The 144,179-nt window shown below is 37.1% G+C and overlaps 2 protein-coding genes across 4 annotated transcripts; one reads left to right on the plus strand and one right to left on the minus strand.

Annotated features, from left to right (window-relative positions):
* Window positions 1-7,021: 7,021 nt before the first annotated feature.
* Window positions 7,022-69,849, plus strand: SMARCAD1 (SWI/SNF-related, matrix-associated actin-dependent regulator of chromatin, subfamily a, containing DEAD/H box 1). 2 transcript variants are annotated; one of them, XM_045536715.1, is made up of 24 exons: window positions 7,022-7,463; window positions 7,729-7,969; window positions 23,183-23,360; window positions 27,815-27,983; window positions 30,467-30,533; window positions 34,251-34,351; window positions 36,609-36,710; window positions 37,710-37,791; window positions 39,642-40,033; window positions 46,539-46,738; window positions 52,163-52,253; window positions 54,251-54,350; window positions 55,023-55,082; window positions 55,186-55,261; window positions 56,689-56,824; window positions 57,311-57,448; window positions 58,706-58,801; window positions 58,899-59,016; window positions 59,213-59,334; window positions 61,001-61,189; window positions 61,918-62,036; window positions 62,907-63,089; window positions 64,006-64,115; window positions 68,487-69,849. In XM_045536715.1, the coding sequence occupies exons 2-24, from the start codon at window positions 7,780-7,782 to the stop codon at window positions 68,546-68,548; spliced, it is 3,081 nt and encodes a 1,026-aa protein (XP_045392671.1). In that variant the 5' UTR covers window positions 7,022-7,463; window positions 7,729-7,779; the 3' UTR covers window positions 68,549-69,849. The 2 variants fall into 2 exon arrangements, with proteins under 2 accessions (XP_045392671.1, XP_045392672.1); XM_045536716.1 differs by lacking the exons at window positions 7,022-7,463; window positions 7,729-7,969; window positions 23,183-23,360; ... (3 more) ...; window positions 36,609-36,710; window positions 37,710-37,791 and adding an exon at window positions 38,340-38,353.
* Window positions 69,850-74,303: 4,454 nt separating this feature from the next.
* On the minus strand, window positions 74,304-96,520 carry HPGDS (hematopoietic prostaglandin D synthase). 2 transcript variants are annotated; one of them, XM_045536718.1, is made up of 6 exons: window positions 96,420-96,520; window positions 89,380-89,521; window positions 85,466-85,558; window positions 82,298-82,407; window positions 77,092-77,190; window positions 74,304-74,610 (listed from the first exon to the last, which is right to left on the minus strand). In XM_045536718.1, exons 2-6 carry the CDS (start codon window positions 89,510-89,512, stop codon window positions 74,446-74,448), a joined length of 600 nt encoding a protein of 199 aa, XP_045392674.1. In that variant the 5' UTR covers window positions 89,513-89,521; window positions 96,420-96,520; the 3' UTR covers window positions 74,304-74,445. The 2 variants fall into 2 exon arrangements, with proteins under 2 accessions (XP_045392674.1, XP_045392675.1); XM_045536719.1 differs by lacking the exon at window positions 85,466-85,558.
* Window positions 96,521-144,179: the final 47,659 nt, after the last annotated feature.

Consider the following 144,179-nt stretch of genomic DNA (forward strand, 5'->3'; position numbering starts at 1 on the left):
CAAAAGAAAGAAAAAAACCCAGCCAGGAATTGTGGCTTGTGTCTGTAGTCCCAACTACCCAGGAAGCTGAGGCAGAAGGGTTGCCTAGAGCCCAGGGGTTGGTGCAGGGAGCTACAGGAACACCACTGCACTCTACTCAGGGCGACAGAGAGAGACTCTGTCTCAACACCAAAAAAGAAACCAAGGCAACTGAACAAAAAAAAAAAATAACAATAAAAATTAAAAAATAAGACATGAATGAATGGACAAAAGAAGGAAAAAAAATTGGATTAAAAAAATCAAGTAAGGAAAATATACAACATGGAATTTGTTCTTTAATGTTAAGTTATTGAAAAATGAAGCATCGCGTACTTTATTTAGAATTTAAATCCTACCTTCTTTTCCAGAATAGGAATTCCGGTAGTTTGCAAAATATGGCGGATAGTTACCAAAACGGTGAAAAATAGGATTATTTTTTAGATCCCTAAATTGGTAATGGTAGTTGCTGCAGGTTTTAAGTTTTAAAAGGCACATACAGGGATGGAATTACCATGAATTCTACCAGAGTTATGAGGACTGAGACCTCTTTGTCAGAATTTCTTAATGTGAAGTTCACAGAGCACAGGGGGTTCCATGAACCCCCTGAAATGTGCACATACAGTTTTTTGAAAGCTGTCCTATGTCTATACCAAAAAGCAAAGACCACTCACATCATGCCATCACTTTTTAAAAATCAGATTCCTAAAAGAGGTTTATGACCATGCTTTTCACCTTCCCAAATTAAGAACCATTACTCTAATAGAAGAAGTATTTGCTTACAAATTGGTAATATTTGGCTTAATTTCTTGTTACCAAGGAAGAAAGATTTATTTAGTTTTATGATTCGGTATCTTGTCTCTACCATTTCATATTTGTGTGTGGGAGGTAAGATTAGTTTATACAAGTTTCCATTACCACAAGGTGTGGTTTACACTTTTAAGATACCAAGTTTAGGAGGGATTCCAGGTTTGCCAATCTCATTTTTAATCTCTGTTGCTATTTACCTTTTGTTTGGCTTCTTCATCAATTCAGTTCAAATTTGGAAGAGCTGTTCCTTCCTCATATTGCTTCATGGTTTTATTTTGGTAAATATAAAGCAAAAATAAATAAAATTCCCATGATCTTTTCTCATATTTAATGAAGAAATTTGAGGATTCTATCAAAAATTTTTACTAAGCCCATTTCAAAACTAACAGGTAATTGAAAGGATTTTGGCAATAATTTCTTTCTGAAATCTTAGTGACCACATTGGAGTTGTCTTGCTGACAAAATTATTTTTTATGGTCTATATATATTCTACAATCTTTTTTTTTTTTTTGAGACAGAGTCTCACTCTGTCACCCTGAGTAGAGTGCAGTGCCATCATCATAGTTGACCGCAGCCTCAAACTCCTGGGCTCAAGTGATCCTCCTGCCTCAGCCTCCTGAGTAGCTGGGACTACAGGTGTATGCCACAATGCCGGCTAATTTTCCTATTTTTAGTAGAGACGGGGGTCTCACTCTTGCTCAGGTTGGTCTCGAACTCCTGAGCTCAAGCGATCTTCCCAATTCTGCCTCCCAGAGTGCTAGGATTACAGGCGTGAGCCACCTCGCCTGGCCTGAACTTAATGACAGTGTTGAATCACATAAAACACTTTAACACAAAACAGAAATAATGATGCTTTTCTATGATTAAATAGCTATATCTAGAGGAGAGGTGCCTTTAGTTTCATTTATACTCCTGAGAAAGAGGAAATTAGACGTTATTGTGAGAAATCATTCCTCTGGCAAAAAAGGTAGAGAGAAAGTGTGAGGATACACAAACAAAGGCTATTACAAGGTTATTTTTGGACTCAGTTACTCAAAACTTGAGGTAAAGAGGAAAAGAGCCTAAGATTTCCAGGTAGTTTCTGAGTAGGGGGATTTTAAGATAGCAAACAAACAAACAAACAAAAAACAGAAAAAAGGCCAAGAAGTAATAATTAGAATATCTTATAATTATTCATTTGCTTTATCCAACAAGATAACATACATCAGTCTCAGAATAACAATACTCAATACTCTTAATCCAATACAATTACTAAAAACAGTTAATTTTTTTGGCCTATGTTCCTACTATTCTCTCCCCATTTTAAGAGAAACATTGTACATTTACAGATCATATAGCCATTATATGCTGTCCTCTCTTCTTTTTAAACTTCACATTGCCTTTTTCTCTAAGTAATTATATAGCTATGCTCAATACTTACCCTTACATCATTTCCTCTACAGACATTTTGGTTTTATGAAGCTCATTCTCTGATAGATACTTCAGTAGAACTCACGGGAACAATACTCACATAATTCTTACCTGATATTAGTAGTGTCTTTGCGCCTTTATATTTGAAAGGCACTTTTGTGTGATATAAAAGGCTAATATTTTTTTCCCTTGAGCATCTTAAATACAATACTCTATTGTCTTCTGGCATAGAGACTGGCTGTTGAAAGATCTGGTGATAATATAATTTTCTTTTCCTTATAAATCACTTGCTTATTTTTGTCTAGATGTCCAAGGAACATTTTTATTTTCCTTCAAATTCTAAAAACTTTAATACAATAATACAATATGTCTTAATGTTGGCCATCTGGGTTGATATTCTTAGGTAAATGATGTGCTCTTTAAATGTATTTTCAAATCTTTATAATTTTCAAGAAATTTTTATTTTGGGATAGGGTCTCACTCTGTTGCCCAGGCTAGAGTGCAGCAGCCCAATCAGAGCTCACTATAACTTCACACTCCTGGGATCACACAATCCTTCTGCCTCAGCCTCCCAAGTAGCTACAACTACAAGCACATACCACTATACCCAGTCAATTTTTTTTTTTTTTGTAGAGACAGGGTCTCACTATGTTGCTCAGGTTGGTCTTGAACTCCTAGTCTCAACTGATCCTCCTGCCTCAGCTTCCCAAAGTGCTGGGATTAGGAAGTTTCTTGAATTATAGTTTTTAGTTATTTCTTCCACTTCTTTGGTTTCCTTCTGTAGCAACTCCTATTATAATTATGTTGTATCTTCTTTATCTTCAATATTTATTATTTTCTTTTGAAATCTATTTGCCTTCTATTTTTATTTTTAAAGATTTTTTTCCCCTTTTCATCCTATATTTCTCTTAAAGCATTATCTGTTATGTTTGTTTATTGTTCTGTTATGCCTAATTACATTTTCACTTCTAAAATTTTTTTTCTTTTACTTCTTTTCTGGAGTTCTATCTCCTCTTTTCTAAGATTTTTAAACTCTGATTTATGTTGTTCTTTCATGGCATGTATCATTTGGAAGATATTCCGTTTACTTTATATTTGTGGTTATCTGTATGCTCAGACAATTTATCTAGTTATTATATCATTCATTCGCTTAACCTATATTTATTGAGCATCTACTATGTGGAGGCACTGTAGCCTGAAGTTGAGCCACACTAGCCAATCATTAGATGCATGAAAGAGAGTTAAAAGCTTATTGTTTTATGCAACTAAAACTTTATATTTGTTTGTTATGCAACATCTGACTAATATAACATATTTACAATTACTAAGTCATGCGTTTAGTTTCAACACAATACTTGTACACCATGAATTCTCCATTCTTGAAATTTTCATTTTGACCTTCTCAGCTGTATTTATGTCTTTAGGAAGATTTTAAGAAAGATATATTTTCAAAAAATTAAAAGTTTGAATTTTTTTCCCCACAAATGAATGACATATTTGTGATCTAGGAAATTATTATGTCACAATTGTTTCCCTCAAATCTTTGTAAATGTTGCATCACTACCTTCCAGCATTTAGTTCAACAAAAAAACTTTTGCCTGATTTTTTTCCCCTTTGCAGGCTGTAAGTTTTTTTTTTCTGAAAAGTGCTTGCAAGACAATTTTGTAAATTCTTGAAATTAAAAAGAAAATTTTTCAGGATATTTTTATTGTAGTCTTTTTCAATTGATTTCTACCTTGAATTCAGTGAGCTCTTTTACCTACAGATTAATGAATGCTCATAAACATTTTCAATTATATTTTCCATTATTTCTTTTGTATTTTGTGTTTGTGTGTGTGTGTGTGTGTATGTGTGTGTGTGTAAAACTGATTATGCCAATTACTCAAAGATTGCTTCTCAGCCCTCTGACTCCTATATTTATTATTTCTTTAAATCTCATTGATTTCATCTTTTTTCTCTCCATTCTGGGGAGAGAGATGGTTTTTCAATTTTTTTCCCATATCAATAATTTTTTATAGTCATTTTAAAAAAGAGTGTTAGGTTTATGGAGTTATAATTTATAAACAGGAAGAGTTACTCTTTTTAATTCTATAGTTTAGTAAGATTTGACAAATATATCTAGTCACCACCATAATCAGTTTATTCTGGGAAATAGTAGAGTGGGACAGGCAGAAGACCAAGGACTGAACTTAGGAGAATCATCACATTTAGCATCATACGGAAGAAGAATCAGAGTTTTGAGTTCCAATTCCTGATACCATTCTAGATTCAGGGTCTGTATAGAGAATGCTTCCCACGTAGTTCTCTGACTCTCTGGCCACTTGTTATAGGCTGAATTGTGTTACCAAAAATTGTGTTATATGTTGAAGTCCTAACCCCCAGTACCTCAGAATGTGGAGAGAGGGTCTTTAGAGAGATAATTCAGTTAAATTAGGTCATTGACATGGCCCCTAGTCCAATATGAGTTATGTCCTTAGAAGAAAAGGAAATCTGGATACAGATATGTACAGAGGGAAGGTAATGTGAAGCCACAAGGAGAACATGGCTAGCCATAAACCAACAAAAGAGACCATATCCTTCCCTCATGGTCTGTGGAGCCAAGAAAACAAGTTCACTCAGACCCTGTGCCTTCTTTCTTATGTATGTCTGTATTTATAGAGATGGGGTCCTCGCTCTATTGCCCAGGCTGGACTGCAGTGACCCAGTCAGAGCTCAATGGAGCCTCAAAATCCTAGGCTCAGCAATCCTTCTGCCTCAGCCTCCTAGGTAGCTAGGACTACAGGCACACACCACCATGCCTGGCTACTTGTATTTGTTTTTTTGTAAAGACAGGGTCTCATTATGTTGCCCAGGCTGGTCTCTTACACTTGGCCTTAAATGATCCTCTGGCCTCAGCCTCCCAAAGTGCTGGGATTACAGGCATGAGCCACTGCACTGGCTCACCTTCACTTTTAGACAATGCTTTGAATGCCTGATCCCTAACATTCTTTGTTCACACAGCCCTAAGAAATCTAACAGTGACTTTTCCCCAGATCCTTCCTACTGAGGGCCAACAACCCTTCCAGTATCTATATCCATAAGCCAAAAACGTAGCTAAAAGGCTCCTAAGCCCAAGAGGTATTCTTTGTTCACACAGCCCTAAGAAATCTAACAGTGACTTTTCCCCAGATCCTTCCTACTGAGGGCCAACAACCCTTCCAGTATCTATATCCATAAGCCAAAAACGTAGCTAAAAGGCTCCTAAGCCCAAGAGGTGACCAAAGGGCAGGGAGGGTCGGGGGAGGTTTGCCAAAAAGAATACAGGCTACCTTGTTAAATTTGAATTTCAGATAAACAATAAATAATGTTTTAATATAAGTTCCAAATATTGTTTCAGATAAACTAAAAAAAATTCATTATTTAAAATTCAAATTTAACTGTGCATCCTTTTTCTTTTTAACAAATATGGCACCCCTAGTTGGGGGGCAGAGTTGGACATTTGAGTTGGCTGTTTGTCCACATGTGCATGAACACAAGGCCCCTAATGGTAACAAATCGTGCAGGAGAAAGGGACACAAAGAAGGCAGTCTACACGGCCCAACTAATTCTCTCTGATTCACCCACATTCTGACACAACAGGAATGCTAAATTCCACCTGGCTTCCCTGGTCGTTTTCAACATAGGAAGAACATATTTTACTTTTACGTTTTGTTGGGTTATTTTACTTTATTTTTTAGGCTAGTCAAGCGAAGCAGTGGGAGTGGAGAAGGAACAAAGGAATCCGTAACTGGTTGTGATCAATTAGTTGTAAACACCACTGCACTCAGACCAGCCTGTTAGGGGTATTTATAATTAACTATTTAGACATACTGCACGTGGGTCTCCATTTTCACTCTTGGGCCACCCGTATAAATGTCAAAGGGCGGTCCTGTTGCAGAAAATCCCCCTAAGAGGTCAACATCATGGTTAGGCTGCTGTGGTGGCTCACCCCTGCAATCCCAGCCCTCAGGGAGGCCGAGGCGTGAAAGTCCCTCGAAGCCAGGAGTTACACAATGCTACATATTACACAATGCTACAATTCAACTGTATACATAACATACAATGCACAACAATGATTTACAAAACAATGCTAACTTAAGTTTACAATCGCTACTGTGTCTGGCAGAATAATTTGTAGCAATTCCTCTTTAAGGGAAATGCCAACCAGAAGATCAAATTACAAAGCAGCAAATTTCCTGTTTAGCCTTCAGTTGGAACAAAGGGAGTAAATATTCTTAAGGTAATAAACATTTGGGTGCATTATCATATTCTACACTAAGAACAATCTGGCCAACGGCGGGGTTGGCAGTTCAAACGCTTCGAAGTTCTACAACTCTGGGGGTTTTTACCCTTTACTAATGAACTATTTAGCATTTGCAGACCTCAGTTTCCTGATTTGGTAAACACGGATTTCTTGTAAAGATTGAGATGATACACTGAAAACATTTAGCACAATATCATCATTACGCCATCGATAATATATATTCAATGTCGATTATGATACAAAACGTATACTAGTTACATTGTACACTATTGTGTCATTTACTGTCATCGTGCAGTTTACTATTGTTCTACTTCACAACAATCCGGCTAACCCGGAGACGCAGGACAAAGGTGCCGAACAATCTCACCCTCACAACCGAGCGGAGTCGGGGACGGGTTACCATGGCAACCGCTCGCGCCCAGCCATTTTCCGCTCGCGCGTCGCTGGGGAAGTGGAGGGGGGGGAAGCCGCGGCTGCGTATTGCGTCATCACTACGCGCCGCTGGTTGGGTTGCTCCCGTGTTCTTTCGGAAGGGCCCGGCCCGGCTACCGTCGCACCCCGCCGGGAATTATTTCTTTTCTTTGCGACTTTTGTCACGTAGCACCGAGGCTGCAAGACCGTGAGTCCAGAGAGAAGAAAGAAGGCGTGCGGGCGTTGAAAGGGACGCCCCGGCGTCGTCTCCGCCTCTGAACCTTCCCGTGCTCCTGAGCCTATCGGCTTCCTCTCAGCTGGGCTCGCGCCGCGTCTACTTCCGGGCGGGTGCCCGCCAGCACGGCGTCCGCCGCTCCCCGGCTTCGGCCCCTTTGTGTCCCCGCAGTGTCGCGGCGCGGGCCCGGGCAGGGCTGTTCTCGAGGCCGGGGCCGGCGCAGCGCAGGGGACCTGTCCCTGCAGGCGGGCGTGAGGCCTGCGGGGGGCCGGCCCGGGGGACGCGCCCGCGCGTGCCGGGGTAAGAGGAGGTGGCACGAGGGGCAGCTCGTGGTCTGAGCAAGGGGGGGGGGAGGCGACGAAAGGGAGCGAAAAGCAATGGGAAATTTCAAACGATGCCCCTGTCCCCCGTCCCGTCTCGGTGTGGCCTAACCACGAAGCGCAGCCATAGTAGCCCTGAGCCGCTGGCACGTTTGCGGGCCCATCATTGCCGTGAGAGTGAACTGCCATGGCTTTGTATTTCTGCATTGTCTTCATGGCCTGTCCTTTTTATCTCTTCCCTTCAGATAGTTTACGTAAAAGCCCCCAAGCCCCCTAGGGTGGCGGTTTCTACCAATATGAACCTTTTCAACCTGGACCGTTTTCGCTTTGAGAAAAGGAATAAGATTGAGGAAGCGCCCGAAGCAACCCCGCAGCCCTCCCAGCCCGGCCCTTCTTCACCAATTTCTCTCAGCGCCGAAGAGGAGAATGCTGAAGGGGAAGTTAGCAGGGCAGACACTCCTGATTCAGATATAACTGAAAAAACAGGTGAGTTGCAGTGTTGCAAATTGATGTAGCACCGAGGAATATTTTTTTTTTAAAAGTTGCAAGGCAGGAGGGATTCTGATTTTTATTCTTGATGTCATGCCTATTGATGTATTGTCCTCCAGTGTGCCCTTTTGAATACAGCTTTGGGACTGTCACAGGCACCACGTGCCTTCAAGTGAGCACCTGTCTATTTTTGCTTCATTTTTATGTGAGTTCTTGGAATATGGCCCAATGATGGAAGTTGAAATCAGAGTTTAGGTCATCCTGAGGTCAGAACTGTTGCTACTGGAAGAGGAATGTTGGTGATTCAGTCCTATGGTAGATTTTGAGGCTATTTTCATTTCATTCCAAAAAGTATTGATCACCTACTATGAGCTAGACATTGATCAAGGTGCCTGAAGACAACGTCTTATGTACAAGTGAAGACCGGATCTTATATTGTCTCCACCTGACTTCCTGGCTATCCCCAGAATGCAAATGAATAATTGGTATTCTTGTGGTGCATGAACCATTTTTATCCTAATCAGCAGATTGTCACAGACAATAGCATTTGAGAATAAGCCAAAACTTAAGATTTCCATTCTAATCTGTGTTTATTGAGCAGTTAACAATTAGAGGAATATATTTGAACTCTCACTGTGTTTTCAGCATAGTGCTAAGTGCTTCAGGTTTTGTCATTTAACTTGCACAATAATCCTACAAGATAGGTAATAATAATTCACATTTTGCAGAAATGAAACTCAGAGGTTATTAAGAACTTGGTAGAGCCTGAGTTTAAGTCCAGCCAGTCTGATTCCTGTGCATAAACTCTTAATAATTACATTATACACTTTTTTTTTTCTGAGCACTCATTGATCAGTCATACATAATACAGTTTCTTATGAAGGGTGAAAGGAATGTTGGAAGCTTTGTTCTAATGTTTACTTCAGTGATACCTTTTTTATACAAAACTCAGTATTTCACAAGCAGCTTTTAAATTAACATAGCCTAAAAGATTGGTAACATACATGTCTTGGTATCTTTTTGTTTGCCACTCTTAAATGTAACAGTGATGGCAGATTCCTTTCAAGTCATCATCAGAATAACATTTTTAAATACTTTGGTGTGATTGGAACTTGGTAGGATGATTGGTAGATTGGATTAAGAGATAATTAGGAGTCAGATTTCCAAAGGCTTTGATTATCTAAGGAGTTTTGAACTTGTCTAAATGCTGTAGGGAATAATTGAAGGATTTTTTTTTTTTTTTTTTTGAGACAGGATTTTGCTCTGTTTCCTGGGCTAGAGTGCAGTGGCATCATCATAGCTCACTGCAACCTCAAACTCCTGGGCTCAAGGGCTCCTCATGCCTCAGCCTCCCGACTGGCTGGGACTACAGACCACTTAGCATCACTACGCCTGCCTGGCTAAGTTTTTCTATTTTTGTAGAGAAGGGGTCTTCTCAGGCTGGGTCTCACTGTGTTGCTCTGGCTGGTCTCAAACTCCTGGCTTCCAGCGATTCCCTCTCCCTGGCCTCCCAGCCTCCCAAAGTGCTAGGATTAACAACTGAAGGATTCTTTTTTTTTTTTTTTTTTCCTAAGACAGAGTCTCACTCTGTTGCCCTGAGTAGAGTGCCATGGTGTCAGCCTAGCTCACAGCAACTTCAGACTCCTGGGCTTCCTGGGCTCAAGCAATTCTTCTGCTTCAGTGTCCCGAGTAGCTGGGACTACAGGTGCACACCAGGCCCTGCTAATTTTTCTATTTTTAGTAGACGGGTCTTGCTCTTGCTGAGGCTGGTCTCAAACTCCTGAGCTCAAGCGATCCTCCCACTTTGGCCTCCCAAGAGTGCTAGGATTTACAGACACAAGCCACCATGCCCGGTCAACAACTGAAGAATTTTAAGCACAGGAGTGACATCCCTGTGTTCATTCTTTCAATAGATACCTGATTTGCATAACATGCTGTAGTTAATATCTGAACATCCAGGTATTTTAGTGCTTTTCCAGTGAATACATTTATCTGTTTCTTACGTGATTAGACAGGGCAGGGAAGGCCAAGGAAGTCCAGGGTATAGGCGTGGGATTTTGAATTCTTAGAATCCTCTGCTTCATTTTAGTTAAATGTGAGTCATTGGACAAATCTCTTAATATCTGTGGTTCACAATTTATTCCTAACAGCAAAAGAACTTTATACACTGAATTTCAGTGGAATGTTTTAGTTACTTATGAATATTGGTAATGTGAAATCGTTAATTGTCTTTTGTGATCAGTAGATTTTTTTCTGCTTTTTTCCCTAAGGATATTTCACTCTTCTTTATTGGGACATACATAAGTTTCTCTTATAAACTGAGATTGCTTGGGAAATCACGTGGTCAATCTTGATGACATTAGGAAATAAGAAAATTAAGTTTGTTCTAGGAATGGTGAGAATTTATCCTCATAGTGAAGCACTTTAAAAAAAGATTGTTGTAAATGATACCGTGAATTTTGCAGAATCTTGTAAACTAAGACTGACAAGTTTAGACTTTGTAGTGTAGGTACTAGGCATCCATTAAAGACTTCATGGATAGAATAGCAAAATGATGGAAGAAAGTTATTTTATAAAACAATCACTTTAGCAGTAGTGACTACTGTACATTGATACAGGTTAGGGTTTGAAGGGAAAGAAATTACTTAGGAAACTCTTGTAATCTATTGATGGCTGTAGAAATGGAGAAGGAGATGTGAGCTCTTTCAGAGTAATGAACAGCAGGGTTTTACTACTAGACCCCTGGTAGGAATGAGATTAAGATGAATGTTAAGATTTTTAGTGTGGCCGGGTGTGGTGGCTCACTCCTGTAATCCTAGCACTCTCGGAGGCTGATCATTTGAGATCAGGAGTTCCAGACCAGCCTGAGCAAGAGTGAGACCCCGTCTCTACTAAAAATAGAAAGAAATTAGCTGGACAACTAAAAATATAAATAGAAAAAATTAGCCAGGCATGGTGGCGCATGCCTGTAGTCCCAGCTACTCGGGAGGCTGAGGCAAAAGGATCACTTGAGCCCAGGAGTTTGAGGTTGCTGTGAGCTAGGCTGATGCCATAGCACTCTAGCCTGGGCAACAGAGTAAGACTCTGTCTCAGGGAAAAAAAAAAAAAAAAAGATTTTCAGTGTAGGTAATTGAAAAAAAAAGAAATGGAAGTCCTATGCATCAGAATAGATAGTAAGTACCTATTATAAGCCATTGGGCAGGCCTTTAAGAATTCAAATAAGAATCAAAGGTCCTGCCCCCAACTGCTAAGGTAATTTAGCCTGGTGGGAGAGGGAAGGTGGGAGGGAAACAAGTGTTGAACGTGTAGTGAGGACAAGATGCTGCAGTTAGATTTAAGGTCAAGACTGGAGGTGGAGATTGGTGAATCATCAGTAGAATGTGACTATTGACCTTTCTTGCTTTGTCATCATATGGCAACTTTTCATACTGCCATTGTGGGATAATGCTGTATTAGTTTATTTACAGTAGGATGTTAGGATCTAAGTCATCTTATAGGACAGAAATTGTAGTCAAAATTAGCTGTAATCGCTCTTTTTTCGACTAGTCGTGATATTTTCCCTAATATGAATTAAGACTTCATTTCCTACCACTCTCCTTCAGTTATGGTGCCAAAGTCACATTGTTTCTTGAATATGCCAAGCAAGGTTCCAGATTTGCTTCTTCCCATTTGCTCTTCCTTTTGCCTGGAAGACCCGTCATGTTTATATTTGCATATGACTCAGTTCCTTCGTTTCTTTATTTCCCCCTCTTCATTTCTTTAGGTCTTAGTGATGTATCACCTTTAGTAGAAGGCCTTCCTTGATCACTCTGAAATAGCAGCCCACCCTGCCCTGTCCCACCCCAGCTTTACACTACTGTGCTTTTCTTCATGATATTTATCCCTGTCTGACATTACATTGTATGTTTGTATCTCCATGTGAGAGCAGAGACCTTACCTATCTCTCTCACCTGTTCACCTCCATTGCTCAGAACAGAGACTGGCATATAGCAGGCCCTCAGTAAGTGTGTTAAATTAAGGATTATTGCATGATAAGTGGTTGATATTAGTACTTTTTACATATTTTTAGATATCCCTCCTTCTCTTTATAACCTTAAAACAGTCCCCTTAGCCATCAGGCATTCCTTAGCCATGGATACTTGAATCTCTTTTTGGTACAGGACAGGATCCCTAATGCTCAAACCAGCCTTTGAATTTGGAGGCAGACACTTAACCTGTGCCCCCTGACTTATTTTACTCTCGTGGTGCCCAGAGTTATCAATTATTGTTATTTACACATTGTTTCTCTTGTTTGCTTTGGCTTTGGGGAGCACAGTGAATTGGGGGAGATTAAAATAATGACAGATGAGTGAGAGAGGGAGAGCTTGCTATATTTAACTCATGAAGAATAAAAATAGGAGTGAAGCATGATCCCCGAAGAGCACCAAGAGAAAATGACTTGTAAATACATAGTTAAAATTTTGCGATATGATAAACCATATAATGGGGCAAAGTAGGATCCCGGCATCTGTTCTTCCTTGAGAGGATCACAAAAAGTCACAGACGACCTTTGGAGTGGACTCTAAACAATAGGATCATTTTTTATTGGGAGAACCAATGATGGAAGGGTTGAAAGTACATGTTTCCTTGAAGAGTCTGACATGTATTATGGAGGATGAGGAGACTAGGTATGGAAGAAGAGGTTTTGGACAGTATAGATGAAGCCGAAAAGATAGAAATGTAAGCTGCTGGGTTTTAACGTTGTCTTTATGCCCTATGCCAGGGTGGATGGATCTTATTCGTACACTCTGTAGAGCATTTCAGTATGGAAAACCCATTAATGAAGCTATTGTATTAATTGAAGCCTCAATATAGGGAAATGACTCAAGTAGGGATGACAGAGGAGGCAGTTTGGGAGAGTTTTATGAGACATGTATTTGATTATACTAGTATTTGGTGATCAGTTGAATGTAGGGGATTTAAAGATAACTCAAATGTTCCTTGCTTGGACAGGTGGGTGATTGCCACCGTCAACTGAATGAGGAGACTGGTTTAGGAGAAAGATGCTAAAACATGTTCAGTTAGCATTAGTTGGCATATTTCAACAGCAAGGTGGTAAATGGTTGAACATTAGAGTTCGGAGCTCAGAGAGTGGTGTAAAGCTTAGAAGTTAACTTAAGAGTCATCACTGTGGTAGTTAACAAAACACGTCCTAAGCAGGGTGTCCAGTAAAAAAAATCATCATTTGATGATGCACAAAGGCAGGGAAAGCAATGAAACATACAAAGGATGACTAGAATAATCATAGAAAATGATGGTGCCCCAGAAGCCCAAGAACAGAGAGTTTCCAGTTTGTATGTACAGATGAGTAACAAATGCTGTAGAGAAGTCAGGTTGGTTGAAGACTAATCAGGGACCACATTCTTGCAAATTAAAAAATCACTGTTAACCTTTAACAGACAGCTTCAGTAGAATGGTGATGAGGTGGAGACTACTACTCTTTCAAGAAAAGAAAGAGAGAAACTTGATGGGGAAGTAGTGTCAGGAAAAGATGTTTCAGGATTGTTGAAAATTGAGGACACTTGTTAGCTAAGGGGAAGAAGTTAGTGGAGAGGGGAAGACTGAAGGGTGGGAGGTATCTGAGGAGAGGCATCAAGGGGTAAGAACTGAAGGACAGTTGGATTGTTTAGCATGGCAAAGGAATAGAGACACTTTTTACCTAGGGGAAAAACTGAAGGAGATAAAAATAGATGGGTTTATAGATTATTTTGAAATTGGAATGGAGCATTAGTGTATGCTTGATGAATTTATTGTCCTGGCGTAACAGGTTCAATCCTCTAAAGTGGTTGCCACTTCAAGGTGGTTGTCATGTTGAAAGTAACAGTGGCTAATAAGTGAGAGGCATTTAAAAAAAACTATACCAGTTATAAAATGATTTCCTGAGAGCATTGCTCTGCCACATAAAGACTGTATGATCTTAGGTAAGAGATCAAGTTTTTGGACTTCACTCTTCTTTGCCTAGCTTTATCTAGAAGTTCACTGCACTCTTTGCTAGCATTAAAAGTGGATAGATATGATCCTTTGAATAACAGAGCCAAATGTATCATTTTAACTTCACAATTCTGTAACCACTGGGCAATATCCCTTTTGTAGGTATGTATGGCCAAATATGAGCCATCACTATATCTGGAGATAGTCATTCTGATTCCTTGCCGTGTATGTTAGTTGAAAAGCAGTGCTTGTGAAAAAAAGGTTAGTGCTGAATTGTTCTGAATAGAAAGTTCAGTAAGTACTTACGTAAAAATCTTAAGTGCATTTTAAATGTACATTTTGTTGGTCTGTTTTTCTTTGTCTTTTTTACTTTCCTTGCTTAGCTATTGTTTTCTTTATAACAAAAGGTTATATAAAAAGTTAACTGATACAGCATTGTGTAATACAGAGTTTCTGATCCTTATTTAGTTTTGGTGTTTATTCTTTCACATATTTTTTTCTCTGTGTATACAGTTCAGGTTTTTGATTCTTGAACAAAAATAGCATTAGATTACATACGTGTTGAAATGCAACTTGCTGTTAATTAAAAAGTAGATTTTTTTGAGAGACAGAGGAGATAGAGCATAGAGTAGATTTTTTTACACTTTATATGTCAGTGCATATAAAATATACCTCAATTTTTTAAATGACTTCAGAGTGTCTTATATATACGTATTATAATTCATATAGCTTCCTATTGAAACTATATGCCAAATATAGCATTGAAGCTATGTTAGTAATTTTGGGTTTTTCTTCAGTCTTTTTTTTTTCTTTTCATATCAAAAGAATAGTGACCATCCTTTGACGCAGATATTTTTTTTAACATATGTAGAATCTGTGGGAAAATACCTGCAAATGGAATTGTCAGATTAAAGGAAATGTAAATACTATTTTAAACCGCAATTTTACTAGTTTACAGCAGGCTACAGCTTGCTACAGCTTGGTTTTGTTTTCTTTCTTCTTTTCTTTTTTTTAAATTGAGACGAGGTCTTGCTCTATTGCCCAGGCTCGAATGCAGTGCTGTGATTGAGCTCACTACAACCTCAAACTCTTGGGCTGGAGTGATCCTCCTATCTCAGCCTCCCAAGTAGCTGGGACTACAGGCCTGTGCCACCACACCCAGCTAATTTTTTTTTTTTTTTTTGTAGAGGTGGAGTCTTGCTATGTTGCCCATACTGGTCTCAAACTCCTGGGCTCAAGTAACCCTCCCACCTGGGCCTCCCCAGTGCAGGGATTACAGGCGTAAGCCACTGTGCCCAGCTATTTTCTGTGTTTTTGATAATAGCCAACCTAATCAGCATGAGTTGGTATCTCATTGTGGGTTTTGTGTTAATTTTTAACTTTAAATTTCATCTGAAACTTACTTTGTTATAATGACTAAAGAAAGGGTGAGACAGTTTTCTCCTTTGTTCATTATTTACCAGTTACTAGTCAGTTGTCCCAGAACCATTTATTGAAAAATCCTTTTTCTTACATTAAGATATTGTCAGTACAGTCTAAATTCTCATGTATATTTGCCATCTTTGGGACCATTAATCTGTTTCTTTAATGTTAATTTTTCAGATTATTTAAATTCTTACAGTGTTGTGACATATATATGATGCATTCTAGATGTTCATGTGTTTTTCATGTTGTTTTTTCTTCCTCTTTGACCTGAAAGTGGTTTGGAAGTGGTTTTTACAGTTTTTTTTTATCTTTTTTAAAATTTCCAAGTGGCAAAAATTTTGCTTACTTGTTTTTATTAACATTTACTTCTAATGTCACCATTTTGTGACCAAAGAATGTGGTCTGTAGTATTTCTTCTTTGGGGAATTTACTGAGATTTTCTTTGTGGCCTAATATATGACTAATTTCTGTAAAAGTTCCAAGGGTGCTTGAAAAGAATACATAATCTAAGTATAGATTTAATTATATGCCAAATAATAGATGAGTTCTATTATTTATATCATAATTTTTCAAATTATAGATCATAAGCGTTTGTTGTGTCATAAAATCAGTTTCTTGAGTCCTGACTAAATATAACTGTAATTTTTAATAGAGTAGAATAAATAGAAAATTATCGAAGTGTATCACTTTTAGTAGGAGCTTCTGAAATTTTTGTTTCAGTTATACCTGTCTATCTAACAAATTGTCATAATCTAAAATATCTCTTACAGTAGGTCCCAGTCAAAAACATTTGAAAAACACTGTTCTGCATCTTAATTATTTCTTATTTTTGCTCTTTATTAAGACCTTAGAGAAGAGAGTTAAAGTCTCATATTTGTCTCTGTTGACTCTTTGCTTTATATATCCTGCAGTATTTATGCATTTTATTTTTAGTATGCAGGTAAGATGTGTCAGTTATATTTTTATTATAAATTCTGTTATTAAAAAGTGCCTCTCAAAAGTTTAATGCCTTTGCCTTATCTCATATTAATAGCATGACTTTCTTTTCCTTTACATTTTTAAAATTTATTTTTCTCCTTTCTTTTAGCTTAAATCTGAAATTTTTCTTCTTTCTTGTTTCATCTTAGAATGATATGTTAGAAACTACTCTTCAGTCTTGTATTTAGTGTATTCTTTGTCTTTTCTGGAGCTTTCTTCAGAGTCTGGTTTATCTTTTATAAGATGCTAAAGGTATTTCCCTGTCTACTGTGACATTCAAGTTAAGACTATCAGAGTTTATAGTCTATCATTTTGGTAATAACCCTTTAAAAAGAACAAATATATGATGTGTTTTAGTTGGTATTCAAAGGAACTGTGTTACAAATCAGTTGCCATGTTAGAGGATTAAACTATAGAGCAATACAGGATTTGAATATAAAAATGGCAGGTGTTTGTAAGTGTGCAGGACAGGTATAAAGCTTTGTGTGTTTTTATTCTCCATTGGGAGACTGTCTTTATTTATGGATTATCAAATTGATTTAAATTATTTCTGTGTGACTTTATAATCTCCCACTAGTGATTTTTTTGTTTGTGAGTGAACCTTGATCTTGGACCACTTGAAAAGGTGAAATCATTGGTGAGCTTGAAATGGTTATTTTGTTTCATGGTAGATTGAGGAAAGGGTACTAGATAAACCTGGGGTATATCTTCTCTTGTGCATACCACTAATGGAAAATTTCATTTGGAATGACTCCCTGGAGCCTTGGAGTCTTCTTGCGTATGCTAACAATGTACGTTCCCATTACCTTTGGTAATGAGAAAATACCTACCTTTAAAACAAGATAGCTTTTCTGATTGTTTTTATGTGGAAAGACAGGTTGTTTTCCCTCTTGTTCATTATTTATCATTTTGTTTTTTCTTCTCTCAAGGTACAAATTATGCTTCTAACTGTTTGTGTACGTGGCTACTTGGCTACTATTAGTTTCTTTAAGACAAGTTGAACTGCAACTTGCCTTTTTTTTTTTTTCTTTAATAGCCCCCACCTCCTGGAACCGTGCCTTAAACCCAGAAAACATTCAGCATATGTCAGAATTGAATAGTAGCAGATGTCTTTTCTTCATAATTTTTCACTTTTTTCCTCCTTTATTTTTCTTTTTTGCTTCTTGTCATCTTTATGATAGTGCTTAAAAGTGTTTGTGTACTTTGGGTCGAAAAACATCATTGCAGCAGGAATACCATTTTAGCCATGGGCTCCTAGCTATTTTTGCTGTTGCTTGCTTTTAAAAATAGTCCTAATAGACAGATCTAATAAGCAAATCTCTGAATATTCAGCACTATTCAAATTCTAGGTGATTGACTGTATTGCAAGGTTGATATTTTATGAACAAGCGTTTACTGTGTCCATCAGTTTTCAGTGTGGTCTTTGAACCTTTGGAGAGTCTCTAAGACCATCTCAGGGCATCCACAAGGTCAGAACTATTGCCATAATAGTATTAGGACATTCCTTGCCTTCTTGCTGTATTGATATTTGCACTGCTGGTACAAAAGCAGAGGTAGGTAAGATTGCTGGTGCCTTAGCATGAATCAAAGCCAAGGCTTCAAACTATTCTAGTAGTCACTGTATTCTTAAAATTTTGTAAATTCCTGTTTCACTTAAAGAGTCCTTGATGAAGCAGTAAAAATTACTAATTTTGTTAAAACTCAACTTACGAGTAGATGTCTTTTTAGTGTTTTGTGAAACAAATGTAAAGTGCCTTTTATTTCATATCATACTACAGCAGTCTTCTCAAGGGAAAGCATTTCAGCAATTGCTTTGAGTTACCTGGTTGTTTTTTCACAGAATATGATTTTGCTTGAAAGAATGGCTGACAAACTATGGTTATACAGACTTAGGGATTTGGCAGACATTTCTCAAAATGAACAAATTGATATCAAAGAAACACACAGTATTTATTGCCAGGGATAAATTCTAGTTTTCAAAGGAAAGTTTGAATTTTTGAAAACCTGTGTCCATGACTGTGAGTTTGACAGGACATTTCTGATGAGATCAGTGATGATTTTAACAAATATAATATTTTGATATAATATCATGAAATGTATCAACATTTAGAAGATAGATATGCATTACTCGGCAAACCGGTATTTTCCAAATGACCAAAGCACAGTGTTACAAAATAATGCATGGGTTAAAGGTCCATTAAAAGGCAAAATAGACCAGTGGGTTTTAATGTAACAGAATGCAAAATGTTTTTTCATATCATTTTAGATTCTACATTGTAACTAACCTAAAAAGTTACCACCTGTCTAGTTTGGGTTTAATATCAAAGAAAAATGTCCACTGTAATCTCAAAAGTCTATAAAAATACCCCTCTACAATATACTGCAACAGATTAAATGCAGAAACGGATATGAAAATCCATCTGTCTTCTATTAAACCAGAGATTTTCACAAATGTAGAACCATGCCACTCATCTCAGTAAATTATTTGGGTGGGGGGGTATATCTAGTCATGAAGGTATTTTGGGGGAGCCAGAGATCACTTCCAACCCCTCTTTAGCTCTTATGTGGACTTTCCCGCTGGCTCTAGAAAACAAATTAACATCAGGCAGATTAACAAGAGAAAAGCACACAAACCTTATTAGTTTTTTATGTACATGGGGGTCTTCACAAGAGAGTGAAGTCCAAAAAAGTGGCCAAAGCAAGATGTTTTCCTACTTTTTAGACAGAGGATGATAAAGTTGAGAAGAAATGACAGGACAAAGGGGATCGGGCCCTGGGCAGTAAATTCTTAAGGGAATCACTAAGAGATATTTGAAGGGTATAAAACTAGTGGAAGGAAAGAGTTACTTTGGTCAGTATATTTATTCAGGTCGATGGCAGCCCCCAATTCCTTGTCTCTGGTGATAAGGACTATTTTCTCTCCCAGGTATGGGGAGGGTACCACTTCCAGAGGAATCTAGGGCTTGCTGCCTGCAGGAAGAGACAGGTCATACAGCCCTTTCTGAAATTAGAATTTCTCCAGTGTTTTTAACTCGAAATAATCACCAATTTGGCATATTTTGGGATGGCATGTCATTCATTCCTTCAATATATTTATGTTAATATGTAAAGAGTTTGACTTTTTCATAAATATTTAAACATTTTCTCAGTTTTTACTTAATTTTTAATATGGTAAGTATTATAGATATAACTGACATAAGCAAAAGTTCTTAGGGGGCTTCAATTTTAAGAGTACAAAGGGGTCCTGAGTTTGAAAAATGTATCATAACTTTTCTTTACCCCCCCATATTATACTGACCATTTCTTCTGTTAATCACTTGCTAATCAAGCTGTGAGGATGCCACTTGGTGTTCAGTACAGTATACCTTTTTAATTTGTGTGTTTTGGTGGTATATATTACATATCTGGTAAAAGCTCTTGAGTACATGATGGAGAGTAAGCCAGATTTTCTTCTTTTCCATTTATTCTTTTTCTGTGCTGTTAACTATTAACTGCTGTTAAATATTAAGGGTTAATTTGCAAAATTGGTAGGTCTTCACTGTATATTTTATACTACAATCTCTGTAAAATAATGGGAAAAGCCAGGTGCGGTGGCTCATGCCTGTAATACTGGCAATTTGGGAGGCCTCAAATGGTGGGAGGACCATTTGAGGCCAGGAATTAAAGACCAGCCTGGGCAACATGGTGAAACCCCATCCCTACAAAAAATAAATTTGCCTGCTGTGGTGGCAGGTGCCTGTAGTCCTAGCTGCTGGGGATGCTGAGGCGAGAGGACTGCTTGAACCCCAGAGTTCAAGGCTGCAGTGAGCTATGGTTGTGCCACTGCACTGCAGCCTGGGTAGCAGAGTGAGACCCTATCTCAAAAAATAATAATAATGATACGGGAGAAAATCAAGAAAAGGTGAATATGGAGTCACATTCAGAAATTCTAATTGTCTTAATCCTCACTAATGTTTAAATCCCCAACACTTAGTCATTTAAATGGCTAGTTTTAAAAAGGATTATCCTTTATCTTGAACAAAGAGACTTTTTAAAGAAAATTGGATTATTCAAGTCGGGTTTTTCTGTAGCCTCCCTAAAGTGTCAGAAAGCAGGGTATTATCGTTAAAGTGTTCAACGGATATTCATTAGCTTAGGTCCATTTTTTGATACAGTAAAGATCTGAATTTTTAGTTTTATGTATGATTTGTGGCATATCAGAAATACTTTGTAAAATCAGAGTCCAAAGTACCTTTATACATATGTTGTAGACGTTTGGACTGTAATCTTATTACTTTACATAACTATTAGAATTACTAAGTGTGTTCATATTTATGGCAGTCAACATAGTTCTTCACCCAGCCTGCACTCAACATTTATAAAATTGTTCTTTTGGACAACATGTGATTTCCTTTTCAGTATTGTTGCTAGGACTGAATCTTAGGGGAAAAAAAATGTTTTTGTTTTGGAGACAAAGTCTCCCTATGTTGCCCGTGCTAGAGTGCTGTGGTGTCAGCCTAGCTCACAGCAACCTCAAATTCCTGGGCTCAGTCAGTCCTCCCACCTCAGCCCTCAGTCTCCTGAGTAGCTGGGACTACAGGTGTGCAACCCCCCCCCCCAGGCTAATTCTTTCTTCTAGTTTTAGTGGAGACACGGTCTTGCTCTTGCTCAGGATGGTCTCAGACAAACTCCTGAGCTCAAGCAGTCCTTCCACATCAGCCTCCCAGAGTGCTAGGATTACAGGCATGAGCCATCATGCCTGGCCAGTGTTTGTGTTTCGATGCTGTCCAGTCTGAAATGCTGGGGACCAGAGAGTTTCGGAGTATTTGCGTATACATAATAAGGTATCTTGATAGGACCAAGTCTAAACAAAAAATCCATTTATATTTCACGTTTACCTTATACACATAGCCTGAAGGTAATTTTATACAATATTTTAAATAATTTTGTGCCTGACACAGTTTTGACTGCGTTTTTAGTCAGATGAGGACAGATACGGAATTTTATACTTGTAGTGTCATGTTGGCACTCAGAAAGTTTCAGATTTTGTAGCATCGCAAATTACAGATTAAGGATGTTCAACCTGTATTTACACATTGACTCAATAATAATTGTTATAATTTTGTGACAATTACTGGGGGAGTCTAAGAGTTTTAGAGTGTAACAGTTTAAACTTTTGGGCTTGGATTTCAGATCTGCTGCTTTCTCCTATATGATTTTATTGCCTTTTCTCTTTTAATCTTAGTTTATTAATGAAATGGTGATATAATATGTGTCTCTCAAGGTTATTGTGAGGGTTAAATGTTTATTATACTTAAGGACTGGATAATGACCTCGAAAAGAATGGCAGCCATATTTTTTACCTTTGAACTAAAGATTCATCTGGTCATTGCTTTTTTTTTTTTTTTTTTTTTTTTGAGACAGAGTCCCGCCTTGTTGCCTGGGCTAGAGTGAGTGCCGTGGCATCCACCTAGCTCACAGCAACCTCAAACTCCTGGGCTTAAGCGATCCTACTGCCTCAGCCTCCCGAGTAGCTGGGACTACAGGCATGTGCCACCATGCCCGGCTAATTTTTTCTATATATATTTTAGTTGGCCAGATAATTTCTTTCTATTTTTAGTAGAGACAGGGTCTCGCTCTTGCTCAGGCTGGTCTCGAACTCCTGAGCTCAAACGATCCGCCCACCTCGGCCTCCCAGAGTGCTGGGATTACAGGCTGGTCATTGCTTTTTAAAATTAATTCACTAGACTGATTTTTGCTTTAATATGACTTCCTTAGGCTTGATCTTTTCCTAAAATATATGAGGGGAAATGGTAGTTTTATTGGGAGAAGGGAGAAAAATTTTGGAACTCACCCCTTGGAGGGAAGAAATCCTATTATAATACTTTACTGACCTGTTTTGCACAGATGATGCTGTTTAGTTTTCTAGGACTGCCATAACAAAATACCACATACTGGCTGACATAAGCAACAGAAATTTACTTGTTCACAATTCTGGAGGCTAGAAGCCCAAGATCAAGCATTTTTGGTCTCTTCTTAAAAGCCTTTCTCCTTGGCTTATAAAGTGACCTCTTTCCTGCCTTGTCCTGGCGTAGCCTTTCCTCCTTTTTATAAGGACACCAGCCACATTGGACTAAGAGCCCACCCTATAGGCCTCCTTTTAACTTAATAACTTTGAGAGCCCTATCTCTAAATACAGTCTCAGAATAGGGCCCACCCAGATGACCTCATTTAACCTGAATTACCTCTTTAGAGGCCAGTCTCAAATACATTTTGAGACACTGGTGGTTGGGACTCTAAGGCATGAATAATGGGGAGGGGACACAGTTGAGCCCATGCACCAACAGTTGTGCAAGAGCTAATGTTTATGGGATGCTGGCTATGCGCCAATTACTGAACTAAATGCTTTACATATGTCATCTGATTTTATATGCATATTAGCTCTTGATTATTAGCATCTGTGTTTTACAGATGAGGAGACTGACATTTAGAGAGATTAAGTAACAAAACAAAGAGATAAGATTGGAATCTTTTGGGCTCTGGTGTCCTTGCTCTTAGACAGGAATGGAATACTAGCAAATAAAAACGCAGGGAAAAGGATTCACACATAAAACACAAACCTGTGTCTATTTTGCAGTTTCAACCAGGGTCTTCCTAGTAAGTAAGCTATGAAACAAAATCATTTACTACCAGCCCTGGTTGACTATTAATTTTTTGCTTTAAAACATGGTAGAAATTTTGGGTTTTAGATTGGAAACAATGAGGAAAGTTTGAGATTTTTAGCACGATTGTGCTTTTCAAAGACAAATTTATTTTCAGGTTGCTCAACATGTCTTTCTCCTTTTTATTCTTTTGCAGAAGATTCTAGCGTTCCAGAAACTCCGGATAATGAAAGAAAAGCAAGTATATCATATTTCAAGAATCAAAGAGGAATACAATATATTGATTTGTCTTCTGATAGTGAAGATGTTGTTTCCCCAAATTGCTCCAGTACAGTTCAAGAGAAAAAATTTAACAAGGACACAGTGATTATACTGTAAGCCGCTTAATTAGATTCATTATATTTGCATGTATAATAGATTTTTCCAGAAAAAAGTTGCTTGATTTAAAATATTTTGGTGATTTCCCTCCCCCCCCTTTTTTTTTTTTAACTTTCTTGACCACATCTTGATTATTTTCCCCTAATTTATAGACATGCAGAGGGGTACAGGGTGTGAGCATGTTCATATGTGTGTGTATTTTCAGGATAGCGATTTTCAATGAAAGCAAACGGCATATATTGGTGAGAGCAAATATTTAAATTTTTTAGCCCTCCATACGTAGGGAAATTATTTTAACTAGTACTTTTGATCATGTATAACTGCTTTATGATTTGTTCTTCAGTCTATATTTTCTATGGGCTAGACACTGTTTTATGATTAGGAATATAGCAATGAACAAACCAGCCCCAACTCCCCTCACAGAGCCTATATTCTAGTTGGGTAGAAAGATAATAAACTGAAACATGTAGTATGTCCGAGGATACGTATTACGGGCAAAAGGAAAGGGAGATCATAAGTTCAGGGCCAGGACATGGTTTCCATAGAGCAAGGTCAGAAAAGGGAAGCGGGTAAGAAAGTGAACCATGTCGATGTGGGAATGTTTTCAGAAAGGAAACCTTTCAGCAGAAGGAGGGTGGAGTATGTAGGGAAAATGGTTTTTTTGTTTGTTTTTTAAAATTTATTTATTTATCATGGAGTCTTGATTGGTTAAAAAAAATTATTTATTTATAATGATATTGTTAAATCTATCACTACAGGGCTTTTCCTTGTCTTTCATTCTGTATTTTCTGATAGTAAGAACCCCACCTTCCACCAATAGCAATGTATTTATACTAATTTGCTCAGTCATCCAGTATGCATAAAATAGTTTTATTTTTTTAGTTTTAAATTTTTTATTAGAGACAGGGTCTCACTCTGTTGCCCAAGGTGGAATGCAGTAATATAATCAGAGCTTGCTGCAGCCTCAAACTGTGGGCTTAGGCGACCCTCCTGCTTCAGCCTCCTGAGTAGTAGGGAGTACAGGCATGTGCCACCATGCCCAGCTAATTTTTTTAAATGTTTTTGTAGAGATGGGGTCTTGCTCTATTGCCCAGGCTAGTCTTGAATTTCCAGCTTTAAGCAATCTTCCTTCCTCAGCCTCCCAAAGTGCTGGACTTAACAGGTGTGAGCCACCATGCCCAGCCATAAAATAGTTTTGGAATTGCTATACCCCTACCACTTGACCATTAAGCCCACTAAGTTTTTCCCTTGTCCCTTTAAAAAAATATTTTACTTTCAAATATTTAAAATATTAACAAGGTTCCAAAAATCAAAACTCTACAAAGGATGTACTCAGAAAAGTGTCTATCACTCCCTCAGTCCCTCTCCTATCCCTTCTCCATTCAAATTCTATCTCAGAACGAACCAGTTTGTTTAGTTTCTAGTTACACTTTTTTTCATGTATCTTTTTTCTTCTTGTTTCTTACACAAAGGATAGCACATGGTGTGTCTGTGTGTGTGTAGGTGTGTCTATGTGTGTGTATGCATTTGTTCTTTGTTTTGTCACTTAACATATATATCCTGGGAATCATATCAGTTCCTAGAAATGCTTATTCTTTATTATAACTACATAGTGCTACATTGTGTGAATGTTCTATAGTTTTATTCATTCAGTCCCCATGTATGGGCATTTTGGTTACCAGGATTTCTTAACCTTGACATCATTGACATTTGGGGGCCAATAATTCTTTGTTATGAGGGGCTGTCCTGTACATTGCAGAATGGTTAGTTTAGCATCATCTCCGACCTCTACCCACTACATGCTAGTAGCACCTCCCTGGTCAAGACAATCAAAAATATCTCCAGACATTGACAAACGGCCTCTGGTGGCAAAATTACCCCCATTTTGAGAACCATGGGTGCAGATATTAGTCAGAAACTCTGGCAGTGGATGAAATCTCCGAGGAAGCAGTTATAAACAAGAAGGAACTGAAGGTAAGATCCTAGGTCACTCTAGTAATTTGAGAAGATGAACAGAGGAAGAGGAGCCTGTTAAAGAGATTAAGAAGGACCGGCTGAGAGGTAAAAGGAAAATCAGAAGGAATGTTGCAGAACCCATGGGGTTGGGGGTAGGGTAGATTTCAAGGGTAGATTTGTCAACAATCTATGGGACCATAGAGGAAAACTTAAATTAGCAATGAAAAGGTTTTATCACGTTCAGCAGTGTAAAGGACATTATTGTCCTTACTTAGAGCAGTTTCACTGAGTGATGGTGTAAAAGATGTAAAAACAGTGTTTGAGAACTACATAGGAAATGAAGTAGAGAATCAGTCTAAAATTTGTGAAATAGAGGAGAGTTTGCTTTTTCTTGGTGCCGTGTCCACAGTGCCTGAAACCCCTGACACACATTGAATTAAGTCATGAGTGTCACCTTGAGTACATTGTAGGCTTGGAAGGAAGAGCTTATGGAGAGAGAAAAAATTCAGGAGATAGCAGATAGTTAAAGCAGAGTCCTGTAAAGTAGAAAGGGCTAGAATCCCTTAGCACTGAGAGGGGAAATTTGTCTTTTTGTCTTCTTTTTTTTTTTGGAGATAAGTTTCACTCTATAGCCCAGGTTAGAATACAGTGGGGTGATCATAGCTCACTGCAACCTCAAACTCCTGGACTCCAGTGATCATCCCATCTCAGCCTCCTGAGCAGGCATGCACCACCATGCCCAGCTAATTTTTAATTTTTTTTTTTTTTTTTTTTAGAAATGGGGTCTTGCTATGTTGCCCAGGTTGGTCTTGAATGCCTAGACTCAAGCAGTCCTCTGGCCTGGGCCTTCCAAAGTGGTGGGATTACAGGCCTGAGCCACTGTACCTGGCTTACACTTTTATTTTTCTTTTAGATTTTAACTTACTAAAGAGATCGTTTTTTCTTAGAGAAAATAGATTTTTCCGTTTCTTCCTTATGTTATTTATTCCTCTATTGTCTGTATTTCCTGTAAACTGGGAGTTAAATCCAAGCCATGATAAGGTGTGTGGTAAGTATGAATATTTTTTACATCAAGAGGCACATGAATTTGTCTCATTATGAATCATAATGAGTCTTACCACTAGGGAAAGGTTGTGACAGCCAGAAGAGTGAAAATCTTTGAAAATCGGTATCTAGGGCAGGAACTGTAAAAGGATTCCAACTCAAATGCTTTCATTTTCCTGAAGGAAAAAGTTCCTTCAAAGAAGGACTAAAGGACTTTGAACTAAGAGGTAAAGTCAAGTAGGGAACAGGGAACACAGTGAGACAGAATGGGAATTTCGAATTGAGTACATCAGTAATGAGAAGTCTGGATATAATAATATAAAGAAGACACATGTAATTGCCTTCGAGTATTTGTAGGACAGGCGTAGTGATAATGGAGATTTGTTTACCTTGTTGCTTTAGAGCAGTCTCTCGGAACAAAGTTGAAGAAGTCAATCTCGAAGCTTGTTAAAATACATTTTCTCCCAGGCCTTGGGAATTTGCTTTTAAATGTTCTAAGTGAATCTTAGGCATCACCAGTGCCGTAAAGGATACAATAGAGCTAACATGAGTAGAGAAATTACCAAAATGAATATTCTGGATATGTGTCTAAGACAGCTGTCCAAAAATAGAAGCTGCGTAGCAAAGTCTGTGTGTGCTGACAGTAGGAATCCACTGAAGTATTTCCTCACCTTTTTCCCTCTGATCTTTGTAACTTCTATTCATTTGTTATTCTAGTGCTGATTTCCACAATGCCTACTATGTTAGAAACCGAAATTTCAGCATGAGATTTTTGTGTTTGGAGTTTAAATGGGCAAAATTAGACTCCAAATATCTTGTTATATAGGATAAACATACAAAATGAAATAGAACAGGAATAAAGTTAGTTGTTGGAGTATAAACCCTCATATGAAGTAAACGTTCCCTTTTCTACTGCTGTGCTAACCTGACCATACTTGAACTTAGGTGAAATAAATGCTCCCCCTTTTCTGAGGAAATGTATTGTTTCTGGCAGATTCTTATATTGAGTTGGGACCATTTCAATTTTAACACTTAGATCCTGATCACCTGGGTAGGCTGCGAAACTTCTTTTATCTTTGTGTTACTGTAATTTCTCAGGAGTAGCATGACAACATCACCTGATGTGCAGAGCGCTGGCAAAAGAAGATTAGGAAAGAGAAAGTGGGCATGCAGTGGGCATGTGTGTGTGTCTTAACAAAATAAATGCCAGGTAGTTCCCTTTCTTGTTTTCCATCCCTGCCCAGATTTTATGCTGACTTTGGTAATATAGATTTATATACATGACTATACTAAAATTTAAAAAGTTCTTTTACTCTTTGGCAAGTATAGATTGCATTTACTGTTGAACTTTCGATGTGCTTATGTCTCACATATATTTATGTAGTCAGTATAATGAAATAATATCAGCAATACACTAAAAGTGTTTTTTCCTCTCTGAAAATATTTTTAGTTCTGAGCTATCTGAAGATGAAGAGTCCCAAGGCCTTCCAACCATGGCACATAGAAATAATGATATTTCAGAAGTGGAAGACCTTTCGGAATTGGAGGATCTTAAAGATGCTAAACTTCAGACTTTGAAGGAACTTTTTCCGCAAAGAAGTGACAGTGATTTACTTAAGGTTATACCCTTTTATAGTAATTGGTTGTTGTAGCTGTAATGGTGATAAAAATCTCTCCTCTATCAAGTGATACAAATAGTGGTGAATAGTCATTTTTCTAAAATTATCCTATGCTTGAAGATTATTATTTTATGTAATAATAAAGGTAAATGGCAGAAATTTACTTGTTGAGAGTCTTAACTCATTAATAGGTGAGATTATTCAGCTGTAAATAATAATTTAAACCTTAATAGCCCACATAGATTGTGAGTTGTTTGGTGCTTGAGTGGCTCTAAAATGGGGAACCTCCCCATAGTCTGGACACCACCCCCGTCCTTCCCCAACCCCCACCCTCATGACGAGGGTTACTATTGTCATTTAGTGCCCTGGAGCCAGTGACGCTAAACACCCTGCAGTTCTGAGGACAGTCCTGCATAACAAAGGACTGTCCTGCTAATAGCATCCTTACTGAGAAATATTGATTTATAGTAACTACAGAAAGAAATAAGTGGCTGTAGTTGGACTGTAAAATTTGTTCTGTGATGAGTATGTCTTATTGTAAGAGCAAACAAAAATTGAGCATTCAATTAAGTTTTATATAGAGAATAAATCTCTGAGGATTAGTGAACAGTTTATCCTTAGTTCTGCCACTTATTAGTTGAGTAAACCATTTAATTGCAGATGCTTAGTTTTTTCATCTTTGTATCATCACCACCACCAGTTCTCCTTCCCACAACTTTGAGACTAAGGAGTTACCATATCTCTGCAGTCTAGGCAGGTAACTTGGAAGTGGTGGACCCTGGCATATTATAGAGTACATGGTCTTTCTAAAAGGGGTAGCTGCTATCTAGCTCCAGCAGGATATGGCCAGGGGAGCTGTCAGTAATAGCCCATTGTTACTAGATATTTAGATTTTTCAAGTAGTCTAAAGGCTGGATTTTTACTTAGTGTTGGTCACCAATTTTAACAACTTTATTGAATTCATATGCCTAAAGATAACCCATTCAGTGTACAATTTAGTAATAGTATATTTGCAAAGTGTGCAATTATCACCGTAATCTAATTTTAGAACATTTTTAACCATCTCTTATATACCCATTAGCAGTCACTCCCCAATTTCTTCCCTCTCTTCCCCCCTCTTAGACAACCACTAATCTGCTCTTTTTAATCTGATCTTTATAGATTTGCCTATTCTGGACATTTCATATAAATGGGATCATATAATATATGGTATTTTGTGACTCACTTTTTTTACTTAATGGAAAATTTTGAGGTTTATCCTGTTGTGGCACGTAATTTGTTCCTTTTAATGCTAACTAATTTAAAGAAAGAAAAAAACAAAAATATTCTTCAAGCCAAATAAAAAATATCTGTGAACCATAGATGGTCCTGTGCCTGCCAGTTGGGACTCTCTAAGTGTAGATTAAGTTAATTCTCTTGTTCTATGTTATTTTTAACATAATCTACTGGATTTCTCCCCCCCTCCCCCGAAATCATTTTGATACCTTCTTATTATTAGCTAAATGAAACTTCAGTGATATCTTGAGTCTGCATTTTCCCTGTAGTTCAAAGGGAAAAGTTCTTGTAGTTCAAAGGGATTTTTTTTCTTGTAGAAGTATCTTTCTCTAATTTTATAATTTTAGTGGAAAAATAAGATTGACATGCACGATTTCTCTGAATGTGTCATTAATAAGTGTCTGAAATTGTGGGAATTTAGTGTATCGCTCTTGAAGTTATCAGTGTTTCAAGCGATCCCTTCATTTCAAGTGATTTAAAGGTGATGTTTATAAATTACTCAACTAAAGGCTTTAGACCCATGAAAAGGATTCAAGAAGTTGTGAAATATAAGCTTAGTCCAGGCTTGATAAGAATATCCTTTGGCTATTTTGAAAATAAAGAGGGGCTTATAGGATATCTCAGGATCCAAGATTAGGAGAAGCTAGTATGGAGGAGAGCACTCTCATCGTTGATTTGAGACTATTTGATTTAATACAAAAATAGCTTATTGTTAAAAAGTAAGATCTTTTTAAAACAAGTAACTCATTTGAAATATGGTAATCTGTAACAAGAAAAATATTGGATTTTAATTTCTTCTAAAATCTAAAATTACTGAACAGTACAAAAATAGTATGTATATGTTCTTGAAAAAATTCGGGCCATTCAGAAATAGAGTAAAAATCAAAAGCCCTTCATCTTGTTCATCTTAAAAAGTATTAGATTTTAAAAAAAAAGAGAATTGTGCGTTTTCCCCCAGAAATAATGGAATGTAAATAAGCATGTGCCAGTCTCCCCTCTCTCTCTCTCTCTCTCTCTCTCTCTCTCTCTCTCTTTCTTTCTTTCTTTCTCTCTTGCACACACACACACTCAGTGTCTAGACACATAATTAGGAAGTTTTTAAGGCTTCGATGTAAAGCCTTGTAATTAAAATAACACTGGAATATATTATATATAGGTGATTATGCTTTAATTTTCCTTTAAACATTAATCTTTTCTCCTTCTGTTAGTTGATCGAGTCAACAAGCACTATGGACGGAGCAATTGCCGCTGCCTTGCTGATGTTTGGTGATGCAGGTATGCCGAACTTAGCTTTAAGCCATGTTGATGTATTCTCATTAATAATGTTCTACAATTTACCAATCACCTTTATGAATCTTATAAGAACCTATTAGGTATTAATAGCTTCAGTTTTTTTAGATGAAGAAATTGAAGCTTAAGAAGGCTAAGTAACTTACCTGAGCTATTTGGGAATCAAATTTCTAGGTTGATATTTCCCCCGCCTGCAAAAAAAGGGAAGGAGAATTTTCTCACTGATAATTTTGCTGCTTTTCTACAGATCAAATTTGATAACAGTGAAATTTCAGAAGGTGTTATTTTCTTTCTTTCTTAAGTATGCTAGTATGCTTTCTTCTATTCATTTTTCTTCCATCCCTGTGATTTCCTGAAGATTAAATATTCTTTCTAATTGCATTTTGGTTTTATTTACAGGTCTACAAATCTGAATCAGTAGGAACATAATGTCTTGTGGAAAATCTTGGATAATCAGCATTCCTTGATTTAATAAATATTTAAGCTATGTTTCAATCTTGGTATATAAAATAAATGCATTTGAAGGAGCTTCCAATAGAAAAGCCTCTCCAATTTTTTAGTAAATGCTATCTCAATTTTTTTAAATTTGCACATACCAAAAAAATCACCTATAATCCTACTAAAAAAGTATTTAAACTAATGAAAGCATACTCACGCTCTGTTAACCACTCTTAAATTTGTTTTGTGTCATTCTCAACTTTTTCCTTTGTTTATGTATACCAGGATACAACACACACGTATGTTAGGTTACAAAATGTAAAATGTTGACTTGCATTTTTGAAAAAATCATTTAATGATTTATCATAATTAGCTCATCAGTACAATAAAATTTATCTCATTTAAAAAAATGACTATCACATTCCTCTGAGACTACCCGTAGGATTAGTTTATTAACTATTTCCCTGCTAATTAGCATTTATGTTTTCATTATTTCATTTTTATAATGCTAAATTAAATATTCTTATACATAAATCTTTGTTATTTCTGTAGGCTAAATTTCAAACTATGATACTAAACCAAAAGGATTTGCATGTTTTAAATTTTCATATGTACTTCCATGTACTTTTGTTAAAGGTTATACCAGTTTATTGAGTGAATGCCTATTTTCCTAAGTGGATTTTTCTACTTTTTAAATTTTTTTGAAACTTAAAATATATGCAAAAATCAAAAATAATATAATGTGTTCCCATGGGCTTGTCATCCCTCTTCAATAATTACCTCATTCTTCTCCCACTCAGTAGATCAGATTGGAGTGGATTTTAAACATGATTTTTTTTCATCCATATGAAATATTTTAAATCTTTAATTTCCTCCAGTTTGTGCAAGGGGACAGTATTGTGTGAGTGCTGTCTACACAGAATGTCAAGGTTCTTTTTTGTCTTACCTTACTAGCTGTGTGACCTGGGGCAGTATTGCCTAACTGTCCTGTGTCTCTGTTTCCTTAGCAGTAAAATAGTGCCAAACTTGCAGGTTGTTGTGAAGCAAAACTGATAAAGTTAATGTACGTGTATTACTGTGGTGCCTGGTACTTAGTACGTAGTAAATGTTAGCTCTCTGTTCATAAGGGCCATCTGATGACAGAAAACGTTACAAGAGAAGGTTGACCGTGTCTTCTTTACTGCATCCCTAGTGCTTATTGTAAAAGCTCCTGAAGAATGACAGGCTCAATGAACATTCGTTAGGTTGCCAAATAGCTTGGCAAATTTTATATATTCTTTCTTGCTCTCATAATATCTCAATATTCCATAATCTTTACATTGAAAATTGGTTGTAGAATAACGTTGCTTCATGTAATGTCTAATCTTTTTTTCCCCTTGAGCAATTCATATTACTCAACTTACTCATTAATGTAACAAATGTATTCTGCTCCTCCTAGTAGGTAGCAGATGCTGTTTTAGGTACTGAAGTTACGTAAGGAAACAGTGGACCTAATCTCTGCCTCATGGAGTTTACAATTTCCATTAAATTAAAACTTCAGCTGAGTTTTTTTTTTTCCTTCTCATTCATTCTAGCACTGTGCTTCATATTATTTCATTTTTTAAAAATGTTAAGTGGCAAATTACAAGGGAATAAGACATCCGTGTTTTCTTGTTTTTGTAAGTAAACTTCCACGCTGCATCTTGGAATGGACAGGACAGTCATATCAGACATCTTCATCTTTAGTATAGTACGTTTTGAGGTAATGTATAGAATGACAGCTTTGTCTGACCTTGAGGATAAGATTAATTTTCAGTATACCGTGTCATTAAGAAACTATTTTTGACATCTTAGGACAATTTTTAACAAAAGGCGTTTATATATACCTGTGAGTGATCTTGAACAGGTCACAAATTATGGCACTGCACGTTGGTTTTAACACAAATTGTAGTCTCTTATAGATAATATCACCCATCATATTAAATAGAGTATTTTTATACAGTACGTTTTGAAAGTTTTCATTTATGAATACTAAATTACAAAAATCTAAAGTTTTTGCCTTACTTTAGAGGTTAAAAGTATGAATTTGTTGATGTTGTCGGGAGTAGCCTGTTCATTTGTTTCCTTTTTTTAGGATGTTTAGGTGACATGACAAAATTATCTAGTTTGAAGTTTTTTTCCAAACATCAAATATTACTAAAGGTGCTCACTTACCCCAAACAAATATATTGGCAATGGTGAAGTGGTTGTATTTCCCCCCTTTTGAGAGTAGATGCTAGAAATTAGTTGGTATATGCAAAATGCACATTTATGTTAAGAAGTGAATAAGAAAAAGTCATTTACATATTTGTAGCAACACGATTACTATACTTTAAAATGTTAATGGTATTCAGTTTTATTTTGTAATAGCCATGTTATAAATTTTTAAGCTGACAACTTAAAAGCTGTCACATACGTATTTGAATATTGTATTTCTAGAAATTTTATTTCTAAATGCACATTAGGGTTCTGATACAACTAATGCTGAAATCTTAAACTTTTGTAGCTTTACCAAATATTTTCACATTAGCACAGCAGTTATATCTGAGAAATTTGCTCTCTAAAAGTACAAGTGTTTAAGAAATAGATAAATGTGTACAAAATATCTACGAAGTATAAATAAATAGCATGGCTCTTAAGATCATGTTGGTAGCCTGAGTTTGTTTTTCTTTCAGTCATGACAGAATATGCAGATTTCCTGTTACTGCTATGCTCTGTGTTATACTTTTTTGTTTTTAGGTTAAAAGCATTCATTGCTTAAGCTGTCTATATCACAGTTTCTCTTCATTTGTAAAATAAAAATGTTATCTACTTTTAAGATAGTTTACAAAAGGTCTTGTGCAAAGCCTGGTACATAGTAGACACTCAAGAATTATTGGTGTCTTTAAATGGTATTCAGATAACTCTCACTTGATAGAGCTTCTTTTTTTCACTGCTGAGCACTCAGCCACTTGGGAGAACCCCTGTTACTCTGTAGAATTACTTGTCAATTTAGTGATGCATATTTTTAGCACTAAACAATAATATGGTTTACGAATACAGTATTACAGTGATTTCTACTTTTAAAAGACTGCAAGGAATGTTCACTTTTTCTTCGATTCCGTCATAATTTAGAAGAAGGAACATCGGGCCTATGTCAAGGGAACTGTCTAGTATTCATTATAATACATTTTTGCCTTTGTTTAACATTAAATTGATTCTTAGTATTTCTGTTCAAAGTTTGAGTGTGCTGCTTTGCTTTAAAAGGTGGTGGGCCCCGGAAAAGAAAATTATCTTCTTCTTCAGAGCCATATGAGGAAGATGAATTTAATGATGATCTATCTATGAAAAAGACAAGACTGGATCATGTAAGTAACATTTGAATTGCATTATCAAAATTGGTCGCTTAAGCACAGGATATGTTTGTAGATATCAAAGCTGAAAATCCACATAAATGAATTCTTTTCTTTCACAACTAAGTCTGGCAAATTATGTTTGCATTTAATTTGTGACTGTTTCTGCTTTCTTTTAAATAATAACTTATCCAATATTATGGCTGCTTAAGCACAGAATATTTTGAGTCTGTAGATATCAAACCTGAAATTTTTTTTTTTTTGGGGGGGACAGAGTGTCGCTTTGTTGCCCTGGCTAGAGTGAGTGCCGTGGCGTCAGCCTAGCTCACAGCAACCTCAAACTCCCGGGCTTAAGCGATCCTCCTGCCTCAGCCTCCCGAGTAGCTGAGACTACAGGCATGCACCACCATGCCCAGCTAATTTTTTCTATATGTATATTTTTTAGTTGGCCAGATAATTTATTTCCATTTTTAATAGAGACAGGGTCTCGCTCAGGCTGGTCTCGAACTCCTGACCTCGAGCAATCCACCCGCCTCGGCCTCCCAGAGGGCTAGGATTACAGGCGTGAGCCACCGCACCCAGCCTCATTCTTTTTTGTGGCTGAATAATATTCCATTTTATGTATATGCCACAATTTGTCTGTTTGTCCATTGATAGGCATTTAATATGTTAAAAAATGAACTACTGAAGTTTAGGAAATGTGTAGTAGAAAAACACTGATCTAGAGTTAGACAGCTGTTTTTATTCCCACCTCAGCTGGTTATTGTCCATCTGTGACCTTTAAAATGCTGTTCTTAGAGTTTCAGCGTCCTAAACTGTAAAGTGAAAATGGCAGTATAAATTTCTGAGAGTTTTGAAATGCTTTCTCCGAATATTAGTGTTTTATTATTCCCCTGCTCAAAATCCTGTTGCTTCTGAAAAAAGACTAACCTTAGGCCCTATGCAATATTGGCTGTGGTTTAATTCTTCAACCTCTGTGTTCTCTGTGCCCACGTGGACCACTTAACTGTTACAAAACACATGCAGTTTTCTTCTTCCTATTGCAAATATCCATAGTATTTTATCGGTCTCTGTGTTAGGGAACTTCATCTTATTCCTGTGTGCTGGAGAGGTGTCAATCACGATTAGGTATTTCTACTTTAGGCATTGAAAGAGAAAAATAGCAGTTCAGTTGTTGGATGATAAAGGAAGTGGAATAGAAAGAAGACTGTTTTTCTGTGTCTTATTTGTATGGCATGTGGTACAGTTTTAATCAAAGTAGACAAATGCTTTTTGATTGACTAGAATGCAAGATTTTTCCTATCCACGAAAATCAGGAATCTTTTCTTTTTGCTTAAATGTAGAATTTAACCAGTTTCTTCAAGTAGAAAGGTTAGACTGTGTATATGTGTAGCCACGGCTCCCAGATTAATCTGTTTCGTTTATATATTAAATATTATTTAGTTCCACTGACGTTCGTTTTGTCATTGTATCATTTATATGCTGTGACTGAGCAGTTAATATTTTAAGCCATTTCATGAATCAAGACTGAAATAAAAGTAAACTTCCCTCTCGGAATTTGAAATTTATAGGTAGGTAGATAATTGTGAGCATAGATGAGATATTTGTGTCAGTTTTTTAATTAGCTGTTATCTTGGTGAAGACTAATATACATGAATTATATTGAGTTAATTCGAGGGACATTCTAGTTTTTTTTAGCAGATTTATCTCATTTTGAGTACCATGTGACTAAACTTTGAATTATTGGTTATGTAATCAGAGTCTTTCAGTGATCTTAAATCAGCAATATTTTTTATCCTTAAAGACATAAATTTTTAGGCTGGATGAGGTGGCTCACACCTGCAGTCCTAGCACTCTGGGAGGCTAAGGCAGGCGGGTTGCTTGAGGTCAGGAGTTCAACACCAGCCTGAGCAAGAGCAAGATCCCATCTCTACTAAAAATAGAAAAATTAGCCGGGCATGGTGGCACATGCCTGTAGTCCCAGCTACTTGGGAGGCTGAGGCAGGAGGATTGCTTGAGCCCAGGAGTTTGAGGTTGCTGTGAGCTAAGCTGACACCTAGCCTGGGCAACAGAGCAAGACTCTGTCTCAAAAAAAATAAAAATAAAAAGGCATAAGTTTTTCAATGTTGACGTGAACAAAAAGAAACGTTTTGGATTCTTCTGATCAATTGTGATAATTTTCAAATCAAGTCAAAACACAGATGTCATTGTCTTAAGATCATTGTTATTGATGATCTCTTAAATTGGTTCTTTTTTTTTTTTTTCCCGTTAGGGAGAAGAATCAAATGAGTCTGAAGAATCTAGCAGTAATTGGGAAAAGCAAGAAAGTATTGTATTGAAATTGCAAAAGGAATTTCCCAATTTTGATAAACAGGTGAGTAGTTGTGTATGGAAATTTCATCGGTACATACTAAATGTTTGTATTACAAAATAGTGTTTGGGTTCGACCATGTAAAAATGTAGGGTAAGTTTTTCATTTTTCTAATTAAATGTTCTCCTTTTATCAATGTTGTAAAGTATTTTTATATTGCATGTTAATTCTTTACACTGTTTATTTACCTTGTCTACTAATTATAGTATCAGTGTTACAATCACAACAAACATAACCATAATACAAATTGTGAGTTCATTTATAAAATGTAAATTAGAAAGCCACCTGTAACCCTGCCCTCTATCAAGTAATTGGTTAATTTTTTTTCATGTTCTCATCCTTGAAATTGTTATAAGAATTTTAAAGTGTAATACTGTATTTCAGTGTCATGATACTTCATAAGCTTTGTTCTACTTCCCAGGTAGTAAGAATACTTTCAGAGTCATTAAAGACCCATGCCAGGCATGCTAGTGATAAAAGGGCCTCTGTTTAATCCTGTGATCATATATAGAATCTCATTATTTGTTTAACATTTAGAATACATTTATACTTGCATTGATTTATTTCAGTATATGTTCAGATAGTACATCTGCTGAATTCTGATGAGCTGAATGCAAAATCTTGTTGCCATACTGGTTCTTTATGTATGTTGAAACTACATGTTTTAAAGTCGGCAGTTTTTAAAAGCCTAATTGGATGTTGAAATTTCATTTTTAATTGACTAAACATTTCTTGATCCTCGAGTCTAGAGCCCTTCATAGGGAGAGTTAGGAATGCTAAAAAATTCAAGCTTCCTTCCCTTTGAAGACTATTGTGTATTTGCAGAGGTGAAATTACACAGAAAGCATTTGTAAAGCAACATCAAAAGAAGTGTAAAATAATCAGATATGACTATTCTGTGTTTTCAGGTGGTTAACTCATTTTTAAGAGAGCATAAAAGTTTTATTTTCTACAAATTGCTAATTTGAGATTTTAAAAAAAAGATCAATGACTTATTTCTAGGAACTAAGAGATGTACTCAAGGAACATGAATGGATGTACACAGAAGCTTTAGAATCTCTAAAAGTGTTTGCAGAAGACCAAGGTAATTATTTATTCTGTGTCATAGAAAATACATGCTTCCCTTGATAATCCTGTATTTTAGTATATAAAAAAATAGTAAATCTCAATCAATGGAGGTTTAAGAAAAAAAATAGTAAACCTATTAGCTGTTAATCAGAGGATGAGATTGAAAAAGATGTTAGAAGTAATGATGTAAAAAAAAATTTTAAATGACCAATTTCTAAGTGTTTTGCATTGTTCTTTATGATAGTATAAAACAAAGTGATAAATAAGTATCTTTTTCTATTTAGCCAATCTTTCTTCCTGATAATTAAGGCTACTTTTTTTTGAGACAGGATCTCCTCTGTCAACCGGGCTGGAGTGCAGTGTACAATCATAGCTCACTGTAACCTCAAACTTCTGGGCTCAAGCGATCTTCCTGCCTCAGCTTCCCAAGTAGCTAAGACTACAGGACACCCAGCTAATTTTTTTTGTTTTTGTTTTTGTTTTAGAGATGGAGTCTCGCTGTGTTGCCAAGGCTAGTCTCGAACTCCTGGCTTCAAGCGATCTTTCTGCCTCTGCCTCCCAAAGTGCTGGGATTATAGGTGTGAGCCACCACACTCAGCCAGTTAAGGCTACTTTTAAACTGCCATTTTTTATTGAGTGTAAAAGAAACTTTTACATTTTAACAACTCTCAGGATGGATCTTGTGATTGGTGGTATATTATAATCACTGTAATGTAGATGTTTTAGCCTACGCTGGTATGAATATCAAAAGCACTAGCATCAAAGACTTAAGGGTATCACAGGCATGGAAGGAACGCTCAGAACCCATTGTGGAACACTGTGAACTCTAGGAACCAAGTGGTAGAGGAGAGGTGGTGAGGCAGAGTTGAATTACATGTTTGGTAACATACCTAAGCAAGAATCAAGTAAACTAGCTCATCATAATTGCAAAGCCAGCTATAAAAGCCCAGCACAGTGGCTGTAGGGTGTTTTGAGGTTTTTTTTAAAATGCATTCTTAATGAATTCTTTTAAGAAATGCCATACTACCGATATTCTTGGTAGCACAGAGAATAATATTTTGTGGAAAGAAGGAAGCCACCAATTCAGAGTCAAAAAAGATGAGGTCAGATTAGCCAGATTATCAATGTGAAAAAATTTGAGGAATACCATTTATTTTGCTTCTTTTTTTGTATATGCACAAGAATGAATGCCTGATAATCTGTAAGTCTGAAAGCTCTTTGAATAAGTAAAAAAGTAAACACTTTAAATAAAATATTGTATTATAGATTAATTGGTGCATATTTTCTTACTGGTACATAATAAAATAACTACCTTCATTCACAGACATCTTAGGATTCCATGAAATATGATAGTCAGTGATAAAGTAGTGGTGCTTTTTGATAATATTATATTTGAATAATTTTTTAAGTAATGATGAACTGAGAATAATGGAGATAGTGATGGAAAATATAATTATAATATGGATAGTTGAAACATAGACACTTTTATTAGTTTCATAGTAGCATGAGCATTGTTTTGCTCTCTCCATTAGTGTTGGCATAGCAGGTGGGGCTGCTCAGTAGCATCTGGGACATCTTATGGATATGCAGGTGCCGTTTATATTCTCAAGATCTTTAATAGAAAATGGAAATTTATATTTATTTTAAAGAACAGGCTATCACTTGCTTTTGAAACTAATTATTTTAACTTGTATAACTTCAAATTCTAAGTGTTATCAAGATTTGACAATAAATTACGGTTGAATTCTTCTGTATTCAAAAAGAACAATAGACGTTTAAGTATGTTTTTATTTGAAGTCTTATATCTTTATATTTAATTTATATATTTTTAATTTAGCTACTGATTTTGTCTTTCTTTGTACACAGATATGCAATATGCGTCACAAAGTGAAGTCCCTAATGGAAAGGAAGTTTCTTCAAGGAGTCAAAATGATCCTAAAAATGCAGCTAAAACAAAACTAAAACAGAAATTTTCCATGAAACCACAAAATGGTTTTAACAAGAAACGTAAAAAAAATTTATTTAACCCGAAGAGAGTCATTGAAGACTCTGAGTATGATTCAGGTTCTGAGGCCGGTAGCTCACTAGATGAGGACTATAGTAGTGGGGAAGAAGTGATGGAGGATGGCTATAAAGGTAAAATTCTTCACTTCCTTCAAGATGCTTCAATTGGTGAACTTACTTTGATTCCTCAGTGTTCTCAGAAAAAGGCTCAGAAGATAACAGAACTCCGGCCCTTTAATTGTTGGGAAACTCTGGTAAGGCTACATTCTTTTTTCTCCCCCTGTGTATGTGTGTGTGTTTGTTTAATTCACAGTACCGGTTATAGTCAAGTTGTCTTCAGCCCAGGGAAGCATAGATGGGTGGCCTTATCCTGTGTAGAGTCAAACATTACTTTCATTGTAAGCCAATAGTATTTCAAATAGTGTCATATGACCTAATTTTGAATGAATTAAGGGGTGATTTTCCTGAAAAAACCCAAGCTGATTGGCTGGGAATACTGTCACTCATTCTTTTGCATAGAAACTTGGTTCATTTCACTGCAGAAGAAGAAATTAGAGCTTACATTTAGGAAGGAGTTGTTTGCTAGCCTGTTCTGCTCTGTTACTGCTGAGACACCATGCAGAAAGCAAGAATGTGGCAGAAATTTTACTACAACCACTTGAAGAGCAGTAGCAACGTCCAGGGGAGCTCCATGATTCAAAATGCCAGCCTAAGTGTTTTATGCTTCACCACAGAAGAAGCAATTGTTTATTTTCTTTTTTTCTTCTAAAAGTGACAGCTCAATCTCTAACATGTTTTTCTTGGTTAAACAACGCGGCCATTTTATGGAGTGTAGCAGGCTGCAGCGTTTTTAATTGGAAAGATAGAAAAGTTTCTGGAAGCCTAGAATTCAAGCGTTAGGTGAAGGGAAAGCCTAAGCACTGGTAAGTACACTCTGCATGATCGTTTTCTGGAATTTGATGCTCTGTAAACCAGTCTTATCCAAAATAACTGCGTTTTGAGTTTTATAAATGTCAAGTCATCAAATCCTATTCATACAGAGGATGTAAGAACTCTTTTAAATTTTGCTTTGACTCTTGTGGGAATGTGAGCTTTTAAAGCGTGAATTGTATATAGGCCCTGCTGCAATATGGATGATTTTTTACAGCTTAAGAAGATGAAGTGACTCTTGATGCTTTATAAAACTTTTTGGGAAGTTTTATTCCCTAAATTAGGAAACAGAGTTGCTTTGGTGATTAATTATATACTTGTGACAAATCTAAATGAACATAAGTGCCCTTGGTGAGTGTCTTGAACTCACCCTGAACAATGGTTGTAAAAAGCAATTTTTAAAAATTAAAATATTTGAAAAATACAGAAGCAACATTACTAGTCTTTTGTAGCTTTAAAAAAAAAAAACAAAACTATTCGTTTTGCCTGAAGCCTTTGCTTTTCCAGAGAACATCTGTCAAAGCAGGCCCTTTCAAAACTTGTTTGGCTTTGCATGAGTGATTTATTTGTTGAAGTATTTGCTGAAGGGCTTTCTTGTTCTTCTTTTCTTCCTTTTCTTCTTTCTTTTAATCTTTAATGGTCTCCTATGTTATTGCAGAGTTGGGTTGCTCAGGCTTGTTGGGATTCTAATTTATTTAATAAGGAATGCAATTATCTGCACTAGTTTGTTTAGTCACTGTAACTACTTGCCCAAATATCTTACAGTAAAAGTAAGTTATACAGTTTTACCAGAGATATATGTGCCAGATGTTTTTAAAAAGACTCAGCAACTTAACATGTAGAAAGCCTATTTCTGCTACTAATTAATCGGCATAGTTTAAATTAGTCTTGACATGAATTTAGAGATTGTGCATTACTTATTTAAACCTCTTAACATCTTGCCCCTTTCTAAAAGTTGAACGTAAAGACTATATTGTTTGTTCTAACCATCCATCCAAATATTGAGTATTTTATGTAACAGTTAAAAAAGTACCTTAAAAGTAGAGCACATTCTACTTGAGTCCAATGAATACAGTGATTTGCTCTGCTGCAGGAAAGGAGGAAAGGAGTTTTTGCAAATTAATAGCTGAAATTAGCAAGTAAATGTATATAAGCTTTCAATTTTAATTTGCTTAGAACTTTTAGCTTCTCCTTTAAAAAACTTTAAAATTTTGAGTATGACTCGTTTACAGAGCAATTTAATATCTTGATAAAATCATCAAAGGTAAAGTCAGTATTATGCACGTTTTGATAAAAAACTATATGATTAGCTCCTTCCCTATTAATCGGTGAGGTTTGATAATGTACCTCTAAACAACTTCAAAAAGAAACAAGTGGGGAAAAAAACACATTTTTGTTTTGGTAGCTGCTGCAGTTAGAAATTTCTGTGGGAATTAGTTGAAGTTTTGATCATGCCACTCAGTAATACTTTAATGAAAAAGGTGTTACATATTAAGAACAGCCTGAAAATATCTAGTCAATTCTTTAAAATTATTGTTGAAGCTTTTTCAATCTTAAGACTTGGAGAATATCACAGAACTGTAAAATTCATAAATATGTCATCAAAAAATGCATACTGAGCCCATGAATCAAGTACATATATAAATTTTGTGATTTTTGTTAAAAATGAAGTTTCTTTAACGTTGGTAATTATTCAGTGATTAAGTGTAATCATTAGTATTTCATTGTCTTTTTATTATAAAAGTAATTTGAATGTAAAAATGACATTAGCAGTGCTTTTTAAAACAAAATTTGAAAAGTCATAGATCATTGAGTTTTTTCCCGAAGTATTAGACATATAATGTAATATAGGTATAATATATGATATATAAAATTAAATATAAAATCCTTATATAATATGAATCTGTACTCTAATCACAATAATTTTAATTCTGAAGATTACACACTTTTTGCTATTATGACTTTTTTGTCAGGGAATTATACTTTTTTAAAAACTAAATTCTAGTCACACTCATTTACACGAGGAAAATTTGGTTATTTTAAAATAAGTACATTACCTGAGAGAGTATTTATATTTGCAGCATTATACTCATTTTTTTTTTTTTGGTCAAAATTTAAACATTGTTTTTTAGATTTTCTTCATTTCTCTAGTTTACCTACAGTTTCTCTGCATGTAAGCAGTTAGGTGCTTGTTGTAAGAAAACCACATTATTAAATCAAGTCGATTTTGGAAATGTAGTAAGCCAACAGTGTCATTAGTTTAAAAACCTATACTGTTAATGTGGTGAAATTGAAAGTTTTATTGCCAGATGTCACACATTTGATGGCATCAGTTCATCAACCACTTACTGAATTTTTGTCGACCCTTATGCAAAGTAAAGGGTACTGTTAACGTTTATGATAACTCTAACTACGTTGCCTCTGTATACATTAATCAGAAGAGTAATGTATTTATGCTGACCAGTGCAGCATTCATTCATCAATAACTCAATTCATGAATAACTTAACCTAGAAACCTCTCCTTTATGCATCTACTTCGTGCACATTTAAACCCGTGTAGCTGCAGTTTGCCTTGACTGTTGTTAACCGAGCATCCCAGGTTTAGTCCATGTAAACACTGTGTCCCTCATGGTGCTTTCGTCTACTAGACCACAGATTCTCTTTTTCGCTTTGTTTTCCCAGTCATTTCTGTAAAATGTCTGTCTGAATTTGTCACTTGAAGCATTGTAATTCCGTGCTTCTGCCTTCCAGATAGTGTGGCTTCAGTGAATTTCTTTGTAAGATTACTTTATTCAGCCTTTGTTTTAATTTGTATAAGTTTGATAAATTTTTATTAAAAAAATCATAAATGTATTCTGAGTACTTTATAGGCTGCTGCCAGGTATGTACGATAATGAGTAAGATTAAAACTGTCTTAAACCTACTTTTAAACAGTTCTCAAAAATATTTGTACAGTAAGAGTGACACATTGTGGCAAGAGAGGGGTACTTCAGTTGCTGACTCTGTTTTTGAAAGAAAAAAGTCTATAGAGCTATACTTGAGTTTTTAATGAAAAGATATTGATCAGGACCACATGGATGGTTTTCCCATGTAATTATCCAGCAAATACCAATTACATTTTTAACTTTTCTTCCCCCTGAAAAATAGCTTTATCATTTTTTGCAAATGATTGGTTTTGTCTAAAATTGAAACAGTACATGCAGGAACAAAGAAGAAAGTAAAGATTACCCCAAATTCTACCAAAGATAGCCACCATTTAAGATGTTTTGGGCATCATCTATTTATGTATACATTTGTATATTTCATACTGTATAAACAGGATCATATTTTCTATCCTGATTGTAACTTTAGATTTACTAACAGATCCTCCATTGACAGGGTACTTATATATTTCTTAAATCCTTTTTTAGTGAAGTTAAGTAACCTAAATGATTATGAAATGTTTGTTTGTGTTCAGAAAACAGTAACATGGTGGCAGTAGAGTGTTCTTACACCTTTCCTTAAGTGCCAAGCCCCCCCCCCCGCCCCCCCGCCCCCCGCCCCCGTTCCTCTATCTCCCCAACTTAATGAAGATATTGTACAAGTATTGGGTTTCTATTACCTTTTTTTTTTTTTTTTTTTTTTCTTAAAGAGACAGAGTTTCCCTGGGCTGTAGTGCCATGGCACCATTACAGCTCACTGTAACCTTGAACTCCTGGGCTCAAGTGATCTCCTGCCTCAGCCTCCCATTGCTAGAGCTACCGGCTCTAGCCACCACCATGCCCGGCTCATGTTTTTTGTTTTGTTTTGAGGTGAGATCTTGCTCTGCTGCCCAGGCTGGTCTCATGAACTGCGGGCCTCTAGTGATCCTCCTGCCTCCCCTCCCAAAGTGCTAGGATTACTGGCATGAGCCACTGGCCTTTATATACTTATCATTACTTCCACTCTTCACCAGTTGCCTAAATTTCCCCCCTCAGATTTTAGACACCTTGGTTATCCTAACAGTTTCATCATCTTGAGGACATTTCTTCAGCAATGTCACCACCTGCTCCAGTTTGGTCTGGTTGTACTGTAGACCAGCTGACAAACTGTGGCCTTAGGATCTCACTTTCCTAACAATCAGGTGAATCCCTTTGTGTAGGTACAAATTACAGTGAAAAGAACATGGACTTTCTCACTTATCCAGCTTTGTGACCTTGGAAATTGAACCTTAGTTTATTCATCTAGAATCAGCAGACTAATATTGCAATTGCTATGAGGATTTAATGAATTCCTAAGTAAAAGGCATCTAGTAATTCCTAGCACATGAACAGCACACAGTATATGTTCGTTTCTTATTTCCTGGTTAATCTTCTTAGTTTCTCTCCCATATACTCACACACCACAGTAGGCGTGAGATTGGCTTTTTGGCCTATAATTTTTTGGTTCTATTTAAAAATAAAAATATTTTAATTAAAAGTTATCATAGAACCTCCCTAAAGCACTGATTCTTATCTGTCCTTCTGTTTATGTATAGATCTTTTTTTTTTTTGCCTGAAAAACACAAAATGAGGTAATTATCAGTGTTGTCCCTGTGAAAAAGTCTAAAGTGGCATGCGAATAACTTAGTACTTACAGTGCTATTTTCTGAAGTGCTAAGTTGTTTTTTGTTTGGGGGTGTTTTAAAATCCTTCTGTATGTTAATAACATGGCTTTGGAATAGATCGGATATTTTTTATCTTGCCATAGCATTCTAGGGTAAATATGGCAAATGTATATTGTTATAAACTGCACTTTTATGAAATGATCTTAGTGTTTCCTGGAAGTACTGAATTTCTGTTGCTAGAGGTTCTCCCTGAATTTAGAAATACTGTGAACACAGGGATTATTTAGAGTTGTTAATGTGATTGTTGTTGTAACTTGGAAGAATGTGCTAAATAAGGTGACTTTAATCTTGTGTGGTGTTATCCTAACAGATGGTTTTATTTTAGTTTATTCAGTTCTGGATTATGGGGTTTCTTTTTATTTTACCCAAAAAACTTTCAAATAGCTTTTGGGCTTTCTTATCTTTTTCACTGAAAATATGTAAGATACATTTTTTCAGCTATCTGTAAGAAAAATTCTGATTGTGGTGTAGCTTTTACATATGAAATATTCAGCATCTCCTTTTGAAAAATAAATACAAATCCATTTTGAAAGAAATTCTGTGAGTTTTCATGCAAAACCATTTATATAAATGTTACGCTGAAATTGGTTAGAAAGTTTTTATCCAATTATTGCATTGGTTGTAGTTAACTTTTGATTCATGTAATATCTTTCCAAGTAACAGTCTCAGTATAGGAGTCAAATACCAAGTGATGAATAATTGGAGCTTTAAAACTTCTGAGGGGCTGCACTTTGATAAATATGGGAAAATATGTTTTAATAATATTAATCTTAATATATAATAGAATGGAAACAAAAGATCAGGTATGCAGTTATTACACTTGGCACTCTTTGGTAATAGAGAAAGGTGAATTTAAGATTTTGAAGGAAAAAAGCTTGATAGGAGATGGTAACAAGTGCTTGTTTATGTTTCTGCTATAAGAGAAAAGCTGCCAGAGTCAGAATAACAAGTTTGAGATTACACATTTTGGGGGAAAGATATATTTTATTTTTACATAATGAGTTTGAGATGACATTAGGATATCAAAGTAAAACACGTGGGAATTCAAATGTGGATATTAAGAATCAGGTTCTCTTAGCACTTGCTTAAGCTCATTAGAAAAAGTTTAAATTAGTGAACCCCCCCTCCCTGCAAAGAAAGAAATTGAGTTTGTCTTTCTATTTACTAGATCTGAACTATTAATTATTTTTCTTTTCATGCCATAGTTCACAAAGATGTCCAAAACTAATGGCTTATCAGAAGATTTGATATGGAACTGTAAAACACTGATCCAAGAAAGGGATGTAGTTATAAGGCTTATGAACAAATGTGAAGACATTTCAAATAAACTGACCAAACAAGTCACCATGCTCACTGGAAATGGAGGTGGATGGAACATAGAACAACCATCCATTCTAAACCAAAGGTAATACTGTTGAACACACTTACTCATTATTTTATCTCAGTTATATAAAATATTTCTGTACTTATTTCTCTATTTCTCTATTGTGCCCAGAAAGTGATACAGCAGCTAATGTTAGAAGAGAATCCCCAAGGTTTTCTATAATGGCACATAAATGGTGTATGAATTGTTTTTCATCGATTCCCCTCTCCACACCCACAATCTAGTGTATCTTATTCTTTCATATCGTTATAAATTAAAGGGGGGAAAATGCATGATCTTATATAACCCGTGTCTTCCTTGTTTGACAACAGATAATTTCTTATATAATCACAGAAACTGAAAAGGTGGTTTTAGCTCCCCCAACATACGAATTTGGTGCTCCCAAAAATGCCAGCTGTTTAATTTCATCAGTGTAAAAATTTCTGTCTTAGCCCATTTTCTTTTTAATTGTAAATAAAATGAAGTGATATCCTGTATCTGTGATGGAAAAGCCCAGATTTTTAAAATCTCCTTTTGGGGTAGAAACACATCAGAAAGGGAAAGGACAGATACTTTTATTAAGTAGATTATATAAGTATACGTATTTCCCAAAACTGCTACTTTCAGTGAAATACCTTGTCAGGATCCTTGCAAAAAATAAACACTAAAAATTGTCCAACAGCCAGTACATAGTAAAATGGCTTTTTGTAATTGTGAACACCCACATTTTGCATGGTGTTTGGGGGATTGGAGTGGAGGAAATAGTTTTGAACTTCCTTTAAAAGTTTATTTGTTGATTTTTAAGTAGTTTGGAGACTCAGAACTGTTCAAAATACTTCCTTTTTAAAAAAAATATATAAAATTGTTAATACTGTGTTATTATTTACAGTGGCAAAGACATGGAAACAATTCATGTTCCTAAAATCAGTGAATAATTGGAATGAATTCTGGCATATCCTATACTTTGCGATGTTATGCAGCCTTAAAAATGAGTTACACCTGTTCAGAATATTTCTGATAGGTATTTTAATAAGATTAGCAGTAGGATCTCATTAAAATTAATTACCTTGGTGATTTTATTTCTGATTTTTTTAAGTTAATGATCAAAGCATATTTGCTGATCATTGGTTAATAGTTGAAAATCAAGGTATGAAAAAAAAAAACAAGATATGGTTACTGGCCTTGATAGTAAGCTACAATGTTTTCTGTGCCCTTCTAGGGTGCTATGGGATGGTGTAGGGAAACGTGATGCAGTTCCCACAAAGAAGCTCTTTTCTGTGTTGCATAGAAAGAACTATATCAGCAAATTCATCTCCTAAAAGTGTAGTTGGAGCTGCTGCTTCTTGTTCTCCAGCATTGGATGTGGGGAGTTCTTCATTCTGCAAGACTTACCCAGTTGAGTCTACTTTATCATAATTTGGATTTTTAAAAAATCAAATGCTTTATTGCATCACTTAAAAAATTTGCTCTCAAACCCACATTCACAAAGATATTACTTGTAAATAGTATGATCAGGTAATCAACTGTCCTTTCCGTCAGAGTGAGGCTTATTTTTAATGAAATATTTAATAGGTGACCAAATTTTTTTTAAAGTGCTCCTTGGGTCTAGAGTACAACTTCTAAAATCTCTGTGGATAGTCTCTTTAGAGTTTGTTTAAATGCACTTTTAGGGGGTGGAATTTGTTGTCTTGGTTTTTGCAAGCAATTTTTACTTGGTGTACTGGCCAGGCATTGTGGCTGCTTAGTATGGAGACATTTAAAGTTGTTGCCTTGCCTTGGGAAAGCATTTATTAGCCCAGAGGACAATATTAAGACTATCCTGATGCATAACCTGTCATGCTTGCATCTTTCTCTTAACTGAACAGGTTCTCCCTATCGGAGTTTACTTTGCCACAGAGTAGTTTACTTTGAAACAAAATTAACGTTAACTGTTTAGTTTTCTATTGCAAATTGATGTGGATTGTAGAAGGAAAATTTGCCTTTTAGAAATACACATTCCAAAACTCCTTTTTAAAAATAAAGTCTTTGCAAGGAAAAATGAAATTTCTGATGTGTACTTAAACCATTACATCCGTAATCTTTATTTTAAAATGTCAAAATTCAAATTCAAAATTCAAAATGTCAAATTCAAGTTAAAATGTAAGACAGTGAAGGAAAAAAAATAAACTCAGTATTTCTCCTATTTTATTCTTAGCCATAGATAGAGCTATCTCTAAAGCTTTAGCAATTAATCTGAAAATTTACCAGCTGTAATCTGTTTTAACTGAAAAGATTTCTCACATGCTCAAAATACAGTAGATTTAATCATGTGTAGCCTGTCTTTTCTGGGCTAAATCTGCCAAGGTTCTTCTGATCTTGTTCATGCTGAAACTGACAGGGTGGTTTCCTATCCTGTTTCTAAACAGGGGCCAGGTGACCATTTCACAGTTATGTGAATGCAAATTAATATTGCATGTGTGCTTTGACTAACTCCAAGCGCTAGGATGTAAATGCTTTAAGTTTGAATACTTCTGTTAGTACAAACTAATGTGGTAGTGTTTTCAGCAGTCATGTCACAACTTTGGAACTCAAACTTGTGGTCACTTAGCATCCCTAACCTGTTTTGTTATAGGTACTGCTTCAAACAAGTCTTTCTACCTCTGTATTTCTGCATTTTAAGCTCAAATGTGGCACATTCTCAATACCCCTGTTGTTTCTATTTCAGGCCTTTCTCACTTTTGAAAATAATTTTGAAACTGGTTTCTCTGACAGGAGATTTAAACACAATTTAGTTTTCACACTGTGAAGAAATCATTGTAACTCTCTGGAAGGATTTTGTTTCTCCTAACAAAACAAGTCACTTCCAGATAAGCTGCTCCCTCATTTTCTTTCATGATCTCAGAAAATCTTTAAATCGTTTTTTCTTTTTTGCCTTAGTGGGAGGTAAGAAAATCTTCAGTCTGAAAATATTTTAGTATTCTGTCCAGAAGAGAATGCTTAACTAATTCAGAAAACCTAAGCAAATCCCTGCATTCTTAATAGTAAATTGGTGGTTTGGGTTCATATTCAGTCATGAAAATTCTTAGGAAACTGTAGAGTTTCCAAATAGAAGGAAAGGTATAATTATATAGCATCTAAATATTAGAACCTGCTAGAAAAGAATATAAGTACCCTGTTTTAAAAATTTGTCATAGTAAATAGGTGGAATTGGGTACAAAGAGTCTTTATCAAAACTGCGTTTTCATTGATCCTTTACATTCTGAAGAAAGGATCTGTAATGGGCAGGACTTGTATTAAGCAGCAGAAAGCTACTTATAATTTAGACAGATCTAACTGAGGAGCAAATATATATATTTATACACACATGCATATTAATATAAAACGAATATTTCAATGTAATAAAGCCGCTTAATGTCCTGATCAAAACATCTTAAGCAATTTTATTTAAATGAAAATTTCTGTGTAGTAGATATTTTTAAATTTTCCTCGTCACTATTTAAAATTTGATATACAATGAGAATTTTGGCAGTTAAATAGACTGTTTTCTAAACATGTGCTGGTGATGAAGTTGTTTAGTGATTTTTGTTTATTTCTTGGCTATTTGTGATAGGTTGTATGTTGGGATGGCATCTGGGCCATTGGATTTATTTAAATTGATGTAATATACCTACGTTATTAAGTTTTATTATTAAATTTCCTATTGAGTTCACCATCTCATGAATTGTGAACTTACATGTATAGGACGACTAAAAATAAGGACTCAGAAAAATAAGGAGAACTCTGTTGACCATGCAGGGTAGGGGGAGTCAGAGAGAGAACTTTTCATTTTTGCTGTTTAGTGGTTGAGGGCTGAGCTCTGTGTCAGACCTGGATTGGATATTGATTATACCACTGCAGATATGGATTTGGTTAGCTGTGTGACCTCTGCCAAGTTCCTTAACTTCTCTGAGCCACAGTGAACTTCTCATCTGTAAAATGGGGATAATTATCAACTTTATAATTGAAATATTATAATAGTGCTTATAAAACCTATAGCATATTGTCTGGAATGTGCTAAATATTCCAATGTTAGCATTTACTCTCACCACTACTATAGTAGAAAGAATACTTTTGGATCTGATAATTAAAGTATCTATGATTATATGTTCTATTTATTATCACTGTAGTATCATAAAAAACATATTGACTAAGAAGGCAAAAGACCTTTTTAAAAATCCAGCAAAAGAACTATAAAGACCTTAGATATACTGCTGATTTTTCTCCTACCTATATGTGTTAAACGAGAAATGTTTTATTCATTGCATACCCTAGTTGAAGTTTAGATTCTGATATAACATGGACATCCTTCAATCCCGCCTGCTTTACCCCATTCTGATGGTCTCAATTTCAGGGTCTGACCCTGTCACCATTTCTTATACCATAGCTATATGTCCAGACTCCTTCCCTGTGCAAACAGGATGTTTGAGGAAATTAAGGGGATAGGGTAAAAGCTGGAGAATGGGAGGCATGGCCTTCTCTTCTCTTCTTCACATTAATGTGGGGTATGCACTATTCTAGTGAGTATGAGAAGACTTTGCAATGAGGTAGAGGTCTTGAATTAAAATCTTAGCCATAACATTTTGTAGCTGTGCATCCTCAGACAAATTACAGCTATACAAACTCAGCCTCAGTTTTTTTATCTGTTAAAATGATGAAAGTAGCTACTTTATGGGATGTTTAAAGGACTAAATGAGGTGATACTAGAAAAATATCTCTGTCTATATATAATAGGTGTGCAGTAAATGATAACTGCTGTTAGTTTTTAAACCACTTGAACTTTTAGGAAAAAACTGTTGTTTTTATCCATTGTAACTTTCTCATATTACCCTCCAAACAAGTCATTTCCAGGGATTAGTCTGTTTATGTGTTTCCAAATTAAATAAGATTTTTGACACTTGCATGCTATTTTCTACTCACTGATATGCATTGATGTGTAGCAAGTTTACATTTGTACATAGTGCACACATAAATATACACCTCCATGCACACTGCAAACATACCACTGACATTAGGGGTGATTGGCATGCACAGAAAGTGTTTATTAAACCAGCCTGTCCAAAGTAGCAAGTTATGTTTGTTTTTTGTCCTAATACTTTAAGTTCCTTAATGTGCTAAAACTCAAATCAGTGCAGTTTAATTCTCTAGTAATAATATTAGCTTAACATTCAAAAAATGGAGTTAATTTGGTAACATTACCTTATGACAAATATGGAAATATTTGATTCTTATTGCCACAAGAAATAAATCAACAAATACAGAATAAAGTTTGAGAAGGAAAAAAAATTATGTTTTGGGTTCATTTTCTGAAGTAGATAGCATAGCTCATAACAGTAAGTTAAAAGGTAAGGCTAAACCTAGGCATTTCAGTTTTTATATGCCTTGTAAACCTGAGCTTTATGTCAGAAAACTAACAGAAATATAAATCTATAATATTTGTCTCTTTACCAGTCTGTCACTCAAGCCATATCAGAAGGTTGGTTTGAATTGGCTGGCATTGGTGCATAAACATGGACTTAACGGCATTTTGGCAGATGAAATGGTAAGTGTACTCTATTTCTAGGATTTGCGATTCAAAGTGTCATTAATAGGTATCTTTGCTGTCATTTAAAACGTGAAATTTTTCCTTGCCACTGTAGTTAACTACTCTCACTTCAGTATCTTCTATTTTTCCCATCCCTCTCGTTTTTCGGTAGCCTGTTAGTTTTAGCCTTCTCACTCCTCTCCCAAATGAAAATAGATTTATTGTTTTTCTGATTATCAAATTAATAAATTCATGTGTTAAAAATTAGACATTACATAAAAATATACAAAGAAAAAAAACCAAAGTCACCGAAATCCTACCAGTTAGAACCAAGCTCTAGTTTTTCGTCCATCTTTCTATAATTTTTCTTCTGCAAGTGTGCGGTGTTTGTATGTGTACATGTGTATATACATACATGTATATGTATTACTAAGTGAGATTTTACTCTATGTAATTTTTCTACAGCTGCCTTTTAAGTTTTATTTATTTATTTTTATTTATTCATTTTTTTTTTGGTGTGATAATTGAGGTACAGAGGATAACTGTGCCTAACCCAACATCACTTACTAACTGAAACTCTTGTGCCTCCCATGGAAAAAGGTGTGTGTGTGTGTTTGGGAGCCAGCTGTCAACAGCTGTTCATCACCTTGTTACTGCAAAGGACTTAATTAGCCCTGTACCCGCTACTCTCCTCCTTTTTCCGCCCTATCAGACATTCCCTTACAAAAGACCGTTTGTCCTTAAGTTTTGATTTACTTAAATAGCTGTCCTGGTTCATAAATAAACCCACACATATATTTCAGCAACATCATTTGAGCCATTTTAGTTTTATTAGATATCTCTCCAAGACTATTCTTTCTCAGATCATATTTGCTTAAAGCAAGTTTAGGAAGTTCATTACAGCCAATTTTCCAGATGTTATGTAGCAACTTGACCTTTAATCTAATATTACTTTTAGCTGTACTTTTTAAAAGTATGCATTATATTAAGATAAAAGTGTGTACTTTTTGAAAGTGTATATTCAGAATGAGTCGTGTTGAGTAGAGAAAATGTTTATCGAATATATAGGTACTACACTTTGTATTGCATTCCCAAAATAAAAATTAACAAAGATAGGATGCTTATTCACTAGTTAGCTACTAGGAAAGTAATCTTCCGTACTGCAAGACATATTCCCAGACATATTTCATACTGTCATTAAAACAAATATGCTATTTAATGAAAAAGTGAATAATATATATAGGATTTCAAAATACAGAAAGTACATGTAGAATAATACATAGCATTGCAGTTACGGCATTACAGTTGTGGAACTGTAGCTTGAAAATCAGAGTCCAGCTTTGCCTTTCATGCACTGTCTGATCCTTGCCAGGTGACCTAATCTCTCAGGACTAATAGTGTAGATAATTTCTATATCTTAAGATTGTAGTTGGCATCAAATGAGGTGGGTACTATGGAAAATTCTTTTTGTAGCCTGTAGAGCACAGTGTTTTACGTTGGAGGCTTAGTCAGCGAGGGTTGCCGTGCTAAAACAGCACAGACCGAGCGGCTTAAGCAGCAGAAATTTATTTTTCCCAATTCCAGAGGCTGAAAGGCCAAGATCGAGGTATTATCAGGTTGGATTACTCCTGAGGCCTCTGTCTTTGGCTTGCAGACAACCATTTTCTCCTTGTATCCTCATTCCGTCCAGTGTGTATTAAATATTTGCCATATATAACTAGTAACCAAAATTATATCCTTTCTATGCAATACAGAAAATCTTCCACGTTAATATGTGTTATGTATGAATTAGCAATTAAGATCTGTGCATCTTGCTAATTTAAGTTATAGCAGCACTTGGAAATGATGATCAATTTGAGAAGAACATAGTAGAAATTCTCTTAGAGTTGCATTATGGAAAATCAAAAATGAATACAGCACAAAAATGTTCCTTTTCCTTTTGTACTGTCAAATACTTATTTGTTCTTTGTTTATTTTTAAATTTCATGTATTATCTTTTAAACTTTTAATTTTAGGGCCTAGGAAAAACTATACAAGCCATTGCATTTCTGGCATATCTCTATCAGGAGGGTAATAATGGTCCTCATTTGATCGTTGTTCCAGCCTCAACTATAGGTTTGTAATACTGGGGCCAACTGTATTTGACTTTATAGTGTTTATATAGGTAGCAGGGAGTGTGTGTAGGAATGTTGGGGGAGGGGGTCGGTTGTGGTTTCTTAGTTTGTGGAGATGAAGATTAATTTTTCATGGTCTCCTTATACTTTTCTCCATCGTGTATATATGTGTGTTTGTATTGTCAGTCTTTTAAAAGAAAATAACTAAAATATAAGGCAGTTATTCATTTTTTAAAGCATTATGGATCAAGGACCATTTGATAAGATCATTTATTTTGGCACTTTTAAATTTATAATTGGATATTTATTGAATCAAAATAGTAATTCCTACTCAAATTACTGTTCCATTCTTTCTCAATTTACTGGATCTGAAAGTTAGAGTAAGAAGATATTTGTCCATATAAATGTAACAAAGAAAACCTTTTCTTCCATTTAAAATTGGAAGTTAATAATCACCTGTAAATATAGTAATTGGTCCTCTGCCCTTCATTTTGAAGCCTCGTCAAAACTTCAAGATCATTTTAATAATAAAGAGTAATATTGTGAAGGGTCTGTGATAAAAACAAAATTGTGTTATTTATATTTTATAAAAATTTCTAAGCATAACTTGTCAAACTTTATCATTAACTGCACAAATGTAGCAGATGCAAGTAACATCTCTTTTGTTTCCTAGATAACTGGTTAAGGGAGGTTAATCTCTGGTGCCCCACATTAAAGGTGCTTTGTTACTATGGTAAGAATGTGCAATTCTGCTTTTAACTTTGGGAATTTCTTCAAAATTAAAATATAGTAAAACACAATAAATAATCAATATATGTATTGTTTTTAAATTCTAGGTTCTCAAGAAGAACGTAAACAAATTAGATTTAACATTCATAGTAGATATGAAGATTACAATGTAATTGTGACCACGTAAGTATTGAGAAATTTGGCCAGGGGGGATTCATGTAGCCGCCAAATTTTTAAAAAAGTATTTTGGAGTAGTAATATGTAGGAAAGTTTATGCTACACAAAAGTGCAGCAAAAGTAATGGAATGACTTAGGTTGAGCATTCAGGTATTTTTTAGTTTGGTGTGTAATGCCAATATAGGAGGTTTTTGCGTGTATATCAGCTCACTAACAGTGGGTATAAAAAGGTTTCGTTCACTTAATTGAAAGCATAAGCTTATAATAAGATTCTCAGTTAAACTTAATGTAAACTTTGAGATATCCCACCAAAATGATTTATACTTTTAACTTGCAAGTCAGTATTAATAATAAATACACTGAAATCTCACTCTTCCAATGAAAATATCTGAGTTAGGACAGAAGTAAGGATGAAAATTTTAACTTTGAATAAATTGACCACCACTTGGTAGTAACTGGCATAAATATCTGGCAGAGAACTTAATGTTCTTGTGTTGCATTTGTTATATAAGTTATTTAAAGCTCTGTATTAACTGTTGGATATTACCTCTCACTACTGGCTCCTTTTGTAGGAGTCAGTACTAAAAATAATTCATTTAAAATTTAATCTTTCTTCTTTTTTCTTTTTTTCTTTCTTTTTTTTTTTTTTTTTGAGTCTCACCCTGTCGCCCCGGGTGGAGTGCAGTGGCATCATCACAACTCACTGCAATCTCAAACTCCTGGGCTCAAGCAACACTCCTGCCTCAGTCTCCTGAGTAGCTGGGACTACAGGCGCACCCCATGATGCCCATCTAATTTTTCTATTTTTAGTAGAGACGGAGTCTCACTGTTGCTCAGGCTGATCTTGAACTCCTGAGCTCAAGCAGTCCTCCCACCTTGGCCTCCCAGGGTGCTAGGATTACAGGCACGAGCCACCGCGCCCAGCCTAAAATTTAATCTTTTCTTAGTCAAATGGACTCCATATGTAGTCTTGAACTGATAGCTATTAACTATTATTTCTTGGATCTACTTGGATCTCCTCTACCAGTTTAATAAAATATGTTTTAAAGAGAAGCATGTTATAGCTTCATGTTCTTTTTTCTGCTTCTTAAAAATAACAATTCATGGAGCAACGCTTATAGTAAGGGCAGATTACTTATAAATTATGCCCAAACTGGCCTCTTCTCAGGTAGGTAGAAGTTGTCTAATTATAACATTTAAATTTTTTAAAATTACATATTGCAGCTTTTGTAATTTGGTTACAGGTACATCAGTATTTATTAGATACAAATACGTCGTTATTTATTGGAGTACCAACTGCGTCTAGTGCTGTCCTTTAGGAACTGGCTGTTAGAAACGTATAAATAAAAATAATTTTATAAAGCATTAAATTTCACTGGCTCCCAAGCTCTTAAAGGTATAACCTCAGAAATTTTTTTTTCTTTTGGTGACAGGTATAACTGTGCGATCAGCAGTTCTGATGACCGTAGTCTGTTTCGACGGCTGAAACTAAATTACGCGATTTTTGATGAGGGCCACATGCTGAAGAATATGGGCTCCATCCGCTACCAGCATCTTATGACAATTAATGTAAGAGTCTTCCATACATGGTTCCAAATGATGATAAAATTTTATGTAATTTAATTTATTCAGTATTCTATATCAGGTATCAGAAAGCTTTTTCTGTAAATGGCCAGATAGTAAATATTTCATGCTTTGCTGGCCATGTGACCTCTGTCACATATTGTGGGTTTTGTTGTACCTGTTCTATGTGATAAACTTTATAAATATCAAGTACAGTTTTATCTTCTTTGGTAACCTCATAAAAAGTGATGAGGACACAAGTTACCTAGTTACAAAATAAGACCAGTAGTTTTCACACTCTACCTTAAGTTCAATATATGATAATAGCAGACCCCAGTTATCTCAACTGCTAATCTTTCATCATAGAATCTTGAATTATTAATAATGGTTTTAATTTATTTCCCTTCCCCTCCTTTACTCCTCACTGGAGAGGGTGGACAAGAAGGGAGTAGCTTAAAAAAAAACTAATCTAAATTTAACCTTTATTTACAGGCAAATAACCGTTTGCTGCTCACAGGCACGCCCGTACAGAATAATCTGTTAGAGCTTATGTCGCTGTTGAATTTTGTCATGCCACACATGTTCAGTAGCAGCACCAGTGAAATACGGAGAATGTTTTCTTCTAAAACGGTAAACATAAATGCATATTTTATGTTACTTTGTGTTTCATCTAGGCCAGTTTTCTGTTACGTCTTTTTTGTTGTTGTTTTCATAGTGCATATGCTCAATGAAATAAGTTTTAGTAGGTGATGATATCCCTAGATTTGGATCAGTTCTGAAATCAGCCAAAATACAATGTAGGAAAAAATTAGTGAATTCCATAATCAATGTCCAAAAGTTTTGGCTTTTAATATCCTAATTTTCTGAAGAATGATAATTTTAAATTGATGGCAAACTCAGATATGTAATGTGTGGGCAAAGTTTGATTATTGCATCTTTATCAAAATTGGGCAGGTAAATTAGCAGCATTTCTTTATGGATAAACTATAAAACTGAATAAAGCTAGAATATCCAGAAAATGCCTATATTGGGAAATATCTTTTGAAATAAAAGTCCATAGATAGAAAAGTAACAATTTCTGAAATCTACAGTAAATAAATCCTCTTTAGAAGAAAAGTTGGGCTAATTTTCTCCTTTATTGCTTAGGAAAAGTAAGGTATAGTCTTCAAGAACTCCCAAATTTTCCATTTTAGCAATGTTTATATAGATTCCTGGCTCTCTCCCAAATCACACATCTTTTGCAGGAATTTTCTACAATATTCTTCCACTGTAAATTAACTGCCTTTTAACATTTACCAATGAACTCTTTCCCCCTTAATATACAGTTTTTGAAATGGCCTTGCAGATTTTATGAACTGCTTTTCTAGGTTTAGTTCATAAGATATGGAGGACTGTTTCACATCTTAGAATAAAATTCCATTTTTTCAGTTTTGACTGGGCAGTATCCTCCATTTTTAGACCACATGATTTGCATCAGCCTGCACTAGCTTTCTTTTGGGGCCATTTCCCACAAAGAAATACGAATTTTCTATCCTCCCTCTACCCCACCATGTTACACACTTTTACACACATTTTTATTTTATGGGCCTTATCTAGGTAATCAGTTAATGACTTATCAGTTGATGACATCTGAACACCAACCTAATATAAATTCATCGCCTTAGCAGAGTACATGATTACAAATCATAATACTTCGAAATACATACGGAGCTTCAAAAAGTAGATGACAGTGTAGAATTCAAATGTGAAATTCCATCTAGAATGAATTGAGTTTCTATGGAAGGTAACTCAGATTGTAGTGAGAGCTATTTTAATGTTGTATAATGCTGTTACTGTGATAATTTAAATGAATAATAACCTAAAAGAAAACGTTTTTATTTTGTATAGAAATCAGCAGATGAGCAAAGTATATACGAAAAAGAGAGAATAGCACATGCAAAACAAATTATAAAGCCATTTATTCTCAGAAGAGTAAAAGAAGAGGTAACTCTTATCTGCATATTTTTGGTTATGATGATTTCTAAAAATTCTGTTTTCTTCTTTACTAGAAGGATCATCTTAAACTGTTTTCCTTTCTCAGGTGCTCAAGCAGCTACCCCCCAAGAAAGATAGAATTGAGTTGTGTACAATGTCAGAGAAGCAGGAGCAACTCTATTTGGGTCTTTTCAACAGATTGAAAAAATCTATCAATAACATGGGTATAATCTGATTTTCACAATTTTATGTGAAAAATAACCTTGTACCTGGGGCTGCATTTTGTTTAGTCATATAATGGGATTTGTTCATTTGTAAAAAATGAGTTGGGATTTGAAGAAATAATTTTAAAACTTATATATTTCAACAAACAGCTATCAGCTTGATTTTTTTTTTTAATGTGTACTCTTTGGATCACAGAAAAAAACACAGAAATGTGTAATGTCATGATGCAGCTGAGAAAAATGGCCAATCATCCTTTATTACATCGCCAATATTACACAGCCGAAAAACTCAAGGAAATGTCTCAGCTTATGCTAAAGGTAAGGATTTCATATTATACTAACACTGAGCTTTATAACACCATTAAACAGGAGGTTAATTTGTTGGGCAAAAAGTCAGACCACTGAACCCAATGGGCATGTTAATCCTTTAACAACATATAAGACCAAGTTCAAGCTCACCTGAGGGACAGAAGAGCCAAGGACTGATTGATAATCTAGATCAGGGGTCAGCAAACGATGGCCTTCGTGCAGTGACTGTTTTTATAAAGTTTTACAGTCATGCCCATTTGTGTTATCTCTAACTACTACTTTCTCACTACAGGGGCAGAGTTGAGTAGTTATAACAGGGATCATCTTACCTACAAAGCCTAAAATATTTACTGTCTGGCCCCTTACAGGAAAAGTTTGCCAATTCCTCCTGATCTAGACTTCCATAATGCTCTCCTTATTCTTTTTAATAAAAAAATCCCTCAGATTTTGTGTTCTGTTTAGTGAATCATTTTTCCCATTTATTTTCTTCGTTTTATTTGTTCTTTATAGTTTTAGCCATTATTGTTTATTTTTGCCTTATTCTCCCTTAGCATCTTATTCATCCTTACTGATCTTGTGTTGAAAGCAACCTGTTTTCTTTTATTTTTTTAGTCAGGGTCTTGCTCTGTCCCCAGGCTAGAGTGCAGAGGCATCGTCATAGCTCACAGCAACCTCAAACTCTGGGGCTCAAGCCATCCTCCCTCCTCACCTTTCTGAGTAGCTGGGACTACAGGCACACACCACCATGCCCAGCTAATTTTTCTGTTTTTTTTTAGAGACAGGGTTTCACTGTGTTGTTCAGACTTCATCTCTAACTCCTGGCCTCAAGCAATTCTCCTGCCTTGGCTTCTCAAAGTGCTGAGATTACAGGCATGGACCACTGTGCCCGGTCTCATTTTCTTTTTAAAAATTTTTTGCAAGCCGGGCGTGGTGGCTCACGCCTGTAATCCTAGCCCTCTGGGAGGCCGAGGTGGGTGGATCACTCGAGGTCAGGAGTTCGAGACCAGCCTGAGTGAGACCCCATCTCTACTAAAAATAGAAATAAATTATCTGGACAACTAAAAATATATATAGCAAAAAATTAGCCGGGCATAGTGGCGCATGCCTGTAGTCCCAGCTACTCGGGAGGCTGAGGCAGTAGGATCGCTTAAGCCCAGGAGTTTGAGGTTGCTGTGAGCTAGGCTGACGCCACGGCACTCACTCTAGCCCAGGCAACAAAGTGAGACTCTGTCTCAAAAAAAAAAAAAAAAACAAATAAAAATTTTTTGCATTATTTTAAACTTACTAGGAAGAATTTCAAACATGTAAATATAGAGAGAATTTTATAACAAACTCTCTGCCCATGTAACATTACTTCACCCCTTTTCTAGTTATTATTTGGTAATAACACTACACTTATTTCATCTGTACCCCCTAAACCCCTCCTCAGGGTTATTTTGAATCAAATTCTAGATGTTATTTCATCTGTAAATATTCATTATGTCATCTCTAAAACGATCAGTACTTTCCCCCTTTTGTTGTACCTAAAAAATGAATATTAATTTCCTTTGCTAAGTCTGTTGCACTAAAATGTTCTATGATTTAAGTATTTTATCAGATGTGAACAATTTTATTAAAATGTTCTAATCATATTATAAAATTTTTTATTTTGAAGTATATTGTGTTTTGTTTTAAGGAACCTACACATTGTGAGGCTAACCCTGACCTGATCTTTGAAGATATGGAAGTTATGACAGACTTTGAACTACATGTACTTTGTAAACAATATCGACACATTAATAACTTCCAGTTAGACATGGATTTAATTTTAGATTCTGGAAAATTTCGAGCTTTAGGATGCATTTTGTCGGAATTGAAACAGAAGGTACTAAAAAAGAATGATACTCCTCTTGCATTTTCCCAGTTAGTTAAATTCCTTAAGGCAATTCTTGCATGATTTGACTTTCTTGAAGTTTTAGCCTGTGTCTGTTCTACATTCTAGAACCTAATGTTTTTAGCATTTTCTTGACACGTTTGTACATACATTTTCCTGATTACTTCTTTTTCTCTGTGGAACCTCAGAACAATAGAAGTTCATAGACTATGTCTGTATTGATGTTTAAAAAAAATAATCTTAATTGTCATTATTTCGTAGGTGACAATCTGTATGAATGCTTCAAAATTTTTAGAAGATGTTATTTGTTAAATAGTTACTTAAGTAACACTGCATTTTATGTGTAAAATAGCTTAATTTTGGAAGATCACAATCTAGTAAATACTTATACGCTATTCACATTTGCTGACATTTTTCTGTTATGAAAAGGAAGTAGTATTTAACTGTTCTTAAAACTAAAACTAAGAGTTAAATTTTAGCTCTGAAGTAATAGAAGTTAAGGTAATTTATTCATACATAAGCGAGAAGAAATTTATCTTAGGTATCATTACTTGATTTTTATTAAAGAAGCAATCGATACTTGTATCATAGGGAATTTTTTGCAAGCTTGTCAAAATGATATGGGCAACACTCCTAATTGTTTAGCCCTGTCAAGACTTTGAGTACTATGTGTAATCACTTTATATTTCTGTTTCTTATCCATGTATGTATTTTCACAGGGTGACAGAGTTGTATTATTTAGCCAATTTACCATGATGCTGGATATTTTAGAGGTTCTCTTAAAACATCATCAGCATAGGTACCTCAGATTAGATGGAAAAACTCAGATTTCTGAAAGGTAGGTATGTTTCACTTTAGTTTCAGAAAATCACTCATTATTTATTATTTGTTAGAATTTTAAACTTCTAAAGCATATACAATTTTGTTGCTTTTAATCTTTGGTTACTTCAAATCATTACCTTAAAATGAGAGAAATTTTCTTTTTAGATTTTCTGTCCAAATTACATACAAATATATTTTGAAATAGCTATTAAAATTATATGCTTTTTAAGGTTTTCCCTGTTTAAAAATCACTCAAAGTCTAAAGCACCTTATCTTTAATCATTTTAAAATCTTAAGACTTTTCATATGTTAAGGGTAATGAAGTTCTTTTCTAATTCCCAGAGGTTGAAGAGATTATCTTAAACAAAGAACGCTTTTTCTAATGTTTTCAAATTGGATTATATATTTTGACTGATTTTTTTTTTTTTTATCAGCCAGAATGATTTTTTTCTTCCCTGCATTAGAATAAGGGTAAAAGTCATGGTAAAAGGGAATGCACTGATACAGTTTGATCTTGAAGTCCTTGGTTCATTAGCTATTTGCTAGTAGCAGCTGACAGACTTAGGAGAAGGTTAAAGATTGAAAAGCCATGTACAGAATTTAGATAAGCCGGAAGTCATTAAACAAACGACAAAATAGTCCTTTTGGAGTTAATCAAATATGAGTGGTTGAATTAAAGTAAGAGTAAGGGAAGCAATAGCATAGAAAAGAAGCCGATGAATTGAGAAGGCTCTTCAATGATTCAGCCGTAGGAGAAGTAACCAATACCTTGCAAAAGCATGCAGGTACATCTCCAGGTTTCTTTTCCATGCGATGTGATCATTTTCAGTTTTGATTACATTATATACATTTTAGTGAGATTTAACCTAATATATTTACCTTACAGGATTCATCTAATTGATGAGTTTAATACCGATATGGATATCTTTGTGTTTTTATTATCAACAAAAGCTGGTGGATTAGGAATAAATCTGACCTCAGCAAATGTTGTTATACTTCATGATATTGACTGTAATCCTTATAATGACAAACAAGCAGAAGACAGATGCCATAGAGTAGGCCAGACTAAGTAAGTGTTTTTAGTTGAAATTTATTTTTTAATTAAATGCACGTTGAATTTGTATAGAATATAGTGTGTTGGATGACCTGGCTTAGTTTTAATTTTGTCAGCAAAGCATCGCAGCTAATGAGTTTTATACCAGCAGTGTGGAATATGAACTCCACTACATAACCTATCCATTTTTTAGTAATTAAGACAAAATAACCACCCGATCTCGCCCCAAATAGTTCTGTAGTTCATGAAGAGGAAGTATTATCAAGGATCTGCATTGCTGAAAAGATTAATAATTGAAAAGACTTGCTTGTTAGACAGTTTAAGACCCAGACAGACTTGGTAGTGAACATATTATTGCTATCCTGTTATCTACCCTTTAGGAAATAGATTGAGTAGTAGGTTATTTTAGGTTTAGGTTAATGTTGACATTGGTCACAGGACTGTAAAGAGGTGAAAGTAACTACAATTCAATTCTACTTTCGTATGTAAACAGCAAACAGTGTCTTCTTTGTGAAGTATATTATATTTCCAAAAGATATTGATATGTTCTTTTATGGACCAAATGTTTATCCATGCCTACTATAGAGTTTTTACTTTACTACACTGCCTTACTGTTCAGAATTATTTCTTGAAACCTGATAAAGAAATGATGCCTTATTTGAAAATGTAATTTCTGTCTGAACACAGAACTGTTTGTTGTAATATAGTTTTATCAGCAGTTTTTAAAGTACAAATCTCTCTCAGATCAATAGGAAAGGTTGTCTAAAAGCTCAAAAAATGTCAATCTCAAGTAGTTTGAATAAAAGAAGAATTTAAATTTAAGGATATACTTGTCACTTTCAAGTTATTCTTTTTGAACTCTTAAATATGGTTTACATGTATCCAAATAACTATATTTAGTAACCAATGGACATATCTTGTGTTTTTTTAGAGAAGTGCTAGTTATAAAATTAATAAGCCAAGGGACTATTGAAGAATCCATGCTAAAAATTAACCAACAGAAATTGAAACTAGAACAAGATATGACCACAGTTGATGAAGGTAAGCTGTTGTGAGCAGAAACTTGAAGATTTATTTATATGATCAGGCATCAAATTAGCTGTTGCAAGGGAGTAACAAAGATGGCCTAAGTCCTTAACCAGCACATAGTTTAGGGATGATGTAGGAGGTAAGTATACTTATTTCAAAACAAGATCCATTTTGCCAGAATTAATATAAACCTCTTGATTTTGGAAAATTCTGTCTTTTTCATACCTTATCTTATTTCTGATAAGAACACCCCCCAAATAAATTAAATTTGTATCTATTATTTTACCTACAGTTTTATGATTTGCTTATTATGTAAGTAATATTTATGAACCCAAAGGTTTAAAATACTTGGCATACTATATTTTAGGGCATAATTGACTTTTATTAAGAAGCCTAACATTTACATTAATTTCATTTTGACTAGTAAATATTTATTATATTATGGTGCAATAAATGTACTTTTGGGGGAAATTTGAAACTATTAAATTTCAACTTTTCAGATTGAAGCAGCTGGACCTTAGAACCCTCAAATAAATAACTCAAACCCACCCCGCCCTGTTAAAAAGAATAATTTTTAAAGGTTCATAAGTTTAAAAATTTTATTTATGTCTATATTTTTGAAAAGATTATATATTCATATAGTTCAAAACTCAGAAGAGGTGAAAGGACAAACAAAAGCCTCATTCCTGCCCCATCACCCAGCTTCCCTGTGGTGATGCATGTTAGCCTTTGGTTTTTTCAAATGTGTTACCAGTTATTTTGTGCATGTAGAAATATGTATATGTATTCTCTCTCCCTTTTTACACAAGTTAGCATGTACTCTTCCGCATCTTGCTTTTCTTATTCAATGTTAAATTTAATTGGAAATAGTTTTTATTATTCTAATAAATAAGGATATTCCTAATATTGATAATGATTTATTTTAGTTCAACAAACTTCTGTTGAATATTTACAGTGTCCCAGTATTTTGTTAGGCCCTCTGTACTCTAGAGAGATCAATACATTTTCATATGTCTTTAAAGAGATAGAGATGTGTATGATCAAGTTAATACTTGTCTTACATAGCATTTATTTCAGGGTGCTGTGGGATCTTGGGAAGTCGGGCATTAGAGAAAGTTGGAATAAGAAAGCAATTGAGTTAGGCCTGGAAGGGTGAGGATAATTAGGATGATCATAACTTAAATAATTAACAGGAATTACTAGGCGTGTGTGGACGTGGCAACTTGCTAGTTTCCGGTATCTAGCAAATGCAACAGTGCCAAATGCATTAAGGCACATTCTACTTGGTCAATTTTTTTTTCCCTGATTTTTTTTTTAGGGCAGCTTTTAGAATTTAATAAAGCAATTAAATTCTCTTTTGGCAATGCTAGTCAGTATCCAGGTATATGGATTTTATCCTAACAATAAGTTTGTAAATATAACCATGATAGTTAGTTATTCAGGGACTCAGCTTTTGATTGTGGGGCTCCTAACTGTCTTTAACTAGAGGTCTTTTCTCGTGGGCTGGTTCATTTTCTCAGAGGGACTCTTTCCAGTCTCTTGTGAAGTGAATGTATAGTGGGGAGAGGTGGTATGAGCCAACTGACTGTATTCTCAGAGCCCAGAAGAGGTGGGCGAGGGATGTTTGTTCTCACACTCAAACAGTTAATTTCTCTGTTTTCAGTACAGCCTCTCACGTTCTCTACTATCCCAATCCAGAGTTCCTCCGATTGCAATTTTCCAAAGAGTAAATCTTCAGTTTTGTGCATCTGGGGTAAATGGTTGGTTCTGTTGGGCAAGCTTTAGGGGTTTTATCCCTTCAACGTGCTCTTAGTTTCGTGTTTCCCATCACCCCCATTTCCTGAGCTTTGAGTAGGGGAGGTGGCATCTGGGTATGAAACAGCCTTGCACTTCCCACCTCCACACACTTGAGGTTTTGCTTTGTCTATTTTGCTAAAGTCAGTTTCCATTCTTCCGTGTACTACTTCTTCTGAAAAGTGTTGATAGCTGTCTCTGTTGTCTTTTTCTCCTGTTCTTTCTCTTTAGTTTAATCACCCCCCACTTTTCTCCTCCGTGGTATTTTAATGGCATTTCAGATGGGCGCAGAGGTGATGTGTATGTTCAATCATTTTTAGTCATAATTTATGTAACTTATTTGTACTTAAACAAATTTGGTCAGTGTAAAAGTTTGCCTGTTGATTTTACCTCCAGTGTCCATCAAAATAGCAACGTATTTCAGCTTTGCTCCCAGACCGTGAGCTTTGAAATGTTTAGTCGTAAAGAACCACCACCACCACGCTTCCCTTCTGTAGGAAGTTTTCTTCCTTCGTCTTATTAAAGCTATTTATATATTAGTTTTTCCTAGTGTGTGTTTTATTTGGTAGGCTAAGGATACAATGATGTCTTTTATTTAGTCTCTGAACTGCAGTAAGTTTGTCTTCAGCTGTGCCTCTGGTTTCATTTAAATAATTTCGACGCTGAACTGATGAGAGTACATGTATGCCCTTCTTTCCGTCTCTCACATTGTTGTTTCCCTCTGTAAACAAAAGGTAAACAACACTGTGATTGTGTATGTGCTTTATGTTAACAATGTGTATGCTCCCTCATCCATGGAACTATGGAAGATTAAAGACCATCATTCCTCTCAGATATGCTTATCAGATTTTTGTGTTTCTAGAGCTTACCTAAGTGATTCTCAAAGTACAGTCCCTTCACCAACAGCAAGAGCAGCATTACCTGGGAAATTGCCAGTTTGAAATGCAAATTCCAAACTCCCGTCCTATTCTTACTCAGTCAGAAACTCTGGGGATGGGACTCAATAAACTTTAGTTCACAAGCCTTCCAGGTGATTCTGATACATGCTAAAATCAGAACCACTGCTTTAAAATACAGATTGTGTTCTGGGTTTGTTTGGCTTTTTTTTCCCTATCTCCCTATCTCCCTTAAACCTTTTTATTACAGAAATTTTCATCCAGAAATGTTGAAAGCATAGTATGAATGAAAATACAATGATTTAACAGTTGAGACATTTGTAGCATTTGCTTCATCTACCTTTTTTTCCCACTGAAAGATTACAAAGTCAGTTATAAACCTGGCAACTTATTTTCAGTATTACACCATATTTGTCTAAGTTGCTACAGTACCATTATTGCATCTAAAAAAATTAACAGTGATTTCCAGATATTATCATGTATTATTCATGTCCAGATTTCTCTCAATTGTCCTTTGTAGCGGTTTTTTAAACCAGCGCATCTTTTAAACCACTGTATTTTATTGTGTTATATGTTTAAGTTTTTCCTTACCCTTTTCTTTCTTTCCTTCTCTCCCTGCATTCTTCCTGATGCAATGTCAGTTAATTTAGGACAAGTGTCAACTTGGGTATCATGGGCTGTTTTCAAGTCTGTGGATGAGCTTGGAGGCAAGGGTATCAGTGAACTCCCTAAGAGTTTATGCAGTATTTTGTGTTACTGTGTATATATGTGTTTTTTACAGAAAAAAGAAGAGTAGATAAAAGAACTCTTGTAATTTTAGATTGTAACTGGGTACATGTTTGTGAGAGAGGGACAGAGAAGTGACTTTTGCTGTATTTTAGCCACATCTAATTTATAAAATTATTCATAGCTACGTTTCTGCAACAGGTCAGCAAATATTTGTGAATTGCCAGCCATGCCACCGTTACTATCTAGTAAATTAACACATCAGTTCATCTAAAAATATTGAGTGCTGAATTGAATTGATCAGAGATGATAGATTCTATGTCACTGTGCCACAGAGGGTGTCTTAGAAAATTTCAAACAACTTCTGTAAATGTCTAGATACTGGGGTCCTACTTAATTAAAATATGGGGCAAATGTTGGATAAATAAAAGGTAATTTACAGGTATTAATTTAATCTTCAACTGGTATACTGTGCTCATTGTTTTTGTGAGTGTAGAGTGGGTCTAAGTCAGTGATTGTATCTTTAGATAAAAAATAAGGGTATAGATTGAATTATTTTTGGTTTGATTGGAATTTGGGGACTTTGTTGTCTTTGTTTTTCCTACTCAGTTTGTTATATAATGTTTTTCTTTTAATTAGCAAAGTTGAAAAGTGAGTACCATGTACTATATGAATTAGATATGATTCAAACTGTCTATCTCTATGTATCCTTACGTTAATTTATATCTATATAAAATCAGAAATATAACCTTAGATTGCTATGCTGGCAATATGAACAGCAACACAGGAGATAACCCTAATATATGGAGGAATCAGGGAAAATTTTTAACAGGGAGTGACACTGAAGTAAACCGGTCCTTGAAAGATGATAGAAATTTACCAACGAAAGAAAAAATTGAGAGAAAAAATATGTTCTATAAAGTAAAATATTTTTATAAAATTCTTAATGCCGCTCTCTGACCTGCAGGTGATGAAGGGACTATGCCAGCGGATATAGCCACGTTACTAAAAACGTCAATGGGCCTGTGAAATAAGAATTGTGAATTCCTAATTGATGAGGAAATATCAACTTGGTGCACTCAAGGACATTTACATTGCGATGACCATGGGGTTAATGGACATTTATAACTTTTTATAATTTCCATATTGCATTTCTCATAGTATGGACAACTTTTTTGCCACTAACTGAATTCTCCAGACGCTCACATGTGAAATTTCAAAAAAAAAAAAAGCCACAAATACGAAGTCCTGAAGATGTTGAATAATCATTTTACAAAGCAGTTTTCTGAATGGGGATTAGTTGGTGATTGTTTGTAACAAATACGCTAATGCTTTAGAAATGTCAGTATTTTTGTAATTATTTCTACCTCCAAATATATATATATATTGTCTTTCACTGGATAATGTGTGTAGATTTTTACATGTGCCTTATTTGACAATGCTTATGTCTTGTTTTTTGCTTGTCCCATTTGAAGTTCTTTTTTATTATGTTAGTTTAAAAGTGCAGCTGTATAGATTATATAGCTTTCATTTTATTGCTATTTGAAGCAGATGTTCACCAATGTCAACAAGAACTCAACCTGAATTTAAAGGTGGCATTCCATATGCTGACACCCCCAGGTCCTCTCAAGTAATTCTGTTAAAATACATTTGTTTGGCTAGGCACTAAGTTGTTTTCCAGTGAGTAGTAACTAAAGAAGCCCATACCTTGCTCCATGGAGATTAATTCCTTCTGTTCATTTCCCAATTGCACTAATTGTGCTTATTACTCTGCCTAATCTTGTGCATGTTTTCATTGATTTCCCTCTCCTGGCTTTTGCTTCTCTTGAAACTGTTGCCCAGTCACCTCTGCTCCAGTTCTCTTCCTCTCTAAATGGTAGTTTATTCCTGCCACAACTCCACGCATCAGCAGAATGTCGGTGACATTTTTCTAGCCTGGCAGAACCAATTAACTTAAAGCTGTTTCACTTCAAAGCAGACTGAATGTGACTTCGTAGTAAGGCAGCATTAGGTACTGCATGGAAATAGGTCATTACCTTTAAAACTCTTATCAAAATATAATTTGCCAGTTTCCAGAATTTCCAGTACAGGACCGCCTAAAGAGAGAGCCATTGTTCAATTCCAGTTCAGTGTGGGTGACAAAGTGAAAGGTAGAAGAAGTAAAGTTGTCTATTTGATATTTAACTCTTTATTCAGTCTTTCTTTAACTTTCTGCCTGTCAGTCTATATTGCTGTTTTTATTATACACCAGTTTCTTTGTGTAACTTGTGAGTTTCAAGTGTTTTGTTTTTATTATGTAAATATCATTATAAATAAACTTATTTATAAATGAAAAATTTGTTAATTTTTGCAGATCATACTTTTCAAGGTACCCTGACTTGTGAAGAGGCTAGGTAATACAACCCTCTGCATTTAGAAGGTGAATAAAGTTCTCATAGTCATTATTTAGATACTATAGATTTTGAGAACTCATGGCTTAGTAGACTTAACCCAATCTTGAAGGTATATTGAACAGACTCAATATATTTTAGTGTTTCAGGACTAAAAGGACTCAAATGTTAATCCTACCTCCTAGCATATCAACGTACCCAGGTCACTTAGTCAAATCATTGGGAACATGACTTTTTAAAATCTCGTGGTGGATTTCTCACAACTTTTTTGTATTAATGTATTTTCAATGATAGGCTATTTCTTTTGTTATTGTTATATCCATATTTTTATCTCTGACGATATGTAGTTGGGTTCTTCGTGTAATGCTCTATTGTGTCTTGGGTTTAATAAAAGTATTTGTGATCTTAAGCTGTATTTTCACCCCCTTTTTAATATTTATAACCCTCCTTACTCTTAAAAATATATACAGTTGAGCACAAATGAGATCATCTTATGTGCTTACAATTTTTATCAATAAATTAGAATTTATTACTTAGGATGTATTCTCATTATTCTCTTCACAGGGCCGATGCCAGTGAATATTGTGATCCACGATCAGTAAGGAGCAAATGAAGCCACAGTTGTTGGAGTAATATCTTGACGAACCGAAGTGACCTTTTTTTTAATGCAAGTCACACAGGGATAGAAATGCCTTTGTTTTTATAACTGTTTGGGGCCCCATAGACTTACAGCTTTATGCCTGTAGATATTTATATTTAAACATTACTATTGTTCCTAGCACTTAGTGTTATTGTATGGTAGAGAGAGAGAGGTATGAGGAGATTTGGTTTCCATTTGTGTTACCTTATGTGCAACCCTTAAGTAGTCTATAAAACTAAGGAATTGACTCTTCTAACTTTTTTCCCTAAAATGTTTTTTTTTCTAATTATACATAATGCAATTTCTGCTCGGATTCCCCCACCCAGCCACTTCCCTCTTTGTCTGTAAGCAAGAAGACATTTAAATTGGGTACAGGATGAGACGGGACTGTGTTCTCCTTCATTGCAAAAAGATGACCTAAAGGTTATGATGGTGCTAAATATTTCCTTATGAAACTTGCTATGTGGTTGCATTTTATATTTGAACTATGATTTGTATAAACACATGGGACTGATTATCTTACTTTGGATTTTCATAATGTCGCATAGTTGGCTTTATCACTTTTACTAAATTCTGTTTTCATTAAAGCTTGTCCATTTAATAATGTGGGCTGGGCGTGGCGGCTCACACCTGTAATCCTACCTAGCACTTTGGGAGGCTGAGGCAGGAAGATCACTTGAGGCCAGAGTTTGAGACCAGCCTGAGCAACATAGTGAGACCTAGTCTCTACAAAAAATAGAAAAATTAGCCACGCATGGTGTCACTTGCCTGTAGTCCCAGCTACTCTAGAGGCTGAGGCAGGAGAATCGCCTGAGCCCTGGAGTCTGAGGTTGCTGTGAGCTGTGATGCTGTCACCGCACTCTACCCAGGGCTACAGAGTGAGGCCCTGTCTCAAAACAAACAAACAAACAAACAAAAAAGAATTCAATAATGAGGAGGAAAATGGCCATGCATAAGAGGGAAGAAAAGTTATTACCTTCATTATTTACAGTATTATTTGAATTTTTGTTAAAGGTAATTTTTTCTTTATACTGCCTTGATTACGTGGTGGAGGGCATTGTAATGAGATTCACTTACATCCTATTATTTGTTAACAATCACTAATGTCAAGAAAATTCGATGCAAAGAATCAAGGTACTTGGGAAATGTGTTTTCTTTTTATGTGTAATCCTTACTAATTTATAAAGTATTTAACATTTTTCTCTAATGTTATAGAACATTGTTGGGAGGAAAGAAACATCTTATGTAAGATCATACCTATCCTTCCTTCCTTCCTTTCTTCCTTCTTTCCTTCTTCCTTCCCTTCCTTTCTTTCCTTTCTTCCTTCCTTTCTTTCTTCCTTTTTTCCTTTCTTTTCTTCCTTCCTTCCTTCCTTTCTTTCTTTCCTTTCTTTCCTCTCCCACACCCTCTCATTTGGCTTCTCCAGTCTGTATTCTCTTTCCTCTGCACTGCCTTTCAAGTGTAAGACCATCTATTTCATTAGTGTGTCTCCATATATGATTTGACATACTAAGAGTGACAGTACAATGTTATTAACATAAATTAAAATTTGATGTTCCAATATTATATTTTAAAATGGACTTCTGGGGGATAGTCTAATTGTTATTTGGAAGATTCTGTTTAAATGACTCGTTTATAGAGGCAGTTCTTGTTTTCCACAATAGCATGCAATTGTAAAAATGATGGAAGTCGAAATTGTTGAAAACAATAGTCACTGGGGGAAATTGTGATTATCTGTGACCTTTGAGAAATCCTGTCAGCACATTAAAAACATTCTTATTGTTGGTTATGAATGTAGAAGCAAATGAAAGAAATAGTAAAATTAATACACTAGTCCCCCCCCCTTATCTTCAGTTTCACTTTTCCACAGTTTCAGTTAGCTGTGGTCATCCGTGGTCCAAACATATTAAATGGAAAATTCCAGAAATAAGCAATTCATTAGTTTTATTCATTCTGCATAGCGTGATGAAATCTCGTGCCTTCCCACTCCATCCCATCCTGCCCAGGACGTGAATCATCCCTTTGTCCGGCGTGTCCGCACGCTGTCTGTGCTGTCCACCCATGGGTCACTTAGTGGGCGTCTCGCATATCAGACTGACAGACGTGGCATGTGTAGGCTTCCACACGATGCATGACTCCAGGCATCCGCTAGGGGTCTTGGGACATATCCCCCATGGATAAGGATTGTACTTTTAAAAAATTATCAATAGAACTTTGGTATTGTCTTGTCTAACTTACAAGTGGGCATCTTTTTTATACTCTGGCAAATTTGCATAACTTCTAGGTTTGGATCAGCATCCAACATTTTAATCTCTGTTCTTTTTTTTTTTTTTTTTTAAATCAGCTTTATTTTTTAGAGCAGTTTTAGGTTCACAGCAAAATGGAGCAGGAAGAACGAAGTTCCCGTATATCCCCTGTCCACACATGCGTAGCCTCCCCTACCATCAACATCCCGCAGCAGATGGGTAAATTTGTTAGACTTGGAGAACCTCCATTGCCACATCATTGTCCCCCAAAGTCCATAATTTACCTTAGGGTTCATTCTTGCTGCGGTACATTCTGTGGGTTTTAACAAATGTATAATGACATGTGTCCACCATTGTGATATCATTCAGAACAGTTTCACGGCCCAAACTTCTGTGCACCACTTGTTTCACCCTTTCTTTCCCCAATCCTGGCAACCACTGATCTTTTTACTGTCTCTGTAGTTTTGTCTTTCTCAGAATATCACGCTGTTGGAATCAAACGGTAGATAGCCTTTTCAGATTGGTCTCTTTCACTTGGTAATGTGCATGGAAGCTATTGGCAGTTGTAAATAAAGCTGCTGTAGATATTCATATGCAGGTTTTTGTGTGGATATGTTTTCAGGTCATGGGTTAAATACCAAGGAGTGCAACTGCTGAATCTTAGGGTAAGAATATGTTTAGTTTTGTAAGAAACTGCCAACTGTCTTCCAAGGTGGCGATAACCATTTGTGTTCTCATAAGCAGTGAATAGGAGTTCCTGTTGGTCCACATGCTCACCAGCGTTTGCTGGTGTCTGTGTTTTGGATTTTCATCATTCTAATTGGTGTCTAGTGGCATCTCATTTTAATTTGCAATTCCCTAATGGCATTATATTGGCCACCTCTTCATCTGCTTCTTGCTACCTGTATATCTTCTTTGGTGAGGTGTCTGTTGAAGTCTACTGCCCATTTTTTTAATCAGGTTGTTGTTGAATTTTGAGAGTTCTTTGTGTATTTTGGATAATATCACTCCAGCATTATTGCTTTTTGTTCTTTTGCTGCACTTTCATCTGTGTTGATGAGTCCCCTCTTTTGATTATTCCCTTTTGTGAAATGTCAAACAGATGTATCACGTGGAAACAAGCAGACGGTACAACGACACACTTTGCTGTCTATGCGTGAATCGCAGATGTGCAGTGACCAGTCATGGGCAGTCCGAAAGAAGTGACAAGATTGGTCATTGGTCGTGACGTGCATCTGTTATTTATGTAGTGATTTGTGGACTGACAAACCAGCAGCAAAGTTTGTATTTCATGCAATTACAGTTAATAGACTCTGGTAGCAGAAGTCCAAACCATTTTTTTTTTTTTTTTTTTGGAAACTGGTGCTAACTAAACCATTGTGAATAAAATTCATGCATGTTGGAACCGCTGTAAAGCAAGGTATTATAAACTATTTTTCCTCGATTACAAATGATGTGAAGCTATTCTGGAAAAAATAAGATAATGGAATGAAATGTGAGTTTGTCTGTTTCCTTTTTTGAGCAGAATATGGCTAACGTGAAAGTCTTGGTGGAGCTGGAGAGTGGGGTGTGGGTTATGTAGCAGACTGTAGCTATCTTCCCAGAGAGACTCTGGGAAGAATGACCCAGCTTGAAGGCGGTGTGTACCCGCTAGAGTTTGGTTTGGGGCCTCCGTCGTATCCAGTCAGCGATGGCAGGAATGGCTCGCACTTTCTTCTGTAAAGTCACCAGCCTGGGATGGATGTCCAGCAAGTCAGGTTTAAAGACCAGAAGTGTGGTACTGCAAATATCCCAGTAGAAATCTGCCCAAGTTACCTAGAAAAGGTATCACTTTATCAGCATTCCAAAATTAAACTTCATTTCTTAATCTAAAAGATAGTTTCTTTTAAACTCAAAACAATCGTGTTATTATAAGAGCAAAATGTGTGTATAATAGAGATTTAGATAATTACAGATAACATCATACTTCCAACACCCAGAGGTTTCTACTATTAACAGTTTAGTGTATACGGTATTTTTCCATGCAGATGGATAGATGGATTTTTACTAACATGAAATCTTTAAGATAGGCCAACAGGTTAGAGGATGACAGTCTGGTCGTTACCCTTGTACGGTGGGTGTTTTTTCCTTTGTGACTAGGAACTAATCCGTATTATGTTACTTTGGTTCCATATGAATATCACAGAGTGATAGTTTAATGTGAACTATTCTTAGTTTTCTTTTCACAGGGAATTTAAAAAAGCCGATTGCTAGTGTTTCATGAACTTGCTTACTAAATATCTGCCAGCCAAGAGGGGGATTGGTTGGAAGATTCAGAGCAGCCAACAAATGTTTATTGAGCACCTAGTGTGTGCCACGCCCAGGTCTAGGTGCTGGGGATCGACTGGACAGCAAGATGCGACACAAGCCCCTTCCCTGTTGCAGCTTTTATTTTCAAAGGAGAAAGACACTCAAATATGCAAACTGACAGGGGTGATGAAAAGTGACGAGATGGACTGTCAGGTGGTCAGGGAAGACCTTCAACAGGTAACATGAATCCAAGGCTTGAAGGATAAAGAAGGGTCCAGAAATGCAGCGCTCTGGGCATTAAGCATCCCGGGCCCCGGAACCGCAAGTGTGAAGGCTCTCGGGCGGAGTCAGGTTTGTGTTTGGGGAACACACACCCGGCGTGTCCGCAGCACTACCAGGAAGGGAGAGCGTGCCCAGAGATGGGGTCAGAGGATGTTTACAAAGGAATTTTAATAGAAAATGGAGGAAAAAAAAAAAAATGTCAAGTCTTTAAAAATGATTCAATCAACAGGAGTATCACAGAGTGCTGCAAAAAGAGCTACCTGAGCCTTATCTCCTAGGATGCCATCTCCTGGAAGGTAGGGACCTCACCTTGATTTGGGGGCAAAGCTACTCAGGTGGCAGTGTGTGCTACTCTCTTGGAAAGCCTGTGGGCCGGGTGCGGTGGCTCACGCCTGTGATCCCAGCACTCTGGGAGGCCGAGGTGGGAGGATCACTCAAGGTCAGGAGTTCAAGACTAGCTGAGCAAGAGCGAGACCCCATCTCTACTAAAAATGGAAAGAAATTAGCCGGACAGCTAAAAATATATATAGAAAAATTAGCCAGGCATGGTGGCGCATGCCTGTAGTCCCAGCTACATGGGAGGCTGAGGCAGGAGGATCGCTTGAGCCCAGGAGTTTGAGGTTGCTGTGAGCTAGGCTGATGCCATGGCACTCACTCTAGCCCGGGTGACAGAGTGGGACTCTGTCTCAAAAAAAAAAAGAAAGCTTGTGGTGCTCGGTTGTCTCAGTTTTTGTGGTTATCGATGGTCAGTGCATAAGGCACTAATTCTTCCAGGGCTGGAAAGTGCTGATAGTTTATTTCAGTCTTTCTTTCTTGTTTCTTGACTGGAATACTTTTACGAAGAGAAACTTTCTCCAACTGACTGAGGTACAAAGTGCTTTTTTCTTTGTCCTAAGATAAAGTGCGTCATGAGTGTATACTGTGATCTCTAGGACAAGTTCAAGGATAAGGTATTTACTTAACCTTCCTGATCTGACATCTGTCTCCTTTCTCCCACTCTGAAGATCTCAGTTCTCAATGGCATCAACATAGTTTATTTCTACACCCACGATATAGGTATAATAATACCAGGAAAACAGTGCCAGCAGTGCCTAATACCCCTACAATATGATTACTGAAAATAGAGTATTAGTTTTATTTTTTTGTTCTGAGAGAATGCGTCTTGAGATGTTTAATCAAATTACTGTGTTTTACAAATGATGAAGGATATTTCTTGAAATAGTTCTTCACTAACAGAGGACATGTGCATTCTCTGTGTGCTCTATGCATCTCTTTGGCACAGTTAGGTTCATTTGGTTCATTTTGCTTTTGATTTTAAAATTTTTGGCCAGGTGCAGTGGCTCACACCTGTAATCCCAGCACCCTGGGAGGCTGAGGCGGGAGGGTCGTTTGAGCTCAGGAGTTCGAGACCAGCCTGAGCAAGAGTGAGACCCCGTCTCTACTGAAAAACAGAAAGAAATTAGCTGGACAACTAAAAATATATAGAAAAAATGAGCGGAGCATGCTAGCACATGCCTGTAGTCCCAGCTATTCAGGAGGCTGAGGCTGGAGGATCACTTGAGCCCAGAAGTCTGAGGTTGCTGTGAGCTAGGCTGATGCCACGGCACTCTAGCCTGGGCAACAGAGCGAGACTCTGTCTCAAAAAATAAAATTATAAAATAAAATAAGTTTTTGGCTTATCCTTTTATATTTGCTCATCTGTTTTAAGATATAAAACATACTCACAGAATTGCCAATAAGCCACTCTTTTTTCCCTAAATATGTGTCCAAATCTTGTAGAAGATGAGGAGCATCAAGTGTGAGCAGCTCATTGAACATCTGATCCTAGAAGAGGGAGAAAATATCACTTTAAGAATAAAGAGAAGAAAAATAATATGGTTTGCAGAGGAAGTAGATTTCTCCATTTTTACTTTCCCACTTGATTTCAGAAATGAAGAGAAGTGGCTACATTTTTTCCCAAATGTATGATACTATAGAGATTCAGGTCTGATTCTCTATAGATCTTAGTCATATCTTTATTACTCATCAATTAAAAAATAATTTTTTCACCAGTTCTTAAAGTGTCTTTGGTATCATGACTAAATATTTTATAGGTAAAACATTCTTATGATTTTTATTTTAATTTTTTATTAATGAAAAATGTATTCATTATGTTTTTAGATTTCTAAAATTCCCCTTTTCCTTAACCTAGCTCCCTTAAAGTTAAATAATATAACTGAAGGTAAAGAAATTCATTTTATTTTATAAGGCAGGTTGGCAGTTAGTCGTTTTATCATTGCATTTAACAGATAGTATCATAATGAATCATTATGATCTTGGGGCTTTATATATTTCCCTCTTTGGCTTCCCACTGTGCCTTAGTATATTTGTCAACCTTGAATATCATCTATAAAATGTGTCATCCAGTTTACCCCCCTTTGATATATTATGTAACTAATATTATAAACCAAATATTAATATCCTTAGGAAACTATATATAAAACAATATGTAAAACATCCATTTTTAAAAATTATTTTCGGACTATTACTTAAAGCTCTGAAGACCAAAGAATTATTCATGTCCTCTTTCTTGATAAGTTTTCTTTATATATAAAAATTTTGGCTGGTCTGAGTCTTGGTTATGAAATATTAGCCAAACTCAAAAATGTAAACTATACATCATTTATTAATATGTATAAATGGCATATAATGAAATCCAACCTTTATTAAGGTAAGTGAGATAGTGGATAACTACCTCACCGATTTGCTGATTTACTTCCTTTTATGATTATATGACTTGGCTAGATGATTTAGATTACCACAACATAATGCCTTCTATTTGCAGAGTACAGTTTGCAAAAGCATCATTACATACAGGTTGAGTATCCCTAATCCAAAATAGAAAATGCTTCAAAATAAGAAACTTTTTGAGCTCTGACATGACACTCAATGGAAAATGTCCATTGGAACATTTCGGATTTTGGATTTCTGGATTTGGAATGTTCAACCAGTAAGTATGATGCAAATATTCCAAAATTTGAAAAAAAAAAAAACCAAAAAACTAACATCCAAAACACTTCTGGTCCCAAACATTTTGGATGAGGGATATTCAACCTGTACTTACGTATGTTTGCCAGATCTGTAAACTGAAGCTTAGAAAGTTTGTCATTGTTTTGACTTTATGCTCTTTATATAAGGTACTCTATGGTTAATATGTCCATAGTTTGAAATAAAACGTAAGTGTGAACACTGCTGCTGCTTACACGGATTTTGTGAGCTGAATGAAGGGCAGTGGGCCAGAACCACCTGGCACTTTCCACAGCTCAGCTCAGCACATCAAAGTACTGTAAGGGCCAACTTGGCTTTCCTGGAAGAGCTGGAAACATGAGGCAGTTGAATAGCACTGGGTGTGGCTTCTGGCCGGCTTTTCCAAAACTCCTGTGTGCGTGCCTGGGAAACTCTGTTCTTCTAATGTGCATTTCCACAGCTTCAGGTACACCAGTGTTGTGTACGTGCAGTGCCAGATAAAACTATCATAATATCCCGTGTTACTGACTTATCCTTTAGCCCAGCTTCTCTTTACACGTTTGGTGAATTATTTCAGTATAATGAAGGGTAAATTAACAAACAGCATAATCGTTATTGTTTAAGGTTCATTTTAGAGAACACCAAAATCATATAAAGAAGAGGAAATTTGGTTATACAGCATTGTTTTCCAGATGCATATTGTTAAAAATATGTTTCCTGGGCTGGGCACAGTGGCTCACGCCTGTAATCCTAACACTTTAGGAGGTCAAGGCAGGAGGATCACTTGAGACAGGGAGTTCGAGACCAGCCTGAGCAACGTAATGAGACCCTGTCTCTACAAAAAAATACAAAAATTAGCTGGGTGTGGTGGTGCACGCCTGCAGTCCCAGCTACTTGGGAGGCCAAGGCAGGAGGATCCCCCGAGCCCAGGAGTTTGAGGCTGCAGTGAGCTATGATGATGCCATTGCACTCTACTCTGGGCAACAAGAGCGAGACCCTATCTCAAGAAAAAGAAGAAAAAGAAAAAAATGTTTCCTGATTATACTTGGTCAACTCAGAAATTTCCTGCCTCCCCTTTCACAGAGTTAATAGAGCAGGAGATTTTTTTGCCCTAAGAAATCATTGCTATAGTCTCGTATTTTTTGTAGAGACAGGGTTTCTCCGTGTTGCCCAGGCTGGTTTCAAACTCCTGGCCTCAAGCAATCTTCCCACCTCAGCCTCCCAAAGCCCTGGGATTACAGGCATGAGCCACTGCTCCCGGCTGCCTTTAAATTTTTTTACTGGAAATGGAATTGTTAGCAACAAATACTGAAACATCTATAATTATTGTCTGTATTTGATGGGTTTTAAAGCACATATAACAAGAATATTTTCGCTGTCTATCTTAACTACATCAATATTCTGCCTTTGAAAATTTTTCACCTGACCACAAGGTGGCAGCAACGCAACCCACCACGGAGAGACTAAGAGCTGAAATGTGCAGTGTTTGTTGCATAGGCAGGTCTTGCTTGTTATTAATAATTAGATAGTCTGTAGCTATCAGCAATGTTTCTGCAACGCATTCTCCCTTCATATGACTTATTCATGAACTTGGATTGTTATGTCTTATGAAATTGTTTTTTGAAGTAGGTGGTATGTAAGAGCATCGTTATTCAAATACAAAGGGAGAATGTTAGTCATCATAAATATTCCAAGAATATTTTCCTCCGGGAGGTAGCCTCTATTATAGAGTTTCAGCCTCTGAAAAGCAGAAAATAGAGAAGTAGCAAAGGGCGAGCTAGTAAGTTGATAGACTGCCTTAAAGGGTAGTCTCACTCCTGAGAAAACACAGAGAAAAAAGCAATTTTGCACAAACATACGATAGGTAGGGAGATGATATTATGCCCATTAAATAAATATAAAGTAACGTTTTAAAAAGAAAAATACCATAAGAAAGAGTTCTGATAAATTTAAAAAGATAACATCAGAAATTTAGAACTCAATAGAAGGATGGATGAATAAAGTTGGGGAATTGTTACTGAAAGTAATGCAAAAAAGCAAAGAGATAGGAAATAGAAAAAAGATCTGACATCTGAATTCTAGGAATTCTATTAATAGAATAATGAAACATAGAAAATAATGGGGGAGGAAATCATCAGCGAAATAAATAAAGGAAGTTTCCTTTAATTAAAGGACAAGAGTCCCAGATTGAATGGGCCCAACAAGAGGACGGCACAGTGGATGAAAACAAGATCATACCAAAACTCATTATTGTACAATTTTAGAACTCTAAGGACAAGTGTTCTACCATGTTTTCAGAGTGGAAAAGTATAGGTCACATACAATAATTAGATTGGATTCAAACTTCTCCACAGCTAAAAGCCCATAGATAATGTCGTCCAAATACTAATGAAAACTTACTTTCAACATAGAATTCTACCCCCAGCCATGCTATGAAACAAGTATGAGGATGAAATAAAAACATTTGTAGACAAATAGGGCCCCAAACTTTTATTTCCCATGATTGGTAAGCTATTGGAGGATTGTTCCACAAAAAAAAAGAGGACAGAAAACAGGAGAATGAACCCAGGAAAGATGAAAAGAAACAACCAGGATGACAATATCCCAGGATGACAAGTGTGCACCAAGTGTCTAGGGCAACCAAACCAGAAGGAAGTGGTGTGGCTCACAAGGTAGACATATCCATACCATCTGTCATCATCATACCTGCTGTCACCAAACCTTAATCCTAACTTTTGGACTGCTAGAGGATGTGCCCCAAGTAAACAGTGGAGTATGTGAAGAAAGAGGACAGCATCCAGGAAACAGGACTGCAACTCCACAGAACAGCATCATTGGAATGACGATGAAGGGAATTGCCATGGTGACAGCTGTGCAGAAAATGTAGAAAGTACCACAAAGGAGAATGGAGGTCTCCAAGCCAGAGAGCTCCAAGAATATATTGGAAACAATGAATGATCTGGTGTCATTAACTTTGTGGAAAATCATATTGGCAAGCTATTGGATCGTGTGGGAAGATTTGGCAATACAAGTAAAAAGAAAAAGAAAAAACAGTTATCAGCTTTGAAGAGGAAGAGTGAAAAAGGAAATATTACTAAAGTGTGCTACAATGCACAGTCTGTATAATATTTGCATAAGCATAATAATGCAATAACTGAATATGGACTTAACCAAACATTTTAATACCACTATATTGGGAGCTTGGCGAAGGGAAGCAGAGAGGATGACTGTGTAAGAAATAAATTTTTATTACAGGTTGAGCATCCCTTATGCAAAATGCTTGGGCCCAGAAGTTTTTGCATTTTGAATTTTTTCAGATCTTGGGATATTTGCACATATGTAGTGAGATATTTGGGGGATAGGAACTAAGTCAAAACACAAAGCTCATTTATGTTTCCCATATACCTTATACGCATGGCCTGAAGGTAATTTTATGCAATATTTTAAATAATTTTTTGCAAGAAACAGATTTTTTGTTAAGTATGTATATGTGAAATTTTTCACTTGTGGAATCATGTTCATGCTCAAAAAGTTTTGCACTTTATTTTGTAGGATTTTGGATTTTGGACTTTTGGATTTGAATGTTCAACTTATATTATCATAAGGAGTCCATAGAAACTGTTCAAAAATGGGTCAAAGAAAGCCATATTTACATATCCTATAGAAATATATATAGAAATATGGAGAGGTGTAAATCCTCAAAGAACAGTTAAATGGATTAAAAAGAGGGTTATATATGGGGAGGGGTTAATGTGAAGGAGTAGAGCAGGGAATTGTACTTTGTTTTAAACTTTTTAAAATAATTTGATATTTTAAAACTCTGTGTACATATTGCTTTGATAAAAAGGGCCTTTTAAAGCACCTAAAACAATGTCTGGCAAATGGTATATGATTAATACCAGTAATGGCAAATTGATCACATTACCTTTACATCTTGCCTTTTCTCTGCCCAAGGAAAACGTGACATGAAATCGTCCAGTGTGTCCACAATGGCATCAACTTGACATTGTTCCATTTCTGTTTTTCCAGCCAAATCTATGGAACAGAGAGAGGCCCACCAATACGTTCCATTTAATTTACTATATAAAATCTTCGGTGTTTAACAGATAGGATATTCGTATGGTTGAAATGTCAAGCAATATAAAACAATATCCGGTCAAGACTGGCTTCCATCTCTTCCCCACCCATCTCATTTTGTTCCCCACCTACCTCTCTTATTAGTAACCACTTTTATTAGTTTCTTATGGGTTCTTCCATTATTTCTTTATGAAAATACAAGCAAATAAGAATATATATCCCACTAGATCTGCCCTCTCCCCACGTGTACCCTATAGACCTTTCTTTGCAAGTATCTAAAGGGCCTCGTCCTTGCTCTTTTTTTCAGCTACATGGGATTCTTTGAGATAGATGTGCCACAATTTATTTAACTAGCCTCAAATGATTAGGTCTGTTTCTATTCTTTTGCTAATACAAGCAATACAACAATAAATAACCTGTAATTTATAAATGTATGATTTATTTAAATTTATAATTTATTTAATAAATTTATAATTTATTTCATCAAAAGAATTATTTTTGTTTTTGCAGACAATTTTTTTTATCAGGAGCAATTGTTTTCTGCCTAGAGACTAAAAGTTTAAAATAATACAGGGTTTTTTTTTTTCTTCTCTGTCATTTTTTAATCATTATTTTTGCTAATAAATCATTGGTCTTCCTAAATATTTTCTCACTGATGTCAATTTCAAATGCTTCAGTATATATATTCTAAATTGGATTGCTTTTGTACAACTGTTTACATTTACTAAAAATCAAGGAACTGTGTATTGATAATGGGCGAATTGTGTGCAAATTATATACCTCCATAAAGCTGTTAAAAGTGAAAGGAAATGCTTGAATGATTGAGAGTTCCTCTGCAAACTGTATTTTTTGTGTATGATGTTCAAAAGTTGGTTCTTCCTTCTGACTTTGAAAAGTCTTCACAATTCTATCACAGGTTCTCCTCACTCACTTTCATCCCTCTTTTGACTTCCGCCTCAAGGCTCCAGCTGCCGATTTATGCAGATGGCTCCTCAGTCAACAATGTTTAGTCCTAAACTGCAGCCTCACCTTTTCAGCGTCACTGTGGATATCTCTCTGGGTGTTCTTTTGGCTCCTGAACTTCCTTCAACAAATCCCCAAATGCCATCATCACACCCTCCCTCAAACCAGCTCTTCCTTTTTCATTCAACAAGTAATTACTGGCCTCCAACTGCGAGTCAGCCCCCAACTGGGGCTGCAGCATTGAATGAAAGATAAATTCCTTGCCTGCATGGTCCTGTGGTTGACTGGAGAGGGCAGACATTGGAAAGAGTATTGCAAGTTGAGAAGTTTTTTTTAAAAAGAAGAGAAGGAGGAGGGGGGGGAGGGGGAGGGGGAGAGGGAGGGAAGTAGTACATGGTGCTATGAAAATGGCAAATCATGTCCAAGCTATGGTCTGCCTGCCCCTTTCCCTCCTGGTCAAATGGACTGCCTTCCTCCTGGCAACAGCTGTCTTCTGGTCTCTAAGAAGATCCTACATGCACAAATTTTCTCCTATTTTTCTCAATCCCTCTTCTTTTCCTTTGCAATCTGTCCTTTTTCAATGGCCTCTTAATATGCCTCCCTGCAGTCCTGCCAATCAAGTACAAAGCAGGGCCATAATAATCTAGACTCGTAGCTTAGTTATGCTGCTTTTCTAGGTAAAAACCTGTAATTGCTTAAGGAATAAAGTCCATACTCTGGATCTTTCTAGCCAGATCCAATCTATTTTTGTAGGCATTTCTCTTTCTAATTCTTTTCCATCCTGAAAATTTGAAGTTCATTTCTTTTTCTCATGCCATTTTCTTTCTACCTGGAATGTTCTAGCCCAGTGATTCTCAAACTGAGATCCACGGACCACCTGCATCAGCATCATCTGGGAAGTTGTTAGGAATGTTAATTTTGGGGCCCCACCCAAGGTCTACTGAATCAAAATCTCTGCAGTCAAAGTCGACCAGAGTGTGTTTTAATTGAGTCCCTGGGTGACCCTGAGTTGAAAAACACTGCCTGGGTCCAAGTCTTCCTCTTGAAATTCTAGGTATCCTTTCAGGCTCAACTCAAATGTCATTTTCACCTCAAAGCCTAATTTCCATAGTGATAAATCATCTCCGTTGACTTCCAAACTTCTAAACTTCCAAAAAACTTCATTCGTTGAAACATGTTAGTGTAACACAAATTTTTGTATTTTTAACATGTTACTTTGTTCCAAAAATGGAGGTCTAGTAATTATGGTGCATTTTATTTGTGAGCTAATCATGTGTCTATGGCTTAAATAACAGTGGTGGGGGGGGTGGGGGTTGGGGGCGATAGGGTTGGGAGAATGGTGATCCTACAGATTGATTAGAAAGAAAAGAGCTTTAAAAGAAGCCAAAAGTAGCTTTTGACTCAAAAAGAATGTGAAAGGAGTAAGAGGGGAGAAAGAAGACAATGGGGCATAGGATGGGAAAAAAGGCATTGGGCAAAGACAAGAAATTTTTCTATTGTTTCTCTCTATTGTTTTTATTGTCATGGGTGCAGGTGCTAACAAAACAATCCAGAAGCCAACTACCTGCACAAAGATGCCTCAGATGTCACTCAATCGAGACAAAAAAAACTCCCTTTCTATTTTTTTTCAGCATAATTTGAATGAAGGACATCTTTGAGCACATGATTTTGGTAGTCTAAGGAATCTCAACCTCCATATGCCATATGTATTTCCTGCTAATTTTCTCTGATAACTTATAATACACATACTAACAAAAATTTGGGTTGAGACACACCTGTCCAATTTTTCAGTAAAATTCCAAAAAAGGTCTTGAGGGGCAAAGAGGTTTGGGGCAGAAGGAGCAGGAGGCAATATGAAATAAGATTGTCTAATTGTCCATAGGGTCATGGAAAGTGAAATTGATACAGATAACACATTGATACTTTTCTAGTATTTAATTCCATTCTTATTTGTGCTATAGTGGTCAATAATTAGGTTATTTAATGAGTATTGAATATATATCATGTATTTTTTTTCAGTTATCAAAAATCTTAAACACAATAAACATGTTACCCGTGTTTCTGGTCAAGTATCTTGCTATTGCGAGGCTCTGGTGAAGGATAAGTCCATCCACTTCCAAAATGGGGATTTTGCCAAATGGAAGAGCTTAAAAGAAAATGAGCAAAGAATCAACTTCATAACAAAACCAGAAGTTATAATACTTCCAGTTTTATGGATAGTTATAGAAGCAAAGCATGATTTTAAAGTCATGGAATTCTTAAATATTTATTCTTAAAGGGACACTTGACAATCTCTAGTGGAATCTTTATATTTTCTAAGATAAAAAAAAAAAAGTTGTTAGAAAACCTGCTGTAAAGTTAGAAACAGAACTGGATCTAAAACCCAGGTTTACGGTGATAATATATCTACACTGTAGATCACCTCATATACTAACCATTTAACTTTTTAAAAAACTTTTCTTTTAAAGCTTTGTTAATTTTTGTGGCCTCCGTCACAGATCATAGTAATTATTATTAAAAACCATAGCCTGAGGATTATGAAGAGATTGATTTACATATTGAGCTATGGTAAGGAATTTAGTCGTAGTCTTTTTTAAATTGACACATAATTATTGCACATATTTTTGGGATACATGTGATATTTTAACACATTCCTACAATGTAGAATGATCAATCATGGAAAGCTAACATTTATTGTTTTTTTGTATAGGGAACATTCCAAATCTTCTCTTCTAGCTATTTTGCAACATACAATAAATTATTGTTAACTGTAGTCCCCCTACTATGCTACCAAACGCTACAACTGATTCCTCCTATTTAATTGCATGTTTATACTCATTGACTAACCTCTCTTCATCTCCCCATCCACCCTTAGCAGCTTCCGGTAACCATCATTCTACTCTCTACTTCCATGAGATCAACTTTTTTAGCTCTTGCATATGCATGAGAACATGTGATATTTTTCCTTCTGTGCCTGGCTTCCTTCACTTAACATAATGTCCTTCAGTTCCGTCCATGTTGCTGCAAATGACATAATTGCATTCTTTTTATGGCTGAATAGTATTCCATTGTGTATACGTACCACATTTTCCTTATCCATTCATCCACGGATAAACACTTAGGTTAATTCCATATCTTGGCGATTGTGAATAGTGCTGAAATAAACATGGTGGTGCAGGTATCTCTTTAGTATACTGATTTCTTTTCCTTTGGATAAATGCCCAGTAGTGGGATTGCTGGATTGTATGATAGTTCTATTTTAGTTTCTTGAGAAACCTCCATAATGTTTTCCATAATGGCTGTCTAACTTACATTCTGATCAACAGTGTACAAGAGTACCTTTCTCTCCACATCCTCAACCAGCATTTTCTGTTCTTTCTTCTCAGAATTTCATTTGGAAATTGGACCTGCTAAGCCAGTGGACCCTCAATTTTCCTTATCTTTCTCATTTTATTTTCCATTCTTTGTTCTATTGTATTTTTCTGGGGGATTTCCTTATTTTTTTATCATCTTATTGATTTGCTTATATCACATTTTTAATTTTCAAGAAAAATTTGTCTCTAAACATTCCTTTTTATAGCAGCCTGTTCTTGTTTCATTAGAAGAGCTAATATATTCTCTTAGTTCTCTGAGGATTTTGTAACATTTTGAAGGTTTTTTTTTTTTTTGCTAAATCATCTTGGTTTCCTCAGAACTGCTCTTTTTCCTGCTGCTTTGTTTAGGTCTATTTCATATTAGAGACTGCTCTCAAATATCTATTGACTTTTGGCTTGCTATTCCTGTTTTAAAGGGCAAAGAACTAAAAGCTAACTGGAAGCTCAGTGCGCATGGGAGGAGTTTGCCAACAGACTGGCCCATTTCATTGAGAAACTTCCGTCGTTCAGTATCTGTTCGACATTTCTCTTGGGCTGGTCAGCTTCCCGAGACGGAATGTCTCCAATTTTTGCCTGAGGGATATTAACCTGGTTGTAGCATTCTGATTGTAGAGCAGGGGAAAAGGCATAGGGGTCTCACCGTTTAGTTTCTAGACTTCCATTTAATCTGATCTTTATTATAGCATTGTGTCCTCAGACATGCCTGTTGTTCTAGAATCCTCTGGTCCATCCTCTGCTGTGAGTAACCTCCACACTTCCTCCAGGGAAGTGAAGGGATCCGGTGCTCATACTACTTCTTCACATTCTTCTAGTCAGTCCTCTGTTAGCTCAGCTTTTTGAGTTCTCTGCTGCTACTAATTCCTGAGCCTTTTTCAGGATCTATGGCATGATTCAGCTTGCCTTCTCCTTCTCCAGGCTTATTTGAGCTTACGGGCCTACTAAGTCACCTGACCATTCTTTGGCCTGCTTTCTATTAATAGCTTCCAGAATTTTGTGCTATCATATTCATACTCAAGCTTTATTTCTTTGTCTTTATGGGCTCTTACCTTGTTTAAAAAGTGCTTTGATGTTATGAAAGAAGAGAAAAAAGTTTTAGGAAAGAGAAAATGTAAACACGTGCTCAATTTTCCTTTCTCCCAGAAGAACTTATTAATAAAATATCCAATGATGGAATGCATTGAGTGGAGATGTAGTTCTAGGATCTAGCAGAAGGGACGTCATAAAGAATTTCCAACATTAGAAAGCGTTGCTAAACTGGATGGCAGATGAGACCAAGTAACCTCTGTAATGGAAACTGCTTCCACTTAGTACCTATTCTTTCCCTTTTGCTCAAGGTAACAAAACCCTGGATTTTTAGCTGGACAAATGGTTATCCACAATAAAGTCAACATTTCCCAGCTTCCTTTGCAGTAGTATGTGACCATGTGACTTAAGTTCTTGCCAAGTGACATACGCAACCTCCTGCTCATGCTGTTAAAAGGAAGGTGTATGCTGTCTCCATCCTTCGCACTTCCCATGAGCTAGAGAGTGGAAGGGGAGTGAACTATCTTACAGTGTCAAAGTAAGACAGCTACATAGCAGATCAACAAGGAAGAAGGAGCCAAAGCTTTGACAACTTCACGAAGCAAAATCATCATACCAACTTGGGTTCTTATGCAAATGAAATTTCTGTCCACTTGAAGACAATTGTATGTTGGGTGTCTATTAAAGCATTTGAAACTATATCCGAACCATCACGAACTTGAAGATCCCTTTCCACTCTAAGAATCTATGAAAATATTAAGATGCAGAAACTCCACTTTCGATAACATAATCAAAAGTCAAGGCAGACTAGGGCATGAGACACTCAAAGAACTTACATTTAAAAGGTAAAAGGCAAAGTTTGTTATATGTAATATCCCTGCCTGAGCCTCGCTATTCATCTTGGCCTAATAAATTAGTGGACAAAATTAATGTTCACCTATTCTATGTTCACCCTCTTAAAATCCCCTGTACAAATTCTGATATCAGAAGAAACATGTGGATATTAATGGTCAAATTTCATGACAATAGGAAATCAGATATTCTATCCCATCAGAGAAGAGGTCTCTGCTAAGAAAAGGAGTGATTATAGGGGCCATGACTTATAAGAAGCTCATGCTTCCAAAAGGCATATGGCGATTTATTGTTAATATACCGATTATCATAGTAGTATTGCTATTGGCATTGTCTAGTGCATTTAACTTGGGCTTGGTGCTAAATTGACCTGGGTTTGAAAGTTAACTCTCCTTGCTAGGGTTGTGAGACTGGAAAAATTACCTAAACTCTGTGCACTTCAGCAGTCCCAACTATAAAGTTGAGACGATAATACATCTTATAAAGCTTTGCACTGGTTTATCTTTATATTCTCTTTCTGTAAGGTTTGTGTTTTCACCTCTAACAGGAAAATTTCTGGGTCACAGAGCATTTATTTAGTCTACCTGAACTGCTGCTTCTCAATTTAAAACCACGTGACATTCAAAACCATTTATTTTTTTCATTTCCCTGAAGAAAAACAAAAGGTTCTGAAAGTGTATTTTCCCTACATTTTCATGCTATTATTGGTGCTACTTACTTGATTTGATTTCAGGCCAATCAGCTTGTTCTATTCTGTGGTCTTCATACGCTATGTCCAAATAAGCAAATATGTACCGAATAATTTCTGCTCTCCCCCTCATATTGAAATAAGTGAGTTTGTAGTTTGGCATGGTGCGATTCTGGAAAGAGAAAAAGGGAGGGATTACTTTAACAGCCCTCTAGAGACGTCTCAATATCTTCGTTTGGGGCTTTTTTGGAAAACTCTGTTCTATCTCTTGAGGTAACTGGAGATAATAGAGGATATTTTAAAACCAAAATTATAAATCGCTATCTAGTAACATATGGGAAAGCGATGTAAATAAGATCATGTCTCTCTCTCTCTCACTCTCTGTCCCCGATTCATTAGTTGGAACATTCCAGTGAAATAACCAAATGATTAAGAGGGTATTACACACAAACCTTCAGAGGATGGAGTGAAAAAAACTTTCCATTTTAAGATGTTTTGCCCTGTTTTTAGTCACTTTACTGTGTGGTGTTTGAGATTATGTCTGATTTGTTTGCTCTGGTGACACGGCTCAGAGTGAGGACAGCTGTGGAAGAACTGCCAGGGCAAGGCACGTGCAAGAGGACTGGAAACGCCATGTCCTTGTCAACCTGTCACCCCCTCTCTCTCCTCACCTGTGGCCTTTCCTTCTAGGCATCAAAGGCTGGGGAAGTCCCACACCTGTAATCCTAGCACTCTGGGAGGCCGAGGCAGGAGGATCGTTTGAGGTCAGGAGTTCGAGACCAGCCTGAGCAAGAGCGAGACCTAAAGACCTTTAGTCTCCACTAAAAATAGAAAAAATTAGCTGAGTGTGGTAGCACGTGCCTGTAGTCCCAGCTACTCGGGAGGCTGAGGCAGGAGAATCGCTTGAGCCCAGGAGTTTGAGGTTCCTGTGAGCTACGATGATGCCACGGCACTCTAGCCAGGGTGACAGAGCGAGACTCTGTCTCAAAAACAAAAAAAAGCCTTGGAGAAACCTTGATCTGAGTTCTCTCTTCCTGCATCCATGCTGCTTGCTGGGTCTTATGGGGTTGCTTGCACCCCATAAACACACCCCATCTTGGAACTTTTGCTGGGTTGGGACAATCGTCCTCTATTTCCTCTAGAGGAAGGAACTAACTTCTCTTACATTTCAGAAAGTTTGCTAATACCAGCTATATTAGCTATATTAGTTAGGTCATTATAATTTTGTGAGTTTTTGATGATTTATTTCATTTTGCTTTCATTATAAACAGTTCGTGATGTTAAGTGCTTATAGGAGAATGTGTTGTAATGTCATTATAACACAATGATCAGGCAACTGAGGAAGAAACGTTTTCATTTGAAATTCAGTTCTTCGACTTATCATAGCAAAACAGCAGGTGGGGAGTAATAAAAATATAAATAAAAAGGAAAAAAAAAGAAAAACAATTCTTCCACTTAGTTGCTGGGCTAGTTAATAAAATCTCCCTGAATTTCAAAGCCCACTTTGTATAAAATGGGGATACTAATGTGGATTTGGAGATCAATGAGGTAATGCATGTAAGGTACATAGTGCCATGCTAAAACTCAATAATTATTAGTATTGGCAATACTTAATAATTATTAATAACACTGGTAACAATAACTTTGAACTCATATTGTATAGTCAATAATAATAAATGCCGTGAATACCACACACTAAAGACAAATAATAATTATAGTAACTAAATGAATAAAAACACATGACAATTATTCATTTAAAGTGGTGAGTTTAAATCTTTCATTCTTTGTTAAGGCAGTCTTTCCAAGAATATTAATAGACTATTAGATAAAAAGAAAAGCTGAGCTCCAGCCTCAAAACCAAGTTCCATCAGAAATCACATCACACAAAAGGTCAAACATATCATCAATCATGAAATTCTAGGTTGCCAAGTTCTGGCCTCAAGTTCATGTATTCCTGGAGTCTACCCAGAGAGAGGATGACCAGGACGTAACTGTCTGATTGCCTATCCAGACCGTCCCAAGTTCAACCGATGACCGTGATGGCAATTCTCAGCATATCTATTTGTCTGGCCCTGGTTTCCATGTCCAGATGTTATGAGTGGAATGAAGCTGGCTGTCCTCGTTAGAAACAGACAGCCACCCCCAATCATTCTGCGTCCTGCCTCAGTCCAGTCCCCTCAAGGGACACGTGGCACACGCCACACATATATAAGAAATATGTGGGGAAATGTTCTCTCCGGAGAGAAGAATTGACTACGCTAATAAAAATTCCACAAGTTACAGCCCCACATTTCTCTGGGGGAGAAATATACACAGAATGGAGTTCAAATTTGGAGGCTAAATGAAGTGCCCATCAGAACTATGGAACTGTTTTCCAAGTTACTTAGAAGTGGCCAGCTTAGACATAAGTGGTGGGAAAGAGAAGAAAGCATGAAAATCGTAAATAGAAAATGTAAGTTAAGTTCCTTCTGGAAAAAAGAAAACATTTTATGTAGTTCTAATTAAGGGATCATTCTTACCTAGGAAATAGAAAACATAATTGTTATAATTTCTTGATATATTGGTTTAAAATCTCAAAAGAAAAAAAGCCTACAGAGTGGAGAATGTCATTTTTAGCTGCAGTTTGTGTTTGAAAAGCATTTTATATAAATTTTGTATTGATTTTTTATCGTCATAGTCAATATTTCCATAGCACAAAATAATTACATATATTTTCCTTATAAACATATGTGTATAGATGCATATATATCCATTATGACCAGCATTCAAAATTAAACACGTAACTTTTTCTCATCTCAACACTACATGAGTATCAGTGCCCACCTCCTGAATTGTGTATGAAAACAAAGGGGTTGTTTTTGTTTTGTTTTTGAGACAGAGTCTCACTCTTTTGCCCTGGGTAGAGTGCAATGGCGTCAGCCTAGCTCACAGGAACCTCAAACTCCTAGGCTCAAGCAATCCTCCGGCCTCAGCCTCCCGAGTAGCTGGGCCCACAGGCATACGCCACAACACCTGGCTAATATTTCTATTTTTAGTAGAGACAGGGTCTGGCTCTTGCTCAGGCTGGTCTCTAACTCCTGAGCTCAAGTAATCCTCCTGCCTTGGCCCCCCAGAGTTCTAGGACTATAGGCGTGAACCACCATGCCTGGCCAAAAGGGGTTGTTTTTTGTTGTTGTTAATTTACAAAATCATGCTATTTTATATTGTATTGCACTCAAATAAAGAAGACATTTAAAACTTCTCAGCACAGGTTGCTGGCTATCTATTTTTCTCTGTAAAAATATCTTTAAATCTAAGATTTGACAGAGGTCCATGAACATCTGATAAATACTTATCTTTTCTTCCAGAACATCCTATTAACAGTTATGACTCATTAAAGAAACTGTGCTTGTACATGACATTCCTGTAGTTATTTACATAATTATATTTTCTGTTTATCCCAGGAATGCAAGATGTTACAACATCAAAACATCCATCTGTATAATAAACTCCATTAATAGATAAAAATGAGAAAAACTATAAATCACACTGTCATCTCAATAGATAGTAAATAAATGCTTAAGAAAGCATTTTATAAAGTTATCACTCATTTGTGGTCAAAACTCTTAGCAAAAAAGAAAAACCTCTTAACAAACTAGGAATAGAAGAAAACTTCTTTCACTGGATAAAAAGTCTCTACTAAAAACTTAGAGCGGACATCCTACATAATGGTGAACCGATAGAAGCATATTCTTTAATGCCAGGAATAATAAGAATGACGCTATTTTTTCTACAATTCAGCACAATCCTGGACAGTCTAGCCGATGCAACAAAATAAGACAATAATAAATGACAGATACAAGGAGAAGAAAGGAAGTGAAAAAACTGTTCATTTGCAATGAAAATGATTGTCTATATTTAAAACACAAAAGAGCCTGCAGATAAACCTGACCCTATGTCGAAAGTGGATATGCTAAGGTCAGCAATACCCAAGACAAACTAAGAGAACAGAAGGGAAGGACTTGACCTACCAGACAGCAAGACTTAGATAAAAAGCCTCGTGATGAAGGTACTGTAACTTTTGTTCAGGACTAGACAGATAGTACAAAGAGTCTCCCGAAACAGAACCTGTTGTGTGACAGACACGACACACAGTGGGGACAGAATGGGGCTGGACTGTGGCTCTGAGACAATAGAGGAAAAATACACAAAATTAGACCCGGACTTCACATCACACCCAGAAAGAGCGTCTGGGTTATTTGGCTATGATTTGACTATCCCAGCGGGAGGATTCCAGGATCAGTCTGGTCTCTTATTTCCTGTTGGCTTCCCTTTTTGAACGCTTCCCCTGTCATCAACCCTTCACAGATTGGGAGTGCAAGGTGAGAACTGTGGTAAGGGCCTCCCTAAAAATAATGATAATAGTGAGCCACTGTCCCTCTGCTTCTCTATAACTGCCACTCTGGAGCAACATAGCTGCTGATCATAAAGATTCTTAGCCTTCACCATAGATAACATCACCTTTTTGAAACCTAGAGGTAGTTTCTGAAATATCTTCCAGGTCCCGCATTCCTGGGGAACGGCTGACCCACCCAGACCAGGGGCCCATACCCAGGGACTGACTCAGCTGGTCTTGTGACCCCCCCACAGGAATCTGGTGAGCAAAGAAGACAATTTCTACACCCCTATGGTTCCACCCTGAACCCAGACAATGAGCAGACTCAATTGCCTACACCAAACTGTCTTTTTTTTTTTTTTTTGAGACAGAGTCTCGCTCTGTTGCCCGGGCTAGAGTGAGTGCCATGGCGTCAGCCTAGCTCACAGCAACCTCAGACTCCTGGGCTCAAGCGATCCTCCTGCCTCAGCCTCCCGAGTAGCTGGGACTACAGGCATGTGCCACCATGCCTGGCTAATTTTTTTCTATGTATATTTTTAGCTGTCCATAATTTCTTTCTATTTTTAGTAGAGACGGGGTCTCGCTCTTGCTCAGGCTGGTCTCGAACTCCTGAGCTCAAGCAATCCTCCCGCCTTGGCCTCCCAGAGTGCTAGGATTACAGGCGTGAGCCATGGTGCCTGGCCAAGTGACAACAGTTCTGTGTTAAGAATCTCATGTAGGGAAAACTGCATGTACTTTCTGAAATGATACAGAAACATAAAGTGAAAAAGTTGATTATACTTGAAGATCTCCTTTACACCTATAATTAATCCCTAGCCTTCCACTTCAAAGAAAGTTACCTAAGGTTCTTGAGGAGGCAGATAGATAAAAAGCTCATTCACAATCTCAAAGAATACGTGAACAAATGGATGATTGATAAATACCCTGGATAGAAACTTCCACATATGCTAAACTTGTTAGGAAATAAAATATTTTACAGGGAAGCTAATAGTGATTTTGAAAAGTCCGATCTTGAATATTTCCTTTCTTTTTCCTAGGTTTGTAACTCTTTTTACTGTATATAATGCTGATATATTTTAGCTGATTTACAACAAAAAATACAGGAGCATTCAATCTCAGAGGCAATTTTAATGTGGTCATTGATAAAATTACAAACTTTCATAACAAAACCAATTAATTTTGACTAAGTTGATATACTACTCTGTATATTGCTGTAAGTGAACAGTAAAAAACAGTCTCAAAAATTCTAGTCTCTGTCAAAGAAAGGTGACAAAAATCCAAACTCAACTCTCTGGCAAAGCAGGCTAATAGTAATTTACTATGCTAAACGTATTAATAAAGATTTCAGCAGAACTCTTTTTAGTTAAAAAACGGGATAGAACTTTTGGAGTAATTTTGATAAATAGAAAACTTACAAATAAGGAATTAAGTACTAACCGTTCTACAATTCAATCCAAAATGTTGGCCAACTCAAGCTCTTACTCTTAAATAAAAGACATCAGGAATTCAAACATACTTGGGAATTTCAGACATAGTTTTTTACATGCTTAGTATTGTGCAATAGTCTAGGAGTTTGAAAAACAAAAATTACATGTGAATTTGCTAGTAGCTCTTCGAGCTTTAGGCTCACTTTGCATTTAAGCTCTTAACTTGTCCAGTAAGAAGCCTGTACAAAATGTAGTGACATGGAGCATAATGTTTGCCCTCCTATTGTGTAGATAGAATCTGTTTTTTTGAAATGCAAAAACTGGATTCAGACAGCAATCATGTGAGATACTATTGTCCACATAGGAATTTCTTGAACATATTGCCATTAAATAAAAGCACTTTATTACTCCCTAACACTTGGTGGTAAAGAATGCTGATTTCCCACGTTTCATAGTGTCCCTAGACAATTCTAGGTCAGTTCTGGAAGAGTTGCCAGGTTGGAGTTAAACTGTAGGACCATAGAGAAATAGGAGAATTTTTGTTAACTGAGTAAGATACTGATTTCGACCACTGGAGGTTTAATTTTGAATTGGCAAGCTGGGATCTCTACTTTGCTATCAAATACCAATTAAATATCATTTCAAATGGTTGCCTCACATCAACGCCAAAGCAAGAGGAACAACTGAAATATCCTTTAGGAGCTGTGAGTTTAAATTCCTTGCCTGGGGTAAATCCCTACCGATCTCTAAAACCAAATGATGATAGGATGCAATGCTTGGAAAAACATGGAGACATTTCAGCAAAATGTGCCTTAAAATAATAGAAAATACTACAAATAACGCTGCTGAACTTTAAAAAAAAAGAATGAAAGAAGGAAAGCGAAGAACCATGAACTGCAATTCTTTACTGCATCACACATTGAAAAAAAAAATCGCTTGGGAAAATTCTAGAAGAAGCTACAAGCCCTGATGAAGACAGGATTTTTTTCCTCCAGTATGGACTCTAATTTTCTATGTTAAAATCCACTTGAAGGGATCTTTCAAAAATCTCCTGTGTCTATATTTTCCATAAAAATCACCATTTGGTTTCCACATGGTCATATACATGGAGAGGCTCTAAGTGAAACAAGGTCAGAGTGAGTACAGTGGTGAAAACAGGTCACAAGACTGTCACTCAGTCACAAACAGAATATGACAGTAATAAAAATAAAACCCTAGAGGAAAGAGCAAAGAACATCTCATTTCTCATCTATAATAGTATCACTTACTTGTGCTGTGTCTCGGTGGAGTCTCTAGTGGCTTCTAAGCATGGGTGTGTGGCTGCACTTGGGTTTATATGATGAGTAAGTGACGGTCACAAGCCAATGAGAGAAGAGGCAACCACTTCCACCTAAACCCCTTCCTTCATCTCTTAGATGAAACATGCATGCCACAGAGTTCAAGCTGCAAAGACGTTCTGGTTATTCCTGGCATTTTATAGGACATCTGTGTATCAATAACCCAACATACTTACATGCCGGGTGAAGTCCAAGTCATAGATGCTTATGTGATCCCATTGTTAGATACGTCCTTTTATTTTTAAGGTCTTACGCCACAGGGTCCCAGAGAATGAAAAAACTTGAGTGCAATTAAATCAGCTTTACAGACAAGCACGTGGCTCCCTTCCTTCCTTTAACAAGGTCTCCTCAGCAGAATCTGTCTCAGATGGTCTCATCCTTTACTTGCTGTATGTTTCTTCATCACAGTGGCTGACAATACAGTGTATTTTGTTTGTTTTTAGTCTCCCCCAGTAGAATGAAAGCGCCATACGGGCAGGCACTTCCTTGTTGAGTTTACTGTTTTCTCCCCAATACTAAGACAAGTGCCAGACACAACATAGGCACTCAGATATATTTGATGACTGAATGGCCCGAATTTATATTTCCCCACAATTCACATTTTTGTGAGAACTCTACATTGGCCTTGCTGCTGGTATATTTCATTTACACTCATTTCCCAGAGGAGCCGCCATATTGTTTAAAGTAAACCCAGTATGGAAGATTCCAATACATCTTGTTGATAATCCTTATCCAAATTAGTACCAAATGCCTATGTGCCTTAAAAATTCATTTTTTCGCTCCTTCGTGCAAGAATTAATTCCAACTATGATAGTAGGACAGCTTAGTGAAGTGATCCAACAAAATACCTGCCTGTGCATTACTGAGCCTGAGGATTATCCACGAATCATTTTAACTTCCAGAAAATTACACCCACAGGCAGCAATAGCAACCTACCAATCGTGATATTTCTTATTTCTAAAGTGCTTTTAACTTTGAAAAACATGTTGAGCTCCACTTATTATTATAGAAACATAATACAAGAAAATATATATAAGTCTTAGTTTGTAACAAGTTTGAGAAGACACAAGTGCAGCCCTTTACCCACCAAAAAAGATATTATGTATGTCAAAATCAAGTGCAAGTGGAGTGGGGGTAAGAGCTATATGAAATTAACACAATGTACTTATTATCTTTCACTGAGTTTTTTTTTCTCATTTTCCTTCTTAAGAGAGCTCAGAAGTATTTCACTGAGTTTTAAGTTAAATTTTCGAAAAGCTCTTTTTGTTCTTGCTCCAATCATTATTAATGCCTATTTTATGGATGAAGAAACAGAGATATAGGCAAATTAGATAAATTGCCCATGAATTTTGGATGGGACAAGCTAGGCTTAAAGCCTAGGCCTTCTGAGGACACATGTAATATTTCTTCCCTGCATAATGCTGCTGCCTGTGTATAGTAAGAGACTTTCAGTTAAAAAAAAAAAAATTCAGGTATGCAAGGAATAGCACTTTTCTCGTTTTCTATAACAATTTTATGCTTTGCAATCTATTCTTTTGTCTGGAGGAAACAAAGTAACAAATCGTCTATTGGGGGAGGAGCCGTCATCTGATCTTTGGTCATTGGTCAGCACACGCTGTCCTAGCAGCCACCGATTGTCCTCGTGTGCCTGGCTTTCCATGCCCGTAGCTCTCTGCTGCTCCTGTGGCATTCTCATTCTGCCGGTTTCTTGCCCAAAATCTGGCAGTTTAATCACGTACATGCTGCCTAAGATTCCACCTGCTCAATACCCAACAAAGCCATCTCTTCTCTGTGGTCTTGCTTCCTCTCTGGCAGCACAAAAGGGTCCCAGAGCTCCTCTGTTCTCAGGAACCAGAGTTTCTCTTTGCTCATCCAAGCCAGGTGGGGATGCTCCAAAATCTCCCAGTCTTCTGCCAGCTGTGACACTTTGGACAAGCAACTTAATCTCTCTGTGTCTCAGTTCCTTCATCTTTCGATGGAGGTTTATTCAACCATAAATACTTATGTGTATCCAACCTTTGCCAGGTTCTGTTCTAGACACTAGAGATGCAGCAGTAAACAAAACCAGACAAAAACAGATCTTTGTGGAGCATTCTAACAATAATTACTAATAACTCCCCCACAGACTTTTTTTTTTTTTTGAGTGTGTATTTAGTGTCTGGATTTTAACTTGTGCCACTTTTACGATACAGTCGTCCCTCAGTATCTGTGGGAGATCAGCCCCAGGACCTCTCTCAGATACCAAAATTCAAGGATGTTCAAGTCCTGATACAAAATGGCATAGTATTTGCATGTCACCTGGGTGCATCCTCCCATATTCTTTTTTTTTTTTAAAGACAGGGTCTCACTCTGTCCCCGAGGCTGGAGGGCAGTGGCATGATCATAGCTCACTGCAGCCTTGAGCTCCTAAGCTCAAGGGATCCTCCTGTCTCAGCCTCCTGAGTAGCTGGGACGATACGGGCTCAGGCCCCTCCTGTGTACTTTAAATCATGTCTAGATTACGTATGACACCTAACACAATGTGAATGCTCTGTAAATGGCTGTCATACTGTACTGTTTAGGGAATAATGAGAAAAGGAAAAAGAGTCTGCACATGTTCAGTGCAAATGCAACTTTTTCCATCCAAAGTTGGTTGACTCCACCAGGTGCAGAACTCACAGAGATAGAGGACCAACCGCATGTATCTTCCAGTCGTCAGGAAACACCAAAGGACATATTCGAATAAAGGGCAAAAATGTTTGCTATTTTCTTAAATCCCCAAATTAGAGGCATATATAGGGTAAACACTGGATGTCTCATTCCTTATCCAGCTCCACTTCCCGAAGATGACAAAGATCCGTTGTGCATTTGGAATATTTTCAAGTCTAAACAAATCATTCCATTTTTGTCACAAATATACTAGGCACAAAGTGATATATTATTCACAGAGTGAATAATCCCATTCATATTGTTCTATAGCTTACTTTTCTTGTTTTGCAATTTATTCTCTTATTAATATTTCAAAATTTTACAGGAGTACAAACGTTGAGGTTACATATATTGCCTTTGCACCGCCAAAGTCAGAGCTTCAAGTGTGCCCATCCCAGAAAGTGGGCACTGCACCCATTAGGTGTGAATATGCCCATCCCCTCCTCCCCCTCCCTCATGGGCTTTTAGAGAGGATGAAAGGAGTACGTGGATATGTGTGACAACAGGTGCCTAATGCATAGTTAGCGGTCCAAGAGTGAAAGTGATTGTTACTATTAATAGCAGTTCATCTGCAAGAAGGATCATTTCCCTTCCAGAGTCCTTGCTTAAGCATTCTTTCCTTTGCTGTGGTTGGGCTTTGGAACTAAAAACAGGAAGAGAAGTGGTTGTCAGGCAACTTTTATTTTTCACCCTGCTTCATCCTCTCCAGAGCCGAGTATCTGCTTGACCAGGAAGAAGGAAAAGGGGGAAATGCAAGGTGAAAACCCTTCACGGGCTGTGACCCTCCAATACCCTCCTCACCAGCAAGTGTCACATGCCCTTCGTGAACTTTCTGCACATCCAGCTTGCCCTGCATGAGGAATAACTAGGAATCAATGCGGCAATTTGATTGACAATGTCCACACGATCATTTGAAGGGCTATGATCATTGAATGACTCTATTTTCATTTTCTCCAATAGTTTTCTAATTGGAAAACTCCTGATCCTGTGGTATCCCTAATTGCTGTTCAAAATCCGATGGTAAGTCATAGTCCAATTTTATTCTTGTTTTCTCTGTTTTCCAATTGGTGTAGTTATGGGGTCGTACAAGGCAGTGATTAAGAGTTTGAACCTGGAATCATGACTACACAGAGGAATCTCAACCATTTGCGAGTCCTGGAACTTTAGGCCGAACCTGACCCTCTCTGAGCATCAGTTTCCCTGTCTATGGGATGGTGATGATAAAAAGCATTCTTCCTTCTCAGAGTCGAAAGGATTATATGAGTTTGTGCATTTAAATCACTGAGTGCATCGCTTAGCAAGTAATAACTGCTTGGTAAGTATTAGTGGTTATTACATATTTCTTTCATAACGGAAAAACAGATATAACTTTTTAAAAACCAGCCCACATATGAGTTCCTTTTTATTTATTTTGGTAAAGGAGAAGTGTTCGAACCAACCTGTTTCTCCTTTTCTGGCTTCTTTGTTGGTAGGGAGGGAAGGATGTTTCCAGAAGCAGCCCACACAACTTCCTTTACTTGGCTTCAAGGATGTTTTGCTTTATCTTGGTATATTTTATTTAATAAAACAGTTTCCTTTTTACAGGCAGTTGTTTAGGAAACTCAAAACATGCAAAACTATAAAGTAGTTAAACCTGGGGTTGAGAAGGCAGGAAATGAAGGCTGTATTTGTCTTGCAGCTTCTAACCTATCTGGGTCATTAAAATGTACCTGCAAAACTTTTAGTGGCTGTGCTTGTCCAGATTTCAATAATGCTAAAGCTGTTTTTCTTACCTGCCTCTTCAGGTATCATGAAGAATGATACGGTAATTATCTCCAAGATGGTGAGTAAATGTCTCACTACCTAGCCTTTTGGCTAAAAGAGGATTCCCAGATGTAAGCAAATAATAGTAATATAAATAGCTGAAATTTGTTAAGTATTTCTGTGGACCAGACAATGAACGAACTGTTTGCCTTATATTAGATCATTTAATTCCCACAAAACAACATCAAAAATGGTGTGCGTATCCTGGAGTGTGGGTATGGAGGGCATGTCATGACAGCGTTTATAGGCACAAACTTCCTCAAACATTTCAGTCTCATTCACAAGATTCCATGTTTATTTCTTCTGTCGAGAGTGGAGGAAATAAACATGAAAATTGAGTAAGGTAACTTGTTTTTCAAGACTTTCCCAGAATCAATTAATGTCATCTCTGTATCGTCACAACTTGTCCTGGAGAAGGAAGCACCAGGCACTAAGTCCCATCTTATCACGGGACAGAACTTTTACACTGTCCCATGACCCCCAGAAGAGTCACATCTCCTCTTAGACTCTTAGTTCTTGGAAAATAACAAAGTTGGCCTAGTGACCTCTGAGGTCACTTCCTTCTCTGTTATTCAAAGACATCATTTTCCCCCTGAAAATATTTATCTGTCTTACATGACAATGGAATGAAAACTAAGTCCAAATGGGCACAGAGTTTATGGGCTGAGAGCTATAGGTGCACAAGTTATCTTTGTCCTCATATAGAGCAATGAAGACAAGACCCCCCAGATCAAAGGAAGGCCACCCACTCTGGTAATCCCAGGTCACAGGATGGACTTACTATTTACAGGTTCTAAAGTCATGCAGACAAGTGTAAGTTTAGAGAGAATTTTTTTTTTTTTTTTTGAGACAGAGTCTCACTTTCTTGCCCGGGCTAGAGTGAGTGCCGTGGCGTCAGCCTCGCTCACAGCAACCTCAAACTCCTGGGCTTAAGCGATCCTGCTGCCTCAGCCTCCCGAGTAGCTGGGACTACGGGCATGCGCCACCATGCCTGGCTAATTTTTTCTGTATACTTTTAGTTGTCCAGATAATTTCTTTCTATTTTTTTAGTAGAGAGAGGGTCTCGCTCTTGCTCAGGCTGGTCTTGAACTCCTGACCTTGGGTGATCCTTCGGCCTCGGCCTCCCAGAGTGCTAGGATTACAGGTGTGAGCCACCACGCCTAGCCTGGAAGTTGATTTTTCATGCCTTCATAGCAAACATAGAGGATCTCTGGAAGAATATTTTCAGGTTGGTCTATGAAGCAAGAAAATGGAGACATCTTGGTTTCCGAAGACACAGCTAACATCTGCTGCCCTGCGCCTAGTGAAAGGAGAATTCTACAGCGAAGGGAAAATTTTAAGAGATGACTACGGAAATCAGATGGCTTCAATCCTTGCACACAAATTTATAGTTATTATAAAAAACATACAGCTTGTATAAGAAGAAACAGTTTTCGTTTATATCAAAGTAACAAAAAGATCCAGAAATCAATAAACAAAGTTATGCTAAAAAATATCTTTCTGGCCTCCAAGATACAATGTTGCTACATAAGTACTTTGGTTCTTCATAAACGTGAGCCATAGAGAGAGAAAATACCAGCTGCTCCTGACACGCTGGGACCCACTCCACGAAGGCTAGAAATGGTCTGTTTTCCGGCAGTGTGTACATGTTGTTGGTGTAAACAGTTAACTAGCCCATGGGAAGCTACAGGCTTCATTTACAATTAACCACCGAAGTTTGGAGACAAGATCCAAAATGGTCACTAAGCCAGGGATTTGGAAGAATTTATATAAATGTTCAAAATTTGCCATCTGCGGACACCAATTAAAAAAGGATGTGTAAATGTGATTCTGAAAACTTCAATGCTTCCTAAATTTTAGCACAGATTCTATGACCCATGTAAAAAAATGTTAGATACAATGGTTCTGAGATTACAGCATCTTTTAATTACTTGTTGGGGTGGATTTGACCATTTGGCTATTCCCTTCCTTCCTCAACATCCATTGGTTTTCCTCTCAAGGTTCTGTGTTCTTTCAAAGAGAGCAAACTGTCTCGATACCATATTGCTGTTTAGCCAAGGAATGAAGAGTATACACACATGAGTAATTGACATGAGATTATCATGCCATTAACATGTAGGCAACCAACATATATTGAACACTGGTCCCAGCACTGTAAGATGTCTCCCATAAAGATTTGTTCTTCTGTACTTTTTGATGTCTGGAAAAAGTCCTGAAAAGAAGTAACTTGTCCAGGTTTCCATCACTGTCTAAACTGAAAGAATCTGTAATAGACAGGTACAAGTATCCCCTTTCGCAGGTGGCTTTATCCCCATATTGATTATGCTGTTTGTTCAAACGCCCCACTATAGACTGATGCAATACTGGGAAAGAGGATTTGCTAAGCAACTGACAAAAATTTTTGTGATTTATGTGGCAAACGCATTTCTTAGTATATACTAATAAAATTATATTTTGGCTTTTTAGTGGTTTACGGTATATTGACTTGATGCAATTTCCAAAAATGCCACGTGAACTAGCAGATCTTAGATTACTGGAGATTTACTAATTGTAGACATTTTGTTAGGCCCAGTTTGAAAATCCAGGCTTCATTTCTGCAAACAAATAGAAATTCATATGAAACTGTACCCATAATAATTAAAAATTTTAAAACCGCAAAAGTTCAAGCATTTTCTTCCATTATCTTAAGTGATACATAATGAAAGTGCACAAATTAAATGTATGTATTGATCTCTAGAAACTGATACATCACAATTCTTATGTAGCCTTTACTTGAAATTTGTTTGGTTTTTAGTGATAGGGTCTCTCTCTGTCACCCAGGCTGGAGTGCAATGGCATCATCATAGCTCACTGCAGCCTCAAATTCCAGGACTCAAATGATCCTCCAACCTCAGCCTCCCAAATGGCTAGGATTACAGGTGTGAGCCACCACGCTCAGCTTACTTGGAAGTTTTAAATTTGCTTTCTCTTTTTTCTTATTCGTATCTAGTTTAAATCTCATTGTTTCAATTTCCAAACCTGCTCTTCCAAAGCAGCTGGTTAAGCGTCACATATAGACAACACATATTTATCTCATTTCCCTCCGTAAGCTGCACTGAAAAGTCAGGAAAAGTACGCAAAAGGTATAGTCAATAAATACAAAGAGAAAGGGGTTGAGAGTATATAGGAAACATTTCAAAAAAAAAAAATTTGTCAGGCCAGGTGCAGTGGCTCACACCTGTAATCCTAGCACTCTGGGAGGCCAAGGCGGGTGGATCACTCGAGGTCAGGAGTTCGAGACCAGCCTGAGCAAGAGCGAGACCCCGTCTCTACTAAAAAATAGAAAGAAATTATTTGGCCAACTAAAATATATATATAGAAAAAATTAGCCGAGCATGGTGGCGCATGCCTATAGTCCCAGCTACTGGGGAGGCTGAGGCAGGAGGATCGCTTAAGCCCAGAAGTTTGAGGTTGCTGTGAGCGAGGCTGATGCCATGGCACTCACTCTAGCCCGGGCAACACAGCGAGACTCTGTCTCAAAAAAAAAAAAAAAAAATTTGTCTGATAGGAAGCAAGCAGAGGAGTGGCAGTTGACTGAACCGTGTAGTCAAAGTTAGGACCTAAGTGTTCCTCCAGGTGGGGAGGACACAGACTGAGGAGAAACCATCCCAAGCACCATGAAGGATGCTGGACCACAAAAACCACAGAAGTGAATTTGAGATTTAGGCCTGAAAATAAGGGGATTAGTTAAAAGCCAGCATGGAGAGCCCTGGACTCTGGTCGCCCTACCCTTTCTCAAATCCCATTTGCCCACCAACAAACCCCTCGGTCTGGAAAAAAAAAAAAAAGGCATGGTGTAATCTAGCACTTTGGGAGGCCGAGGAAGGATGATTGCTTGAGACCAGACTGGACAACATAGTGAGACCCCATCTCTACAAAAATGTTTTAAAAATTAGCCAAGCATGGTGGCACACACCTGTAGTCCCAGCTGCTCAGGAGGCTGAGGCAGGAGGATACTTTGAGCCCAGGAATTCGAGGTGGCAACGAGCTATGATGACGCCACTGCACTCTAGCCTAGGTGACAGAGTGAGACCCTATCTCAGGAAAAAAGGAAAAGAAAAAAAAAAGAAAAGGAATGAGAGAATCTTGGGGAAACAGAGACACTGCAGGCTATGGGATATAAAATTGAGGCATCAGTCATCCATGCCATTTAAAAAACAGTGACTGATGCTGTCACTGTGTGTCAGACAAATATCCCATCAGACTCCCTTCCAAAGCTCGCTGTTGAACGCATTTGTCTTCGGGTCAGAGGAGAAGAGGATAAGGAACCATAGATGATCCTAGAAGACTTCTGTGGTCTCTGGTAGTTCTGGGATTTTTATAGATGTCTCCTTTTGGTGTATCCAGTTCAGTTTTTCCTTGAAAACAACATTTCCAAAAAAAAAAAAGACAAATTCTTCACAATCACAATTGCAATAGGAATGGCGATTATTTTCATGATGCGAAAGTAAGTGGAAAGTATGATATGAATAAGTATTCTAATTATTGAAAGATTTTCTTATTTGAGGAAATTGCAGTAAATTCAAATATTTGGTGTGCTTATTTCATAATAATGATAGTTGTGGGGCTGTTGAAGTCAGATGTTATTAGATATTATTAGATCCATTTTACAGATGAGAAAATTATGGCTTAGAGTGATTAAGTAACTTACCCATGGTCATGTAGTTATTAGGTAGTGGTGCTAGTAATCAAATTCACTTCTGTCGATTACAAGTATCCCAAAATGCTTCACAAAGTTTTGGTTAACAACTCTGCACCAAGGAAAGATTCTCCAGAACAAAGAAAAAAAATGTCAAGGAACACTCCCTGCAAGCTTAGAACATCTAATTATTTGATTGTTTAATTAGATTGATAATCTTGAAATTTAAAGGCTGGGATAAATACCTTCAAATATTATTTTTTTTTTCCTAAAACTGAAAGTCCATAAAATCGAATTTAGAAATACAAATGAAAATGAACAATTTGGGTCAACCTTACCCAGTATTTATCTTTTTTCCGTCAGTCATTTCCTCTGACAGTTTTTCTCTGTGCCTAGCGTCCTCTGGATTTGTCATCTCCCTGATAAAATTTTGCCTTGGTTCACAGTTGGGCTAAACCTCCTGAATATGATTTCTATTCATATAAATATTAGCTGAATATTTTTTACTTTCTTTGCTAACCTTTGTCAGGTAGCCCAAATATCCATTTGCATATTCATATTCTGATTCTAAGCTTCTGTTTTCTTTCTATGACATAGTCAGGTGGAGTCGTCCTTCGGGACAGTTGGTTGAGGTGAGCGGTGGGGAATAGGGTAGGATGGATGAATTTGTGGGAAGATCTGGAAGTAAAAACCTTACAGTTATGTTATTTTGGTCCATCTGCCATGCCCAACATTTTTAGGCAGATTAAATAAAATGAGAAGTGTATCAAGAATAGCATTATTAAAGAGGGAGAAAAGTCTGAACAGCAAAATGCTTTTTGAGGATACTGTAAAAATGGAGGAAGGGCAGTATCCTCTGGTCATCTCCTGATGCCTAAGAGGGGTGGCAGTGAATTCTTGAACATGTTCCAGCCTCAATAGTCTGTTAGCACCAGTGCCAGCCACGCCGCTGAGATGGCCCAGTGGGGAAGACCCTCAAAATTCTGAGCTTGGGCTCAACATCCCAGTTCATTCTTTCCTGGAAACCATCTGAAAATGGTGTGCATCAACTACGCTGCACATTTTTTTTCCTTCTATTCCAGTTTCTTAATCTCTCCCAAACAAACTCCAGACAAAGTCTGTTAGGTGCTAAGGTTTACAATCTATGTATAAAATATTGTAAAATTCAACCATTTTAAAAGTCCACAGAGAAACCTAGAAAACATGCTAAAGTGAATTGCCTGATAATCTTTATCTTTTCATTTTCCCCTGCTGTATCTTTTTTTTTCTATCTCATTTTCTCCTTCCTGTAGAGATATTCTTAATGTTTCACAATAAAAAAAAACATTTTAGCTGCTTTTTTTTTTAAACTGGTGCCATAGTACATTTTAGTTCTGAAAAGAAATTCCTTGTGGGCCGGGCACGGTGGCTCATGCCTGTAATCCTAGTACTCTGGGAGGCCGAGGCGGGTGGATCCTTTGAGCTCAGGAGTTCGAAACCAGCCTGAGCAAGAGTGAGACCCCCATCACTACTAAAAAATAGAAAGAAATTAGCTGGACCCGTCACTACTAAAAAATAGAAAGAAATTAGCCGGACAACTAAAAATATACAGAAAAAATTAGCCGGGCATGGTGGCGCATGCCTGTAGTCCCAGCTACTTGGGAGGCTGAGGCAGGAGGATTGCTCAAGCCCAGGAGTTTGAGGTTGCTGTGAGCTAGGCTGACGCCACGGCACTCTAACCAGGGTGACAGAGCAGGACTCCGCCTCAAAAAAAAGAAATTCGTTATGTTGGTAGCAAATTGGTTATTTTATTGGTAAGTTGAGTTTACTATGTGCTGTCAAATTTGTGAGTATATGCCACAGGTTAAAATGATCAAGGTAGTTTTGCCATGTATATAATGGTGATCTTTGGGCAGAAGCAAGAGAACAAAGAATTTTCAATTTGTTTAGCCATTTGTTTCTTTTTCCCCATAATAAATATCTTTGTACATAGATCTTTGCATAGGATAAATCATTGTTTTTGTAGAGTAAATTCCTAGAAAGGGAATTGCTGAGTAATTGGTTATGGGCATTTGAAGTGATAATACCTATTACCAGGATGATATCCAGAAAAGTTAAACAACTTATTCCCTAGCCAATATGAGTTAATGATAGTCATTTTATTAGTTTCCAATCTCATGAGTTAAAATATCTCGTACAGTTTAAATTAGCATATCTTAGATTACAGATAAGATTGAACATCCTATATTTCTTTGTTATTTATATTTATACATTTGTGAATTTCCTCCTAATCCCCTTGAAGTATTTTTCCATTGGGGATTTCATCTTTTTTTTCTTATTGCTTTGCAAAGATCTTCTTATAGATGCTATAGGTAGGCTGTAGATTAGCTATATATTAAATATCTTTCCCCATCCTTTCTGTCGATTCAGTGAGCAGAGTACTTTCTCATCATTTGGCTGAACTCTTGGCCATGTGGCTTGCTGTGCCCAGAGTAATACCAGAGGTGACAGAACCAGGGGCTTTAAATGTGCTTGCACAGTTTGTCTGGATTTCTTCTTCTACTCCTGTGATCTGCCACGAGAAGGACATACTTGTAAGTAGCAAACCCACCTGCTCTGTAGACATGTGGATAAGAACACTAAAATGTTTATTGTTACAAGCCACTGAGTATTCATTATGCAGCATTCCAGCAGCAAAACAGTGCCATGAGGTTGTCCTCGAAACATCATAAATATCAATGTGCTCTTGCCAACTAATTACAAGAGGAGACATTTGAAAATACAAGGAATAAAGAAAAAAAATATGGAAAACATACTGCTCTTTTTCAAAGAAAGAGATGCACTAGGAGCACTTTCTTTGAACTAGAAGATTCATCCATCAAGTACAGTATAGCCCAGTGCCTAGGGTCTGTAGTACTTTCAGGGGCCTATAAAAATAGTTTTATTTCTTTTAAAATCAGATTTTAAAAAACCTTCTAGTTCAAAGAAAATGTTGCATGGATAATATTAATATATTCATCTTTATACCAATGCCGTTATAAAATATAATTTAAATTTTTTTGTGTGGAGGAAGGGGTCTACATAGACAAAAGGACCCATAAAGTACAATAAGACTCACTCTAGAGCAAAAGATCGATCCTTTCCAGCCCCTGGGCAGTGAATGGGGGTTATGGTCTCAGGGTGCTTCCTCATTCTTCCTTCTGGGTCTTTACTGGAAGAGATGCTTTTCTTATATGCCGTATCTTCTTTTCTGTTGGTGGTGGTGGTGCTGGTGGTTAAGGAAATGTTATCGTCTCAAAGACCATCTCATCTTTTCCTGCTTACAAATGGAAGAGGGAAAGGAGGTACAGAGGAAGGCAAGCTTTGTGCAAGTCCTCATGACTTGTTCGACGGTTATCAGCAAACGATAGGTCATCCGGTGGATCTTGTCAGCAGCTGTCTGCGTTGGCCTGTTCCGGACTCTTGATCTGTTTTTCTGCAAGGTCGTTTTCTAATCTTGTGCCCTGCCACTGTGTAAGCAAGTAGCTAACAGAACAAGCCCAAAGCATGCTGGAAGCAAAATGACTTCCCTTTAGCTAGCCTAAGGACATAGTCTGAATAGCCCTTGGGGTGGCTGATATCCTCACTTTCACCCTCCCCCTGCCATTTGTCCCCATCAAGCCCTGAGCTACAGTCCCCAATTTTGCTCAATATTACACAGCAAGTAAGGGGCAAAGTCAGTACACAAAGCTAGTTCTTAAGACTCCAGGACCTTAACATTTCCTTCAATTGCTTGTATACTGTTGGCCTTTAATGGTTGCACTTGTCTCAAAGTCCTAGAATGGAGAGCCCACGACCTTCTCTTTTCTTCTTTCTGTGTCCCTCTGTGTCACCTCTTACTCTCCGTAGGTGCTGCAGAGTGTCTATGCTAAGTCACTCCCTGAGGCTAAGCCCATTCTATCTTGTCCACTGAAATGGAAATTGCTACTCCCCACTGTTCACCCCAGGTCATCTCCCAATGTGGGCACTTGTCATTATAGTCGCCCTAACATCATTTAAAGCCAGTCAGGCATTTACATTCTTTAAGGAGTAAAATTTATGTTACAGTGAAAATAAAAATTTGCAGAAGTCAATTATCTTAATGAGTTGCAGGTGGAGGGAAAAGACCTTTGCAAGGGCAGGCCAGGGTGCTATAGATGATGGAAACCAGGCAAACAGTGCTCAACTCCTGTATCAGAGAGGGCAGCTGTGTCTGAACATTGGTGTTAGGTAGATAGGGAGGGATTGTGGGCCTCCTAGTGGGTGCTGTTGCCCCCATCTTGGTCCTGCCCAACCCTAACTCTCCATCCCTGGGGAGGAGGGAACTCCCTACGAATCTGCCAATCAGAACTTGGTGCATCAGCTGCAAAAGAACGCAGAGGACTCTCTAGCCTACAGGCCAAGCAGCATGAGTACCATAAAGTCAGGAAAGTGGCCTAGAACCCAAGTGCGTAGTTAAGGCTCAGGTCATGTGACTCCCAACTGTCCAATCAAAGTGGTCCATGGTGACCTCTGAACCACAAGGGCAGGCCCTATCCGGGCACTATAAAAGAAGACAGACCATAGCCAGCCTCTTTTTGTGCCCTTCCTCTTGCTCTCCGTCTGCTGTGACAATGGGTCCAGGAGTCATCTGTGGCGTATGTACCATGCTTTGTAAATCTATATCTTGCTCTTGCCCCATAATCCTATAATTTCTCTCCTCAGTAAACCTCATTTTTGTGCTTGCCTAACTTTGGCATGTCTGGTCATTCTTTGGCCATGAACACGCCAAGAACCAACCTTTCAGACTAAAATCTGACGTCAGGAGCAGAACAGATAGCTGTCCTTCCAGGTCCGGACTGAGTTCATGGTCAGTGAAGGGAGTATGGGGGAGAATGGGGCCGTATATTGGGAAATTGAAGGCAGCATTGAAAACTTAATCACTAGAGGGAGAGGATCTATGTGGAGGAGGGAAAAATCAGTGGGACTGAAGATAAGGGTAAAACAAAGAATGGTGTCCACACTCTGACCATAGCCTTACCCCGGTGTGAAGGCGATCACTTCCTAAGGGAAAGGAGGTCTGGTGGCACACCTCAGTTTTAGGGTACGTGTTTAAATGGAACAGAATATCCACACCTATTTTCATCTACTAATTTTTTTTTCTGGAAACTGACCTAGGTTATAAGAGGAGTTGAATGCGAGATTTGTTTGTTGCTGTGGTTTTAGAGGTGCTTTGCTTTCTTTGTGCGTTTTTGTAGCCTTTGCTGGTTTGGTTTGCTTTTTAACTCATGAAGAAGACACACATCCTCCAGTGAACGGGGGCAGATTAATGGTAACCAGCTGGGAACAGTCTTCATTTAAGACCCTCCCAGTTACCAGCCTATTCTAGAGACGAGCTCAACTTCTCAACTAGCATTTTCTTTCTGGAGCCTCAAGCTTCATACACTCAGCTTCTTGAAATTTCCTTTGACTTTAGTGTCTACAAGACATTGGCCAGGAACTACCAGTACTAACTGTCATTCACGTATGAGTCTTAGACATGATTGGGATGCAGAAAATGACTGCCCAAAACATGGCGCTTGGACATGCTGAGTGCTTTTGAAAATTGAAAGGTCTCAGAAATAAGTCTCAGAATCAAGGTCCTTATAACCTTGTCTTGTTCCTCCTTCCCAAGCACAGAGAGGGACTCTCTCTAAAATTTCCTTATCTAACCAAGAAAGCTTTTTACCCAAAGAAACACAATTGCCTTCTAGCCCCTCCCTGAACTTCTCTATAGAAGACTGTAGAATGAACCACACCTGGATGGACTTTTTCACAAGATAGTGCCGGCCTCTGGGCTCGTTTACAAGTTAATTTCTGTCTTCCTTGTTATTCATTCTCTTTAGTAATCATTTACTGTCCATCAAAAGAATTGTTTCTGTTCCCCACTTTTTCCTTCCCCTGTGAAAAAGGTATAAAAGCTTCTGTATCCCATTGAGGGGTGGGGTAATCGCATTGTAATTTTCTCCTGTGCAAGTTAATCAATTTGTATGCCCTTTTCCCTGTTAATCTGCCTTTTGTCAGTTGATTTTTCAGCAAAACTTCAAAGGGCAAAGGGGAAGTTTTCCCTTCACCCATACATTTGTAAGAATGATCTGTTTCCATTCGATTATCTGATACCAATAACCAACAAGTGTAGGCATCACTTACTGTCACCGAAAATTCGGCACTTGTCCCTGAGGCTGCATGAGAAGAACGAGGACAAGTGGTTTGAGGAGAAGGGAAGAGAAGTTTATTAATTTGCTGGCAAATGAGGGGGTTATCAGACTCTCATCTCAAAGTGCCAAAGCCCTATTTCTGAGCAGAAATAAAGAGTTTTTAAAGGTTCTGATCAATCCCGTCTTTGGCTAAGGTGATCCATGGTGACCTCCACCCAGACAGTTCCCTAGAGCCGTCCATCTCCTGTGGCACAAAGAACAAAAGACATTCCCCTGCCCCTCCCGACCACTGGCCTGAGACAGGGATGCAGGTCCTACTTCTCCAAAAGCAGTGGGGGATATTTTAAAGGGACATAAAACATTTTGCCATTTTTGAGCCATTTCTTCCATTACATATTCTCTTGTCAATATTACCCTTCTAGATCTATGGGAGGAGGGGTGACTACTCTGTTATATTACCTTATGGTTTGGGTTTCAGAGTATCCAAAGTGTTAGATTTCCACAAAATTACTGATTTTTGTGACCAAAGCTCATGTTTTCTGGTGCTTAGCATACGGCACTGTTCACCTCATTCTCTCCCTTCCCTGGGATAGCCCAGACCTCAGACACAGATTTCTCTGTTCCTAAGTTCAACCCGAAGGTGTCAACCGGTCTTCTAACTCCTGGGTCACGTTTTAGGCATCTGGGCCTTAGCTGCAGAATATATCTCATTTAATAGCAGGAGAACGACTAAGAAGAAAGCAACAAAGGCTCCATCCCAACAAAATAAAGGGAATTGATGTTTGAGCAACTTTCCTACTCATCCCTTTTTCGTGGTTTTAGGGAGTTTTTTTCCTCTGTCTGCTATGCTTTAACTTGTTAATAATTGCTTTAACATAATCGTTGCTGACTTATTTTATAGTTTTCCAGCTCATTCTTTTTTTTTTAATTTCAATTACTTAAAATGAATTTAATATCTAGTCATGAGACTGCCTCCTATCTGCAGCTGACACCCTGACCAAGGAAGGAAAGCTTTCCCTTTCCGATGGCCTTTGAAAAAAGACAAATGACTGTTCAATTTTGCAGTGCTTGTCCTGGTAATGACAACATGCAGGGTGAAGGAGCTCATCTCAGTCATGTCATTACGTAGCCCAGAACATTCTGTTTTCTGATACTTGTCTTTGTCAACGCTCAGTTGCCCAACATGAGCTGTGGCCTCTTCACTTTACTTGCTTTATATAATATATACTTCTGGTTGTAGCTTGAAGTTTTTTGTGTGCTTCGTTTTGTTTAATCAGGTAATCACAAATATTCTGTTCAAACAAAATAAACACAACATGAAAAAGAAAGCTTCTGTTGCTGTTACTGATCTTTCTTGTCCCTTTGAATGCAGGGTCTACTACATTTGGGGCTGACATTATTTTATGTTCATCTTTGGCTGTATGTTAAAGTTGCCTTCCTAGATGAATTATCAATCAACAATTCAGCAGTTACTGAGGTCAAGCTAGGGGCCAAACTTGGGTTGGTTAGGTGACAGAAAAGCAGCATGGTTTAAAGGAAAGTCTAAGAGCATTAAAATTTAAACTATAAAAAAAATAATTTGAATTTCTACGTAAACATACTAACATCATAGCTATAAAATCTTGGGCAAGTCAGAACTTTAGTTCCTCAACAATAAATTACGAGTATTGATACTTAAATTTATTCTTAAAGAACATATATATATTTTTTATATATATGGGGAAATATATATATATGGGGGCTGGCACATTGCATATGCTAAATAAATGGTAATTGCTATTATTTCTTAGCAAATTTCACATATTTACTATCCACTAGAATAAAAGAGGATTGCCTTTCGTTTTCCCTAAAGTGACTTCATTTGGTTCTGGTTTCTAACACCCCTATTATTTTGCCAACTATTTCGTCACCATTGGTTTTGTGAGGTTGATGAATGAAACTTCAAGGGAAGCCTGGGAAAACAGGACTTCACAGTGTGTGGGAAGACAAGCATCCTTACCTTGCTCCTCCCCTGTCTCCAGGTTCATGGACAGGTGGCCTCTCTTGCTTGGAAGACATGTCCCTTCTAGCATGAACGCTGAGGTGTGTCTTCCAGCGGCAGGTACGGATGGCCACGGCCCAGCCCCGGAACCTTCTCGTCTTCGAGTTTGGGCTCAGGTATGACACAGCTGTTTCTCGATAAATGTTTCTCAAGCTGATTATGTCTAAGTGCTAACAGGGAGAATCTAAAGGACATTCTGACTTGCTCTTGGTGACAACGAATGCCCAGTCCATATGTTTGTGTTTAAACAGAGAATCGAAGCTTAGTTCTCTCTATATAGACAGGAGACAGTAGGTGGAGTCCACTGTTTTTCTCAAGGAGAACGGTTAACATGTGGTTTCTGTGGGCTTATTGCTTTTCTTTCCATCCTGCCATGGGGGATCTTTCCTGGTCTGGCCTCTGGTCCCCCTTCCGGCTCATCTACTGATGACATTGCTGGACTCTGGCCCCGATCGGTACTGACCCAACTTGAAGAATTCCTTCCATCCTCAGCTACCAGTCCTCTTTCTCTCCACTACCCTTTAACTTGTAACTCCCTGCTATTATCGCACGTGCTACCCCATGTGAGAGAAAGAACTAGAAAACTGGAGCCTGGGGCAAGACAGACGATTCTCAAATCCAAAACATAGTTCAAAGACTCCAGTTGAATTTCTTTAGTGTCCACTAGTATCAATGTGTCCACCTTGTACAAAAAGTTCCCAGTTACTGCTGTAGGTTCCACTTCTTGGCCACTAATACGTAAATATTGCCTTTTGCTCTGAGACCAGTTTCCCTCCTGCTGTTTTGTTTTGTGTTCTCCTGGCTGTATTCTTTATTTTCATTTTCCCACCATCTTAATGTTCCCAAAGAGAGTATCAGGGCGGGCACTCTTGTCAAAGGTGGCACACGCTCCCATTCTCCCATGGTTTAGCACAGCAATGATAATGAGGAGACAATCCCTCATGTCGCTGGGAGGTGGCAGGCAGCAGCAACAAGAAAGCTACTGTCAGGAGAGCCAGACCAGACTTGTTCTTGCACACACGTGAGACACGCTTTGGGGATGTCTATAAAACCTGCAGGAGCTTTGAGGAAAGGGAGGCTCATACCCATTAGTCAGGAAGGTGAGGCATGGAGCTTATTTAATTTGGGAAATTAATGTTAATGTGATTGCATTTGTGCCCTCACGCTGCCATAAACAAGGGATGTGGGGGGCAGGGTTGAAGGGGGCGATATTCTTTCAGTCTAGAAGTATTCCTTGATGTGCCTGGCACTATTCCAGAAATCAGTGGGGAACAAAACATAGAGAAGGCTCCTTCCCTCAAGGGTTACACAACTGAGGAGTCCCTATGAAGTAGGAATGACCTGGGATTCTGTTGTCCTTGATATTCCAGAGCCCTGTGGGCAGTATACCCCATAGTTAGGGATCCTCAGTCTCTAATTTCCAACCAGCTTCTAGATTAGATTCAGAATCCAGGTAATGTCGCCAACCTTATAGCCAACTCAGTAAGATCAGAACGCCTGTCCCAACCCAGACTCAGAGCAGAACGCATTCCTCCAAACTCGAGAAGTCATATATCAGCTCTGTGAGTGCTATTCTATACGTAAGATTTGAAGGCCAATGGTCTTGAAATGAAACGTGGTTATCTAGCTTGGTTAGGGAGATGGAGACTGAATTTTTAGCCTCAAACCATTGGTGTTTTTTTTTTTTTTCCCCTCAATTCTTTTAGATGTACCTTTCAAAAATAGGACCACAATGATAATTGATCCAAAAATTATTTTGGAATACTGATCATTCATGTATGTAAGTACTGTCCCTATTTTTGAATTCTTACACTGTTTTGCGCTGAATGGAAATATAATCCAAGGTAACCTTCTCAGCAGGACTGTCTTTTTCTTTTTTTTCCTTATTTTTGCAGCCATTTGATCCCAAAGCAGGACTGTCTTAAGTGTTATTCTCAGTAGAGCTATTTTCTGGTGATCCGAAGCAGAGAATTAAAAAACATAAACAGCCAAGCATCCATTTCAACAAATTGAACTCAGATGGGAAACCCACATACACATTCTTTGGAGGAACTGTGAGGTAATGAAAAGTTACTTTAAAAAGACATTTACAGCGCATGAATTGGAAAAACGTCAGACCTGTAAATATTGTAAAACTACTCATCCTTTGGGATGATGAGAAAGTTCTGGTGATGGATAGTGGCGGTAATTGCGTGACAATGAATTAATGCCGCCGAACTCTATACTTAAAAATGGCTAACATGGTAAATTTTATGCCATGTATATTTTAGCACAATAAAAATATTTGAAAAGCCCCTGTTCATCCCAAATTAAGCCAAAACTTAAAAATATTCTCCAAATTGTGCTTGAATTTTCATCACATGATATTTGGGTTGAGCCTTGAGTGACAACCACACCAGTGGTTCTTAAGTCCCTGCCAAAATATTTCTGCATGTATTTGGCTTTGGTTTTAAAGGATAACATTTATTGGATACAGAAAATATAACTCATGTCCTTACTGATTCACTGACATAAATAAATAAGTAAATATACCATCCAAAACTGAGCTCAGTTTTGAATTAAAACTCCTATCTCTCGCTCCAAGAAAATGCCTATGGCCTTTCTAGCATATGTGTTCAATACTTATATTTGTATTTGCCAAACAATTGTTCCCCTAGAGATGCCATTTGACTGCTTTGAATTGAAACACTTTGGACTATATTATCTGATGTCCAAATCTTACAAAAATGTTTGTATGGAAAACTGGCTAGTAAGTAGTTCAATGTCCAAGGTATGTGCGTAGCTCAGTGATGTTCAGTTCTGTTCCACTGGGACCAATGCTCAATACAGAGTTGATGGTCCTATAATCCAGGAGATTCTAGGACCATTATCAAATATCTCAGCTAGGATTCTGAAGCCAAGTGGCTGTCTGTTTTTAATGTAAAACTGACCTAGATTTGCATCTATTATAGAATCAGGATGTTGTTTTCCAAGCTCTTTTTTTTTATGATAAGAGATAAGCTATTCTGCAGTGAGTCTAGGTATAATTACTGAAAATTTTGTTTCATTTTGTTAAATTTTTATGTAAATAATTTTCTGTAATAAACAATTTATCATAATTCTAGCTAGTTATAGAGTTTTTAAAATTTAAATGTGTGTTTAACTCTGATCTGCGTAAAGTGATTACTGTTCAACTAAATTCCAAAGGCTTGTTGCAAAAGTAATGTTTCGATTCCTGGCCAATGATGCTTATGTTAAGGGTTCTGGTTTTTTTCAAAGAGAAATCTCATATTTTTCTCCAGTGTTAACGTATAATAAGTGGCAGACTCTGTAGAATAATAACACCATTAATGATGATTCTAGTGAATATTTCAATTAGTTACAATTGAATAATCTCCGATCAAATAGATCAATTCTTCAGAACATAAAGTTTGGCTTTTTCTTTTGGGATACAATAGCCCCATTTTATAGTTTGCTTAAGTTACTGCCCTTTATATTTTCTTTTTCTTTTTCTTTTTTTTTTTTTTTGGAGACAGAGTCTCGCTCTGTCACCCCAGCTAGAATGCAGTGGCATCATCATAGCTCACAGCAACCTCAAACTCCCAGGCTCAAGCGATCCTCCTGCCTCAGCCTCCCAAGCAGCTGGACTACAGGTGCGTGCCACAAGCCCAGCTAATTTTTCTATTTTAGTAGAGACGGGGTCTTGCTCTTGCTCAGGCTGGTCTGGAACTCCTGAGCTCAAGCAATCCTCCCACCTCAGCCTTCCACAGTGTTAGGATCACAGGCTACCATGCCCAGCCCCTTTATTTTCTCTTAACAATACTTTTAGTTAACCTAACTTATTGGCACCAGGCTTGTTCTAAACACTTCTTTTTTTTTTTTTTTTTTGAGACAGAGTCTCACTCTGTTGCCCAGGCTAGAGTGCCATGGCGTCAGCCTCACAGCAACCTCAAACTCCAGGACTCAAGTGATCCTCGTGCCTCAGCCTCCCAAGTAGCTGGGACTACAGCATGCGCCACCATACCTGGCTAATTTTTTCTGTGTATTTTTAGTTGTCCAGCAATTTCTTTCTATTTTTTTTTAGTAGAGACAGGGTCTCACTCTTGCTCAGGCTGGTTTTGAACTCCTGAGCTCAAACGATCTGCCTGCCTTGGCCTCCCTGAGTGCTAGGATTACAGGCATGAGCCACCGTACCAGGCCAATGCTTCATATTAATATATGTCTCCAAAAAAAAGACAAAGGTAAACAATGATCACTTAGTTTGGTTTCCAAAGAGCCATGATTAGACCTTTGGAAGTTTCCTTTTATAATTGATTTGCTCAGTAGCCCAGTGTTTTACTTTGTACCTTCAGTTTTTCATAAAACAAACACTTAATCTTTAATTTGGAATTATTTAATTTATTGAGAATGACTTTTTTTTGTGCCAAGGAGTAAAATTTCCTTCTTGATTTCCTAGGTTGTGTTTGCTTTTGTTCATTTGGAGCCTACTGAGATATTTAATGACTAACCAAGAATGTGACCACCCTCCACCCTCGTTACCATTTAGACAAGCTTAGTCAAGCAGAGACCCCTCTACTGGCTCTTTTATCTTTTATCTTCTCAAAAAAAAAATCAATTTGAGACTCATTTCCTTTTAGCATGTTTATTTTCTCTTATCTCGCCAACTCTAACTCTTCTGTCAATTATAACTTTTATTCCGGAGAAAAGATAGAAATTCTTTGCAACCTACTCAGTCTCGACACTGTTGGTAATGAAAGCAGCACAACCTTGCTTTGCTTGTGGGCTGCTCTGAGAAAAAGAACAGAATAATGTAGAAGAAAGTCCAGGATTTTCATGTTGAATCTGTATTTATTTCCCTGTGGTGTTGTGAGGACAATTATGGTAAATTTGTCCTAATCTCCTGACTTTTATCTCTTCAAAAGAAATAAATAGTAATAGTAAATTTTGTGAATGAATATGAAGGATACCATACAGAAACAAGGCCCAAAAAACCCACTAAATTTTCTGCTAGAAGTTTCATTCTCTTAGTCTCAAGTCTCAACCAAAGAACACTGGCTACAGCAATTATCATCTCAAAATGCAATTAATTTCAATTAATTATAATGTGCTATGTTCCAAGTCTGCTGATAACAATTTTCTTTACTTTTTTAATTTTTAATTTCTTTCCATCTTTTTTTTTTTTTTTTAAGATGAGGGTCTTGCTATGTTGTCTAGGCTGGTCTTGAACTCCTGGCCTCAAGCAATCCTCCTACCTTGGCCTCCTGAACAGCTGGGGTTACACGCATGAGCTACTGCACTTGGCTAATCATTTTTTCTAAGTTATGTTTGAATAGTTGATCGATTGTTTTGGGTCATGATTGGGAAGCAGTTAATTTTTTTAATATAAATTGTTTTGGGTTAAGATTTATAAAGCACGGCTAAGGAAGCCAACTCATTGGGATGCCATAACTAATGATAATTTCAATTTCACTAACAATCAGACTTTTCAGCTTTGATGGAAGTTGCCATCGAGCTATATTTGAAGGCACAGAAAGGAGAAGCTGTCCTGAACTTTAAATTAGATCATCAGAGACTAATCTTCCTGCCTCCAGTCTTGTTCCTTTGGATTCATCTTGAATTTTACAATTCAATTAATCTTTCTAAATAGCAACATAATTATGTTATTCTTTGGTTCTAAATCTTCAGTAGCTCTTTATTGTTTACAGAAAAGTAATCCAGTAGATTACAGCAGAAGTCTCCAAGCCCCTCTTAAAAAGCAGCTATTCGTAAACAGTAAAAAAAAAAAAATTAACCAGGCAAATATGTATTTCCTCTGCGTAAAATCATGTAGATCGAATATCTCAAAGAATAATTATCTCATACCCCAGAGCTTATTGCTAATGATAGTAGATTAAATTCATGTCTCAAATGCCCTTCTCGATTGTTTGACTAATTTTATTAGACTACCTCCTTTCATATTCAATTAAATTATCATTTGTTTTTTTACCTCCTAACATAGCTGGTCAAGACGGACAGGAGGAAAGTCAGCTTTGTAATTTCCTTGTTGTCTGTGCTTGCAATTTAGTATTTTCCATTTATGGTTCCTCTGCAGGGATCTTTTCATGGATTGCCCATCATTTATAATTGTTTAAAATATATTGTATGATCCATCAGTTCACATAAGCAGGCATACAATGAACAGCATGCAAAGACTTTAAGGTCTAATAAGATATCCAGTCTTAACCTCTGTTTCTGGACATATATGGCGGTCTGATCAGAGAAATTATTCCTAGTAGGACACACCTAGCAACATCGTATAAAACACTTTCCAAGAAAAGATTACTGATTAATGCTGGCAGAGGAATTAAGGAACTCTTCAGAGGCTATAGACATCAAGAAAGTGAAAAGTGAGCGCTGGGTTTTAATGGAACACCCATATGGCAAAGAGACAAACCAGGAGTCCTGACCAGGATAAAGTTTTAGAACAGAGATGCTGGTGTAAATTCAGGACACTTATAGGAAAATATCTTTATTAGGTGAGATGGGAAAAAAGAATTAACCATCAATTAACAGAGAGAGATAGCTGCCACAGTCTGGGAAGATTGGAAAAAAAGAAGAAGAAATAAAATTTTATCATAATTACTATTAATAATCACAAGCCTACACTCACATGGGTTTATTGCCTAAATTCACAATATTCCCCCCTCCCCCAGGAAGAAACACAGATCAAAAATTTAATTTAAAGTAATTCCAGGTTGTAGTGTTCTCTGGAAGAACGTACATTAAACTCAATTGCGAAAAAATTCTCATGGTTAAAGTTCCAAGGAAAATCAGCTCACAATAAAAATGACTAAATACACATGAGAATGAGCCACGACAAGTGGCAGGAAGCAAAAACAACAAACTAGTGTATTCACAGCTTTAAAACGACAGGTGTTAGAATTGATAACAAAGGAAAATAGGAAATAAATGTGCTTAGGATGTTTAAAGGTATAAAATAATTCATTGAAAGTATGATGAAAGCAAATTATTATCAAAAAAGTACATTTGTAAAATGTATCAAAATGAATTTTAATAAATGAACAATACAATAATTGGCATTAGCAAATCAACATTTTGGCTAAATAGCAGATTAGAGATAGCTAAAAAGAGAATTAATAAATTAGAAGAAAGTAGAGCTAAGGAAATTGTAACAAATGTAAGCTAGAGACACAAAGATTTAGGAAAGATGAAAGGAAAAGATCAAGATCATAGAGGATGGAGGGAGGTATTACTTACATCTAACTGAAGTTCAACACAGAAAATACAGAGAATGGGAGAGGGAATTTAAAGAGATAATGACTGAACAATTTCCAGAAATAATGAAAGAGATCAATCGTTAGATTCAGAAGACCAATAAACCCAACGAAGAATAAATAGAAAGCAAGATACTTCTTATCATATTGTAGGATTTCAAAATATCAAAGGGAAGATCTTTAAAGTAGCCAGAGATAAAATGCAGATCACCTTAAAGTACAGATCAACTGAGTTCTCAACTGCAATGACAGAAGTCAGATGACAGTGAAATGATGTCTAGATGCTGTCAATCAGGTTAGTACTCGATCTTCAAGCAGCATTTGGAAATATGGAGAAGTATTTTCATTGTCACAATGACAGGAGTGTGACTGGCCAGTTACACTTCTCTGTGCCTCAGTTTTCTTATCATTGTGGGGTGATAACATTTATCTCATAAGATTGTTGTGAAGATGACGTGAATTAAATATATAGGAAGCATTCATAAAAGCACTTGGTACATAGAAAGCGCAATGCAAGTGTTACTATTATGGTACCCTGGAGCTAATGTCTTATTATGAAAAGGGAAGTTAAGACAAAGAATTGTCTGACCCAGATTTCTAAGAGAATCCCCCATTGGAAAACACTGGAAACTACTGAACTTCTTACACTACTCCCACTAGTTTTCTCCATCTCACTCTATCACACCCTATCCTCTAGTCATTGTCACCCTCTGAATTCACTTTTTCTTTTTTTTTTTTTTTTTTGTGAGACAGAGTCTTGCTCTGTTGCCCGGGCTAGAGTGCTGTGGCGTCAGCCTCGCTCACAGCAACCTCAAACTCCTGGGCTCAAGCGATCCTCCTGCCTCAGCCTCCCGAGTAGCTGGGACTACAGGCATGTGCCACCACGCCCGGCTAATTTTTTTCTATATATATTTTTAGCTGTCCAGATCATTTCTTTCTATTTTTTAGTAGAGATGGGGTCTCGCTCTTGCTCAGGCTGGTGTTGAACTTCTGACCTCGAGCGATCCTCCCGCCTCGGCCTCCCAGAGTGCTAGGATTACAGGCGTGAGCCACCGCGCCCGGCCTTGAATTCACTTTTTCAGCCAACGAATAGTTACAGAAAGCTACTAGGTGCCAGGAACCACTCTTTCCATTGCCTTGTGGTTATGTCATTGTAAATCCCCTGAAGGCGTAGGTGTCAGACACTGGCTAGATAGTCACTCAGTCCGTTTCTCCTTCCTGTTCACAGGGGAAGATTACATTTCCAGCCTCTCTCGCAACTGCGGTAGGGCCACACAACTCACCTGGGGTTAGTGGAGTGGTAGAAATCATGCACACCCTTCCAGGGCTGGCCACGAAACGTCCTGCCCTGCCCCTGCCTCCAGTGCTCTTCTTGCTTATGTGCAGAGGAGGAGACCAGGAGCTCTGAATTAACACATCGGAAACACCTAATCAGCCTTTGACAAAGAAATAAACCGTGGTCCAGTGATTGAAAATGGTCCTGACCAATGCAGCAGGATTTTTTTTTTTTTACTTTGTAAACCTAGAACACACACAGTGCCTGGTTTATAGTATCTCTTCCTACAGACTGCACAACAGTACAACTGGGAAAATGGGCATGAAGAATCTGGGCTAGCAACAGGGCGGGGATGGAGGGAGAGGAGGAAGAGAAGTCTGGAGATCAGCAGCTGGACGGAAACGAGAATTCTGTGCTCAGCACTCCTGGCAGGTTTTCCCGTGTAAGGCCTACTTGGAAATGAAGCTTAAAGGCCAGGGCAGGAGGGCGGTCCACACATATGTCAATGCCAACTTGATGGCAGTACACACCATTGGGTGTTCTCTATTTAATTTGTACAATTAAAATTATCCTCAAGCTTTTCAGAAAGGGGAAATAAACCAAACACTTCAATTGATGTTTAATCTGTCCACCTTTGAAAACCACACATTGCATTTGTTTCCTTTACTGTTACTTTTCCTGTATTTCTCCAAGATTCCTTTGGAAATAATCACTGTTGTAAGCCCACTGGTGTATCCAGGGAGAGAGTTAGAAGCCTAGTTTCAAACATATGGCAAAGCAAATGCATAAAAGTATTTGGAAATGAATTTTTCCAATCATAAACCTTCTTACTAATGCTTGGGAAAGCACAAAAGAAACCTTTATTGCTCTCTGGTGGTGATTTGATTTAAGACGAGAAAATGCTGGTAATCGTTTTTCTCCTCAGTATTTTAATATAACCTTTGCTCTTTCCTATAAAGGAAACCATTTTTTTTTTTTGTTAGACCACAGCTTGAACTGAAGCAATACCTATTTTTGTATATCATGCCACTCCAACCGATTTATACTGTGTGTTCCCAGCATCGGAGTAATCTTTATAATTTTCTTTGGAACTCTTGACAAAATGTTCCAATACACAGATCTTTAAACATTTCAAAGAATTATGTTTCCATAAATGTTCATACTTTCCCTTTCTGAAATGACAACTTTACACTAGGAAAGTTCCATCCACACAACTTTGGGAATGACCAGTTTATAAAGAGCTCATGTGCTCATGACCACATTTCAGGGTATGTGGAATCCTCCCGAGAACCCCAGTTTCAGAATCACAAATGTACATGACATAGGCTAAGGGTGACCAGTAAAGAAAATGACTTTTCTGATGCAAGATAATATAAGAAGGTGAAAAGTTCGCCGGGCGCTCTGGCTTACACCTGTAATCCTAGCACTCTGGGAGGCCGAGGCAGGAGGATCACTTGAGGTCAGGAGTTCGAGACTAGCCTGAGCAAGAGCGAGACCCTGTCTCTACTAAAAAAAAAAAATAGAAATTGTTGGACAATTAAAAATATATAGAAAAAATTAGCCTGGCATGGTGGCTCATGCCTGTAGTCCTAGCTACTCAGGAGGCTGAGGCAGGAGGATCGCTTGAGCCCAGGAGTTTGAGGTTGCTGTGAGCTAGGCTGATGCCACAGCACTCTAGCCTGGGCAACAGAGTGACACTCTGTCTCAAAAAAAAAAAAAAAGAAAAGAAAAGTAATTGGATGAGGACAATGATTTTCAATCTCTAGCCCACCTGACTGTAAGGGTTTGAAAGCTAAGCAAGGAGTCTATATGCACATTAAACCCTACCTTTATTCAGAACACATAAAATGACTTGCAAATATATGTATTAATAATTCTCAGATTTCTGGAGATGCTCTTAAAGGCAGTGAAATGTCAAAGTGTTGCTGAACTCATAGTCGCTCTTGCCACTACCCATTCTCCATTAGTTACTTTTAGGTAAAATGCTGCTGTCGTTTCAGTGTATGTGTTCCTTCAAAATTCATGTTGAAATTTCATTCCCATTGCGGTGATATTAAGAAGTGGAGCTTCGGGGGAAGCGATTAAGTCATCATGGCTCTGCCCTCATGAATGTGGTTCATGCCCCTCGCAAAAGAGACTTCAGAGAGCCACATGGCCCTTGTGTCCCTCTTGCCATGTGAGACACAGCAAGAAGGCACCATGTTAGAAGCAGAGAGCGAGCCCTTACCAAACACCCAATCTGCTGGCACCTTGATCTTGAACTTCCCAGCTTCCAGAACCGTGAGAGAGAAATTTCTATTGTTTGTAAATCACCTAGTCTAAGGTATTTTGTTACAGCAGCAGGATCAGACTAAGACAAATGCGTATTAAACCCATTACCAGAGCACAACCAGAGGAGGATTCTTTTCTGGCTGAGAACAGAGGTATTGCGGGAGGTAAAGAAACCTCTATTTTAGTTGAATCAATTAGTCTCCACTAGATGTTCCTCATTTATCAATGACAGTTGGCATCCTTTCCTTCTACATACCAGCCTGTCTTGGTAATAGCTACAGAGGCAAGTTCTGAGTTTAGTTACAGGCTGTTGGTTTTGTTGACTGGAGGCCCTACTACCCATGGATAGATTTCCCTGGTGACAATCATCTGCATGACTCAGACTATAAATAGCCTCACTTCAATCCTGTCACACGCTCCACCAAACACTAGAATATCCAGGTGCTTCGGTTTGTACTCATGCCCTTGTTGGTGTTTGCTTGGATGAGTTTGAAAACTGCTGAAACCCTTAGCTACCAGGGTGTCCTGCAAGACTAAATGTCTCATCACCCGCTACAGCTGGGACTTGGGTCTATCCTGCCCCGGGGGATGGGTTTATTGCCATCCCTAGATTTACCATCTCAGCCAGTCAAGTGCCATATGGTGTCATAAAAGTACAGGAATGGGCCCCAAATGGAAATGTTTTCCAAAGAATAATTCTGTTCTTCATTTAGAAAAACAATGTCCCTTCCTTTCTGGAAAGTTCCAAAATGCTTTTTCTTCCATTTGCCCTCTACATTAATTGAACTAAACATTCATCTTAAATATTTTGAGCTGTAATAGGTTTTCTTTTTCCCCCAGATAAGATGTTAATGAACCAGATTGTTTTAAATTTTCAACTCTCTGTATTAGTATTCTGCCAATGAGGGCACGCAAAGACTTCTCATGGGGGATTTGAATATGGAAAGTTTTAAGGGAATCAATTTCCTTATGCTCAATTTTTATACGTACTCTTCCTTGAAACTGATCTGCCTGAGAATATGTGTTGAAGGAGTCAGGCCAATTTTCCTCTCCCACCTTCCCTGTCACTGTAGAAAAGTCATGTGAACAGCTCAGCCATCCTGTGTTTAATATGTCCATGATACCAGGGTGTTAAAATCTCTGCGAATGCCAACTATAGGAGAAGCTAAAAAATATTGCTGCCAGTGAAGCCTCATTTAAGCAAGGCACCATAAATCCAATGTAGGACTTTACATGTTTCCCTCTCTTATCCATGCTTCTGTGCACGGTGTTGGAAATGGGGTGTTTTGGCCAATGTTGGAATGGCCAAATTTGGACATATTTTACAGTAGGATTAGCAAGAACGAAGACTATTTTTATTTAATCATCATTTCTTTTCTCTCCCCTAATGGTAGGCAAGAAAAATGTGTCCCATCTGAGAGAGAACTCAATGAAAGCAAAGCAAAGAGAACATCAGAAATGTATACTCAAGATGGCAGCATGTTATGTCATTCACTCAGCAAATTTAGTTGGTTTTTTTTTAACACCTCGCCTCCAGTTATCTAGTGCTTCATTCTAGCTCAGTCCTTCACTTGCATGATCATAGACTAAACTTTGTTATTTCACCCACTGATAAATGTAACCACGTGCTCTGTTTTCCCACCTGTCAGTACATGTAACTATTCTACTGTGATCAAAAGCCAATTCCTGCACTTGGGCGTAGATCCCATCCTTTCTCTGCTCAGGAACTGAGAAGAGTAATTCCAGTCCTTTCTACAGCATCAATTTTTCACCCTCTCCTGATGATTTCCTATCAGTATCCAAGCATGCTGTCATTTTTCCTGTCTTAAAATATCCTCCTTAATTTAACCCCGCTTGCTCTGAAAATCATCGATTTTTACTCTCATGTCTAACAAAATTCCTCAAAAAAATTGTCTGTGTTTGTTTTCCCTGATTCTTCTTCACCCAATCTCTTTCATCCACCAGGTGCTACAAAATTAGGCTTTCGTCTATCATTTCCCCAGAAGTTCATTATAAAGTCCATTAAGGACTTTCACAGCTACTAAATGCAATGATCAATTTTATCTTCATCTTGCTTGGTCTATCAGCAGGATTGAATACTATTGATTAATCTTTTCTCTTTGATGTGGATTTTCCACTTAACTGAACTCCTACTTTTCTTCCTCCGTAACAGGTCTCTCTTTTTCAGGCTCCTTCATTTTTTCTGCCTCTTCAATCCAACCTCAAAATGTTGACCTGTCGCATGATTCAGTCTTTGATCTCTTCTCAACAGCCCATTCCTTTGTGATCTCATCAAACCTCATGGAGTTAAATAACAAAGTCCATACACCAACGACTCTCAAATGTAGATTTCCAGCCCAGCCCACTCTCCTGGACTTCAGGCTTATTCTAGATTTTCTTTTGCATATACACACACACATATATATATTTACATCAAAGCCCTTGGGGCATCCTTTATCCTTTTTTCTCTCATGTTGCACCTCAAATGCATCTAAACCTTTTGTGACCCACCTTCAGAAAAAATTGCTAATCAGACCACTTCTCATCAGCTGTTCTGAGATACTATCATTTTTCGTGTGAATTATCCAAAAGCCTCATTAGAGATGTCTCTCCTTCCACGTTGGCCTCCATACAATTGTGTTCTCAACAAAGCAACCAGAATGGTTCTTCCAAAATGTAGCTTAGATCGTGTTATTTCTCTGTTTAAAACGCTCCAGTGTCCCTTGCTCTGTTTCACTCGGAGTTAGCACCAACGTCTTTACAATGGCCCTCGGGGCCCTTCAGGGTCTGGCCTCCCATGACCTGTCTGACCTCCTCCTCCACCGCTCCCCCACCCCTTCCCACACCGCATGCGCACTGCACCCTTGGACATGCTTGACAAGCCCCCAACTTTAGGGCCTTTGCATTGGCCGTTCCCTTTATCTGAAACACTTTTCCCCCACTTGGCTTATCTTCTCCCCTTTTTTAAGGCATTGTTCAAATCTTATGAATTCTACAAACCACCCAAACCTCTCTCCCCACCTTTGTGTTCATTTTTCCTATGCTTTTTCTTTTTTCAAGTCACATATTGCCTTCTAATGCACTATTTAATTTAGTTAATGTGTTTATTATCTGTTTCTTCTCACTGCAATGTAAGGTCCTTGCAGGCAGGATCTTGGTTAATTTTGTTGACTGATGTATTCCAAGAACAGAGAGAAGAGCACCTGTCCGTGCAAGGTGCATAAACGTATTGGTCAAATAAATGAATGAAAAATCCTCTAGGGGATAGACAAACAAACAATTTTGAAAACCATAGCCGGGCGTGGTGGCTCACGCCTGTAATCCTAGCACTCTGGGAGGCAGAGGCGGGAGGATCGCTTGAGCTCAGGAGTTGGAGACCAGCCTGAGCAATAGCAAGACCCCATCTCTACTGAAAATAGAAAGAAATTATATGGACAACCAAAATTATATACAGAAAAAATTAGCCGGGCATGGTGGCGCATGCCTGTAGTCCCAGCTACTCGGGAGGCTGAGGCAGGAGGATCGCTTGAGCCCAGGAGTTTGAGGTTGCTGTGAGCTAGGCTGACGCCACGGCACTCACTCTAGCCTGGGCAACAGAGTGAGACTCTGTCTCAAAAAAAACAAAAAGAAAGAAAGAAAACCATGGACACGAATGATTTCTAATTTCATAAGGGAGCTAGCAGTTCAAATGAGACACGTCTAAAGGAAAACCTTCTACCTTCAAACTGTGGTTTCCATTTTCAAAAATTGAACAGTATTCAATAATGGAAGCTGTTAAGTCATCTTTTGAAATGTATTTCTGAATGAACACGAAAAGGTGCAGACTATTTTTGGATACAGAGCACTGAGGAACTGTTACCTAATTTATGACCAGCTTAAAATAGGACATTTTCTATATGTCTGCTTTTGGAAGAGGACCTAAAACTACATTGGAAAGTTTTATACTATGTAGTTATAGTTTTTAAACTAAAAGACAAAAAGCAAGAATTGATTCATTGTCTTAGCTTTTTTTAATGCCAATCCTTATTTAGTATTTCTTTATTAACTGTAAATCCTGTTAGGTAAGAACCAATGCAGTGCCTGTCTTTTTTTTTTTTTCTTCCTCTTCTTCTTATTCTTTTTTTTTAAAGCGGGGCTTGGGGTGGGCTTTAGAAATTGTAAAGTTAAGAGTTTAACATTCGTACCTTCCAAATTGTAGAAACTGTAGACTCAAAAGTTCAATTTCTCTCCACTCCAAATAGCTAAATTTAATCATTAGAAAATCAACTGGCAAACACTTTAGGAAAAATAGAGCAATAAATAGCATGGCTTTCTGAAAAGACATCCTGTGAGACCAATCTAACTTCTTTGCAGAGCAGAATGACAGAATTGGTTAGAACAGGTACAATTCATCTTGACTTGAATAGGATCACTGGAGGAATGGAAATCATGACCCCAGAAAAGTACAATCTAGCAAGTGTATCAGCCCCTTCTTTCGGTCGATTTCTAGGCAGATTGTAAGTGAGTTTTCTGCACGTATCACTTTTTGTGGTACAGGAAGAATTTTCGTGGAGGCAGCTCATAGCTGTGATTTGGTAGCATACCAAAAAAAGGAGTGAGATGCTACAACAAAACCATGCTGCAGAATTAAGCCAGCATACACTAAGGCCAAATGGCACAAGGTCACAGTGAGCTGTTTCTGATCTGTCTACACTGGCAAAGAAAATATTGTTTCAGGAACAAACTCAGTGCAGCAGTAATGCACATCAACACCCCAAATGGACTGAAGATGTGTGTTGACCCTAAAGATTGCCCAGCTAATGTTATTGTTCAATGCAAATATTTTCCTAGAGAAAAACAGTCATCAAAGGCAACATTGACCTGGAAGCCGAATATCTTGTAGGGTTTATGTTGAATCTAGTTGTTTTCTCATATTTTCTTTGATGATCCCATTAGTGGAAGGTAGAGGATACAAATTAGATTCATGAATAATTTCAAATAAAAAAATAAGACATTTGCTACTGTACAAAGGGTTTTGGCCTAGTAAGAGAAAAATAGAATGCAGTTTAATTCAATTTAGCAAGAAGATTCGTCTTCGTAAAGTGACGCAAATACGGAAGAAGAAAAAATACGCATAATTAAATTCAAGAGTGTGTGGCTGAGCTAAAAAGAAGACAGTAAGCACAGAGGACACAGATAATGATACATTAGAAATGCTTAATATTGTTTAAAGATGGATAGGACACCAGGATTTTATGGACATAGATGTAGCAGAGAAAAGAAATTACTCTCAACTCTTGGTACGAATATTAAAGTGTCTTGGACACAATTTATAAGAAACATGAAAACCTTAGAATTCACAGGCACGAATTAAAATGATTAAGGGGTTGCAAATAGATGATACGGAGATAGGCTAAATGAATGGGATCATTAGAAGACTGTGGGCTGACCTTGGCCTTTTAATTTATATAAAAATATTATGCAGATGGTGACCAGCTGTTCTTCAACTCCACTGAGGACTGAACCAAAGGAAATGGGTCTAAACTTTGGCTTGTGGGGTTTAGGTTAAATATGAAGAATAGTTTCCTGACAGAGAGGGTTGTAAAATACTGAACAAATTCCCAAGAGGCATTTTAGAGTCTCCTTCCCTGGTTATCTCTTAAGAACATAAAGTGCTTTACAATCTGCTCTGTAGGGTTGCAGAGTAATGAAGAGGGAGACTAGGTTATAACTCAAAATCCTAGCAAGAGAATAACAGGATTTCTGTCTTTATGAGTCTATACAGTCAGATGTGATATTTCCACCCAAGTAGATTTCCATGGTGGCTGTTGTGTTGTTGGAGTTTTGTTGAGTTTTGTTTGTGTGTTTGTTTGTTTGTCTTTAGAAAAGACGTCTTAGTGGTTGAGAATTTGACTCACACCAATACATTTTCCTACTGAAGGTTAAACATTTCCCTCTAACCCTCTATTTCATTTGGAAATAAATGTGGCTTATTTTAACTGGATTCTAAAATTTAGATTTGTAGGATTTTTAGACATGATTAAATAGTGTCTTATTTATCACTCAGAAGGATATATTATGATAGTCTTTGCCTCAGTACTTTTTATCATCTTATAGCTAGAGCACTATTGCTAGGAGACCTGGATCAGTATATTTTCATATGGTTAAAATATTTCAACTATCAATAAAACCATGGCTTGAGACTAACTCCCAGCAATAAGAACCATGGTGTCTCATCTTCAGTTTGCATGTATTTAAGCCTTTATTTTCTCTTGAAAGGAGAGAAAACCTATCCTTCGTCCCTGAGGGTAAAAATTTAGCTCTGTGTATTTACTCTTCTTATTTGAGTAAATCAGGCAAGGTAAGTAAGAATGAGACTCATTGTTCATGCATGTATATGCGGGAAAAATTAATAAACATTTAATGTCCGATTCTAAATTTTCTAAGGAGGCAATATATATTGGCTGTAGTTGTTACTGTTTTTACAAACGAGTGTTTATATGATTATGATATTAATGGGGGACTTCTTGCTTCTGTAAAAATGTCATGTTTAATATTGACTGTAAGAAATTTCCATGCCTATTACCTTATTGATGACTTTGAGAACTAAGTGCTATTTTATAAAATATGTCCCAAATCAATGAATAATTTGTCCAAAGTCACACAGTAATTGGAGAAGTCAGAACTAGATCTCAGAAACTCTCTGGGGAGATTTCCTAGAACTCTTTTTGTCAAGGAATACATTCTCTACCCATCAGATTTACAAAACTAATGCCTGCCTCTTCCTCTTCCCTTGCCCTTCCCTTCTAATCAGAAGACCATAGTGTTACCCTGTGATAATCCTACCAAAGATACCTCAAATTAATAATGGGGAAACACTTTTTAAAATGAGAGACATTCTACAAAATAACTGGCCACAGAAGGCCATGAAAGTCAAGGAGAGTTTGGGGATAGTTCCAGATTAAAAGAGATAAAGAGACATCACAACCAAATATAACATATAAATCTGGGCTGCATTTTTTTTTTTTGCTATAAATGACATTATTATTAAGTTGAAGTGTTTTGATGTCTTAAGGGGGAAAGAAGTTCTTAGTGGATATGAATATACCACTGGCACCCAAGTATATATTAGTAATACTTTCTCAAAGGTGCCTACACTCGGTTGTCCTATGCCAACGGTAGGGGTGAGAATCTAGCACAATGTCTTTAATCTCTGATGTCCGTTCTTTCTGAGAATGTTTATACAGTAAACAGTCTTAGAAGATAGAAATAATGTCTTTTCTGCAGCAAAGAGCAGGCATGCTTTCTGTTCACCATAAAAGATTAAGGTTCACTAAGCCCAGGGTTTCTTTCCTGTAACACAACTCCCTGAATGTACAAGTGCCATGTGGCCCAGGGCAAGAAAAAGTAGGATAGTAAGATGAAGGCAAGGGTGAAACGAATATACTGGAAATTAGAAATTCTTACACAAACACTACAGTTAAGCCACAAATTCCTTGATTGTCTAGAAGGAAATATGATGAATTTAAAATTCAGTGTTCATAAAATTAAAATATTCTGGTTGTTTAGGACAAGTGTAACTGTTTCCTACTACTAGAGATTAAAATACCTCTCATAGGGCCTCATTAAATGGGATTCTCATGTAATTAAAATCTTCAACAAAATCCCAACAATAAATGCCATAACAGGAAATTTTTTATATTCTGTGACCATTATATGAGAATATATGAATATAAATCAAGTTACTGCCACCAGATAAGAGCAATACCTTGTTTTTAGGATTCAAGCCTTTAGATTGACTTTTCCCAATTGTGAGCAAATGAGTTTTAGCTGTCCATCAAAATAACCTCCTAGTTTTGAGAAAGAAAGGAAAAATAAATAAAATAATGAGGGTGGGTTGAGGGAGAGAGAAACCCACAGCACAAGAAGTTAGACAATTTCTTAAAGGATTTAAATTTTTTTAAATTTGTTGTTATCTAAAACTAGGAAGTATGCTTCCCAAGTGGATCTATAGTTCACTCAGTTAGATCTATAGTTAACACTTCCAGTTAAAATCTTAGCAAGCTGTTTTAGAGAAATTTATAAGGTGATTCTAAGACTTATATGAAAAAGCAAAGTATCTAGAAACTTCAGGACAGTTTTAAAAAAGAAGAAAAGTGGTTAATTGATTTTCAACAAAGATGCCAAGGTATTTCAGCAGGAAAACAATAAGTCATTTCAACAAATGTTAACAACTGGATATCAACACGGAAAAAAAACGAACCTCAACCTAACATTATATTTGAAAAATTAATTCAAAATGGATCAAAAACTAACCCACAAAACTTTTACAAGAAAACTCTTGTGACCTCAGCTTAGGCAAAGATTACTTAGATGGCACACACAGACACATACACCAGAGAAAAACAACCAGAGTAAATTATACTTCGTAGAATTTAAATACTTTTGATCACTTCTGAAAGACTGTTCAGAAAATGAAAAGGCAAACCACAGACTGAGAGGAAATATTTTGCAAATATTTGCAAAAGACAAATGACAAAAGATGTGTGTTTAGAATAATAAACTTTTAGAGCTCAATATTAAGACAAAAAAAAAGACAACTCAATTTTTTTAAATGGGCAATAAATCTGAACAGACATTTCACAGAAAAAGATACAAATGTCTAATAAGTACCAGAAAAGATGATCAACATCATTAGTCACTAGAGAAATGCAAATTTAAACCACAATGAAATACCACTAAACACCCACCACAATGATTAAACTTCAAAAGATTATGAAGTGTTGGCAAGCAAGTGGAGCAACTGGCACCCTCATGCAGTGCTGGTGAGAATACAAAATGGCGAGGCCAAATTGGAAACCAGTTTGGCAGGTTCTTTAAAAGTTAAACATAACATTTACCATGCAGCCTAGAAATTTCACTCCTAGGCATCTACCCAAGAGAAGTGAAAACTTGTCCACACAAAGACTTCCACATTAATGTTCGTAACAGCATTACTCACAGTAGCCAAAAAAGCCTGAGCATGGTGGCTCATGACTGTAATCCCAGCACTTTGAAAGGCTGAGGTCGGAGGATCACTTGGGGCCAGGAGTTTGAGACCAGCCTGGGCAACATAGTGAGACCCTGTCTCTACCCAAAATTTAAAAATTAGCCAGGCATAGTGGTGTGTGCCTGTAGTGCTAGCTACTCGGGAAGCTGAACCGGGAGGATCACATGAGCCCAGGAGTTGAAAGTTGCAATGATTTATAATAGCACCACTGGACTCTAACCTGGGCAACAGAGCAAGACCCTGTCTCAAAAAAAAAAAAAAAAAAAAATAATGCTAAAGTGATAGCGATTTCTGTTTCTTTCTGCCTTATTTACCGGAAGTGTTACTCATTGTTCCTCACAAGTATGTGGAATTTAAATATAAATTTCAAAATGTGGACAATCTGACAATCTGTATTACTAGAATGTTATTTAGTGATGGGCCAACAAGAATACCTTAAAAATTAAAATCACATAAAAGATATTTCTTAAACAAAGACTCCTTGAAAATATATACTAAATTTAAACAAAATACTAAAAACTTTTACTGAAGTAATACTTTAACATATATTATTTTGCAAGAAATTATTAATTTTCAAAATGTTATTTTTTTTCAAATTGTAAAATTAATACATGTTGATTGTAGAAAATTTAGCAAGAAAGAAAATAACAATCTACCATAGTCCCAACCAACAGGGATAATCACAGTTAATATTTTGGTATTTCTTTTTAGTCCTTTATTGTGTACATGAACGTGCGCACACACACTGCACACTCACGCACATGTACAACGTGGAGACAGTCAGCATTTAGTTTTATTTTCTGCTTTCTTCACTGTTACAGAATGAGGATTATCCCATGACAGTAAACTTTCTAAAACATAATAAACAAATGCTCAATAATATCTCATGTTATTTTTGGTTACTGTATTTATGTATAATAGCATTTTAAAACTAGTTTTTTACCCTGGAAACTTTTGCTTAAATGAAATCTTTAAATAAAGCAACAACAAAAAAAGAAAAGAAAGAAGGAAGGAAGGAAGGATGGACAGACAGACAGACCTGTACAGTAAAAGCTGTTATGTTTAGAGGAAAAGAGATTCCTTTAACTCTTATCCTTCCCTCCAGCGCAGCGTCTACAGGGGGTCCCTGAAACACAGTTTGAAAACCAATGAGTATCCCACCCTTTATCTAACAAATGCCAATTAACTTTCTGAATCAACGTAGCTGTGTGCAGACCCTTGTACAAATTACAGCTAATGAAGACCTCCGTGCAAACAGCAGAAGCTTCATCAACATCAGAAATTGCAGAGAAGCAGCTAGCAAGTATTTAGGAATTAGAACTCAACTGGTGTTTTTAACAAGCATATTTATATTCACTTCTCATTTGACTTTAGCAATGTTAAAAATGTTATTTTAGTGCCAACACCGTGTAAGTTGAAGTATTCATCGTGCCAAAAAAGATGAGCAGAAATAAAAGCATATAATCTTGAGACCAGCATCTTTGTGGTTTACAAGGCCCCTTAAATAATAATATGTTTAAAAGTCAGTGGTCTCAGTCACACCTGTATCTAAGGATTCTGTAATTAAAAGAAGGCGTAATTGGGTAGAAAAGGAAAGTCTCTGGTATTGACAACAACTTCAGATAAGTAAGTACTGGATCCCAGCCTTGGGTATTCATTAATAATCTGTCAAAATCCTCACACACTTTTAAACAAAGTTGTAAAAGGGTGTATTTGTGCAGGTGATAAAATATAACATAATAAAATTCTACATGAAGTACCTATTAGAGCAAAATACTAAGGATAACTTTGCAAAGATAATTCTAAGAAGCTGTCTAGTTAATATATACTCATAAATCCATCTGATTTTTGAAATGCATTTCAAAGTAAGTTGCAACATCAGACTCATATTTTTGCAGTTTTTATGAAACAATCACCAGGACAAAAATGGCCAGATTATCTGATATCTAATTTAATTGGTTATAATGTGTTAATGAGGCCAAGGATATTAAGAAATAACTATTTAATAAATGTGTAAATCACTTTACGTGAATTATCACATAAATTTTTACAACCCTTAAGGTTCATACTGTCATTAGCTCCAGTTTTCAGGTGAAGAAACTGAAGTTGGAGAACTTAAGAAATGTATCCAACATCACATAGCATGGGCCATTAATAAGCACGAAGATGATCTTTGGTGTTCTATTACTTAATCCAATTTGATATCCGCATTGATGATACTGGCTTCTAGTGACTTCCTTGGCACGTTCCGTTTTCTTGTCCCTTTAAACATCCCAGCTCAGTTTGTTTCACAGGTTCATCTTGTTCAACTCATTCTTTGTGGTGATGTTTTAGGCCTTCTCTTCTTTTCATTCTACACAGACTCCCAGATAGTTTTACTCATGCTCAGGATTTGAATGACAGTCTGTATGCAGAGGACTTTCAAATCTTGATCTGGAAGCTGAATTTCTCTCCTGTGCTCCTTTTACACATGTATAACTATTAATATCGCCCCCTACCCACCAATTGCCCTGGGGGAAATTGTGGCATCATCTCTCTCTCTCTCTCTCTCTCTCTCTCTCTCTCTCTCTCTCTCTCTCTCTCTCTCTCTCTCTCTCACCCTTCCTCCTCCCTGATCCTCCACCGTGGACTGGAGCATAAATGCCTTAGGGTGACTGAAGACAGTGCAGATGACAAAGTAACTGGCAACTCATTCTTAGAGTCCCAGAGATCTTTCACTCTGAAGAGTGACCTATACCTTTTCTAAATAAAATGTTTACATTACTTGGTGAGTAGTGGCTCTTACTTCTTTTTCTTACTTTGCCTTACACCTAAGATTTCACCGAATTCTTAGCATTTCACTATACCTGTTCTCTCTCTCTTCCCCCTTCCATATTTATATGTATATATACATCTGTATACACACTTACTAGTAATAAATTTGGCACTAGTATTTTTGTTGAATCGTTCTTTTACATAACCGTGGTATAATTATAAAATGCAGAGAATTTTACATTGATAAATTACCATCATCTAATATTGGTAGAATACCATCTAATAGTGGTATAATAATATAAAAGCTAAACAGTAATTATATTTTATTTACTAGAACAATAATAGTCCCTTTTTACGAATAAGGCAGTAAGTAATGTGACAGGTGTAACTAAGGGACACGGGTCAGACAGGGATATACTCCTCCCCCTTCGCCATCCACCCCCACGCCACACACACACCTATGCCAGATTCATTTAACATTGTAACTGCTCTAGCATTATAAGTGTCTTTTAAAAAATTTGCTTAGTACTGAAAATCATCTCATCTCAATAACCAGTGAGTCAAGCATGTAAGACCAAATAATTATTTTTCTAGTAAATAAAATATAATTCCTGTTTGGCTTTTATAGTAAAAAAGAATCATACCATAAATTTTATGTTTGTACATGATATTATATTACAATTATTATAATTAAATTATATGTGATAATATAACATATATTGGAATATATATTACATAATGTTATATTATTATATCAACAGTTTTGTCAGTGGTTAAAACTCTCTTACTACCTTTTACATTTTGTTAAATGTAAAAAATCTATGATAGCAACAAATAAAACCCACCAATATATAAAAATACAGTGAGAGTATGTGGCTTTTAACAAAGGAGAAGAAGGTCTTTTGTGATATGAAGATGGGATTGGCAATAGAAGGCAAACTCTTTTTTAAAAAATAGTACCCTGATCTAAATAAAAGAGGAAACTTTCCAGGAAAACGCTAAAGCACTTGGGGGAGGGGGGGGGGAGAGAAGCAAAAGCCACCACTAGAGGGTAGTCACCCCCTCTCCTGCCATAGCTAGAGTCTCTTAGGCCTCCCTCCCTCCCTCCCTACAGCTGTTTACTATTTATTCCAGCTAATACTTGATCATTTTCTTCCTTTCACAGCAAATTTCAGTTTATGTTGTTTCACTAACTTTGAAATCGAAGTTATTGAGAGGGATCATATCTGGAAGTGTAAGCTTGAATAGAACAGTTAGAATTCATTGCGTTTTTATTATCGTTGCGGTCAAATAACTTAGAAATAAGGTCACACCTGGGATTTGGGAGCAAAGTCATTTCTCACACCGAGTACTCTGCATGCAAGTAAGATTTAGCCTGTGGCTGGCTGATGCTAAAGATTGCTTCTTCTCAAGTCACACGTTGCCCTTTATCTTAGCACACAGCCAGCTGCAACCAGAGAGCCCCTTTGCCCAAAATAGCTCTCCGCCAGGCTGTCCCTTTACCTGAATACATTGAGACAGTGGTTCCTGGCCTTTCAAAAGCAAAATTTCACAGACCCCTATGTGATAATTCTTGGACTCCTAAAATCGGTAGATTAAAATATTTCTAACATCAAAAAGATACTATTAAAAAATGTACTGTAACTTCAGGAACACCTTTTAATGAATTAATATTGTATTAGTCACAATGGTGTACATTTAAAAGAGCAGTACCAGTATGCAAAAGTTATTTAGCCAGTCAACAGTTAAGGCTTATCGTCCAAACAGGTTCATGAACCCCTGATGTAAACCCATGGTCTACCTCTTACATACAACACAAGGTCTGCGATCTGCAAGGAGGGAATCATTGAATTTATATATGATCCCACCAAACTTCCATTTTTAAGATGGAAATATCTCATTTTCTGGTTATATGTATTTTTAAATCTCACCAACTCACAAAATATATATCTTTCTGTGTACAATTAAGAAGGGATGGCAAAGTTCCTGCCATTCATCAATCAACAAATGGGATAGAAATTCATAGGTAGCTACCTACCTATGAGCTTCTCATGAAGATTTACCAAGGTTAACGTTTTTAAAATATCAGTAAAAGTTTGATCTCTCAAAGCCATCAATCCCAAATACCAGTGTGTTTGTATGACCTAAGCAACTTTCTCCTGGAGTCCTACTGAGTACCAACGTGCATTCGTAGCTCAAATTTCCTGCGACTTTTGACATCACAGATGAAATATCTCCTGGCACTATTGGAGTATCTGGCCTCGTGTATCTCTGAAAAGAGCCAAGATTCCATAGCTCATGTCAGCTGACGGTGGAACTCCACTGCTCAATTCTGGGAAAAGCCAAACTCCATCTTTTACAAAAGTAACTTACTGTACATTCTGCTTCCGTTTCTCATTGGAATTCATCAACCAAAGGACAACATTTTCATTATAAAATACATAATCATATAGCCATGCTGGTTTAATGATTATCAAGATAAAGTATCAAATATAATAAGGATCATATACAATACTAACCTGAAAAAAAACAAACTTACTCAAAAGACACCAATTCCTGTGTCAATTAAGAAACCATCATATAATATGGGAAAATTAATTGATTATACTTCCTAGGCCTCAGTGTTACTTTACTGTAAAAAGGAAGGGATTATTTTTACTCTTGTCAAATATGGAAGAGGGGTTCATGGGTCCTAGGCTAACAGAGAGACAGAAGCTTGTATATAACCTATGTGAGCTTTCCTCTTTTGAACATCATAACTCCACAGTCTTTCATGTGTGCTGGTGATGTTGCTTTGCCAGACAATTCTGGTTTGCACCCACATTTGTGGGCCCTTATCTGTAGATAGAACCTTCTGGAATTTGAAGCCCAGAGGTTGGGAAATGCTGATCTTGGCTAACTTTCATTTTCTGAGGTCCAGGGAGATTAAGTGATTTGTACAAAATTTCACAATTAACTAGGGTCACCAAGAGCTACAATATAAGATTCCTCGAGCTTTGTCTCATATAATTTCAGCTACCGCCCTGAATTATAGACGAAAGTACATAGCGTCATTTAAAGATTCCTGTGCTAGTTCAGAGAACTGGGTTTTCAAGCAAATCTATCAGCTAAGAGCCAAGAGCACTACTCCACTTCATATCTGGAAACTCAGAAGAGAACACAGGAAACTTATAAATAGAATGGTTACAAATGGTTTGATGTCAGTCTTAAGACATAAATAATGTTTAGCAGGTGTCAAACCAAGGCCTGGTTCTCTTTGACATTTCCATCCGTGACCTAGATAAGCCATTGGCAATCTATAGAGCCAAAATCTCTCAAAAGAATTTTACATTTTAGGAAGGCTTCTGGTGTCTGCTACCCCAGCTGCCATTCCTTCTCTTCTATAATCAAGCTCCATTTCATTCCCACAGCTCAACTGATCTCGCCTAGAAGTTAGATTATTTAATTAATTACCACTAGCTATGAGTGTCTGATACAACAGCCCTTCCAAATATCTTTGAGACATTTAATTTCTAAAAATGAGTTTATTTATCCAAAAAGAATACTATTTAGTGGGTAGAGATATACATCTCTGTGCTCCTTACCGACTAGAATATTTTTTTCCTGCCAATCATAACCATACTCCTCTAAATTCATTAATATATTTTTTTTAATTTTTGAAAACTTTCAAATCACAGCATTCTTTCTTACTGAGACTGAGCTGAACCCCTAGGCCTTTCTCAATTGATCAATGAGAATCAGTCGGCACTTGCAATGAAATGTATTTGCCATTTCTGTTTTATAGGATGTGAACATATTTCCATTTGGAGGTAGAGAATGATATTTTATAAACTCTCAAAAACACCACCCACATAGCTCATTTTATTTAAAAAAGAAAAAAAGACAAGGTTATATTTCTTTTTTTTTTTTGTCCTCCACTCCTTGTTACTTATAAACTGTGCTGAAGCTTGAAGAAAATGAGCATGTCCACAGCTTTGGTTTTATCTAAGAGATAGCAAATCCTTCCATCCGGATCGCTTAGACCTAAAAATTATTTCTGGAAGTAACAAAAATGCCTGCAGTCGCACAGAGTTTTGAAAAGTAGAGTGTTAGCTATACGTAGTATATTCTTAATGAATGTACCAGTACGTTTTTTTTAACATAAAAATGATGTCAATTGGACAAAACCCACAAGGGTTTACAAATAAGGCTACTTAGAGGCAGCCACAAGTGGTTGACAGGTCAAGAAAGTAGACTGTCTCCTACAGACTTTGCAGTTAAAAATACCCCAGTGACGTATTTTTATAGGCAGGCCGGGGAAAATGTCCATAAATAGCTCTAGGAAGTTTAGCCAAGAATTTAAGTCGCCAGTAAAAATATTAAATTGACCCTCAATAGAAATATGTCAAATTTAGTTAATACTTAAAAAGGCAAAAATAAGGAGGAACAATTATAGCAATTATTTAAGTTTGCAGAATCATTTTGTTTGCTATATTCTGTAGTTTTCTAATATTTCATTATTTTTTCCCTATTTGCATATCCTATGATTTTATTCATCTTAAATTTTATTTTTATTTGTCATTGCTTTCAATGTTTTCTTTCTTTCTTTCTTTTTTTTTTCCTGAGTGTGGATTTTTAACCTTATCCTGGTTAAATTCCCTTCTGAATTTCAAATTGTCACTGCTTATCGGTCAATTTCTTTTTAAGGGGGACAAAAATGTCAATGGGTGTGAGGGGTTGAGAGGGACATTTTTGACCTTTCTGACACTGGAAATCCATAGCAATGAGATGCTCTTCATCCTGATATGTTGCTTCTTTGGGTGTTAACTGTCGGCACTCAACCATGAACTATGACTTGGCAACTGCTCTCTAATCCTAACTCAGGTTAGTGAAGTTTCACAATTTTTTCCCTAGAGAACAGCCAAAACTGACCTGGCTCAGCACCACCGAGCACAGATTCTTTGAAGAGCATTCTACCCAAGTCCATATAAGGACTACGGTACTTGGTCATGGCAGCCAGAGAAGTGCACCCAGCCCAGCCCTTCTTAACCCAACATTGACCATGACAGTGGGGACAAGGCTTGGCAGCTACTCCCTCATAGCCTTCTCCCACATTAGTTTGAGAAAACAAGCTAAGAAGGAACTGAGATGCTGGTGAACAACCTTTCAGAACGGTGGTCTGATTCTTGGTGACTTCTAACTTATTATTAAGAAAGATATCTACTTGAAAAATCAATTCATTGCACAGTTGCTTAACTGGTTATAAAACTGAAAAGCTTCTCAAAGTCTTACATATTGCAACTCCCTCCTCTGATGAATTTAGGGGAGTTACTTTAGCTCTTAATTGATGCCTAAGTGAGGGAAGGAAGTTGGGAACAAGAAGGGGGATGGGACTGGAGTTCAGAAGAAGGATCTAGAAAGACTAGAATGATTTTTCCAGTCTTTTGTTGTGGGGAATCTCCTTCATTTGTATTTTCTTTACACACAGATGGTGGTCTCCCTTGTCTTAAAGTATACATTTTTGTTCTCACTTTTATTAATAATATATTAATCTTGTAAGATCTTTCTTATATTCCAATTTTCTCTATGCCTCTACTCTGACAGTTCTTTACTAGTTACTGCATAGGGTAGGGGTAATTTTAAAGACTACATTAAGTTTGAACGTAAAAACATCCTTCTCAACATTCTTCCAATGAATGATCCCTGTCGTGTCTTTTGATATACTGCCACCAAAGGTTACTAAAGAGGTTAAGTGTCTACAAACCCCCCCTCTTTCCTGTTTTCCTTGGTTATTGCAATTCTAAATTTTTACTGGGAATTTCAGTGTAAACAAGAAGGAATTTGCTATGATTTTCATCCCATGTTCCTTGAAACCTCTGCACTTCATAAACATCTGTAGGGTTGGGAAGAGGGGTGTAGAATGATCACAGGTGGGTTTAACTTGTTTTCCCCATTTCTTCTGTAACCTAACTTTACAAGATTGAGGTTCAGGGACATGAGGAAAATGGGCCTTACGATTTGGACACTCTGATCAAGTGACATAGACTCAGTTTAAGACGGCCGTTTCATGATTCCCTGACAGTTATTTTGAGACACATTTGATAATTTAGAGTGAACTCTATTCGTCTGCAAAATAGAGTAAGAAAAAGTTACAGCTTTGCTTTTGGAAAAGCATATTCATCTTCTATAGATGACAAGAGGGAAAGGGTGAGGTTCTTCAATGTTGCTTACGTCTTTATGTTTGCCTTTGGCAAGTGTATCAAAGGTGAATAAAGCCCTTTGGAATTTGAATTTCCAAAACACTGTCACACGTAATAACAGCACTCCCGGTTGTCTAGAAATGCCACTATCGCTGCTTGTTTCACACGCAAAGTGTTTTCAGCAAACAATGCAGGGAACAGAGCCAAGAAATGTCTTTTCTCTCACTTCATATTTCCATAATAAGTCTCTAGCCCCAAACGCTTTCCCTGTTCTGTCCTCTGACTAATCCACCCACTCCAAATCTTTCCTGTTTACACTGTAAGCGAGTGGTATTTTAAAAATCTTCCCCCCTTAGCAAAAGCACAAAAGCCTTGCACATAGAGACATGTAAAAAATGTCATCTTGAAAAATCTCTTAAAACAGATATTCCTTTATGAATTTCATAGATCCATGACAAGGAATAACTCAACGCTCAACCCAACCTTTGGACTCTCCATTGTAAAAGTGTCACCATCAGAGAGCGCTGGACTGAGTGCAAGATTCAAACTCTTAAAGATTTTACCTTATTTAACATGCAGCTTCCTCAGTCCTCAGTCCTCTAACCCAAAGAATCAGTATCAAAGCTTCAGAAGAATCAGTCCTGATTTGTCAGAACGTTTGATTTTTCTTAGCTTGTGAAATTGATCCTCCCCCCAACCTAGATTATTGAACCTTGTAGAAGACATTATTAAACATGAGCAAAAGTTTATTTCTGAAATCTAAATAAAATAAACATTCGTTCACGTACTAGGTGATGATCCATGGTCATTTCCCTTATATGAACCAACTGTCCTCTACTGAGAAGTCCAGAAACATCTTTAAATGACAGTCCCTGCAAAGAGTCAACTAGAGTTTATTTTACTTTTTCCTTTTGTAGGCATTTTAGAAATCATCGTATCTTTTTAAAAAGATTTTATGTAGCTCTCCATAGATCAGGAATTGTTTGGATGTCTCTCCAGGGGTATTGCCTTGAAGCAATTACATTGTTTCCACTTTCCCTCTACTGAGAGAACAATTCTTACCCTGCGGTTTCAGTGAATGTTTAGGAGGACAGCTGGATAAATCTGCTTATCTTGTTTTCCATCTCCAATGGAGCCCCAATTCTGCAAAATATCACCGTCATTGGGTCAAACTGCCCTTGGCCAGCACAAACTTTGTCGTGCCAGTTTTAGTCTCCACCAGATCTACCACCCTCTGCCATCACATTTGACAGTTCTGCCACCGTCCTGCCATGACCCACTGTGAAACCTCAAGGTCAAAGTTGATTGCTCCTAGTTATGTTTTGCCTCCTTTTCCTTTGTAATGAGCAGAGCTTGCTGGTTCTCTTTATAGGAATCTCTCTGACACTTACTAATTTCCAAGCTGAGGAGTTCCTTTTACAAGCCTTTATAATTCACCACTTGATGGGTGTAAACTTCTGCCCTTCAGCTTCTCCCTCTTTGATCACCCTAAGTGCTATTTGTCTTATGTATAAGAAAATAATTGTACCTGTGAGCCGCAGTTAACA

Source organism: Lemur catta, chromosome 24, assembly GCF_020740605.2.
Source record: "Lemur catta isolate mLemCat1 chromosome 24, mLemCat1.pri, whole genome shotgun sequence".
In the NCBI taxonomy this organism is placed as follows: Eukaryota; Metazoa; Chordata; class Mammalia; order Primates; family Lemuridae; genus Lemur; species Lemur catta.

Bases quoted from the DNA above. Each gene is read 5' to 3' on its own strand.
- SMARCAD1 (XM_045536715.1), top strand. From the start codon at position 7,780: ATGAACCTTTTCAACCTGGACCGTTTTCGCTTTGAGAAAAGGAATAAG. The intron at 55,083-55,185 runs GTAAGAATGTGC...TTTAAATTCTAG, and splicing joins AAAGGTGCTTTGTTACTATG to GTTCTCAAGAAGAACGTAAA. The intron at 62,037-62,906 runs GTAGGTATGTTT...TTTACCTTACAG, and splicing joins AAAACTCAGATTTCTGAAAG to GATTCATCTAATTGATGAGT.
- HPGDS (XM_045536718.1), bottom strand. From the start codon at position 89,512: ATGCCAAACTACAAACTCACTTATTTCAATATGAGGGGGAGAGCAGAA. The intron at 82,408-85,465 runs GTAACATGTTTA...TCTGTTCCATAG, and splicing joins ATACTTGACCAGAAACACGG to ATTTGGCTGGAAAAACAGAA. The intron at 77,191-82,297 runs GTAATGTGATCA...TCCCTCTTCTAG, and splicing joins AGAAAAGGCAAGATGTAAAG to GATCAGATGTTCAATGAGCT.